At 41.6% G+C, this 121,896-nt stretch overlaps 1 protein-coding gene, 3 long non-coding RNA genes and 1 other non-coding gene across 5 annotated transcripts; 3 read left to right on the top strand and 2 right to left on the bottom strand.

Moving 5' to 3' along the window:
- Positions 1-47,724: 47,724 nt before the first annotated feature.
- si:dkey-1j5.4 (leucine-rich repeat-containing protein 15) lies at positions 47,725-68,355 on the bottom strand. The gene is made up of 7 exons (XM_031300186.2): positions 68,114-68,355; positions 53,720-53,908; positions 53,404-53,588; positions 53,055-53,311; positions 48,795-48,915; positions 48,357-48,492; positions 47,725-48,219 (listed from the first exon to the last, which is right to left on the bottom strand). The coding sequence occupies exons 1-7, from the start codon at positions 68,127-68,129 to the stop codon at positions 48,029-48,031; spliced, it is 1,095 nt and encodes a 364-aa protein (XP_031156046.2). The 5' UTR covers positions 68,130-68,355; the 3' UTR covers positions 47,725-48,028.
- A 7,921-nt stretch (positions 68,356-76,276) lies between these two features.
- Positions 76,277-77,762, top strand: LOC116050166. The gene is made up of 3 exons (XR_004105042.1): positions 76,277-76,328; positions 76,912-77,012; positions 77,581-77,762. It is a non-coding gene; the product is annotated as an uncharacterized LOC116050166 (long non-coding RNA).
- A 7,647-nt stretch (positions 77,763-85,409) lies between these two features.
- Positions 85,410-106,556, top strand: LOC116050159. Its single transcript, XR_004105036.1, has 3 exons — positions 85,410-85,420; positions 101,222-101,226; positions 106,474-106,556. It is a non-coding gene; the product is annotated as an uncharacterized LOC116050159 (long non-coding RNA).
- Positions 91,763-93,018, top strand: LOC116050158. The gene is made up of 5 exons (XR_004105035.2): positions 91,763-92,014; positions 92,291-92,352; positions 92,443-92,542; positions 92,634-92,746; positions 92,862-93,018. It is a non-coding gene; the product is annotated as an uncharacterized LOC116050158 (long non-coding RNA).
- Positions 104,753-104,906, bottom strand: LOC116050173. Its single transcript, XR_004105048.1, has one exon. It is a non-coding gene; the product is annotated as a 5.8S ribosomal RNA (ribosomal RNA).
- Positions 106,557-121,896: the final 15,340 nt, after the last annotated feature.

Genomic DNA, 121,896 nt, shown 5'->3' on the forward strand with positions numbered 1-121,896 from the left:
AACATTTAATTTGGCCGAGATATGATATGATACGTGTGCGGTAGCTAGCTATGCAAATTTGTTTGGTCGTCAAATGCGCATACTTTAACGTAGCAAAATTCCTTGAGTACCTTTATGGTCAGGTCCATCTGGAGATGCTACCTATTAGGTTTCGAGCTGATCCGTCGCACGGCCTAGGACGAGTTCGTAAAAGTTGGTTTTGCATATTGCGCGATTTTGCGAAAAAGATTTTCAGCAAAAATGGGCGTGGCCTATATCATGTGATTCAGCTTGATTCAAGGAACACGTGGATGTATGGTTTTCTAATGTGCGATGTGTAATGTGGGAGATAAAGGCAAAAAACCATTATAGCGCCACCTAGTGGTCCACATGTGTAATGTTTGGTAGGTGTGGTCCATGACCCATTGTCTATCTACCCTGTAAATTTAAAGTTGTTCACATTAGTGTAAGTGGTGAATCTAGACTTGGGTCCCATAGGCCACGCCCACTTTGACCCCTCAGTACCCCACTCTAGACATTGCCTCAGAAGTGTCCCTAGATGGTGCCCATCAAATTTTGTAAAAATCAGATGAGCCGTTCATGAGATATAAACTTTTTGTACTTGTAGCGCCCCCTAGTGACCAATCTTTGTAAAACGCGTGGGGCACCTCCAGAGGGTCATGGCAAACAAGAATCTAAAGTTTGGCGTTGATAGCCTTTATTTTGGCCGAGATATGGCAAAGTTGGTGTTTTCATAGTTAGCTACACAAATTTGTTCGTGCGTAATATGCGCAATTTTTGTCCTATCAAAATTCTTTTCATTAACCTTTTGTTAGGTCGGTCTGGAGATGCTACGGTCCAAGTTTCGTGCAGATCGGTCGCACGGTCTAGGAGGAGTTCGAAAAAGTAGGTTTTTGATAAATTGCGATTTTTCACGCATAAAAGTCTAGGCGGAAATGGGCGTGGCCTATATCACGTGATTCAGGTGGATCCAGGGAACGCGTGGATGTATGAGTTTTGAATGTAGGGTGTACGGTGTGGGAGTTATAGGGAGTTATAGAGCCAAAATGCGGTTTTTCTGCTATAGCGCCACCTAGTGGTGGAAGTGGGTCAATTTTTGTGCCTGAGGTCCTTGCGGTGATTCAGACCATTCCTGAAAATGGCAACCCCCCACCATGTACGGTTTAGGCTGTAGTCGGAGTTTTAGGCGGAGAAGAATAATAATAATAATAATAATAATGAAGAGGAAAAATCAGTAGAAAAACAATAGGGTTCTACAGCCCTGCTGTATGAACGGCATAGCTTTGCTATTGCCCGTTCTTACAGACTCGGGCTTGGACCCCTAATAATAATAATGAAGAGGAAAAATCAGTAGAAAAACAATAGGGTTCTACAGCCCTGCTGTATGAACGGCATAGCTTTGCTATTGCCCGTTCTTACAGACTCGGGCTTGGACCCCTAACTAGAACTGCAAGCAGTTATGACGGGGCCCAAGCCACCCACGCCAGTCGCCCCCGACGCCCGGGGGAGCGCGCGGAAGCGGAACCCGAAGCCGGGCGGCGGGGAGGCTAACGCGCGAAACGTCGAGAGGCGCGAGCCGCGACGCCTGCGGAACGTCGCCGTCGCAAACGTAGCGGTCGACGGTTCACCTCCAAGCGTGTACGGACCGCCTTTAAGAATGCTCTACAACAAACAACCTTCTTAACCCCCCCTGACCGAGGGAGACAGCGGAGAGAAATGAGAGAGTGACCGAGAGGGTGGAGGGGGGAGGCAGGCGTGGTGGTTGAAGGAGCGGGGGAGTCGGTCAAGTTGTTGTAAATGGCGTCACAGGCGCCGATTTATGTTTTCCTCCGTGGGTGCTTCGTGGGAAATTAAGCATCGATGCCACCGACGTAACCGATCACGCTACGACAGGTGCTCCACTTAGCACCAATTGCAATGTTTAATTGCACGGTATCGCCGCCTATGAATGGTGTTGATATTGGATTTAAAAAGTGAGAGAAAAGAGTTGCATTTGTCCACTGTGAAGGTTGTAGAAACTTTGTCAGGTGGGTTAAGAAGTTTGTTTATTGTAAAAAACCAAAGGAGCACGCAAAAATGAAAACAAAAACCTAACGGTATGAGGCAAACTTCAGTAAATATTAAGAAGTGTGAGCTGCAAGGTCTGTGGTATATTTCCATTGCAAATATCCCATTAAAATTGAGTAAAAGGGCCAAAACTGGTCTACGTTGATTATAGCGCCCCCTAATGGCCGATCTTCGCCAAATTTGGTACTGAGCCTCAGAGCCCCATGCCGAACGAGCACCACAGGTTTCGCGTTGATTGTATGTACTGTGGCAGAGATATTGCATATGCAAAGTTCCCATTCAAATGCATTGAGTTATTGGCCATAACAAATAAACGTTGATTATAGCGCCCCCTAAAGGCCGATCTTCGCCAAATTTGGTACAGAGCATCAGAGTGGCATGTTGAACAATGACATCAAGTTTCTTGGTGATAACATTTCATTTGGCCAAGATATGATATGATACGTGTGTGGTAGCTATCTATGAAAATTTGTTTGGTCCTCAAATGCGCATACTTTAACATAGCAAAATTCCTTGAGTAACTTTTGGTCAGGTCCATCTGGAGATGCTGCGTACTAGGTTTCGAGCTGATCCGTTGCACGGCCTAGGACGAGTTCGAAAAAGTTGGTTTTGCGCATTGCACGATTTTGCGAAAAAGATTTTAAGCAAAAATGGGCGTGGCCTATATCATGTGATTCAGCTTGATTCAAGGAACACGTGGATGTATGGTTTTCTAATGTGCGATGTGTAATGTGGGAGATAAAGGCAAAAAACCATTATAGCGCCACCTAGTGGTCCACATGTGTAATTTTTGGTAGGTGTGGTCCATGACCCATTGTCTATCTACCCTGTAAATTTAAAGTTGTTCACATTAGTGTAAGTGGTGAATCTAGACTTGGGTCCCATAGGCCACGCCCACTTTGACCCCTCAGTACCCCACTCTAGACATGGCCTCAGAAGGATCCCTAGATGGTGCCCATCAACTTTTGTAAAAATCAGATGAGCCGTTCATGAGATATAAACTTTTTGTACTTGTAGCGCCCCCTAGTGACCAATCTTTGTAAAACGCGTGGGGCACCTCCAGAGGGTCATGGCAAACAAGAATCTAAAGTTTGGCGTTGATAGCCTTTATTTTGGCCGAGATATGGCAAAGTTGGTGTTTTCATAGTTAGCTACACAAATTTGTTCGTGCGTAATATGCGAAATTTTTGTCCTATCAAAATTCTTTTCATTAACGTTTTGTTACGTCGGTCTGGAGATGCTACGGTCCAAGTTTCGTGCAGATCGGTCGCACGGTCTAGGAGGAGTTCGAAAAAGTAGGTTTTTGATAAATTGCGATTTTTCACGCATAAAAGTCTAGGCGGAAATGGGCGTGGCCTATATCACGTGATTCAGGTGGATCCAGGGAACGCGTGGATGTATGAGTTTTGAATGTAGGGTGTACGGTGTGGGAGTTATAGGGAGTTATAGAGCCAAAATGCGGTTTTTCTGCTATAGCGCCACCTAGTGGTGGAAGTGGGTCAATTTTTGTGCCTGAGGTCCTTGCGGTGATTCAGACCATTCCTGAAAATGGCAAACCCCCACCATGTACGGTTTAGGCTGTAGTCGGAGTTTTACGCGGAGAAGAATAATAATAATAATAACTAGAACTGCAAGCAGTTATGACGGGGCCCAAGCCACCCACGCCAGTCGCCCCCGACGCCCGGGGGAGCGCGCGAAAGCGGAACCCGAAGCCGGGCGGCGGGGAGGCGAACGTCGCTAAACGTCGAGAGGCGCGAGCCGCGACGTCTGCGGTGCATCGCCGTCGCAAAAGTAGCGGTCGACTGTTCACCTCCACGCGTGTACGGACCGCCTTTAAGAATTCTCTACAACAAACAAACTTCTTAACCCCCCTGACCGCGGGACACAGCTGAGAGAAATGAGAGAGTGACCGAGAGGGTGGAGGGGGGAGGCAGGTGTGGTGGTTGAAGGAGCGGGGGAGGTGGTCAAGTTGTTGTAAACGACGTCACAGGCGCCGATTTATGTTTTCCTCCGTGGGTGCTTCGTGGGAAATTAAGCATCGATGCCACCGACGTAACCGATCACGCTACGACGGACGCTCCACTTAGCACCAACTGCAATGTTTAATTGCACGGTATCGCCGCCTACGAATGGTGTAGATTTTGGATTGAAAAAGTGAGAGAAAAGAGTTGCATTTGTCCACTGTGAAGGTTGTAGAAACTTTGTCAGGTGGGTTAAGATGTTTGTTTTATTGTAAAAAACCAAAGGAGCACGCAAAAGTAAAAACCAAAACCTAACGGTAAGAGGCAAACGTCAGTAAATATTGAGAAGTGTGAGCTGCAAGGTCTGTGGTACATTTCCATTGCAAATATCCCATTACAATTGAGTAAAAGGGCCAAAACATGTATACGTTGATTATAGCGCCCCCTAATGGCCGATCATCGCCAAATTTGGTAATGAGCCTCGGAGCCACATGCCGAACGAGCACCATAGGTTTCGCGTTGATTGCATGTACTGTGGCAGAGATATTGCATATGCACATTTCCCATTCAAATGCATTGAGTTATTGGCCATAACAAATAAACGTTGCTTATAGCGCCCCCTGAAGGCCGATCTTCGCCAAATTTGGTACAGAGCGTCGTAGTGCCATGTTGAACAAGGATCCCAAGGTCCTTGCTGATAACTTTTAATTTGGCCGAGATATGATATGATACGTGTGTGGTAGCTAGCTATGAAAATTTGTTTGGTCGTCAAATGTGCATACTTTAACGTAGCAAAATTCCTTGAGTATCTTTTTGGTCAGGTCCATCTGGAGATGCTACCTACCAGGTTTCGAGCTGATCCGTCGCACGGCCTAGGACGAGTTCGAAAAAGTTGGTTTTGCGCATTGTGCGATATTGCGAAAAAGATTGTAAGCAAAAATGGGCGTGGCCTATATCACGTGATTCAGCTTGATTCAAGGAACACGGGAATGTATGGTTTTCTAATGTGCGATGTGTGATGTGGGAGATAAAGGCCAAAAACCATTATAGCGCCACCTAGTGGTCCACATGTGTAAGTTTTGGTAAGTGTGGTCCATGACCCATTGTCTATCTACCCTGTAAATTTAAAGTTGTTCACATTAGTGTAAGTGGTGAATCTAGACTTGGGTCCCATAGGCCACGCCCACTTTGACCCCTCAGTACCCCACTCTAGACCTGGCCTCAGGAGTGTCCCTAGATGGTGCCCATCAAAATTTGTAAAAATCGGATGAGCCGTTCATGAGATATAAACTTTTTGTACTTGTAGCGCCCCCTAGTGCCCAATCTTCATAAAACGCGTGGGGCACCTCCAGAGGGTCATGGCAAACAAGAATCTAAAGTTTGGCGTTGATAGCCTTTATTTTGGCTGAGATATGGCAAAGTTGGTGTTTTCATAGTTAGCTACACAAATATGTTCGTGCGTAATATGCGTAATTTTTATCCTATAAAAAATCTTTTTATTACCTTTTTGTCAGGTCGGTCGGCAGATGCTACCTGCCAAATTTCGTGCTGATCGGTCGCACGATCTAGGAGGAGTTCAAAAAAGTAGGTTTTTGATAAATCGCGATTTTTCACGCATAAAAGTCTAGGCGGAAATGGGCGTGGCCTATATCACGTGATTCAGGTGGATCCAGGGAACGCGTGGATGTATGATTTTTGAATGTAGGGTGTACGGTGTGGGAGTTATAGGGAGTTAAAGAGCCAAAACGCGTTTTTTCTGCTATAGCGCCACCTAGTGGTGGAAGTGGGTGACTTATTGTGCCTGAGGTCCTTGCGGGGTTTGGGACCAGTCCTGAAAACGGCAACCCCCCACCATGTACGGTTTAGGCTGTAGTCGGAGTTTTACGCGGAGAAGAATAATAATAATAATAATAATAATAATAATGAAGAGGAAAAATCAGTAGAAAAACAATAGGGTTCTACAGCCCTGCTGTATGAACGGCATAGCTTTGCTATTGCCCGTTCTTACAGACTCGGGCTTGGACCCCTAATGAAGAGGAAAAATCAGTAGAAAAACAATAGGGTTCTACAGCCCTGCTGTATGAACGGCATAGCTTTGCTATTGCCCGTTCTTACAGACTCGGGCTTGGACCCCTAACTAGAACTGCAAGCAGTTATGACGGGGCCCAAGCCACCCACGCCAGTCGCCCCCGACGCCCGGGGGAGCGCGCGAAAGCGGAACCCGAAGCCGGGCGGCGGGGAGGCGAACGTCGCTAAACGTCGAGAGGCGCGAGCCGCGACGTCTGCGGTGCGTCGCCGTCGCAAAAGTAGCGGTCGACTGTTCACCTCCACGCGTGTACGGACCGCCTTTAAGAATTCTCTACAACAAACAAACTTCTTAACCCCCCTGACCGCGGGACACAGCTGAGAGAAATGAGAGAGTGACCGAGAGGGTGGAGGGGGGAGGCAGGTGTGGTGGTTGAAGGAGCGGGGGAGGTGGTCAAGTTGTTGTAAACGACGTCACAGGCGCCGATTTATGTTTTCCTCCGTGGGTGCTTCGTGGGAAATTAAGCATCGATGCCACCGACGTAACCGATCACGCTACGACGGACGCTCCACTTAGCACCAACTGCAATGTTTAATTGCACGGTATCGCCGCCTACGAATGGTGTAGATTTTGGATTGAAAAAGTGAGAGAAAAGAGTTGCATTTGTCCACTGTGAAGGTTGTAGAAACTTTGTCAGGTGGGTTAAGATGTTTGTTTTATTGTAAAAAACCAAAGGAGCACGCAAAAGTAAAAACCAAAACCTAACGGTAAGAGGCAAACGTCAGTAAATATTGAGAAGTGTGAGCTGCAAGGTCTGTGGTACATTTCCATTGCAAATATCCCATTACAATTGAGTAAAAGGGCCAAAACATGTATACGTTGATTATAGCGCCCCCTAATGGCCGATCATCGCCAAATTTGGTAATGAGCCTCGGAGCCACATGCCGAACGAGCACCATAGGTTTCGCGTTGATTGCATGTACTGTGGCAGAGATATTGCATATGCACATTTCCCATTCAAATGCATTGAGTTATTGGCCATAACAAATAAACGTTGCTTATAGCGCCCCCTGAAGGCCGATCTTCGCCAAATTTGGTACAGAGCGTCGTAGTGCAATGTTGAACAAGGATCCCAAGGTCCTTGCTGATAACTTTTAATTTGGCCGAGATATGATATGATACGTGTGTGGTAGCTAGCTATGAAAATTTGTTTGGTCGTCAAATGTGCATACTTTAACGTAGCAAAATTCCTTGAGTATCTTTTTGGTCAGGTCCATCTGGAGATGCTACCTACCAGGTTTCGAGCTGATCCGTCGCACGGCCTAGGACGAGTTCGAAAAAGTTGGTTTTGCGCATTGTGCGATATTGCGAAAAAGATTGTAAGCAAAAATGGGCGTGGCCTATATCACGTGATTCAGCTTGATTCAAGGAACACGGGAATGTATGGTTTTCTAATGTGCGATGTGTGATGTGGGAGATAAAGGCCAAAAACCATTATAGCGCCACCTAGTGGTCCACATGTGTAAGTTTTGGTAAGTGTGGTCCATGACCCATTGTCTATCTACCCTGTAAATTTAAAGTTGTTCACATTAGTGTAAGTGGTGAATCTAGACTTGGGTCCCATAGGCCACGCCCACTTTGACCCCTCAGTACCCCACTCTAGACCTGGCCTCAGGAGTGTCCCTAGATGGTGCCCATCAAAATTTGTAAAAATCGGATGAGCCGTTCATGAGATATAAACTTTTTGTACTTGTAGCGCCCCCTAGTGCCCAATCTTCATAAAACGCGTGGGGCACCTCCAGAGGGTCATGGCAAACAAGAATCTAAAGTTTGGCGTTGATAGCCTTTATTTTGGCTGAGATATGGCAAAGTTGGTGTTTTCATAGTTAGCTACACAAATATGGTCGTGCGTAATATGCGTAATTTTTATCCTATAAAAAATCTTTTTATTACCTTTTTGTCAGGTCGGTCGGCAGATGCTACCTGCCAAATTTCGTGCTGATCGGTCGCACGATCTAGGAGGAGTTCAAAAAAGTAGGTTTTTGATAAATCGCGATTTTTCACGCATAAAAGTCTAGGCGGAAATGGGCGTGGCCTATATCACGTGATTCAGGTGGATCCAGGGAACGCGTGGATGTATGATTTTTGAATGTAGGGTGTACGGTGTGGGAGTTATAGGGAGTTAAAGAGCCAAAACGCGTTTTTTCTGCTATAGCGCCACCTAGTGGTGGAAGTGGGTGACTTATTGTGCCTGAGGTCCTTGCGGCGTTTGGGACCAGTCCTGAAAACGGCAACCCCCCACCATGTACGGTTTAGGCTGTAGTCGGAGTTTTACGCGGAGAAGAATAATAATAATAATAATAATAATAACTAGAACTGCAAGCAGTTATGACGGGGCCCAAGCCACCCACGCCAGTCGCCCCCGACGCCCGGGGGAGCGCGCGGAAGCGGAACCCGAAGCCGGGCGGTGGGGAGGCTAACGCGCGAAACGTCGAGAGGCGCGAGCCGCGACGCCTGCGGAACGTCGCCGTCGCAAACGTAGCGGTCGACGGTTCACCTCCAAGCGTGTACGGACCGCCTTTAAGAATTCTCTACAACAAACAAACTTCTTAACCCCCCTGACCGCGGGACACAGCTCAGAGAAATGAGAGAGTGACCGAGAGGGTGGAGAGGGGAGGCAGGTGTGGTGGTTGAAGGAGCGGGGGAGGTGGTCAAGTTGTTGTAAATGGCGTCACAGGCGCCGATCTAGGTTTTCCTCCGTGGGTGCTTCGTGGGAAATTAAGCATCGATGCCACCGACGTAACCGATCACGCTACGACGGACGCTCCACTTAGCACCAACTGCAATGTTTAATTGCACGGTATCGCCGCCTATGAATGGTGTTGATATTGGATTTAAAAAGTGAGAGAAAAGAGTTGCATTTGTCCACTGTGAAGGTTGTAGAAACTTTGTCAGGTGGGTTAAGAAGTTTGTTTATTGTAAAATACCAAAGGAGCACGCAAAAATGAAAACAAAAACCTAACGGTAGGAGGCAAACATCAGTAAATATTAAGAAGTGTGAGCTGCAAGGTCTGTGGTACATTTCCATTGCAAATATCCCATTACAATTGAGTAAAAGGGCCAAAACATGTATACGTTGATTATAGCGCCCCCTGATGGCCGATCTTCGCCATATTTGGTACTGAGCCTCAGAGCCCCATGCCGAACGAGCACCACAAGTTTCACGTTGATTGTATGTACTGTGGCAGAGATATTGCATATGCAAATTTCCCATTCAAATGCATTGAGTTATTGGCCATAACAAATAAACGTTGATTATAGCGCCCCCTAAAGGCCGATCTTCGCCAAATTTGGTACAAAGCATCAGAGTGGCATGTTGAACAATGACATCAAGTTTCTTGCTGATAACGTTTCATTTGGCCAAGATATGATATGATACGTGTGTGGTAGCTAGCTATGAAAATTTGTTTGGTCGTCAAATGCGCATACTTTAACGGAGGAAAATTCCTTGAGTAACGTTTTGGTCAGGTCCATCTCCAGATGCTACCTATCAGGTTTCGAGCTGATCCGTCGCACGGCCTAGGACGAGTTCGAAAAAGTTGGTTTTGCGCATTGTGCGATATTGCGAAAAAGTTTGTAAGCAAAAATGGGCGTGGCCTATATCACGTGATTTAGCTTGATTGAAGGAACACGGGGATGTATGGTTTTCTAATGTGCGATGTGTGATGTGGGAGATAAAGGCCAAAAACCATTGTAGCGCCACCTAGTGGTCCACATGTGTAAGTTTTGGTAGGTGTGGTCCATGACCCATTGTCTATCTACCCTGTAAATTTAAAGTTGTTCACATTAGTGTAAGTGGTGAATCTAGACTTGGGTCCCATAGGCCACGCCCACTTTGACCCCTCAGTACCCCACTCTAGACCTGGCCTCAGGAGTGTCCCTAGATGGTGCCCATCAAATTTTGTAAAAATCGGATGAGCCGTTCATGAGATATAAACTTTTTGTACTTGTAGCGCCCCCTAGTGCCCAATCTTCATAAAACGCGTGGGGCACCTCCAGAGGGTCATAGCAAACAAGAATCTAAAGTTTGGCGTTGATAGCCTTTATTTTGGCTGAGATATGCGGAACGTCGCCGTCGCAAACGTAGCGGTCGACGGTTCACCTCCAAGCGTGTACGGACCGCCTTTAAGAATGCTCTACAACAAACAAACTTCTTAACCCCCCCTGACCGCGGGACACAGCTGAGAGAAATGAGAGAGTGACCGAGAGGGTGGAGGGGGGAGGCAGGTGTGGTGGTTGAAGGAGCGGGGGAGGTGGTCAAGTTGTTGTAAACGACGTCACAGGCGCCGATTTATGTTTTCCTCCGTGGGTGCTTCGTGGGAAATTAAGCATCGATGCCACCGACGTAACCGATCACGCTACGACGGACGCTCCACTTAGCACCAACTGCAATGTTTAATTGCACGGTATCGCCGCCTACGAATGGTGTAGATTTTGGATTGAAAAAGTGAGAGAAAAGAGTTGCATTTGTCCACTGTGAAGGTTGTAGAAACTTTGTCAGGTGGGTTAAGATGTTTGTTTTATTGTAAAAAACCAAAGGAGCACGCAAAAGTAAAAACCAAAACCTAACGGTAAGAGGCAAACGTCAGTAAATATTGAGAAGTGTGAGCTGCAAGGTCTGTGGTACATTTCCATTGCAAATATCCCATTACAATTGAGTAAAAGGGCCAAAACATGTATACGTTGATTATAGCGCCCCCTAATGGCCGATCTTCGCCAAATTTGGTAATGAGCCTCGGAGCCGCATGCCGAACGAGCACCACAAGTTTCGTGTTGATTGCATGTACTGTGGCAGAGATATTGCAATTGCAAATTCCCCATTCAAATGCATTGAGTTATTGGCCAACACAAATAAAGGTTGCTTATAGCGCCCCCTGAAGGCCGATCTTCGCCAAATTTGGTACAGAGCATCAGAGTGGCATCTTGAACAATGCCCTGAAGGTTCTTGCTGATAACATTTAATTTGGCCGAGATATGATATGATACGTGTGCGGTAGCTAGCTATGCAAATTTGTTTGGTCGTCAAATGCGCATACTTTAACGTAGCAAAATTCCTTGGGTAACTTTTGGTCAGGTCCATCTGGAGATGCTACCTACCAGGTTTCGAGCTGATCCGTCGCACGGCCTAGGACGAGTTCGTAAAAGTTGGTTTTGCACATTGCGCGATTTTGCGAAAAAGATTTTAAGCAAAAATGGGCGTGGCCTATATCATGTGATTCAGCTTGATTCAAGGAACAAGTGGATGTATGGTTTTCTAATGTGCGATGTGTAATGTGGGAGATAAAGGCAAAAGACCATTATAGCGCCACCTAGTGGTCCACATGTGTAATGTTTGGTAGGTGTGGTCCATGACCCATTGTCTATCTACCCTGTAAATTTAAAGTTGTTCACATTAGTGTAAGTGGTGAATCTAGACTTGGGTCCCATAGGCCACGCCCACTTTGACCCCTCAGTACCCCACTCTAGACATGGCCTCAGAAGGATCCCTAGATGGTGCCCATCAACTTTTGTAAAAATCAGATGAGCCGTTCATGAGATATAAACTTTTTGTACTTGTAGCGCCCCCTAGTGACCCTATTGCCCGTTCTTACAGACTCGGGCTTGGACCCCTAATTAAAGCTGCAAGCAGCGATGGACGGGCCCTCGCTCCTCTGCGCACGTCGGGGTCACCGGCGGTCGCCGCTCCTTGCGACCGTGCATTTGCGCGGCACTCAGACACCGCAAATCGTCACCAATGAAAAGGGAACTCCCTGCTGTGTTCAATGATACCTCACACAAGACTCTACCTTAGATGGGTCCAACCAAAGGTGTATCTCGTAAATTACCCCAATAATAATGCCCGGGATGGTACCAAACTTCTACAGTAATACAAATAGGTTCTGTACTCATAAAACGAGGCATTGGAAAGTTTGTAAGTACACCAGGAGTTTATTTAAATAACACTTGCCTGATTGTTTCTACTCTCTGCTGTGTCTCAAATCTAATTGTGTGAATTGCCCAAATTACAAAATATCGCTGACCAGGGCTGTGGTCAAGACCACCTTTGTCGAGTCCAAGACAAGTCCAAGACCAGGACTAGTCAAGACCAAGTCAAGACCGAGTCCAAAGAGGTTTGAGTCCAAGACAAGATTGAGTCCAAAAAGGTTGGAGTCCGAGTCAAGACCGAGTCCAGGACAGAAAAAAAAGTCTTATGCATGACAGTATCAAGACAATCATTTTGGGTTATTATTTGTTGATCTAAAAAGCAAAGCATTCCCCTTGATAGCATATAATCTAATCTAAAGAAAACAGAATGACATATGGTGAGACCTCATAATAGCAGTGTTAGAATTGATACAAACACCAATCCACTACTACTACCACTGCTAGGTACTAGTACTGAGCATTTGAGCAACTAAATGACAATATAGCTTCACTCCAGATGTAGTGTAGAAAAGAAGGGACCAGTATTTACAGTATTTATTTATTTATCAGTAAACTATAAGTGTTGTAATTGAATAACAGGCAGATAATAAGCTTTATTTAAAGATAAGTAAAATCTGTATTCCCAATCATTCATTCATGTCCATACTGAGAAAAACAAAATAAAGTTGTGTCTGAATCGTTGAACTATTAGCCTAGTAAATGGCTTTCTTTGTTTATTAAATGTTCTATGAAACTGAAATGGCATTCAAAGCTGTGTCCAGACACTGACATGAAGGGAGAGCCAGAGGGATTTTGGTCTTTGCAGCAGTCTTTTAGTGTCTCAAACAAGGTTACAGTAGACTTTGTTCTGACTGGACGTATTCAAAAATGTCTGTTATGTTACATAAAGAAATACTGAACACACAGTAAATATGCCTGACATAAGTTTTAAATTACCATATAATTGCTATATTCCGCATTCAAACGGCAACACAAATATAACCTATACTTCAAAAATTCAATTTACTAGACATTTTGGGGTCGGGTTGATTATTTTGATCTTAAATATAGCATGCTATCGAAAATGTTATTTGCAGTACCACTCTCACTCCCTCATAAGTCAAATTCTATTAAATGCATGTAGCCTAACTTACAGTTTATTATGATCAGATGACTACACAGTGATAACATGTTAACAACAAAGTTTGTTATGTTACTCAGTGATATAAATTAACAAGCAACTCGGCAATATATATTAACTTTGCTCCGTTCCATTTTCATTTATTCCAGAGACGTGCAGGATATGCTTGTGTCTCCTGCTAGTTAAACATGAATCTTTGTGCTAGCTTACTCAAGATTTGAGGAGTAATTTAGTAATCAATAGTCAATTTAAAACTGAGGAAATCATCACCGATGTCAGATAACATTACCCAAATTAACCACCTTTCACGCAAATATGACACACAGCTACTACCACCGTACATAAGTTATCGAACGTATAACTTTATGGTATGACGTTAGCCTGATGCAAAGTTTACTTAACCCTAATGTTAACGTTAACGTGACCATTCATTTGTAAAAAGACGCACAACCACAAACGTAATACAATACATGATAACCAATCGCGTATACCATAGAGAGTTATAAGAGGTACTTTCTGTCACTCAAATATGCGGTTTGATTGATGACCGGCAGGTCAAGAGGTCACGAGCTGTCAACAATGTGATTTACGTCCGCCAGATGTTTCTGACGCGATTCTTACGGAACTTTCCAGAAAGGGCGGAGACCGGATATTGCAAGGGAGGAGACAGGAAATGCGTATTAATGCCCCGAGACCGGAAATTGCGTTTTTAATTCAAATGAACCAATGAGTAAGAATTAAGTATCTTTACACTATTTGAAGCAGTTAAACATATAACTGTGAGCCCAGAGTGGGTAAGACAGGGCTATAAAAAAGGAATGTTCAAAAATGCAAGAGCTCCTTTTACAACAGGCTAAGGAAGTAGCTCTAATAAGCGTGAATGGGCCTAAGCCCCAAAGGTCAATGCATCTCAGCACATACCCAAACTCACGCACACACAAACAGGCCCTAAAGTTGTATTTGTTTACCATATGGTGAAGAAACATACGTCTCTCAGCCAAGGGTCTGACACAATGTGTACCTGCAGCCATTTCAATCACAGAAGGACTTTTAGTCTGGAGCCAGAATGATGCCGTCACAGTACTTTTCGGGTGAGTTCTATATTATTACGGCTTATTATTGTGTAATTACACTTAACACTTAAAGTGTTTTGAAAATATTCTTTTTCAACCATTATCACTGTTCTTCCTAACAGAGGGCAATGATGACTTCAGAGACATTGTAATCACAGAAGCGGAATACGGTGAGTAGGTTTTATCATTTAATGCTTTATTTAAGGACACTAATAAAATAACTGGACCTATTTTACCTCTTCTCTCACCCAAGACATGATCGATGTGATAATATGCCAGCAGAGCATATTACCAAACTCCTGCTGTGTTTTCCGGGGATCTTGAAATTGCGGAAATTATTGGGGGCGAAACGGAAATTATTGGGGGCGATTGAGACAGAATTCAGACAATCAGTGCAGCCTCTTTTGGAAAGAGTTGAAGTATCTGACGAAATTCCCCAAACTGTTCAACCCATGGTGCCCCTGCAAATGGGTAAGCTATTTTTATTTTAACATTATGCCTCTTACTGGAGAGGCATGCCATGTTTTTGTGTTGTTGTTTTTTTTACTTATTAATACCTTACAATTTAAAACACAGAGTGAGATTGAGGGAGAGACAAGTGTGGGAGAGTGGAAGGGGGTGGGTGTGGGGGTGTGTGTGGATGTGTATGGGTGTGGGTGTGTGTGGGAGTGTGTGCGTGTGTGTGTGTGTGTGTGTGTGTGTGTGTGTATGGGTGGGGCAGTGGGTGGGTGTAAACAAGAGGGGGTAGAGTGATAGAGAGACAGTGAGACTGAGAGAGAGAGAGAGAGAGAGAGAGAGAGAGATACATAGAGTTTAGTTTAAAACTTTGTTAACACTTTTTTAAACTAATGTTATTGAATGTTATCATAGAAACTGCATACCCAGAGAACGGAGCCAGCACCTCACCTGTCGCCCAAGAAGAAGAAGAAGAAGAAGATGTCATGATTTTGAATGTATCTGATGATAATGCAGGGGGAATTATTCCTTCAGCCCTTGAACCCGACAAGCAACATCCAGGACAACTAGAAATAGTTGAACTACAGGGCCCTGTGCAAACTCCGCCTCAGCAGACGACACCGACTCCTGAACAAGTGTTAGAGGAAGGCGTGGGTAAGTTCTTATATATATTTTATACCTCTTACTGCTGATGATGTTTTTTTTTGTTTATTTTTATGGAAAGGGTAGAGAGACAGACAGAGATAGGGGGAGTGAGAGAGAGAGAGAGAGAGAGAGAGAAGGCCCTTCTGGTCGGGTGATGGGTAGAGAGAGAGAGAGAGAGTGGGAGAGACAAGGCCCTTCTGCTCGGGTGATGGGCATGATAGACAGATGTGTGTGTGTGTGTGTGTGTGTGTGTGTGTGTGTGTGTGTGTGTGTGTGTGAGGGTGGGAGGGAGTGGGTGTATGTGTGGGTGTGTGGGAGTGGGTGTGTATGTGTGTGTGTGTGTGTGTGTGTGTGTGTGTGTGTGTGTGTGTGTGTGTGTGTGTGTGTGTGAAAGAGTAGGGGAGGGGGGAGAGAGAGGGAGAGACAAACTGAGAGATAGAGTTTAAAAATGTGTTAACACTTTTTTAAACTAACGTTATAAAATGTTATTATAGAAACTGCACCCCCCCGAGAACAGAGCCAGGACTTCGCATCCCCCTGTACGATTCAGAGGTAATTTGCTATTTATATATTTATTTTATTATTCATTTATATATAATTAAATATATTTATTTACAGATGTATTTTCTCTGTTTTATGAAAGAACCAGTACAGAGATACATTCAGCGAGACCCTCGAGTTAGACGTGTCAGGGAGAGGACTGAACCCCTCAGAGGTAATGTTATTTATATATTTTATTATTACTGTATTTATAATTAAATATATTTATTTAAAGATGTATTTTCTCTGGTTTTATGACAGATGCAGTACGAAGGAGCGTTCCTAGAGACCAGAGTTGAGTGAGACGGGAGAGAAGTCGTGAAAACAATTTGGAGATCGTCCAAAAGTTGTTGACCATTGTGCAGACAATTCTTCAAATGTAAAAGTTGTAAGGTGTTAAGTGTGACATTTTATTTTTTGTAATTTTATTTTTAATTTTTAATTTTTTTAATAATTAAAATTTTTCTTTTTTCTTTTTTTCAAATCACACACAAAATGGATCCTGAGCAGTCTTGTATAATACCGTTCCAATTACTTCAGGCTGTCGATGAATTAAATGGTGAGCCAGTACGGTTCATACCACCCGAGCTACTTGACGCTATACATGCGCTAAATACTTCAAACACAGACCCTGCTCCTCCTTTAAATATTGCAAACACCAAGCCACCACTGCTACCAGAGAGTCAGCTTGACTCTCTTGACTTTTAACCTATAGAAGAGGAGCTACAACATACAGAAAATCAGAACGAGGACATTTTGTCAAGAAGACGCGATCGCTTTGGCAATTTAGAATTCCGTCAAGTGTTCGCTATGCCTCCCCTCGGAAATATGCCCGATCTAGCCCTATTTTATCAAGAGGTTTCAGGGAATTTTACCGGGTTAGCAGAGAGAGCGAGACCAGAGGTTAGACCTAATGACATCGTACAGGTCGAAATAATAGCTGAAAATGCGCAAGAACACGATATCATTCGAGTCAGTGAGAGGGGTATTGACTTTCAGACAGTTTTTGAAGGATTACTGGAGCGGTTGATACAATCTAACCGAAATATTGACGACGCGTCCAATCTAGAATTTGTTATTCAAGTGGTGCGCAACCCACGAGGAGGTGTTAAACGCAATAAAAAAACTATGGATAGTGAAATCATTAAAAAGAAAACATTTGTATATAGCGCACAACCGCAACAATAAACTATGTTTTGCCATCAGCTTGGCTCTGCTTATCAATCCTGATCTCACTGATATACAAGCTTTTGAGGAGGCTAGAGAATTGCAGCATCACGCGGGTCTGAGCGATCAAACAGATGTAACCCTCAGTCAGGTCAATAAATTTGAACAGATAGTAAAGCGCAAAATTGTCGTGTTTTACCGAGGGCCAGAGGATCGTGCTATCTCCCATTTTGAAATAGACTACCCAAAGTCTGACAATCCCGTGTTTTTATTCTTGCTTCAAGACCACTACTACGGAATAAAAAATCTTAAAGGGTTTTTAGGGGTTGATAATGTCTGTCATTACTGCTACAGAAGTTACTGCCGGAGCGAGACACACTATTGTCCAGGTCATTGCAATCTCTGCTTCGACCCAAAATGTCCTACTGAATACACCGATGCGGTGTACTGTGCGGAATTTATTGCGCACAACGCAAAAGGATTCGACAGTTACCTGATCCTAAAAAGCATGATCCGTTAAGGTATGACCCCGACGGTCCTGATGCAAGAAAGTAAGATTATCAGTTTCACTGAAACTGATAATCTTATCAATCTTAATCAATCTTATAAGTTTTATCGACTCTCTATCTTTTCTTAGCATGAAACTTGCTGCAATGCCCAAAGCTTTAGGATTTGCAGACAAGACCAAAGGCCATTTCCCGCACAATTTAGTGCATATGGGCATGTAAACTACACTGGCACCTACCCTCCTCCATCAGATTATGGGGTAGAAAGCATGTCGCTGACTCTGCGGGAGGAGTTTTACAGATGGTACAGAGAGGTCTCTCAGGGTGTCTTCAACTTTGAAAAAGAGTCTGTGTACTATTGTAAAAATGACGTTGACATTCTTGTTGAGGGGTGCCTGAAATTCAGAGAGGAGTCTGCTTGTATGAAGGATTTCCAGACAAATTTCCTGCCTGACGACTACAGGCGTCAATTCAAAAAATACTCGTGCTGCTCGATTCAGTGGTTGGAATGGGTCATGTTTTCGAAAAACATTTTCATTCAGCACGCGCTAAACCGCGGGGAAAAAAAGGTTGGTCTGTACTTTGTAGACGGCCATGTGTTTGTAGACGGGGTGGAGCATGCATGGGAGTTTCAGGGATGCTTTTTTCACGGTTGCCCTACCTGTTTCAGGCCTCACGATATCTGCCCTGTGACAGGAACCCCCTTTGAGGAGATGCACGCAGCTAGCGAGGAGAAATTGCATCAGCTGAGGGTTGCTCACGGCCTCCGTACGGAGGTGACGAGAGAGCAAGTTTGGAACGAAAGTTTGGAGGTGAATTTTTGAGTTTATTAAGAAATTTCATTCTCCAGAACCTCTCTCTCCTCGCTCCGCCCTTTACGGTTGTAGGACCAGCGCTATGAGGCTAAGGTACACTGCAGCGCCCGGCGAAACTGTGCGTTATGTCGACGTTACCTCCCTGTATCCATACGTCAATTTCACTGGCTCTTACCGTTTAGGGCACCCGGTCATCATTCATAGAGACTTTGAGGAAATTCAAAACTACTTTGGCCTGGTCAGAGTGGCCGTCTACACACCACGCGGTTTGCATTTTCCCTTATAAAACAGCTCAAGGTGAATTAGTGTTTACTCTCAGTCGTACGTGCGCCAAAACCAATAATCAGAACAGCTCATGTACTCATGATGAGGAAGCCAGAGCATTGACCGGAGTCTGGGTGACTGCAGAGTTACAAAAAGCACTACAGCTGGGGTACGCGGTGTCTAAAATCACAGAAGTGTGGCACTTTGAAGCACATAGCAACAGCCTATTTGTGGAGTACATACACACCTTTTTAAAGGGGAAGCAGGAGGCCACAGGCTTTCCATCTGAGGCCGTGGACAATGAGATTAGGCAGAAATACATAAGAGATTATGAGTTGCATCAAGGCATCCCCTTAAACCCCGAAAAGATTGAGGCAAATCCGGCCAAGAGGCAAATGTCCAAAGCATGTCTGAACAGTTTTAGGCAAAAATTTGCACAGAGAAGTAATTTAGTTCAAACCACGCTCGTCAAATTGCCTGAACACCTTTTCAGTTTAGTGTTTTCAGGACAATATAATCTAAAACACGTCTCTTTCTTACCAACAAACAACGAGGATGACATAGCCCTGATTCAGTGGACGTACCATGAACGTTGCTTCGTGCCTCCCGGTCGAACCAATAACATTTTCATTGCAGCGTTTACTACCGCTTATGTAAAACTGTACAGTTATTTAGAAAAGTTGCAACAGAACGTTCTCTATACAGATACAGACAGTCTGATATATGTGACGAAAGAGGGCGAGGTGCCTCTGGAGCTGGGTAATTTTCTCGACGAGCTTACAGATGAGTTGCAGGGGGACACTATACAAGAATATGTAGCCGCCGAGCGTTGCGTACCAAACCAAAAGTCAGAAAAAAGTTGTGATGAAGGTGAAAGCTATTACTCAAACTTGAGAATGTTGCGAACAAATCAACTTTGATAGCGTGTCAGAGCTGGTGGAGGGCTACCTCAAGGGATCTAAAGAAATGACCCTTGAGACTCCGCAACATGTTATTAAATGCGATAAAAAAGGGTTTCTGTTGAAAAACTCGACATTCCAGAAAAAGTTTAGGGTGGTGTACGACAAACGGCGGCTATTTTATTGATTCTTTTGAAGATACAAGTATGTTTCCTCCTGAGCAATCACATCTAGTCATACTAGACAATGTCATATTTCAAGCATCTGACCACCCTGAGGTGGTGAAAATCTTCACACAATACAGGCATCATCGAAACATGAGCGTCGTTTTGCTGACTCAGAATGTGTTTCACAAAGGTAGATACAGCTGTACGATAAGTTTAAACAGCAATTATCTGGTGCTATTTAAAAACCCCAGAGATCAACTTCAGATTAGAGTACTCGCTCATCAGATTTTTCCCTCACAAAAACAGTTTTTCCTGGAAAATTTTGAAGATGCTACAAAAGAGCAACACGGCTATATAATCCTGGACCTTACGCCTGCATGCCCACAACGTTACAGAGTGCGTACAGGACTACTGCCCCACCAGCAGACGACGATTTACATAGCAAAAACAAAGTAGGACATCATTATGTCAGAGCATATAAAACGGAATGCTCTGTTACTAAAAGCCCTGTACCATGCAACACCTTCAAAACGTAAAGACATTTTGAAACACTGCTCGCCCGATTTTCTCCAAACCCTGTGTGAGGTAGCTTTGAACCTGTTAAAAGGGAATCTGCCTGTATCACCTTCTCAATACAAACAACTGAAACGTCAAAAGAAGATTATCAGGCTGCTGGCCGATAAAAAAAACTGTTTAAAGCGTAAACATCAGGCTCTGAAAAAACAGTCAGGGGGCTTTATCTTACCATTACTATCGGCAGCCATTCCTATCTGGGAAACCAGATTAGGTTACGTTAGGAGGGCTGCTTCCAAAAACATAAGAGCAGAAGAAAAAATAAATTAAATGTCTCTGAGGGCTGCCAAGAAAATGTATTTGATTTTACCCCAGCAGCTGAGCAAAATGACTAGACCAAAGCCGTCCATCAGACAGACAGCTGAAGATGATTTGAACGAGAGAATGAGCTCCGTGCTAAATGACCCGGGGTTGAATTCATATGAAAAAGCTAAAAGATACGAAGCTCTACTGCTACGATATCTCACTTATATCTCACGCATAAAGTTACTCTCAGTCTGCAGCAGGATGCAACAGAAGATGAACACTTGCAGCATCATTACCAGCACCAGCATCAGCATCTGCAGATGCAGTAGCAGCTGCTAGCCACCATACCATATTGGATGAAACAGCAAGCGAGGTGTTAAAAAACCTACCCACATGTGAGCGTAAAAATGCTCTCTACATTATGCAGAAATTATCCGCAAGTGACGAGGGATGGACGTCGAGAGGTGAATTTGTTTATAAGGGTGTTGTTGTTAAAGGGTCTCATATGCTTGACTTAATAAAAACCCTCACACTGACTAATAAAAGAAGAACCCAAATGGACTAGTTTCTTAAATACGCTGGACGGATTAAACATCCCCGTATCCATGTTTATAAATCCTCAAGCACGTGCGCAGTACAATCAGCTCAAAATGGAGGGAGACGATTTTGAAGAACAATTACCGCGGGAAAAAAGAAAAAAAGCATTCCTATTATCCCCGCGATGGTCAACTTTGGATTAACGTTACCATACACTGTCATTTTCAATAAAATGTTTTATTAATCACAAGTTTATGGTTACAGAGTCTTTCTTTGTGTTTCTTACAAGTGGTAACAATCTCTAAACACGTTTAAAGAGCATGAGCCATGGCGAAAAGATTCTGAGCGGTTACAACTGACGCACCTTTGATATTTATTGACAAAATTAGATACCATCCGGTCATTTTTATAGACATCATCATGATACAGAGTCAACATTTGATTATATGATAAATCGCATGCTCGATGGCAGAGATAAAAAACGGTCGTGGTACTCTATCTTCTTTGAACGACTTTCCAGAAACTGCAAAATGCTCGAGGGGTAATGTGCAAAATCAGGGGGGAATCCGTAAGAGTCGAAAAAAGTTCCACTTCCGTCCTCTTCCAACGTCAATCCCAGCCAGTGTTCCCCCGGCATGTGGGATGGATGAGTGTTGACGATAAAGTAGGCAGGTAGACGGAAGGTTTGACTCAGCGAGGCTAGTTGATCAGAAGCCCACACTCCGTGGAATAAATTACCCGTAAGATGATGCAACAGACGTTCTAGCTGGTGATTATCCATCCTTTTAATAATAATCCACCAGCACCTGTCTTTTAGCGTTGATCTCCAGAATGGAATCGTAGCATGCGTACACTATGAGCGTTGTAGTGTAAGGCAGCGGTACCCTAAATCGCATCTCCAAACACAAATATCCGTTGGAAATGGGAGACAAGGCGTCGCTGTCTTCGGTCGCCCCAAGATTGAACACAAACAGAGAATAACCTTCGTTAAATTCACGGCGGTTGATGTTAAGAGGTAAATCTTTCTAAACGACATCTTTATTTTATTCCTGTGACGAGAGGCAAAGGAGTCATTTTTATAGAGCTGTGATAACTGTTATTATAACTATGTACCAGGTCAGGTAAGGCATCGAGGTAACATCTGGTGTTGCGTGCCGTGAAATATTTAAACATGCAAGATTTCAGGGTACGGTTATATCTCTCAACGACCGAAGCCTTTAAGTCACTGGCTGTCCTAAAATGATTGATACCGTATTTCTTCATCAGAGCCTCAAATTTTTTGTTGAAAAATTCTTGGCCTGCGTCAGTTTGTAGCTTGGCGGGTATTAAACTCTCTCGAAACACTGATTCAAACGCTTTTACGACCTCAGCAGCCATCTTCCTCTTCAAGGGACGCACATATGCTTTTTTCGAAAATACGTCTATGACGGTCAACAAATAATTAAATCCGTCATTATGTGCTGCCAAGGCGTGCATGTCACATAGGTCGGCTTGAAACTGATTTAAAGGCTTAGTAACAAACACTCTGTTTCTCTTGAAATGTACTCGTGCTAGTTTATGCAATGTATAAGCATCTTGCTCAGATAAAAAATCTTTCACTTCCCGAACACTGACTTTTTCGCCAGTTTCATCCTGTACACCCTGCCGGAGACGTTGTACACCGCCAAAGCTACCGGGATGCTGTGGGTTGTAATAGATGTTTTCCATCACCCGTTTCTCTGACATCCTTTCCTCTGAAACCGCTAATGTTTTCTAAGACAACCCGTACGCAAGAATGACTCTTTATTCATTTTATTTTTTATTATTCTTTATTTTCAAAAGATGGTAAATACAATTCTTAAAACAGGTTACATATATTAAAAAGTAGATATCACTCATTTTAAAAACATTGTTTTTCTGTTCAAAAGGAAAATACAATTCTTAAACAGGTTACATATATCTTCAAGGATACAAATTGGTTACATATATTAAAAAAGTAGAAATCACTCATTTAAAAAACATTGTGATTTGTTTTTTTCTGTTCAAAAGGAAAATACAATTCTTAAACAGGTTACATATATCTTCAAGGATACAAATTGGTTACATATATGAAAATGTCTACTGTTAAAAAAGTAGATATCACACTTTTTTTTTTTTGTTCTGTTTTGTTTTGTTCAAAAGCAGGGGAACATATTCCCCTTACGAGCCCCGGAAACACTGTGACCAGCCGCAGTTGAAAGATTTTCACAGAATCTTGTCCAACCAAATTATCATACATGTCCGTGATGGGGTCAAAGATTTTCTTTGCTAATTTCAGTTTGTGCACTGTAAAAAAAAAAAAAAAATCGTAAAAAAACGGTAAAAGGTCTGGCAGCAAAGTTGCCAAACACTTACCGTCAAATGACAGTAAAAAACCTTACATTTTACAGAAAAATTCTTTTTTTTAAATACAGAAATTTCCTGTAAATATTTTCTGTATTTTTACAGTCTAACTATTGTAGAATTAAAACAAATTCTTGTTATAAAACATTTCTAGAATGTCATACAACCGTATAAATCGTTATCAAAACTAAGAAATATTGCAGAAATACCTTAAAATTACATAATTTAAATGAAAACTGCTGTTTTTATACGTTTTTCTTTGGTAAATTCACAAGATTATCCAATCCATCCACAAGAACTCCCTGTTAAAGTACAGATTTTTGGATGTAAAACACATAAAAATTACGTAAAATGACTTTCAAATACCCTCCTTTAGGCATTTATTTTATGATTATCCAATCTATTTACAGTAAATTCCTGTTTAATACAGTTTTTTGACTGTACAAAAAATTGAAGATAATGGGATAATACCTTCCAGAAACATTGTAATAATAGTCATTACTTTATATAAACAATATTTGAGAGTATTTACAAGCAACTCTCCAATATATCTACATACTTTTACCATTAATGTATGTTGTTTACTTTAAATAAACATTCATTTATAGTTATAAAAGGCAACTATCCAATATATTTACATACCTTTACCATTAATATCCGAGGTTTACTTTATATATACAAGTAAATATCCAATATATACACATAGTTTTACCATTATTGTATGGGTGTTCACTTTATATAAACTGTTCTTTATAGTAATTACAAACAACTATCCAATATATATATATATACTTTTACCATTATTGTACGGGGTTTACTTTATATAAACATAGTTTTATAGTAATTTAGAAGCAACTCTCCAATATATCTACATACCTTTACTATTAATATATGAGGTTACTTTATATAAACATTGTTTTATAGTAACTTAAAAGCAACTATCTGGTATATCTACAGACTTTTCCTCATTGAAGTAGGGGGTTTACTTTATATAAACATTATCTGACAGTAATAACAAGCAACTCTCCATTATATGTACATACATGTTTATTTTATATAAACTTCATTTGACAGTAATAACAAGCAACACCAATATATCTACAGACTTTTCTTATACGTGCATGGGATTTATTTCATAAACATTATTTGACAGTAATTACTATTACTAACCAATATATGTTCACAACTTCCTCATTAGTAAATGGGGTTTTGAATGTACAAAAACCAAAAGGGCTATGTAAAAGTGCAATTGCATCAACTACTTTTACACGCAATAAATATATAATTTTTTCTGCTGACATTTTACAGCATTGTCCAATCCATTCACTGCAGATCCCTATTTGAGATGTATGAGATTTTAAGATGTATCATAACCAGAAAGTATTATAGAATGACCATTTACTGCATGCTTTACAAAGAAATGCATACAAAGAAGTTCACATATGAATAAACTTATGGGAGCAAAAACTGTCTGGTACATTGAATTATAGCAAAAGGGGAACTATGGGCAATTTGGGAATTCATACATGTGTGTTAAAAATGTCAGTGAACATGAACAACTCTCTCCAAAATCTAAAAACTCAAATTTGTGATGTCATCTGATATAATGTCTGGAGCTTTTCCAAAAACAATGAATTGAGAAATATTTTAAAGATGACACTGAGAACACCCAGGGGGACGTTTGGAGGTAACGGGTAGAGTTTCTGTTTCAGAAATGAAACGCTAACATAGAATAAACCTCATTTGGGTTTTTTATTCTACAAAATTAGTTTCACATTCATTGTCTATGAAGCAGCTTAGTAACCTGATGACATCATAGTTTGAGTCTTACATTTCTGGTTTGTGGCTTCGCCAGAGATTAGCTCTTAATCAAAAATATCAGAGGTGAGATTAAAGACCATTGCACACCAGGGACGATTATTTCACATGTCAGTATATTTTTTCGAACTGTTGTTTTTGTCACAAGTAGTGTTTACTTATGAGGATCACCAAACAACAACACGGAGGCTGCTGTCCCAACTACAGACTGTACGTCAGCAAACTTTATTACTCCTTTCTAGAGGTCGACCGATTCATCGGTTTTGCCGATTAATCGGCACTGGAGCGGCTGAGAAGCATGCGCTGTCATTCATTACACAGTACGCGAGAGCTGAGAAGGGTCTGCTGGCATCATGCATTACAATAGCGGCCTCTAGAGGCGAAATAAAAACTATCACTGATGCCTGGTGTTGTTTATTTTCGACACGTGTTACTGGGCGCTGCACGGAGAGCACATGCTGTGCGGAGAAGGCTGACATCAGATGCTCGTTTAAAGCATCGACAGCAAAAAGGTATGTATACAGTACATATTAATTTGTTGAATAGATGCTGCATTAGTAGAGAAAGAACAGCACAACAGTATATTTGTTTGCTTTCGAGGCTGAGATGACGCTAAACATTAGTAGTAGGCTAACTTACCTCAAGCGGTTAAAACACTGACAAAAATAAACGCAAGTCTGACTCAAATGTCAGAATCAGAACCCTAAAGGCTCGTCCACGATCCCAAACGGCACCTCTGATTCATATTTAGATCATTTAAGAACAGTTAAACGTAGATACTTACTGATTGCTGCAGCTAAAAGCTAACGAGTTAGCCGTCACGGGGGTGTCTTTGGTGTCTTTCTAGCCTCTACAGGTGATTTTCTATCCAGCCTGGAACTTGTGCCTTTTTTCGGGGTTGTTGAGCATTAAATCTAAACTGTTACATCCAAGATTTATCCACTTGATGTCCATAATTCATCACGTTTTCGGTCATTTCTGCCGCTAACTCCGTGCTACCCACAGACAGTAGGTGCTACCGACAAGGGGATCTCCCATGATGCCTTTGTTTATGTTTTCAACCAATGGGAAGGCAGGTCCGTCACACATTACGCCTTATATGGGCATCCAAGCGAGAACAAATATATATATAGTATAAAGTGAGAAAGATAGATCCCTCCAGGTCAGAGATCGTCTGTTACCGTTCTAAACCGTTCTACAGAGAAGAATGGCGTCACTGTTTTGAGATTGTTTGTCCTTTATATGAATTATAATGCTCATTATGTTTATTTTTGCACTGGATGACTCCAAATATGTAGGAGAACTGTTTTAGACAACACACATGCTTGTGTAGCATTGCTGTGGGTGTAATATCAATAAATATGACATTATTATTTTGATTATTGGCAAAAGCGTCTGGACTTTTTTTGAAACAATGTATGTATTTTGTCAACTGTAAGTTATAAATACTATCGGTCGATTAATCGGTTATCGGCAAATACGGCCCAACCTAGCTATTGGTATCGGTAAAATCCACTATCGGTCGACCTCTACTCCTTTCAACCTTTACAATGGCAGCGTATGCCAGAAACATTCTTTCCGTTTTTACCTTCCACAATAAGCCTGAGACATATGCTACACTGTTTTGCAGAGGGAATTCAATTGAGTATTAACTGTATACTCAATTAGAGTTAGAGGAAACTCAATAAATAGCTTACAGTAGCTTAGTGTTACAGCTTTTCCTGGGACGTATCCGAAGCTAACCCCCGTCCCTCCACTCAGCAGTCTGGAAACCAGACAGGACACCTTTTGGTGATTTTGAGGAGCTGCTGCATTTATTTGTTGTCAAACTGCAGAATCTAGCTGCTGTACAATCACTTCATATCTTCACCACTAAACGTTAACTCTCCTCTGCTCCGACTGCTCTCTCTTTCTCGTCCGCTCACACCACATCTTCCGTCACTTTCTCTCTCTCTTCAGCATCTGTCCTACTGACATTGTAGATGAGCTGGCGTGAATATCCAAACCTTTTATTGAAAACTGTCGCAAATTTGCATCGCTGCCGGTGTGAATAGCTTTGATGTGAAATATTCACAGGCGATTATTTTGCATATTGGCGTTGCTTATTCGTCACACCCCCAGTGTGTAACGGTCTTAAGTCACACATGTGCAAGTCACAAATCTTAACCTTCACCGTCTTGAACAAGTCCCAAGTCACTGTGTTTAGACTCAAGTAAGGTAAAAAGGGGTGTAACAATGTTAGAAATCCACGTCCGGTTCGTTTTTATTTACAAGCACAGACCAGGTAAAGCAACCGTTAACAATGCAGGGGCCCATTTCAGGAAGGAGGTTTAACAAACTCTGAGTGTAACCCTGATATCTGAGTTGATTTACCCTGAGATGGAAACTCTGAGTTTTCAGTTTCAGGCAGCATGAATGGAGCCATGATACTACGATTCACCATGGTAACAACCACAAACAAACTGGTGGGCAGAAATACTGCACATACAGCGAGTTTGAACATGTATTTAGTTAAAAAAGCAACACAGGGGCTGCTTTAAAAGAGAGAATTTGCGTGGGAGAAAATTGCTGCTAGAGTAAATGCGTTAGTTCCAATATATTGTATATCATATTTAATCATAAGTATAATATTACTGGTGAAATGGTATTGAACCTATAATCTATAAAAGTCCTAGTCCTACTAATCCCATTCTGAGGCTGCAGCACCATCATTAACAGAATTATAATTCATAATCTTTTATTTCAAAGGGTTTACATCATTCACCTGCAATCCTGTGGAACTCCTTTCTATTGGCTCTTACTGGTTTGTGTCCAGGGAACACTACAAAAACATTTAAAAAACGTTTCAGAGCGAGTCACACTCTTCTGACGGTGCTACAGTGGCTTTACTAATATGATCCGCTTCACCAATGTTGTAAAGAAAACTGTTGTTTGCAAAAAAATTGAATGTGACACAAATAATCTGCTGGGATGTAGAGCATGTCCACGATGGGTGATGTTAGTGATATGAGGATGATAAGGTTATTTAGGATACATAACTGATAGACTGGGAAGAAAAACCATACCGCTCAAATAGGTATTTATCTGGAAATTAAAATGCGTTGGGGCTTCAATATCATCTCCTGACGTATGTTTAACTCCCTGCGAAGTAATACAGCTTCTACATCACCGGGATCGTCAACAAAAGGACATTGCATGTTTTGAGAAAAAAAACGTTTTATAATCTGCCTAACATGGTTAATAAACCAACCCTGTTTTTTTATTCATGCCGATAAAAAACTGCGCTAAAATGCGCCTGATACAGACTGCAATTATGAATGATGAAATGAAAGAGAGCTGTGTCAGAGGGAGGAGACTGAAAGAAGAAAACCTGTTCCCGACCAGGTTAGGTTCACAGAGTCCGAGGTTAAGTTACCTCTCTTTCTGAAACGGAAAACCCAGAGTTTCCCTCATCTCAGGGTTAACAAAAGTTTTCACTAAACCTGCTTTCTGAAATGGACCTGTCATTCGGTACCTCCATTAGCTGTATGTGGGTTTGTGAACTCCTTTGCTGCCTCCTTCTTAGCCTCTGCTGGGCTCCCTCTTGCTCTGGGCTATCCTTTTCTCAGCCATCTGATGCACGAGTCTTCAACTTCACCCAGGCTATTCAGACCGTAACGCAGGTTCTCAGGCTGGCTGTGGGAGAGCTGTCTGGTCTCTTGATCCTTGTCAAACTGAACACAGAATGAAAGCCATAACATGGGTGAGAAAGATGTGGTAAGGTACAGATGATAACGTGTGATACTGTAGGGTGAACATCTATTTACTTTACCTTTCTTTATCTTCTTGATCTTCTTATCTTGGTATCCTCCTTTCTTCCATCTTGCCTAAACAAGGATTAAAGAATTAGGGTGAGATTTGAACATTACTGTAACAGTAGTATACATAGATTTATTTGTGGAGGCTTGCCAGCATTGACCACCAGGTATTTATTTATTTTGATTTACAGCAAAAATTAAACTTAAAATACATATTTAATTACAGACTGAGTGCAATTGTCTGGAGGGAGAAACACTTATAAATAGAGCAGGTAGCCTATATCTTATTTCTGAATTTGTTCAATTCCCTGTCCATTTATTTTTATGTGGAAAGCGAGAATGTAAATATTCTCTCTGGAAAGACAGAATGGTAATGTTAAGTTGGACACACTGAATCACGAGTGAAAATAACGATCACGTTCAAATAAAGATGTTGTGGTCCACAAAGCAGACGCTCCGTTTAATGTCATGTTGTAACTTGTTACACTTGTAAATCTTAAATGAAGCAGGGGTAAAATGTTAATTACAACGTGTGGTTCACTGTTCATAAAGTAGAACCAACATAAAGTTAGTCAGCTGAGATAGCTTATGTAAACTTGAGGCATAACCTAGCTAGGTGGTAACGTTAAACGGCGGGTTACCGGTTAGTTAACAGTAATGTTAACTACTAGCGTTAGGAGCGATGGAGCGTTATAACGTTTCTTTAATTACTAGTATTAGCTAGTACCCAGCTAATAAAGCTGACCTGCTAAACTGTCTACTACTAACATTACGTTACTTAGCAAGTTAACGTTACTAAGCTAACTGCCACCTGTCTTTGTCAGGTCCATGTTTGCACGAGGAAATAGGAACATGTAAACGTTACTAAATTAACGTCAGCGTTAGTCAACTGACAAATATAATGTAGCTAGTTAACTGTTATATATATATATCTATCTATATATATATATATATCTATATATATATATGTACCATTAGGACCAAGTACCTCTCCCCCACCGGCGAGTACAGAGGTTTTCAAGAAGCAGAGGAATTTTGGATTTTGTAAATAATGTCATGTAAATAATGTAAGTTTCTACCATAGTAGAAGGATAATGTAAATATGTGAAGTTCTAAATAAAAGTTGTTTGTAAGATGTATCAGGACTCGTTTATTGACAGAATTATATACAGAACTATATTCAAACAAATGGGAATATTAAATCTAAACAATGGATTGAGGGACCACAACAAACAACAAAGCTTCACTGCAACTTGAACTGAGATGTGGATTGTTTTAACAACTCTGACTTGTCAGGCCTGGGCACAGGGGCAATGTTGTTTAGAAGCTTTTTCCGGCGAGGTGGAGGACGGTCTAATCTTCAAGGTTACTGTCATCCCTCATCTTCAGAGTGTGGTCTATGAGGTCTTGGCGGAATGGCTGTGCACCTCTCTCATACACAGGCCTGGCAATCCACTGACGACTGGCCTTTGAGTATGCAAATGCGAATTGGGGTTGTCCTATAAAACACATAATATAATAACAAATTATGTAACAACACAGTGTAGGTGTACATATGGTCAAGTATTTGCACACAGCACAAGAGTTGTATCTATTGTTTTGTTCTGCAGTTGACATTCCAAAAATCCCTCAACTTCACTTTCAGGTCTTATTCAGATAATTTTAGAATGGCAGAGACATTAGTAGAAGGTGTAGGTCTTTACCTTCCTTTGTTTTGGCCTGTTCCTTGCCAACATTGGAGTTGTGGTCCATGACTGCAAGTTTTGGTCTGGCCAGCATTGCATCATACGAAAAGTGAAGCCTTTTCTGGGTATACTTCAGCATTGCTCCATGAAAAACTTCCAGGGACCCTGTGTAGGTGCAATGCAACCCCATACAAATATTAGCCCAAAACAGGTGATAACATACTTTGAAATGATATTGATATTGAGATGAGCTTCTTTTCAGTGTAGACCTAAATGTCTTTGAGTGGGAAAGTGCAGCACTACTTCTGTTGAACTAGCATGTTGCAAAATAACTTTAGTCATAGATATAAAAAGAAAAATGTTGAGTGAAAGGAAACAAAACTATTGTGAAGGCATACCTGTGTGTTTGAACAGTGCCATCTCCCACAAGTCACGCAGTAGGTTTTTTCCCAGGACAATACTTTTTTAAAGTCCGGCATGCAGGGGAATCTACTGACATCCACCTTTTCCTCCGTTGTTCATTGTCTGTCAGAGGGGCAGGATGGCACGTGTGTTGTACGCCGGCTTTCTCCCATCTGTGTACGCCAACAATGTGTTGGAGCAGGGATTTCCACCGACGCACACATTCATGGAGGAGATAGAGGAGATCTTCATTGAAGATTTACCTGATTGTTTTTGTGCAGTGTTTGGTCCTATGCCCAATGATGACAGAAATGTGTTCTTACCTCACCATCTCCGTGACTGGTGCTACAAGACCAGTATAAGTGATTACTTATAGACTTCAGCCAGGTCAGTAACTCTTTGTTTTCCCTCTTATTTGCTGCAGTGAATAGCTTCTTCTTGACACCTAAATGAAACAACAAAGAGGGATGTATTACGATCAGCATTTTACCAACTGCGCACAAGGGAGAAAACATGGGGTGAAATTGTTTGTTCTTCTGGTAGGCATAAGACTTACTCTTGTTGCCGTGCCATGCATTAAACTCACGCCAAATGTCGTTGAAGGGCTCCCTCATAATTTTACAGACAGATGGAGCTCTATCAGTAGTGACGACACCGACATCCACACCCATGGTCAGGAGATGGTCGAGGCCTCTCTGGAATCCCATCGCCTCCATGGCTACTGAGCTGGAAGCCTCCGTAACCTATGGAATAACATTTTCAGAGTTGACTGACCATACATGCTGTTAAGTAATCAACTATAAAAAACGATAAAAGATCATCCCTCGGGGTCTGAGATTACAGAAAGCACCTGCTTTAGGCCAGGACAATCCGATATTTTGCACACGCTGGTGCGAAATATTGAACAAATGCTCCTTTTACCTGATGGCCCTCGTTATAAGTGAAATCACTACTCAACAGGAATTGACAAGGGAAGATTTCAAACAAACAGAAATGAAATTGAAAGTGCTGTTTGACAAGAAAAGACGGGGAAATCAAGAAGGAGTTACAACGCCACCGTATTGACTGCACCAGTGAAGTCAGGAGTGTCAAGAAGGCCATGTTTGCGCGGGATGCTGAGGATTATAAACAGAACAAAGTCTACTTCTGGAAGGATGGGAAACCTCAAGCCAAATCCCAGCACAATCAGGGACAACGCACACAACGCATACGACCTGGACGCCAACGACAACAAGGAAACAACAAAACATGGCTGTCTTCCTCATCGTATGAGTCAGGCTCTGATGTGAGTGGCCAATCGGAGCGCGGAGCGTCTTTTTTAGGACACGCCCAAAGAAGGCTCCAAAATCTACAGCGCTGGTGGAGAGGAGGCCTGCCTCCAAGCAAAAACAATGCCGAAGAAGTCAGCGGAAAAGGACGCTGGCAGCCCCGCAACCAGACCAGCAGGAGAGTACGGTAATTAATCTTTCTGAAAAAACTTTGTTTGACGCTTGCACGTCAGCCTTAAGTAAGGGACTGAGTTTTGTTCCAACTACTCATACTAATGACTTTGAGACTATTATTGATTTCCAAAAGTTTTTCCGAAACCTAAGATTGAGGGAATTTTTCCATTCTGATATGAGAGACAATATAACTAGGAGTGATCCTCCTTTGGACCAAGTCCAAGGGCCTGCCATTTCTGCCCCTAGTGGCTTGGCCTATAGTCGTTTTAAGAAAAGGTCCACATTCATTCCTCCTAAGTACCGCAACGCCTCTCTTGACACATATTGCCGTTTAGTTGAGAATGATGTAAAGGGTCTATTAAAAAAGAAAAAAGAATACAAAGTGTACAATAATCTGTCTAAAGAGGAAAGAGAAGCTGTTATGGATTTGAGTAAGGATAATAGGATTGTGGTAAGGCCTGCTGATAAAGGGGGTGCTGTTGTTTTGCAAAATGTTGGGGATTATGAAAGTGAAATAAAAAGACAACTAAGTGATTTAACATTCTACGAGAAATTAGCCTCTGATCCTACCAATAGGTTGAAGATTCGGGTCCATTCCCAACTAGAATATCACTTCAACAATGGAGAGTTTGACAAAAATGGCTTTGAGTTTCTTAAGGTTGAACATCCAGTGATCCCTGTTGTTTACACACTCCCTAAAATACACAAGGGTTTAGATATCCCTCTGAAGGGAAGACCTATTGTTAGTGGGATTGGTAGCCTAACAGAAAATATATCTGCTTACGTTGACTACTTCATTAAATCAGAAGTGGTCACCCTTCCTTCTTATATACGTGACTTTATTGATTTTATCAATACACTGAAAACCTTTGATGTTACCTCTGACAATTTGCTGTTGGCTACTTTTGATGTTCAGAGTTTGTACACAAATATTCCACATAACGGTGGCCTGGAAGCCCTCCAGTATTTTCTCTCTTTAAATCAGGCTGAGCCAAAACCCAGTATTGACTGTATATTAGACTTGGCCAATATAGTTCTGACCAACAACTTTTTTCGCTTTCAAGATGACTTCTATATACAAAAAAAAAGACACGGCCATGGGAAGTAAGATGGCTCCTAATTATGCCTGCTTATATATGGGTCTCTTTGAAAATCAATTTGTGTTGCATCAGAGTAATCCATTTTACTCAAAGATCTTGTTTTACAAGCGATTTATTGATGATATTTTTCTGATTATTGACTGCACAGTGGATGAACTAATGGGCTTCCATGAGTATCTTAACTCTTGTAATGAACATTTGAAATTCACTTTGGAATATGATAAACATTGCATCAGTTTCCTGGATATTCAGGTATACAAAGATGGTATGACCATAAAAACTGATTTGTTTCGAAAGCCTACTGATCGCACACTGTAAATCCGAATTCGCTAACTCAACCTAAAAAAATTTTGGAAAAGGCTTGCACTCAAAACTTTTAATTTAGTACAGTATGGTAACATTAAAGTTTTGAGTACACTAAACATAAAATAAATGTGTCACATGAGTGTTATCTGAAAGGAAATTTATGTCAGTTTAACATAATTTTTTTAGTCATGCAACAAAAATAATTAGTGTTTTCTTAACATATTATTCTACGTTATATTAACATAGAATGATCAGGTTACTTAATGTGTATTTATATGTTTATTAAACACAAAAAGTGATGTGTCATAACTTGTTAATTTTATGTACAAACAACAATTAAACAGTTAAAACAACATTACCACATCTATAGCGGAGATAGCATGAGTGTTTGGGTGTGGCCACCCAAGGGCCCCATGCAAAATAGGGGCCCCTCTAAAGCCGCTGATCCTGCATAACTTTACACAAAAGGACCACTAGTGAAGTGACACACCGCAGCTTAATGGCTGAAGGAACCCTATTACTGCTCAAAGTCTAATGCTGCAATACTCCAGCTCTTATCAAACGTAACAGTCACTTAACTCATGGTTACAAATGTAAATCAGCACAACAATGACAATTACCAGGCAACAAAAATTCTAAGCAGACACGTTTAATAAACAGAATTCATAAAGTTATTTGTATTTCGAACAAACTGCAAACTTTTCAGCAAATTTTAACACAACTCTATGTACCGCCTTGCATCATGGGAATTGACCAGCCAATGAACCAATTGCATCTGACTGCAGTACGATCAAATCAAACATAACACAAATTGTATGTATCCTTTCTATTCAAACATTTTAAATTAGACAAACAAAGAAATGGAAGTTGTTCTCAACCTTTAAATTTAACGTTGCTTTGACTAGTTAAAACTTAATTATGTGTACTAAAACATAATACGTTTGTAAAAACACAAAACATTGTGGCAGTTTTATGGTAAAACAGCACAAAATATTTGTGTTCAGCATAACTCTGGAACTTATGTTGTAATTATGTGTTTTTGTTGTGTTAAGTGAACACAATATTTTCATTTTGTTGAACATGAAAGTGACCGCTTGTCATATGAACATAAAAACATTGAGTACGTATTTTGACAACCATTTTTAGGTTTACTTAACTATCAAAATATATGCTAAGTGCACAGTATATGTGTTGTTAATTGGCCTTGAACTAATTATGTGATGTTTACGTTATACATTTAAGTAGAATGAACTCAAAAGTCAGAAATTGTTGACTTAACATAAAAAAATTATGTCAACCTCACATGGGATGATTTTTTGTGTCAAATGAACAAAGTTTTTAGGTTGTTTTGACAATCCTGAACATTTGTGTGGACGTAACATTAAAATTTTGTGTCATGGATGGATTGGGGTTTACAGTGCAACACTATATTACATGGGGATAGTTTTCATCCCAGGCCTTTGGTCAAAAGCCTTCCGATCAGTCAGTTTCACCGTGTGCGTAGAATATGCAGCGACAATACATCTTATTCAACACAGGCTGTAGTCTTGACAAAAAGATTCCTCAATAGAGGCTATAAACAAGATTGGGTTGATTCGGCCAAAAAACGATTTGATCAGACAACACAAGAGGAGTGTCTTCGACTAAAAAAGCGCCCTAAAGTTCTAAATAAGTCCCCTTTATGTTGCGTGAAATATTCCCCACTGGTGTCAGAATTCAGAAAATCTGTCTATAAACATTGGCACATTATTGATTCAGACCCTAAACTAGTGAAAGTTTTCCCAGAAAAACCTAAGCTTATCTTTAAGCATGCTCCTAATTTAAGAGATCGCTTAGTTAAAAGTGATATATGTCCGCAACCCACAACTTCCTTTCTCAGTATGCCTGATGGTAACTATAAATGTGGCAGTTGCGCTCAGTGTTCGTACACGCATAAATGTAAAAGCTTTAATCATCCACATACTGGTAAAATAACATCCATTCGCGGTGCTATTACATGTAGCACCACACATGTTATTTATCTAATTCGCTGCCCATGTGGTTTAGCATATGTGGGTAAAACAACGAGAGCGATACGGACCAGAATCAGTGAACACAGAAGCACCATTAGAACAGGGGATGAGCGCAGCCCTGTAGCGGCTCATTTTAAACAGGCTGGGCATAATGTCAGCGCCCTCATATACATAGGGGTGGAGCGAGTCAACAAACCTCCTAGAGGGGGAGACCAGGATAAAAGGCTCCTCCAAAGGGAAACTTTTTGGATTCATTATCTAATAACACAATGTCTCCTCATGGTCTTAATGAAGAATTTGATATAAAACCATTCTTATAAAAAATGTTGTAAGATATTGTTTGTTTCTTATATAAAATGTTGTAAGTTATTGTCTGTTTCTGCAAGTACTATGCAGCAGAATTTACGAATGTGTGGGTTTGTGGTAGCTTTACATGGAATTGTTTCCTCTATTTAATGCTTTTCCTTGTTTTCTATTTCCTTTTTTTCTTCATTTTTGGACATATTAACATTATGTACCTTTTGATATATTTTAAAAGGCCCCCCCATTTTTGAGATGTATATGGTGAAACCCTCTATGAAATTGTCATGGGTGGGGCTTTTTTTAGGCCGTTCAGACCTAATCAGACTGATTGAAGCCAGATGGTGTGTCAGCTGAACGTGAGCCCTACATATATCCCTTCATCAGAGGTGTTTACCATTTGCCTGAAGAAGACCCAGTAGGGTCGAAACGTTGCATTTATATTAAATACGGGAGTTTAAAGCAGTGTTGCGGACATTACACATTTTTTTCTTTTTAAGTAATCAACTACAAACACCTTTTTGTTGATAATTTAATTTAGTAAATGATTTATGCATGCTGGTTTACCTGAACTAATTCAAAGTGGACGATCTCCTTTGTGGCATCATTCGATGTAAGTCGAATACTTTGCACTGAAACCTATGACAAAAAAGTATTGACATGAATACAGAATGCAAATTAATATCAATGTTTTTATGCTTTTAAAAAAATTTACACACATTACTCTATGCTTACCACGGCTGTCGCACTGCGCATCTCCAGCCAAGGCAACCTTTTCTTCTGTGTCAGTGAGTTGTTTTAGCCGTTCAATGCCCTGCTGATTTTGGTATGCATGGTTGATGACTGGGATGAGATACTTAGATGGTACAGCGTAGAACTGAGTTTTGCCAGGGATTTTGAGGTTTAGAAGAAATACCCAGGCTCCGGTGAATAATATGGCGGCAGAGGTGAGTATATTGTTTTGGCTCATCTTCCTCTGGTCTGGGCAGGATTGCCATAACCCCTTGTGTCCTTGCAGGCAGGTCCAGCATATTTTTAATTGGCTACCATTTTTGGTCAACTTCCTCTCTTCTAGGGGCATTTCACAATGGCAGCAAGTTCGAAACATTTGCATTATGCTCGATTCATCCACTATCCACTTTCTCTCTGACCATCTATTCTTTGAGCCATGGCTGGATGTAGAGGCCGAACCTGAGCCTGATGGGCTGGATGGGGAGGTGTCACTTGGTGGCTTGTAGCTGTCGTCCTTAGGGTCGTCCTTAGGGTCGTCTAATCGCCATTCTCCAAAACTTGTACTCATTTCATAAAGAGAATCCTTTTCTTCTTCCTACTAATGTTTTTTGAGTTATGACGAAAAAGTAAGGTTCCGCTTCAGAATTCAGTGTCAACAAAGTGTATATTTAGGAAGGAGAGAAGTAAACGGTGCACTCACTTGTTACATTACATGTCATTTAGCCGACGCTTTTATCCAAAGCGACTTACAATTAAGTGCTTTCAACCCTGAAGGTTCAAACTCCAGACAACAAGTAGTAAGTGCAAGTACATTAGCTTTAAATAAGTGAAACTACAAAGAGCCATATGAAAGTGCAGCTTCAAGAAAGGGAAACTTGTGAAATGATTACAGGAGCAGCATAGGGGGAGGGCAAGATGCTGATGTAGCACCCAATTCCTTAAGATGAAAAACAAATTCAGCATAAATTCAGTGATCAATTACAGTGACAACACATGCAAAGCTTGTGCAGTGTATTACTTATACAGCTTGTATTACCTCGGAAAGATTCCATGTTGGAGGGTGGGCCATGTATGTACCAGATAGAGAACGCTGTGTACGTGGTCTAACCACAGCTGATTCTGGACTCATCAGGGATAACGTTAGGCTTGAGGGCTCGTAGATGTGGACTGTATCACACTGGTGTCCCGGCTCTTTGTGGGGGTAGACTGAGGGAGTCCAATCATGTCTGATTAATCAATAATTACCTGAGCATGTCATGAATCCTGCTGTTTGAGTCTGTTTTTCTGCTTGAGTTGCCTGTATTCTGTCCTGGAGTCTGTTTTCCTGTGTTTCCTGAACGCACCCTGTCTGGTTGCCTGGCAACGTAGCAAGGCGGGAGATCTCTCTACTACCCACACCTGCATCTCATCAGCTACCTGCACACCTGGTCCTGATCACCACCTCTCCACTACATAAGCTCTGACCTGACTTCCATTCCCTGCCGGATCGTTAGCCACTAACAGTATGTTGTGCCTGCGTATCAGCCTCAGTTTGCAAAGAGTTAGTTTTGCTGCTCTGTTACTTTTATTTGCTGTATACTTACCTCCGTTTCCTCTGTCAGCAGTTACTCTCCCGGGATATTCACTCCACCTCTGCCTGGTCATCAATTGCTTCAGAAACAACATTGGATCTGCTCATTCCCTTCCACCTACTCACCTCCACTGCCTGCTTCGTCACCTGGATTCTCCTGCTTTCACATTTGAGTCTGTAAATAAATACTCCCCTTTACTCAACTCACCTTGTCCTGGTCTGCTTCTGGGTTCCGCCATAGAGATTCGTGACGGAGCAGACTGTTCAATTCAATTCTATTCAACACAGCAATCTATTAAATAATTGAAGTGGTATGACAGGACACAGGTATTGTGCTATGCCAACGTAATAGATCTTGATGGCCAACACACACATTCACCCCCACCCCCAACCATCTGAGCTTCCACATTAGATCAGGGTTGGTCTACTTCCCTGGACAAGAAACTAACCTTGCTCAATTTCTCCAATGCTACAAAAACTACACAAATATACAGTAGTGAGGACATTTTGAATATGGTAATGCAAAAACTTTTGACATTTTAAATTTAGCTTGTGATTGCATAAAAACAGACAAGGTTTCATGATGCGCCCTCCCCCAACCTACCTCTACACAAACACGTTATAAGCAAAACGCTAAACTTACCTCTACTATGTCGGTGGCCCCACTCGTAGAATAACGTTCCTTTTCAGCTGTACTCCAGTCTGCTTTTTTGGGTCCTTGGCTTTAGGATAATGGAAGTCTTCATCGAAATGTCTGCTACAGACATGGTAGCGCTTCTTCTTTAGCATCTCGACTGGCATCGTGATGTCCATTTTGAGAACGACAAGCCACTGTTGTAGAAGCTCCTGGTCATTGTAGCGAAACGGCAAATCATTGAAGGTCTCCGGATTTAACCTTTTAGCTTTCAGGGACAGATACAACTGGGTGGCATCTTGTCTATCTTTTAACTCATGCTGCAGTAGTCTGAAGTAACTGTCTGACTATCTCACAACATTCCTCTGCTCAGTCACCTGTACACAGTTGTTTCCTTCAACAAAGTTTCACGCAAGAGTATAAAAGCGTTTCGCTGAATTTTGAAAGTTTTATAAATGCTTGTATTTTCAGGTCAACACTTAAAAGTATTTCAAATATCATCCAGTTATCAATACATTTCTATTGAGTGTTGAATTCACTAGCTTTTCCCTTACACTTGTGAGTTTTGCAAGGGATTTTTTTTTTCCCCAAATCACAGAAGTGACGTCGACACAGCAGCAGCGGTAGCAGCAGAGAGTAGAAGCCATCAGGCAAGTGTTATTTAAATAGACTCCTGGTGTACTTACAAACTTTCCAGTGCCTCATTTTATGAGTACAGAACCTATTTGTACTACTGTAGAAGTTTGGTACCATTCCGGGCATTATTAGTGGGGTAATTTACGAGATACACCTTTGGTTCCATTAACGCCTGCACTAAGCCATTCGGCTGATGGCACTAACTCAACCAATGTTAGACCAAGGGAAAAAGGTTTCTGGGGGGGTGTTTGGCTTGAGGTCATGGTGCAAAGGACCCTAGGGTGAAATTACTCTGAACCATCCCATTAACTCTGGCACCGCCAGACACTTTACTATAACTGCCAGACCCGACGTCCAAGAGCGTGTGTAAACTTTTGTTTTGCTGATGGGCCATTAATGCATCATCCCCTCTCCATCTCTATAGCAGCAAGGACACACACACAACAAACACAGCTAGATAGTCTAGCTAATGGTATGAACCCACACAAAAGTGGGGAAATCTTAGTCTAAAATGTGCTATTTTGCAATCTATGTCTAGAAAATAATATTTTCACACTGCCACCCAATGCAGTAATCGTCTCCTGACAGTCATCAGCACTCTGTCGTTCAGTTCAGTACACTCAAAGTCTTGGAGGTTTCTGTGAGCAACTATAGATGGCAAAAAAGTATATTTGGTTCTATATGGTGCTGTTTTGAGGTGTTTGCTAAAACACTGTAATCAATTTCAGCATTTTTATTTTGGCAAGTAAACTGAATGGTTAATTTATCACTTTGCAAATGATTACATTATCACATTTTGTCCACCTTAGCATTTATGTCTCTCGATCTCTCCTGTGTGCATTGTCTTCAAGTTCAACAGTCAACGCACAACCTACCTAAACGTTAGTGTTTTGTTCACATAAGTCACATAAATAATATATTATTATAGCGTATAGCGCACACATGGACAACACTTTTATATTTATATTTTGCTTTCATTTCTGATATTTTACACATATGAAATGATAAATACTGTGGGCCTACATGCCTAAGTGTGTTTCTAAGTGATTATAAGTGAATGTGAGTAAATATTGGCATGCAATTGTGTTAATTCGTCTACAGAGTAGGCGGGGAGAGTACCAACGTTAATCAGCGCTTTTCCTGGCGGCTGAAGGGGGTGTTTTTCTGAAAAACAACACAAAAAAACAGAGTTTGAGTTTCTGAACATTATTCTATCATCATTACAATATGGGAATGTGCAGAATAGGTATTTTAGAAAAGTCAGGACAGGAGAGAAGGTTATTGACCTCTCTGTCCCCGGCTGCATGCCCAGAAGTCAAAAAGAACATTGTTTATACAAAGCCCATCCTGCTTCACTACCAGGAACTAGTCATGAACCCAGAGCATGAACCTAAAATCCCCAACATCACACACACACACACAAACACACACACACACACACACACACACACACACATCTCACATCCTCACTGGGACAACAATGTCATTCTACCTTAACAGCAATTACAATGACGGGGTAATTTACATTTTTGCATGTCAACACCCAATGGCATCGGCCTGGCAGTTCTAGTGTTAAAGGGGTGGTCCAGAATTTTGGACATAGGTACGGTGGCTCTGAAGGGCAAATCACCACAGCAATTAGAGAAACGCAACAACAAATCATAAAACACAACGGCAAATAGGAAAACACAACAGAAAAAATGAAAACACGACAGCAAATATGAAAACACGACGGCAAATAAGAAAACACGACAGCAAATATGAAAACACGACGGCAAATATGAAAACAAAACGGCAAATAAGAAAACACGACAGCAAATAGGAAAACACGACAGCAAATAGGAAAACACGACGGCAAATAGAAAAACACGACGGCAAATATGAAAACACAACAGCAAATAGGAAAACACGACGGCAAATACGAAAACACGACGGCAAATATGAAAACACGACGGCAAATAGAAAAACACGACGGCAAATAGAAAAACACGACGGCAAATAGAAAAACACGACGGCAAATATGAAAACACGACGGCAAATAGGAAAACACGACGGCAAATAGAAAAACACGACGGCAAATAGAAAAACACGACGGCAAATAGGAAAACACGACGGCAAATATGAAAACACGACGGCAAATAGAAAAACACGACAGCAAATATGAAAACACGACGGCAAATATGAAAACACGACGGCAATTATGAAAACACGACGGCAAATATGAAAACACGACGGCAAATATGAAAACACGACGGCAAATAGAAAAACACGACGGCAAATAGAAAAACACGACAGCAAATATGAAAACACGACGGCAAATATGAAAACACGACAACACGACGGCAAATAGAAAAACACGACGGCAAATAGAAAAACACTTCAACAAATCACAAAACACAACGGCATTAACTTCTACCGGAAAAGGTAGGGCCTATCTAGCAGAGGACGGACCCTCCTGATTGGACAGACGCACTGTCTGTCTTTTGACAGGAAGGAGAGGTGAAAAAATAAAAGTGCCTCACTGTCTATGCTTTTAACAGACGGACTAGCCGTTTCTCATTTCAAAACACTGGACGAAATGGATGTGGAACTATGAACTGTGCTGTTGGTGAATCGGCGTCAGTCTGCTTGCAGGAGGAGAATATTCTGTCAGGAACTTTGCTCGCAATGTGCAAAGGTAGGTAACGTTACCGACACCGATAGGCTTTAATGTAAGCAATAGTCGTTTTGTCTTATTTATCCCATGTCAATAAATTAAAAACTCGTGGGAGTTCATGTTTGTACAGTAGTCATAACACTTACCGGTAAGGAGAATTGCAGTAGCTAACCGTTTACATTAGCTTGTAGTTTACTGCATGTATGCAACATTAGCTCATTGTCCAGTAGCTTCTAGCTTTCAGACAAATGCAGTGCAAAATATGTCTCAGCAACTACAAGGTAAACGCTACCAGCTAATGAGCTACCACAGGCAGTATGATATGCATTAAACTGCAAGTGAGAAAGGGTAAATAGTACTGTAAACACACAAGCTACAAGGCTACAACCAACATATGAAAAGTCATAATACCTCCATTGATAAACACCCACTAATACAGTAAAGGTAGGTGTAAGTGTGTTAAATGGTCAACAGTTGTCAGTTAAGACCATGATGAAGAAACGACACCACTACACAGTTACATGAAGTACCTTCATGTTTCAGTATGCTTAAATATACTTATGATACAATTCTAATCTTACCAGGACAGGTTGGATAACTACTGGACTAACCTAATCTTACCAGGACAGGTTGGATAACTACTGGACTAACCTAATCTTACCAGGACAGGTTGGATAACTACTGGACTAACCTAATCTTTCTCCTTCTGTCTGCAGTCCGGAAGCAACACCATCATCGGGAGCTGAGTCTGATCGCCGCTTCATGTTGAATATACTTGTGTACAGTATATAGTAATGTTTGAATAAATGTTATAATAAAGATACACGTTTCATTAATGTCTTTTTAGAGGTTGTATACCTAACTAGTTATTAAAACAGGTAGCATCTGAATATAATTACTCAGTTAGAAGTTTCCTGTGTCCAGGTCATAATTTGATGGAAAAATAAACATTGAAAAACAGTTTATATTATATACACATCCAAAAACTTAAAAGTCACAGACAAACTAGTTAATTTAATGCATTTATTTTTTGAATGGCAATCTCTAATATAGCAAATAATCTATTCAACATCTCTTTTTGGCCTCTGTCTCCCTGCTTGTCTTTTGCTTTCCCTCTCCTCCTCATCTCTCCCTTCTGGTGACGCTAGTGCAGCCACGACGCTGAAGTTGGCATCCGATTCGCAGCTTCTGATTTGGCAGTTAAGGAGAACTTAAAACTGTTTTTTTAACCTCTTACTGTATTGAATGAGTGTTAGTCATTAAGGTAAATTTATAATTATGTCTAAAACACACTTTTAGATTTGTGAAAGCTTTATTGTCTTTATGAGAACACAAAGTTTTTTTTTCACATATAAACCACATTAGACTAGGTCTAGATCCACCTAGACTTGTCAAATCTGGACTACATTATCCCAGAGAGGCTAAGGAGTCTTAAAAACACAGTTTGGGATGTGTGAAAGCTTTATTCTATTTGTGAAAATGTCATCAAGGGAGATTTTACTGTTTTTTGCATATGTAGACCACATTGGACCAAGTCCACATCCAAAACCACAATACCTAAACTTGTCAAAACTGGACAAGAATTAACTCACTCTCTCCATGTCATTTATTATATCCATGAGCAGGTCTTCCCCTGTACTTGTGTAAACACGGTAACGCAAACTTGGTAATCTACAGTGGGCAATACAGCACCGTAAAGAAAAGACCTTTACGACAGCAGGTGTGGTGAAAATACTACCACTTTTGTCCAAAGTGGCCGCTAGAATTAACACAAACTGAAAGTTACATATAGCCACTTTAAGTCATAGAAAAAAATGTCTTCATGAATATAATGTGGAACTGCTGTGGACCTATCTCTGACAGCAACACATTTAGGATGTATTTGATCCTGTCAGAAGACACCATGGTGCACACTTTATCAGAGAGTGTGTCACAGCTGTCGAGGAAGTTTGACAGGTATTTCACAATCCTGTCCAGCTGGGTTTCATCATCAAAGAAGATCGGGACCCAGCGTTCCCCAGAAGTGGGGTTGCTCCTCACCTGAGACAATGGCCTATGATTAAAATGAATTAAAAAAAATCTTAATACTCAGTCCTGCCTCTTTTTCTGAGGAAAGGTGAGAAAACAACACTTATGTTGAAGGAGAAGGATTTGAAGAGTAAATTAAACCACTGGCAAATCTTTGACGATATTTGGATTGATTTCCAAAAGGTAAAAATAACTTTTTCTACTTTTCTTTTGAAGTGAGAAGGAAGACCTGCTCATGGATATAAGAAATGACATGGAGAGACGTGGACTTGTACGTTGAATGTCAATTAGCAAAGGCCATGCTGTGGCAATAAAATAAAACAGTTTATTTAGCCTCTCTGGGATAATTTAGTCCTGATTTGACAAGTCTTAAGTATTGTGTTTTGGATCTGGACCTGGTCCAATGTAGTCTATATGTGAAAAATACAGTAAAATCTCCCTTTATTGCATTTTCACAAATAGAATAAAGCTTTCACAAATCTCAAACTGTGTTTTTAAGACTCCTTAGACTCTCTGGGATAATTTAGTCCTGATTTGACAAGTTTAGAAAAACGGTGAAATCTCCCTTTATTGTGTTCTCATAAAGACAAAGCTTTCACAAATCTAAAAGTGTGTTTTAGACATAATTAATAATTTACCTTAATGACTAACACTCATTCAATACAGTAAGAGGTTCAAAAAACGGAGGATCAGTCACTTAGCAATGTAAATTATGTTTCCCTGCTGAATCGGACAGTTTTAAGTTCCCCTTAAATTTCCCCTTAACTGCCGAATCGGAAGCTGCGAATCGGATGCCAACTTCAGCGTTGTAGTGCAGCCTCCATTTGTTCCTTAGTCCCTGTTAAAAGACAGCAAACACAAGAAAAATATATTTATCATTATAAATGCTATAACGGAATGTTATACTTGTTACATAGGAAACTACTCATACATTTTAGCTTTCATTTAACGTTGCTAGTGAAGATAACAAGGTGCAGCTTTACCTCCAATCCTGCAGCTACAACTGATAAACACACCAATTTCTAAATCTCTGCTAACATTACGCATATACAGTAACGGCTTACAAAAAGAGATGAAAATGCCACCGGACATTAAACTTTACGAACACAAATGGCATAAAAGACAGCAACACAGCTAGCTAGCTAACAGCCTAATGTTAAATGATAGGTTCAGTTAGCTTAACGTTAGCTCGGGGTGTATCTACCTAATTATAATAGCAATTTGTACCAGCATTAATGCGTAACGCTTGACATTGATGTAACACATTAACGGTGATAACAAATGTACGGCAAACACTAAATATACTTACATTTAAATGTTAATTGTGCCATCAGCGATGCCGCTCCCACTCCCACTTAGGTCCGCCATTGTTGTTGTTTTTTTAACGAGCCGGCAAAGCCGCGCGCATAGGATTGTGGGTGATTTGGGAGCGCGAAAGACAGACAGTGCGTCTGTCCAATCAGGAGGGTCCGTCCACTGCTAGATAGGCCCTACCTTTTCCGGTAGAAGTTAATGCCGTTGTGTTTTGTGATTTGTTGAAGTGTTTTTCTATTTGCCGTCGTGTTTTCATATTTGCTGTCGTGTTTTTCTATTTGCTGTCGTGTTTTTCTATTTGCCGTCGTGTTTTTCTATTTGCCGTCGTGTTTTCCTATTTGCCGTCGTGTTTTCATATTTGCCGTCGTGTTTTTCTATTTGCCGTCGTGTTTTTCTATTTGCCGTCGTGTTTTTCTATTTGCCGTCGTGTTTTCCTATTTGCCGTCGTGTTTTCATATTTGCTGTCGTGTTTTTCTATTTGCCGTCGTGTTTTCATATTTGCTGTCGTGTTTTCCTATTTGCCGTCGTGTTTTTCTATTTGCCGTCGTGTTTTTCTATTTGCCGTCGTGTTTTCCTATTTGCCGTCGTGTTTTTCTATTTGCCGTCGTGTTTTCATATTTGCCGTCGTGTTTTTCTATTTGCCGTCGTGTTTTCCTATTTGCCGTCGTGTTTTTCTATTTGCCGTCGTGTTTTCATATTTGCCGTCGTGTTTTTCTATTTGCCGTCGTGTTTTCCTATTTGCCGTCGTGTTTTCATATTTGCCGTCGTGTTTTCATATTTGCCGTCGTGTTTTTCTATTTGCCGTCGTGTTTTTCTATTTGCCGTCGTGTTTTTCTATTTGCTGTCGTGTTTTCCTATTTGCCGTCGTGTTTTTCTATTTGCCGTCGTGTTTTCCTATTTGCCGTCGTGTTTTCCTATTTGCCGTCGTGTTTTCATATTTGCCGTCGTGTTTTCATATTTGCCGTCGTGTTTTTCTATTTGCCGTCGTGTTTTTCTATTTGCCGTCGTGTTTTTCTATTTGCTGTCGTGTTTTCCTATTTGCCGTCGTGTTTTTCTATTTGCCGTCGTGTTTTCCTATTTGCCGTCGTGTTTTTCTATTTGCCGTCGTGTTTTCATATTTGCCGTCGTGTTTTTCTATTTGCCGTCGTGTTTTCCTATTTGCCGTCGTGTTTTTCTATTTGCCGTCGTGTTTTTCTATTTGCCGTCGTGTTTTCCTATTTGCCGTCGTGTTTTCCTATTTGCCGTCGTGATTTGCCCTTCAGAGCCACCGTACATAGGACCTCATTTCTAAGTTAGCCAGTGTGTTATTTATCAGTGGAGACAGTTTTCAACACTTGTCATCCAGTCCTTCCAGTTGCAGAGTTTGCTGGTGCTAGGCTAGCGCAAGTCAACAGTATCTGCTAGCCTGCCACTAAAAACAGTCTTACCCACTCCACAGTACACCCGAGGCAAATAAATTAGGAGTCCCGACTGTAGTGCGCTTCTCTGTTTACTTTTCGGCGCAGTACTACTAACCGGAGCAAAGTAAAATTCCGCCGCTGCAGAGAAACTAGTCCCTCAAAATGTAATGCGATCATTGAGATGCAAGGGTAGTTTTATTTCTAACATTATTCTATCAACACAGACATTTACATCGATAGTCTGGCGTTATAATTTATTTGCCTCGGGTGTACTGTGGAGTGGGTAAGACTGTTTTAGTGGCAGGCTAACAGATACTGTTGACTTGCGCTAGCCTAGCACCAGCGAACTCTGCAACTGGAAGGACTGGATGAAAAGTGTTGCAAACGGTTTCCACTGATAAATAACACACTGGCTAACTTGGAAATGAGGTCCTATGTCCAAAATTCTGAACCACCCCTTTAAGGGTTCCATGTTCCGGTATAGGTTGAAATTGCATATAAAGCTCTTGGTTTTAAACTCAAACATACATGGCCAAAAACCAAAGTTTCTAACAGCTGATGTTTTATGCAAGGTTTTTTTTAATATGTTGCATTTAAAGTAGAGAAGATACACTATCCTACAGAGAAATCAATTGAATGCATTGCAGCTTTCAGAAATAATATAGGAAATAAATTCACTCTACAAATACTAGCTCAGTAGGTATAGAGAGTTAAAAAAAATTGGTTTAAAAGTTCATCATCTGAATCTCCATGGGCCCAGAGCTCATGCCATGGTCTTAATATAGGTGTTATGGTGTTAGGCACGGCAGAGCAGCTTGAAGACTAGAGAGGCTCTTGTTTTGGAGGTCTGGAGGACTCCTGCACTTTAGGGCGTCCCGAGGCGACAGGGTGGCCTTGGTCTGTCTTATCCACTGTACCAACGAGATGATGTTACAGTCACAATGCCACGTGTTGTCATGGAGGTAAAGCTTCTTCAGGTCTGACAGGGGCAAAAAGTTCAATTATCACTAAAATTGAATCATCATCATCAGTAAACATTGTAATCATTTCTACCTCTACTATTATGTGTCACGCCTTTGTTCCTGTGGAAATGGGACAGGCTAGTGGTAGTCGTACCAGGCATATGGGCAAACATGTTTCCATCCACAGTCTTCAGGCGATTTCCACTAAGAGCCAGCTGAGAAAGATTGGCCATGTTCCTAAACACATCAGGTGGCAGGTGATCCAGACCATTGTTCCTCAGGTAGAGTTCCTGGTTCAAAATTTAGTACATTTGTTTTTGTGTCATTACATTGACCAGTGCACAATAAGAAACATGCATTGTGGTCTCAGTGAACATATGAACAATGTGCAAATGGATATAAAAAAGTTTACTTGTAAGGTCACCTAATATTCCTAATGTACAGACATTAGCTATGAATACAAACTAAATAAAAAAATAACACACAGTACATATCCCATATATGGGTATTTTTCACACTAAACTGATTTTGACTTTTATCTGACTTTCCATCAGATTTTCTCTTTGTGAATAAACCAAAGACACGGTGTTACCTGCAAGTTGCCCAGGCCATCCAAAGTTGACAAGCTCAGTGTGGACAGAAGGTTGTTGTCTAGAACCAGCATTTCCAGAGATCGCAGCGGTCTGAAGGCTCCAGCAGGAATTTTCTTCAGACTGGATTTGGAGAGTCAGAATCCCTAATCAACATCAATACACAAATACAGTATATCAAAAGGAAAATGAGGTAGATATCTATTGGAGGCTAATTGAAAATATAATACGCTCTTTTCTAATCAAGTAATAAGGGCATTCACTCAGGGGCAAATTCACAAACAAAGTATTGCGGCCTTGAATTTCCGCAAACTTTCTGCCCCAGCCAAGGTCCAATTAACAAAAGATATTGCCTAATGATATTACAGCTCAAACATGAACATTAGGTCTTGCAGCTGAGTGCAATTTGCTTGTGTACATTTATGTGGTTGCTCTGATATTTATGTTTACCAAGTAGTTTAAGTTGGCTTTTTTCTATATCTGTTCTGTAAAACACTTACCATGACCTATTCATTCAGCAGGTGTAAGAGTTAGTTATTCAACTGAATTGTATTGTTAATGCAGTTTTTGATCACTGAGTTAAGCTCTATACACATGGGACTACGTCTGATGATTTCTTTTGATCTTTGGCATAATTCAGGTAAGGAATTTATATGTGACAGAGAAACCGTATTTGAAATTTAATTTCCCAGTCTGTCAGTGTTGTCTTTCAAATGCACACCTTCAGACTGTTAAAGAAGATAGCATGGTTTGAAGCGGAGGACGCCCTGCTACACCCTGCTACGCTCTGTAGTGCCCTGCTATGCCCTGCAGTGTCCTGCTACGTCCTGCTATGCCCTGCAGTACCCTGCTACATCCTGTAATGCCCTGCAGTGCCCTGCTATGCCATGAACTACTACAACTACTATTTCTAGTCATAGTTCCATTGTCTTTATTGTGACTATTATTGCCACTGTTTATCACACCCCCAACCGGCACCATCAGACACCGCCTACCAAGAGCCTGGGCCTGTCTGAGATTTCTCCCTAAAAGGGAGTTTTTCCTCACCACTGTCACACTAAATGCTTGCTCTTGGGGGAATTACTGGAATTGTTGGGTCTTTGTAAATTATAGAGTGTGGTCTAGACCTACTCTATCTGTAAAGTGTCTTGAGATAACTCTTGTTATGATTTGACACTATAAATAAAAGTGAATTGAATTGAAATTGAGGACATCCCTATATAAATGCACTTCATCATCACCAACTATCACCACCATCTTTTATGAATTCGCCCCTCAACTTAATATAGTAATCTCCTCTCTGTTGTTAAGTTGTATATTGTTTGTTCTCCTCAATGTTGAAAACACAGCAAAGGTAAAACTCTATGACTGCTGCAGTTATAGACCAGCTAGAACTTTATCTACAACAATGCTATAGTTACTTGTTGTCACTCAGCAGAGTTTACAGTGAAGTGGAGCTCACCAATTAATGACTGTAATTAGTAGTAGTAATAAGTGAAGTATTTAGGCGTCATCATCTATAATACATTTGGTATAATCATTTTAACCATAATAATATTTATACAATTAATTAGGATTATAATTGCAATTTATCACATGAGTGTCCTAGTTAACTCGTGATTAATTGCAAATTAATCACACTTTCTGTTCTAAATGTACTTTTAAAAGGAATATTTTTTCAAGTTTTTAATGCTCAAGTGGTATTTGAGACTGGACTACCCCATTGGTAACTCAATTCACAGTACGTGCAAATAACTTTAGTCTTGTGGAGCGAACCATCTGGAAAGGGTTTGAAACTCAACTTGCTATTTTAAAGACTCTTATATTTATCAATTTCTGCTCAAGGAGCTTTGTTTCTGCTAGCCATCCACTCCAGTTCATGGATGTATTATAAGACCTGTAAGACCCACTCCCATTCTGCCGTCTCATCTGCGTTGCAGTCTGCAGGCAGCCCCGTCCCCCCACCCTACTGACTGCCTGCGCAGTGGGGCTGCGCAAGAAGACAAAGGGGTCGTCATGTCAGCGCTGTTTAGTGTTTAACCTAGGATCTGTGGACTGCATGCGTGGGAATGAATTACAATAGAAATATTAAAGCTGCAAGCAGCGTTGGACGGGCCCTCGCGCATCAGGGTTTCTGGCGAATGCATTTGTGCGGCACTCAAAAACTGCAAATCATCACCAATAAAAAGGGAACTCCCTGCTGTGTTCAATACCTCACACAAGAGTCTATGTCATACAGTTCATTAGCTGTGAAAGGGGGTGTGGCCAAAGCATAGGGGTCGGGGCAAACCTTTACCAATAAAAAACGAAGTCTCTGCTGAGTTCATTGATACCTCACATAAGACTCATGTTTAAATACAACTGACAAAGCCCTCTAGTGGTCGTAGTAATTATGACGGGAGCAAAGGAGGAAGTGTGTAGGGAGGAGCCTGGGGTGGGTGGATGGGTCCACACAACATCAGACTGCTGTTTGTTTCCTGTTTAGTATCGACAGTCAACATTGTTTTTTAATCATGATTACAGTCGTTCCATTACCTCAGCCAAGTGGTTATTATTCCCATATCGATAAAGGTCCCGAAACCTTAACTGAGTAGTCATTTTAACTCAAACCATAATGTTTCCCTAAACCCAAAAAGTGCTGTTTGTGCCTTAACCTAACCTAAACCAGTGTTGTGACATCATTAAAACAATATGTCATAATAATAAAATAATGTCATCCTGCCGATGTGGGGTGTCAGATTAAAAATCTGTTCTACGTGTGGTTCTATAGGGCAGTTTGTTTAATTTGGAGGACTTATTTGTCCCAGCAAATTCTCCCAGACAGAGCATCGATACTGGATGATTCTTCAAAACCCTGGATTACGTCCCATAACGATGTTTTTTAAATTTGAATGCCAATATTTAAAAATAATAGCTATTCATTTTAAACAATATTAGTCTATGGCACCTCCACTATGGTTAAGGTTAGAAAATGATTGTGGTTATGGCAAATACATTGTGGTTAAGGAAAAGGTTTTTAATAATTAAAACTTAATAATTAAAACACTTTGTCATGGAAAGATAGTGGTCATGGATATACTGACACCAATGTGTGATAGTGGCCATAAAGTCAGATTCACCACCATCCACAACGATCAATTTTACACCCACTTCCTCCTGAGAGAGCCCCATGCTGGTATTGTATTGTAATCTCTTCTTGCCTCATTATTGCACCTACAAAACTGTCAAGTCTGTCAAACTGTATGCTAAGGGAAAAACACATCTGATAATCGCTCACTTAGAAGTAGTTTGGACCAAAGTGGCACGGCTGTTTGAACTTGATCCATATCCAAATGCCTCATTAAGTATTTGGTGGAATCCAAAGTTATCTATTAGTAGATCTCCCATTTTTTGGAGGGACCAGCTGGAAAAGGGAATTGTTACACTGGGGGATTTGTATCTCGGTGGCATATTGAAATCCTTTGAGGATGTGGTACTATGTCACGTGTGCCTCATTCAGTTCAAGGTCATGCATCGCTTCAATTCGACTCTCTCCAAATTGTCTGAGAAGGTTCTGGCTGCAGACCTCCTCTGTGGGGCTCCAGACTTGGATTGAAAAAGACACCAAATTGTTGGAAATGTTAGACAGAGGATGACAAATTACTTCATGTGCTATGCTCCTGTGACAAGATCCAGGAATTTTGGATCAGAATACATGATAACCTATGTCTGATTGCAAGGACTCAGGTTCCATTTAGTCCAACACAATTTTTTCTAGAAGATGGGTCACTCCTATGCGGGAAAGATAAGATGCTGGGTCCAAACCAGTTCAATGATAGCCAGACAGATTCTTCTAAGAGGATGGAGGAACGAACGGGTGCCTTCAATCCAAGAGTGGGATTGTGAGATGGCTAGAGTAGTAGCGTTTGAAAAAATTACATATAAACGGTTTGCAAGATTGAATGTCTACACTAGAAAATGGGGAAAGTACATGAGCTCCTAAGAAGCCATGTGCTGTGGAGAGGCGTTTACTATGTGCTTATGGTGTTATCACATGCACAGTTGTTGACGAGTTGGGGGGGGTTCAGGGGGGAGGGGATGTGTTGTTTGAGTCATGTTTTGTTCTAAAAAAAATAAATAAAATAAAACATGTAATTCATTCGTCTGATTCTCACTACACATACCTGCATTACTAAATCTATCTAACTATGGCATTGCTAAGTGCAGTAGGTTTGGTACTGAGAGGTTTATAGAAGCATCTACTACAGAGCAAATGTGATGACCTGTTATTGTCTAAGTTGAGGAACATGAGCTGTCTGAGTCCAGTAAAGGCCTTAGGAGAGATCTTTTGGATGCGATTCTGGGAAAGGTCCAGAACTTTGAGAGCGATCAGAGGCTTAAAGGCATTAGATGGTAGCATTGTCAGCGCGTTGAGAGGAAGATCTAAGTCTGACAAGTTCCTCATTCCAGCAAACATCTCAGGTTTGAGGATGCCAATCTGGTTCTGTCCCAGCATAAGGAAGCGAAGGTTCAGGAGGTCCTAGAGGCATGAAAATATATTTTTTTGTGGTCAGATTATTGCATTGTGATTGCTGTACATGTAATACATTCTTCTATAAACTCCTCCTATACCTGAAATCCTCTTGGTGGAAGGTTGGTGATGTGGTTACCGTAGAGGTTTAGGAGCATCAGTTGCTTTGCACCAGAGAGGGCCTGGGGGTGGATGGACGTGATGGCATTTTGTTCCAGGTTAATACTCTCAATCTTTGGAATTGATTTCAGAGCATTAGCCTTCAGGTCTGTGATACCGTTCTCACCTTTAGACAGCAATAAGAAAGATGATACCGACCCACACAGCTTATGTTTACTTGGAGTAAATGTCTGATAAATGTGTCTTCAATGTCACAACAATCTTTGGGACAATTTGATTAACCACAAAGGTATTCACCTAGTTTGAGGATCCAGGCATCAGGGGGCAGTTTGGATGGAAAGGCACGAAGCCCCATCTTATGACAGTTGACCTCTGACTTTTCTGGACCAGCCTTCCTGTAGCATCTACAAACATCAGGACAGCCCTCCACAGCCTGCACCATCCAAAGGATCACCAGCATCAACCAAGCCAAGTGTTGCATCTCCCCTGCAGAGTGGAGGATATAGAGAGACAGATAAAGAGATAGCCTTGTCATTGAGAATGCAGTTGTGGTTATATTTAGGGGTGGGTCTTGTGTTGTATTAGGACCTGGAAAAATCATATATGAGCACAGTGTGAGCGTAAAGACCATATGTAAAGACTAGCCTCCCCACCGCAAATCATTCAAAACATAGTCGGACTGGCTACCGAGAGCACTGCTCTGTGGGCCGCTTAATCAGCTTGTTAAAACAAAAACAGCGACAGAGAGAGACAAAATCAACAGTCACAGACTCACCATTTTTTGCAATAAAACCAATAATAGTTCTGTTTAGTGGTGCAACGGACCATGGTTGATTCGTACGGATCAACACTCGGAATGCATGTGAACCGCGGATCAAATTCAAAGTTTAACTATAATAATAGTGTGAAATAATTGTATACTGTCACTGGCCTACCGGTGTATATGTATCCTGATGACATCGCTATAGGCTATCATTTGATGGTACCAAGGGTATCACTGGTTGTTCCCTCATAGGTCACACAATCACTATTCAATTCATACATTAATTCTCTCTCGAATTGTTCTGTCTCTGTTTCTTCATTCTCTGTTTGTCTTACCTCTTTTCCTCCTCTTTCCTCATCTCCTCTCTCTATCTCCCTCCTCTCTATATCTCATCTCTCTGTGCTGTCTGCATCATTGCTGTCTCACCTCTGTCTGTAAAATGAAGTTAAAATGAAGAAAAGACAGCTTAGCAAACCAAACCATTAAAATAAATTATTTAGCATGCATTCAATGTTTAGGTATCCAGTCTGAATGTTATAGCCTATCTACACCTTTAAGTTAATTGACTTAATACTGTCTCTGTGCGAGTACCATTTCGAGAAGGGCAAGGGGGAGGGGGGACTCCCCCGTCAATTATTTCAAATGGTAGCCAGTCAGAGTGAACTAGCCCAGTTATTACTTTGTTATGTCTGGGTTTTGAAGCCATGTAGCATCATCCACAATTAGTTGTGAAGACATTGTACTTTAGATTGTGTTTTATTGGTGAGCTAATTGTGATAAATTAAACTCGATTTCAGGCTACAACGCAAACGCGGTTGTTTAATATTGTAACATTAACTAGCTGACTAGCAAAGGGAGCTTGTAGTTACTATCTCTCAGTGGCTTAAATTCCAGATAATGCATTAAATTACATCCAGTTATTTATCTGACAATATATCCTGAATTTTACTTGTAATATGGGCTACTGTGAACCAAATTAACCTAAAAAACATGAAGTTTAGTACTGTTTTCCGAGCTCACTCACATTGGGCTTGTAGCCGATATTGATGTCATTAAAGACACTGTTTTTCAGCAGTTAAAAGAGAAGTGGACTGTTGAGATTTGGAAACAAACCAAAACTTAGAACTTATAGATTGATGAAAAATGAGTTTGGTATTGAGAAATATGTAAAATATAACCTGTCCACAGTGAAAAGATCTGTGTGTGCTCAGTTCAGGTCTAATAAGGAATACTCCCTCTCGATTTTTGAAACGGGACGTTGGTCGGGCACCAGTAAGGAAGACAGACTGTGTGATTTGTGTGATCTCAATGAAATTGACAATGAAGTTTATTTTGCTTTGTATTGTCCATATTATCATGATTTAAAATTGCAATTATTTAACAAAGTTGAAGTAAAAGAGATGAGGCAGGACACAGATCTGTTAGTTTGGTTGTTTGAACATTAAACATTTTTATTTGCAGACTTTTTAGAACAAGCATGGGCTAAAAGAAAGATTGCTTTGTTTCAATGATTCTCTGTAATATTTTGTGTCTGTGGTTTTGTTTTGTGTATGAGGTGTTTGGCTCTAGTTTGACAATTATTGGTTGCACTGTTGTGTTGTGGCTGCTGTGGTATGTTTTATTTGTTCTTTGTTTTGTGCAAAGTGGAGAATGTTGTGTGTGGACATTGGACTGGAAGCTGTGGAATTAATTACTGTTGTATTGGTGTCATGTAATTCCATGTGGGATGAGCCACTTAGTGACATGACACGTAAATAAAAATATACTATTACTACTATAACTAATTATATGTATAATTAGTTTACAACCAATGTCATAATTCAAAATGTATTTAAGTTGCATTTGGTATTTACATGTGATTTAATTTGGTTAATAAAGTACTATTACTCTATATATTACTCTATATAGTACTTTTATTCTGAAGTCTCGGCTAGGCTCGTTGGGATGCTCGTGCGTGAGAGAGACTCACAACTACAGCAAGTTAGCAGCAAGCACAGAGAATTTAATGCTCCAGTGAAAGTTTCACAATGGTTATAAGTGACTTTATTATAATGTCAGCAATAAAAGAGACCTCTGAAAACTATTCACTTGTTTATAGCATGCAGCCAACAGGCTATGTTGTTTTGTATGCCTGTATTTTACTTTTTTTCTTTTGATTATTTTTTTGGGCTTTTTCTGCCTTCATTTTTTGATAGGACAGCTAGGTGAGAAAGGGGGGAGAGAGAGAGGGAAGACATGCAGGAAATCGTCACAGGTCGGATTCGAATCCTGGACCTTTGCGTCAAAGCATAAACCTTTCAGTACATGTGCACCTGCCCTACCACTGAGCCAACCCGGCCACTGTATTTTACTTTGTTAAATGATATTCTACATGCTGTGCATGCAATGGTTTATGTTTATATCACGTGAATATGGTCTTTATTTTCTCCTTATACTGTGTTTAGGTTTTATGGTGGTTTGGAGAGAAGCTTCGAATAAACCTGTAACAAGAAAGCCACTTGTGTGCTTCAAGGGAATTATATTTATTTTATGTATTTATATACAATTTGGTAGCATCTTTTTTTTTAATGACCAATTTTGCCTTCTTCATCATTTCAGCCTTTTCACCCACTCTCACAACGTGATTGTGCACGTCCTTCATGTTTTTGTTAGTTCCATCAGGAATGCAAGTACTAAGCTAGCTAGCTAACAAGCTACTTTGCTACTTTGTTAGTTTGCTATGTATTACTAGCAAACGTAACTTCATTGATAATCTACATGGATGTAAATGTAAAAGACCACCAGTATCTGGATAACATATGCTAGTAATGAAAAGTACAGTTGCTCTCTACATTCATTATAAATGGCATAAGTTCTGTTTAGTAAGTTCACAACTAGCAGGTGCGTACACACACAGTAACCATTTTGGTGATAGTGGTGGTGTTCACCCTTCTGTACAGTTCCCCTCCAGGAATATACTAAAATATGCGTTTTTTAATTTTATTTATTTATTTATTTATTTTAATTGGCCAGATGCACTCAGGCAGTATTTGCAGAGGCCGGCACCTGCTGGAGAAAGGACGCCTGATCCTTCAAGTTCGCCTCTCTCTGAACTTGGTAAGTACAACTAGTACTATTGTTGCAGTTTTTGTTATTGTTATTATTGTTAGCAATTATTACTTTTATAATCACATCACATTAATACTACTAATTGTAATCAGTAGTATTATTTAGCCTTGTAGCAGCCTAATAGTAATAATAGTTGTGGTGGTAGTAATTGTAATTTATCTACTCCAAGTTACATGGTCAGATAAAATGTATTTGTACAATGCAACTATGTGGTAGGATGATAGAAATGACCAAATGCAATTGTGTAACGAACAGCATGGATAAACTCTGTGTTAAATACAGCTGCAGGAGAAGGGACATCCAGTAGTAGTACTCCAGGGACCAGTGACACACAGGCCAGGAACACACAGCCTGCATCAGGTGAGTCTATATAATAGTATTTATTCAAGCCACGTCCATACTTCAAAGTACAACAGAATAGGGCTGCAACTAACGATTATTTTCATTGTCGATTAATCTGTTGATTATTTTCTGGATTAATCGATTAGTTGTTTGGTCTATAAAATGTCAGAAAATGGGAAAAATGTGGATCAGTGTTTCTCAAAAAGCCCAAGATGACATCCTCAAATGTCTTGTTTTGTCCACAACTCAAAGATATTCAGTTTACTGTCACAGAGGAGAGAAGAAACTACAACATACTCACATTTAACAAGCTGGAATCAAATCATTTTTACTTATTGTCTTAAAAATTACTCAAACCGTCGGCAAAACCCCTCTGGAGGCCATCGACGAAGGCAAAACCCCTCTGGCGGCCGTCGGCGAAGACGAAATCCCTCTGGCGGCCGTCAGCGAAGGCGAAATCCCTCTGGAGGCCAGGCAAGACATCGGGGACTCTCTGGACGCCGAGCAGGACGTCGAATACTCTTAGGAGGCCATCTGCGAAGGCGAAACCCCTTTGAAGGCCGGCGGCGAAGGTGAAACTCATCAGAAGGCCGGCGGCGAAGGCGAATCCCCTCTGAAGGCCGGCGGCGAAGGCGAATGCCCTCTGAAGGCCAGGCAGGCGACGGGTCAGCTGGGCTGAAGACAGGCGACGGGTCAGCGTGGCTGAAGACAGGCGACGGGTCAGCTGGACTGGAGCCAGGCGACGGGTCAGCTGGACTGGAGCCAGGCAACGGGTCAGCTGGACTGGGGACAGCTGGACCAGGGTCTGCCAACAAGGCAGCAGGATCAGTAAGAGGCAACAAGGCAACAGGATCAGAAGTCGGCCAGTCCGCCGACAGGGCAACTGGAACCGCGACAGGAAACAATGCAACAGGATCAGGAGTCGGCCGGACCGCCGACAAAACACGGGGGGCAGGAGTCGGCCGTGTGGTCATCGAAGACTCTTGAAGAGCGGTCACCGAAGACTCTTGACGGCTGAACTTCTCTTCTCTCTTGGGTCAAAAACAAAGAACCTGTAGCCAAAACGCTAGCAGGCTGAGCAACAGGCAGGCTGGTGTAGGCTAGCTGGCACTGAGGCCGGCAGGGAATCTGAAGAGGAGCTTTGGTAGAGCCAACAGGCTAGGAAGAATATATTATATATATATTATATATAAGGAAGCGTTTAGCCCAGTCAGGAATAGAGTCCTTAAACCAGGGCTTTTCTGACATCTTATCTCGAACAAACGACAAGATTGCCTCCTTCTGGCAATCACTGTCAGCCTCCTTCCACATAGTCTTCAGCTCTATCAGGTCAAACATTAAATCACACAGTTCAACAGACATAGTCTCTGCCTCTCCTTTATGTGGAGAAACGTCAGGCCTTGGAGAAGCAGGTAAAGGGGCAGACTAGTGAATAGAAATGCCAGAAACAACTGTTCATCTTTTATTATTTGAGATGGGATAGAACTACAAGAACTTCAATCTTTTAATTTCGTAGTGGTACGTACAGTATCCATAATAGCACTTTTGTTTGTAGAGGGTATAGTTAATCCAGTTTATGGGTCATAATTTGCTAAAGTGCCCTTACAGGTGCTTAAGAGTGTTTTTGCACTGTTTATGGAGTTAATCCAATTTGGTAAATATCCTTGAACATTATTTGTAGCATTTGTGTATGAACAACTTATAACAGTTGATTCAAGTCATAATTTGCTTGTTGAAGTGTTGGAGTGACTATAAGAGCATTTTTGTTTGTTCATCCATTGTTTGAGTCATAATTTGTTAATAAATATCATTGACCATTCTTTGTAGCATTTTTGTATGTGCAATTTGTTAGAGTGCATCATTTAAGTCATAATTTGCTTGTTGGAGTGACTATAAGAGCAAGAGCATTTTTGTTTGTATAGTTTCTGGAGTTCATCCATTCTTTGAATCATAATTTGTTAAATATTCTTGAGTATCCTTTATACAATTCATTAAAGCGTAACTCTCGCCAAAATGCAACCTAGGGTCTTTTTGTGAATGTACCCGAGTCAAGCCTTCGTTTAAAAGCATATTTAGGACGGAATCGCCACTTTTAAGATTTACCGTATTTTCGTTTTTCGGTCAAATGGCCTTTTGAATGGGAGTGCTAGTAGCTATTTTTAAAACACTAAGAAGGCTCGACACAACATGAAACTTTGCTCGAAGTAGCACCAGGGGCTCTACACCTTAACGAAAGCATTGACAACATTGTTTGTGTACCCAGAGTATACTAAAAAGAAAGGTTTTGAACAACTCACCATATGTCTTGTTGTTTCCAGCCACAACGTCACAGGGAGGAGAGTAAAGATGGAAAGCTCCTAAAGCTTAGTTCCATATAAATGCACAGATTATTTCTTGTTTTTTCGTTATTGAAAAACAATATTGACCTCGTAGTTGAAAAAGGAGCCTCATATGGAGTCCGTTCATTCGCATTCGGATATCGACTCGTTTTGACTGCTGTGGTGGTAGCGGCCGGAAACAACAAGGCCTATGGTGAGTTGTTCAAAACCTTTCTTTTTAGTAAACTCTGGGTACACAAACAATGTTGTCAGTGCTCGAGTTCATGTGTAGAGACCCTGGTGATACTTCGAGCAAAGTTTCATGTTGTGTCGAGCATTCTTAGTGTTTTAAAAATAGCTATTTTGAGGCTAGCATAAAAGTGCCCCTAGCCCTTCCATTCAAAAGGCCATTTGACCAAAAAATGAAAATACGGTAAATCTTAAAAGTGGCGATTCCGCCCTAAATATGCTTTTAAACGAAAGTTTGACTCGGGTACATTCACAAAAAGACCCTAGGTTGCATTTTGGCAAGAGTTACGCTTTAATATAGTTCATTTCATGTTAAAAATCTTTTAAATATCTTTAATTTATGTATGGAGGTAGACAATTTTTTAGGCATATTTAGCTTTTTTAAGATTTCTCCTATGAGCACCTTTACACTTTATGGAGTTCATCCATGCTTTGAACCAAACTTTGAGTGTGTAATAAATTATTTAAAATAATAAAAAAGAAAAAGTTCTGAAACTATTCTGGTATATGTTGTCCATGCATCACTTATTGTTTAACTGCAATGTAGAATAGTAGAATTATAAGTGGGTGAAAAAAATGCTATACAAAGTAAAGCAGTTAAGTTAATATATGTCTCTTCGGTAATGTTAAGTATTGTAATATCAACTAAAGCTCGCTAAAACTCAATCTCGCCTAGGGCAACCAAAGGGCTAGAACCGGCCCTGCGTTTATCCCAACATCCATCAAGCTGCAACCAGCAGAGCTGCAGAGAGTTCAAAGGTTCAGAAGTATCACGCATGTGCATAGGTAACTAAGCAACAGTGGAGACTCACACTGACAGTGTGAACTTTTGAACTGCTGCAGCCGCTCTGCTAGCTCAGCTGTGGTGTCAGGTTACAGCCTGTTGCTACATAGTCATTACTATGGACATAACCACGGCAAATCGTGGGGGGAAAAATATGGATTGGAATATTGGATTGTATGAGTTTGACAATCAACTAGTGTGGACTTCACCGGAAAACAGGAAATAAACAGAGGTATGTGCACTGGCTGATATTAGCACAACTTTTATGCATTTCTTTCACATCTACTGCAGACAGATTCTCTGTGTTCACTCAGAAGGAATATCCTCTCTCTGTGTCGGAGTTTTTTCATCTGACTGCTGCTCTCCCATACGGCCGCGGCTCTTTTTGTTTTGTTGTGATGTTGAGAAGCAAGACACTGGAACTTTCTGGAGAATTTATTCAGAGACAAACGGAAACCTACACTGTACATTTACTACCACTTAACTGCTCTGAGCGCATTCACCGTCACTCTCACTCTCTCGTGTAGCCTACACACTAAGGAAGTTTTTCTTGTTAGCAGTAGGAGTGCGTATCAAAAACACCAGATGAAACAAATAAGGACGATTTGAGGATTAAACCAAAGTTTGGTCTTTGAGTATTTATTTACATTTGCAAATGCTGAGAAAACAGTTTCACAAGTACTCATGACACATCTGAAAGGGTCTTCTGACCCAGCTAGAAAACCATACATCTATATAGTAAAAACTCCCTTAAACCACCCCCCCCCCCCAGGATGAGTTTAACAGCTACGCAGATGAAAGAACACCATAAAAAGTCATAATGACTTTACTACCTTTCCCCTCTGACCCTGCTTCTCTAGTTAATAGCCTAAACACCTGTTTAAAGCAAGAAACAGAAGGAGATACAGTTCAAAATGTTATGGCCCTTTTCCTCCTTATCTGCTAAAGGTAAACAGTAGGAACGCTGAGTTCCAAAAAGAGAAGGATATTCTCAACTAGGCCAGAGTTTATGATGCCAGTTGCTTCTTCTCTTGGAGTCTCTAAGTCTATAACAAAATTAAAGATTATTAGGACACTCCTGTAAAGTATATAAGAGAATCTTGTAAGATATCAAACTATAATGTTAAAATAAAATTCCCATTACAGAGGTTTCACACCTGTAATTTTGGTTCAGATCAAACTGAAAAGTCCGAAAGTCCGGACCAAATGAGGTATGTGTGAAAACGCCCTTAGTGCTTGTGTGTTTTTGTTGCGTTACCTTATTTGTTAGGTTGGGCTCTGTGTTATAAATTTGTGAAATTGGCCCAATTTGTTTAGACCAAAAGTGTTGTGTTGCCAATTGCTGTTAGTTACTTTCAGTAAGTTTATATGATGCAAGATAGAAACGTGTTGTTAATATAAAAAAATATTGTACCTATCGTATAGCACTGTATGGCTAAAATATATAATAGCTCAGTTGCTGACATTATACACTCACCTTGAAGATTATTAGGAACACCTGTTCAGTTTTTTGTTAATGCAATTATCTAATCAACCAATCACTTGGAAGCTGCTTCAATGCATTTAGGGGTGTTGTCCAGGTCTAGACAATCTCCTGAACTCCAAACTGAATGTCAGAATGGGAAAGAAAGGTGATCTAAGCAACTTTGAGCGTGGCATGGTTGTTGGTGCCAGACGGGCTGGTTTGAGTATTTCACAATGTGCTCAGTTACTGGGATTTTCATGCACAACCATTTCTAGGGTTTACAAAGAATGGTCTGAAAAAGGAAAAACATCCAGTATGCGGCAGTTCTGTGGGCGAAAACGCCTTGTTGATGCTAGAGGTCAGAGGAGAATGGGCCGACTAATTCCAGCTGATAGAAGATCAACTTTGACTCAAATAACCACTCGTTACAACCGAGGTATGCAGCAAAGCATTTGTGAAGCCACAACACACACAACCTTGAGGCGGGTGGGCTACACCAGCAGAAGACCCCACTGGGTACCACTCATCTCCACTAAAAATAGGAAAATGAGGCTACAATTTGCACAAGCTCACCAAAATTGGACCTTTCAAGACTGGAAAAATGTTGCCTGGTCTGATGAGTCTCGATTTCTGTTGAGACATTCAGATGGTAGAGTCAGAATTTGGCGTAAACAGAATGAGAACATGGATCCGTCATGCCTGGGCAGGCTGGTGGTGGTGGTGTAATGGTGTGGGGGATGTTTTCTTGGCACACTTTAGGCCCCTTAGTACCAATTGGGCATCGTTTAAATGCCACAGCCTACCTGAGCATTGTTTCTGACCATGTCCATCCCTTTATGACCACCATGTACCCATCCTCTGATGGCTACTTCCAGCAGGATAATGCACCATGTCACAAAGCTCAAATCATTTCAAATTGGTTTCTTGAACATGACAATGAGTTCACCGTACTAAAATGGCCCCCACAGTCACCAGATATCAACCCAATAGAACATCTTTAGGATGTGGTGGAACGGGAGCTTCGTGCCCTGGATGTGCATCCCACAAGTCTCCATCAGCTGCAAGATGATATCCTATCAATATGGGCCAACATTTCTAGAGAATGCTTCCAGCACCTTGTTGAATCAATGCCACGAAGAATTAAGGCAGTTCTGAAGGCGAAAGGGGGTCAAACACGCTATTAGTAGGGTGTTCCTAATAATCTTCAAGGTGAGTGTAGCTGTATTCTGGTTTATTACGGTGAAGTGTTTACTAGGCTACTGTGAATGTCACAAGACGATCTGGGATTGTGCCATCTCGTCCACCTCGTGAAGACTATGGTAGAGACACACCCACCAGAGAGCAAATTAAATTTTTGTTAAGAAAATGGCTAATATTTGCATGTATGTCTGGCGTGACCAAAATTAATGTGCCCCTAACCCGTTCCTGTTGTAACGTTTCAAAAGATACTAAGAATGTCACGAGAACCAGTACTTCGGTACCAAGTCTGTACCAAAATTCTAAAAACCGACATGACAGTACTCGTTTTTCTACAGTACCATATGTACGGAGGGATGCAAGAAAGCTGACAGACACAGAAAAACAGAATAGCGCCAGTAGACTGACGTTTTCTCCAGATTACATGTAAATTACGCTCACCTTGCCCTTCCACTCAAACCCCTCCACTCCACGCCAAAACAGTAACAGAAAGTTGAGAGAGAAAAAAATTGACACAGAAAAAAGAGTGACATGACACTGTCCCAGCCCCAAAACCCCCCTGTTATCCTAAAACACACGTTATAAAGGAGGGCATGTGATTATTTATTTTTTTTTTTTTTAGCGTGGTATTGATTTGGATATCAAGAATCATGAAATTTCACTGGTATTGGTATCAATGACTTTTTCTTTTTTTTTTACACCCCATGGTATCAACTTTAAGTATTGTGTACTTTTGGTGGTATCGGTACCGACTACTACATTTGGTATTTGGTATTGTGACATCCTTGATAAATTAAGGTGTGCAAGAGGTGAAGCGATTACAATGTTTATATTATATTATAAAGGCCATGCCTACAACACATCTAACTCTATTACCAGTTAATTCAAACACCTGTTAATCCGAAACACTGGCTTCTCGGCTGCAATAAAAACAGGGAGAACACAAGGGTAGGCAGCCAAAAGATAATATTTATTATAAACAACCAAATTAATAATCAACAAAAGCAACATTAACAATATAGCTAAATAAAGAATCCAAAAGAAGCATGCAGCTGCTGTCACACTGCAGGCCTGCCCCAGAGAGAGAACTGCTGACAGCACGAGCCAGAAATAGCACCCTGCAGCACAGCACACAAGAGACCACAGAAAACAGGGACACCTAGTGGCAGGGAAGCAGATTTCGTCACAATTCAAAAAAGCTGATGCTTTATGTCTCAAAATAATAATATGTCCCAAGATAGTAAAATAAAACCTATAGGCTACAGCTGTTTGATTTGGCTATATAATGTAAACATAAGCGTTTATCAAACGTAATGAATAGTTGTATTTCATCAAGCAAGCAAGACAGACAGACCAAGAGATGCAATGCTCAGGTAGTTTTCCTGTCCGCTGTTCCCAAAATTCACCCTCAACGAAGTTGTAAACATTGACATCCGCTTTGACTGTAGTGAACGATAGAAAGTGAACGTATAGGGCCACCCAGCTCCTTATTTTTATTTGTCCAGTGTATTAGGCAGCATTGAAACATTTTGTTTGCTCTGTAAGATGAAGTTGCTATAACGTTTGACAGCAGGGTTTCCCACAGCACTTTGCAGCTTGGGCAGCCGCCTAAGCTGGGGAACCCTACCGCCTTAACTAGGTCGTCAAAAAAAAACAAAAAAACTCCGCTGCACAAAAGGCCGCCAAGCGCATCTCGAACAATAGCGCGGACGCGCTTCATACCGCGAGCGGGCGCACGCGCGCCACACGGCCGAAATGAGAGAAAGAAAAAGATACGTGGTCCGTCGCTGTCTGGAGGATAACTAGCCAGTTGATATCGCGCGTGTGTTTCCGTGAGAACAATTGCCATTTCACCGTCGCGTGTGCGTCGGAGTTTGTCAACAAATGTGCGGCAGCTGGGGCATGCCCGGGCAGAGATGGGGTGAGTGGACTAACCGGAGCGTTGGCATACGGTGGGCAGAGAACATTTATATATGTTTCTCTGTCCTGTTCTTCACATCAGTGAGGCTTTCTTCTCTTGTTTCAATGAAGTGAATGCATGACGAAGTGACTAGAACTATCCATCACCTCTCGCGCGTGGTTTCTCAATGTCCCGGCTGTTGCCTGTTCTTTGAGACACAGCTGTTGTCCGTTTTTTTTAATCACTACACGCGGTTCACAATACACGGTTAGTTAGCGTAGTTACACACAGTGAAGTTACGTGTCCTGTTTTTATTTCACGCATTTATTACCCCAGTCAGATGGCAAACCTACCACCTTAACTAACACATTTTCTGTGGGAAACCCTGGACAGGTTAGCACAATTACCCTCAATTTTTACTGAGTACCGCCAACTCCTGCGGTGAATAGGTACGCTTAACTCTCTCTCAAATAGCAGCTTAACGCTAAGAAAACAGAGCGGAAAATGTGCTTGTTAACATGGATAATTGTAGTGGATAAACATATTATTGTAACCCTGACAACACAACATTTTATACACAACACAACAGGTTTATATGACGCAAGATAGAAATGTGTTGTTAGAAAATATTGTACATATTGTATAGCACTGTACATGCTAAAATATATAATAGCTCAGTTTGCTGACATTATAGATGTATTCTGGTTTATTACAGTGAAGTGTTTACTAGGTTACTGTGAATGTCACAAGATGATCTGGGATTGTGCCATCTCGTCCACCTCGTAAAGACTGTGGTAGAGACACACAGAGAGAGAATGCAGACAGACAGACCGCAAACCAGACAGACAAACAGAAAGAGAGCAAGAAAACAAGGGGCGGGGGTAAGACAGGGTGGGGGATTGACAGAGGGAGAAAGGTGGGGGGAGGGGGGCTGTCTCCATGTGCAGCGAGTGCGCAGGATGTTTTCTTGCCTCTCCTTGCTGGAAGTGCGAGCGGCTGCACTGAACCGTCAGCCCGTTGGCTCGGCTCACATCAGATTAAAAAGTCTTTACCCCATCAAAGTTTTACTGCCTGTCTTTAAAGCAGAATAAAAGCTGGCTGGTGTTTAACACATCTACAGCAAAGTAGATCAGGGTTTACTGGTGCGAAAAAAAGGGGAAAAAACACTTTAATTGAATATACATGGTAATGATTCATCCAAACAACAACAACAAAAACTATTCTGCATCTACAAATATGAGTTCTAATAATTCATAGTTATTCTACAGTAATGCTTGTTTTAATTTAGATGGAAGGCCAGCTATAGTTTAACTGAGTCAAGGCCATGACACTTCTGCTTTCACTCACTCGTAAACTTCTGATGTCGATGATTTTCCTTATGGATCAATATTGTGTATTTTGGTGAAAAAAAAGAGCAATCATTGATAACTGTTGTGATGGTTTTGGTATATATGTTATTGTTCTTAAATTATGCAACATAGCTAGCTGTCTCGATTTACCCTGCAGATATCTGTGTGGCAGAAAAACTTTATGACAGAAGGATTGTAAAAGAAGTATAGAGTGCACGTAGAAGGACACAGACTTTTGCTCTGTGTGCTCAGCTTCTCGTCACCGTGCCAGCTGCTGACTGCTACAGTGACACCTGAGCACACGCTCCAAACCACTTTCAATTTATCTTCTACGCCCCTGCACCACTTATGCAATGAGAAGCAACTATTTTAATGTGTCTTAATCAGATGCATTTTTTCATACAAAAGGAGCTTTAGACACAACCTTATCACAGCTGACTATTGCATCACTATAGCCAGAGTTACAGTGATGTTACCTGGTGAGCAAAAACGTTAATGTCAAGATATGAATGTATGTAATGAAATGCATACAAAAACACATTTTAAGTGATATATTTCCAAGACACATGATCATGTCATGCAACTGCTGAATAAGAGTACCAGCAAGACTTGACAATTCTGATTCGACTATGTCGGAGACACCCCTAGTGATTACACAGGGCAGTGTTATGAGAATTTTTCAGTTTTCTCCTCCCCATAGAGGGGCCACTGCTGAATTTGTGCCGTATTCAGGGTGTATTTATAAAATAATATATTTTTATTTGAACAATACCTTTTTAATTTTGTAAACTGAAAGAGCCCAGTTTTTCATGGAAAAAAAAACTATTGTTGATCGTAATAACGTTTAAAAGTCTGTTGAAAGTTGAGGAAACCAAATGCATAAAAGATATCAAGCCTTTTTTATAGATGCAAAGGTAAAAAATGAATGACAAAACTGATCTCATTAGTATTTAAAAGCGTCTCTCTCTAAATTAAATGGGATAAGTTAAGGTCTCCATAAATTGGAAATTACGCAAGAGAAACAAAAAATACAAATGTGTATTCACAAAAGTAATATTTCTTAAATAATTTGCCAAAATATGTGAATTACTCAAAGGGATGTGGAAAATCTGAAATGCATCTGCACCTAATCCTATTTGAAAGCCCATCATGTGCAGGGACACTCCTTTGAAACATCAAAAGGGAAGCAGAGCAAATAAAACAATGGCCCACTTACCTGAATAGGCTGCCATCACACTTTCTAAACGATGCTTGGTTCTCCCGATGTCTGTCCACTTTGTTTTCACCTCTCAAACAGGTTGAGTTAATTTTTTCCGTTGAGAGCTTCCTGTAAGTACCACCTGTTAGTCAGAGAATAAGCAATGCTGTCTGTGGCTTCACTTCCTCTAATCTTCCACTAAGATAAAAAGTGAAGGGAGATGAACGTATGCAGCATATGAAGTGCTCTCTCTAACCTGACAAAAAAGCAACTTGCCAGAATAGCAGTGTGGGAACACAGAGCAAACAGTGAAAGCAGGGTGTGAAACTCCCAGAGCTGCAAGTTCTGCAATGTCACAGAGCCCAGAGAAATGTGGCATCCACAGATTATGGCATTTATCCATATTATACTGTGAGGTCTATGTGTGTTTGTGTTGTATGGGTGAGTTTTGCTTTTACTATTCAGATCTAACTTTTACATTTCAATTTGAGTTTTCAGTCCATGATTTAGGACTTGAGTTTAAATGAATGGTTCAACATTTTGGGAAATACACCTATTTGCTTTAAAAGAGTTAGATGTGAAGATCAATGTCACTCTCATATCGCTAAGTTAAATATGAAGCTACAATTAGCTTAGCACACATGAACAGGAGGAGAGAGTTAGCCTGGCTCTGTCCAAAAATGCATAAAAAATGCACCTACCAGCAACTCTAGATCTCAATAATTAACAGGTTATATCTCATTTGTTTAATCCATTCAACATCTGGAGTGCAAAAATGACAACTTGCTGTTTTACCAGAGGTTGTGTTTAAGACTACTTTTTGGGTGGGAACAGAGACTTTCTGGAATCTCTGGCAGCGTCCAAGAGCCAAGAAACATAGAGGTCACAAGAACATTTTCAGCTGTGCTTTGTTTTCTATTTAAAAAGTTCCAGTCACGACTATGTAAATGTTAGAAGATCAAAATATAATCACGTAGTGTATGAGTAATGAGAAAGATTTAAATATTTTAATAACTGTAGCTACAAGAGTCATTGGTTTTCAACAAAAGTTAAAGTTAAATTCTGCCTATGATGAGAAATCATATGCAAATATTCAGTAATGAAGTTTTCAAGATTCAAATAAGGTTTTCCAATAAAAGACATTCCTTATGTGACACAGTGACGAGTTATGACATGTCAATAAAATGATATGACAGATAAGTTGAAATGGACAGTGTAAAACATATTTTTTGCTTGCAAAGTAGCTCATATAACTACACGAGAGAATTTTCTCTCAACATCAAACTTTACATCGCAAATATAATCAAAAAACGGGAATAGGCCTCATAACATAATATTCATATCCATGATTCAAACAACAGAGAGAGAGTGGCTGGGTGGTACAACCGCAGGTGGTAGGGCGGTTTAAATTGTCCTTGGGCAACACTGAACCCTGAATTGCTGGGCCATCGTGGTGTGTGAATGTGTGTTTATGTTTATCTGATGAGCAGGTAACATACTTAGAGCTGTCCATTTGTGTTTGGATCACTCAGGACAGATTTTAAAACCAGATAAAAACTATATATATATACTATATATACCTAAAGTGTATATCCTTGATGTTCCACTTCCGGGATTGCTCCATTGCTGATGGAATTTTACTCATTTAGGCCAGATATCCATTACCTTGGGCTTCCTTTGTGTTGGCATTTTAAACTCCGGTAGATTTATGAGGACTATGGTTAACCTTTTCTCAGATCTCTGCAAAGTAAATCCAGACAGCTAGCTAGACTATCTGTCCAATCTGAGTTTTCTGTTGCACAACTAAAACAACTTTTGAACGTACAAGTTCCACTAAAACAAGTTCCTTCCCGATGCTATTTTCGTTCTTAGCACCGCCCAAGACTATGGTTATTAGTTTAAAGAAATGCCAATAAACCAGAGCACGTTTTTCTCCCATCCCGGAATGTTGTGTCGACTAGCCAAACCCTCCTCCGCAGTGTTACGGTGGAGGAAGGTCTGGAGCGTGCCACCGTCTGCTTAAATGCAAGTGGCGTGCTCTGAATGCATCAGGTGGCAGACTTCTTTACCACCCAGCAAAGGTGTGCGCAATTATCAGGGCGTGTGGTGTTCTGCATAATGTGGCACTGAGGACCCCCCCCCCCCCAACATCGTGACCCCTGAACCACAGCCCCCTGCCCGACAAAAGGCCTACCAGCATGGGGCAAGAATTTGTGAGGATGTCATGCGGCGTTTGTAAGAAAGACAAAAAAGGTTCAAGGTTCATTTTTTTTACATCTTTTAATAATTGTGCAGTTTCTTGTATTGCTTGTCTCATCTGCTGTAGCTCATTTAAAATGAGGTTGATGGTGTTTATTGTGTCTCGCTGTAGCTGCAGGATGGCATCAGTGAGCACCCGACCACTTCCATGCGCACGAGGTGCACCGCTGATTGGAGCCGGATGCTGTGCAGCTGTAGAGGACCCCTCACAGTTGCTCTCCTTGCCAAGAACCTCCTGTCCACCCACCCCTCCAGACTCTGGAAGGACTGGAGAACAAACAATTTCATTACTTGTTTGACTGAACAATAAAACTTACAATAAAATCTGTTTAACCTTGTTCCTCTGTGGTCTCAGTCACGTCGGTGTCTCCCTCCTTTTCTGACAAAACCAGTCAGTATCTGGGGTTATTTGCCTCACACAGTGCAACACATCTCCTTTGCATAGAATTGATCAGGTTGTTGATTGTGGCCTGTGGAATGTTGGTCCACTCCTCTTCAATGGCCGTGCGAAGTTGCTGGATATTGGCAGGACCTGGAACATGCTGTTGTATACGTCGATCCAGAGCATCCCAAACATGCTCAATGGGTGACATGTCTGGTGAGTATGCTGGCCATGCAAGGACTGGGATGTTTTCAGCTTACCAGGAATTGTGTACAGACCCTTGCAACATGGGGCCGTGCATTATCATGCTGCAACATGAGGTGATGGTCGTGGATGAAGGGCACAACAATGGGCCTCAGGATCTCGTGACGTTATCTCTGTGCATTAAAAATGCCATCAATAAAATGCACCTGTGTTCGTTGTCCATAACATACGCCTGCCCATACCATAACGCCACCGCCACCATGGGTCACTCGATCCACAACGTTGACATCAGCAAACCGCTCACCCACACAACGCTGTCTGCCATCTGCCCTGTACAGTGAAAACCGGGATTCATCTGTCAAGAGAACACGTCTCCAAAGTGCCAGACGCCATCGAATATGAGCATTTGCCCACTCAAGTCGGTTACGACGACGAACTGCAGTCAGGTTGAAACCTCGATGAGGACGACAAGCATGCAGATGAGCTTCCCTGAGACGCTTTCTGACAGTTTGTGCAGAAATTCTTTGGTTATGCAAACCGATTGTTGCAGCAGCTGTCCGGGTGACCGGTGGTCTCAGACGATCTTGGAGGTGAATATGCTGGATGTAGAGGTCCTGGGCTGGTGTGGTTACACGTGGTCTGCGGTTGTGAGGCCTGTTGGATGTACTGTCAAATTCTCTGAAACGCCTTTGGAGATGGCTTATGGTAGAGAAATGAACATTCAATTCACGGGCAACAGCTCTGGTGGACATTCCTGCAGTCAGCATACCAATTGCACGCTCCCTCAAAACTTGCAACATCTGTGGCATTGTGCTGTGTGATAAAACTGTACATTTTAGAGTGGCCTTTTATTGTGGCCAGCCTAAGGCACACCTGTGCAATAATCATGCTGTCTAATCAGCATCTTGATATGCCACACCTGTGAGGTGGATGGATTATCTCGGCAAAGGATAGGAGATTTGTGAACAATATTTGAGAGAAATAAGCCTTTTGTGTACATAGAAAAAGTCTTAGATCTTTGAGTTCAGCTCATGAAAAATGGGTGTTACGTTTATAATTTTATTCAGTATTTGTCAGGATAGTGCAGATTTGGACCCAAAGTGCAGAAAGCGGACGAGGAGGCAGCGGAGGGTATGAATGTGTTTTAATGACAAAAAGAAAATTTACAATCCAGGTAAGCAGGCACAAAATCAAAAAGTCAGGAATAATCCAGGAACATGAAATACAGGTTAGGTGTTCTGCATAAGTTACCATGGCAATGTAACCCTCTAACAAGTGACCCACCGAAAACTGGATTGAACCTGAAGTTACCTTGGTAACTCCAAATCTTGCTTAGTAGTATAGGCCTCTGGAAACTGAACAAATACAGGGAAACAAACAAACAGGGAATGAATTAACAAAAGTAAACAGGAAAAATCACAACTGAAAACCATAACCATGACACTATTGGCCCATGTTTTCTTAAGACAAGCAAGTCTTGTTTTGGGAAATCTATAACCAATGCATTTTCTGTCTCTCTGGTCAGAGGTTCACCCTTTTCCTCCTGATTTGTGTCTCTCTGTTATTGTTATACAGTAATATTAATAATAATAATAATAAAAATAATTACAAACTTCAATCCATTAGTGTTTTGTGCATTATTTTAGGTGTGTTTGAGTGTTTTGCATGACAGTTTCTAGTTTATTATATTTCATCATACTTTTCTTATGAACTTTTCATACAAACTTCCTGTTCGGGTAACGTTCTCTATTAGCTGGTGCTAACTTTCCATTTGTCAAATCAATGTGCATAAATTTCTGTAAGCTTTCTACAAACTCAGTTATGAGGAAAAAAACAAGGCAGAAGCCTAGCCATAAGCTTATTCACTCTGACTTTTCGCCCACTCTGTCTAGAGGTCCAGCTCCTGTCTACCTGCCACATGGCTGGAACACAGAGGAAAGAGACAAACAATGCAGGCCATGGTATCTGGGCTGGGAAAGTGCTCTTGAACCTTTTTTATAATCAATACTCTGAGCACCAGAGAGATATGCTAATGAGAGCAAGAGAGGTGGATAGTGAGTTTAAGAATGAGAGTCTGCTTCTTTTAAAAGGCTTACAGCAGCAAGGTTTTGGACTTCAAACTGTCTATATGGGTCATCTAAACTCCTGCAAGCATAAAACATAACTTGTTTAAATTGGAGGAGGTCAAAACTTTGCTTACTTGTAAACAGGGTTGGTGCTCTAGCATACAGATGTAACTGGTTTCATGTAATACACTTCCTGCCACTTAAACAAGACAAGCTAAGAATGCATTTTGTACATAAAAGTGGCTCTAAAAAAAGAGAGGCGATAAAAGAACAGGAGGCAAAAGTAGCAGCTCCCACAATTAGATTAATCTGGCTTTTTCAGTCACCAGCGCATGGACGACCTCCCTCTGGGCAGCCATGCAGCAGTTCGGCTGGCATCAGCATCGCTGAATACTGTCGCCCTCAGAAGTGTGTCAGACTCAGCAACCATGCAGCACAGGTAATGTTAGAAGCGCAAGCTAGATATAACGTATATATACAGTATGTTGGGAGTTGGGGCAAAGGTTCAGTTATTAGCAATCATCAAATATATTTTATCAATTTTAATAAATTAATAAATCAAATTGAACAAATACTAAACAGGGCACCACCCTGAACTCAGGGACCAATAACTGAAATGTGGATACAGTCTCAAAAGGGGGCAACTGCTTTTTAAAGAACAGAATTTATTTAATACCGATTAATAATCAATAATCCTTCAATCAATCATTCACATTCAATCAAAATACATTACTAAACTACAACTACAAAAGGCAAAACAGGCAAGTGTGTTATATACATATTTCAAAGACATAAGGTACAAAATAGCTAATGTAGCACTAAGATATCATGGACATGCGATTTCTGCAGTCAAAGACTGAGTGCCAGCAGGGGTATGTAGATGTGTATGTGTGTGTGTGTGTGTGTGTGTGTGTGTGAAAGAGGGTGTGTGTATGGTTAATGAAAGGACAATGGGTAGAAAAGCACACAGACCAAAGGCAAAGCAAAACTTGAGACTCTAACTTCTGGTGGGGAAAAAAATAAAACTTTTAATCTACTCAGAGCTCTGATGTGTGCATCAGTGCTCTGAAATAGAGTATTAAGCATACGTAAAAAAGGCAGCAAACACCATGATCAAAGCACTTTAACACAGCAATACAACAACGGCAAGGGAGTCAGAGATTAGAGGCATTTCTGGAAAACATTTAACATGAGTCCTCTCAGTTAGGAGCCTATGTAGGCCTAATGCAGCGCTGTTTTGGAGAGTGCTGAAACGCATAGTGAATGTGACACTAATGCCTGGCCCACACTAAAAGATTTTTCAAATCTTAACAGATGTTGAAAATGTGAGAGTCCTCACACATAATGATATGTAATGACAGATTTAACAGTTTGGGTTTTTATAGTGTGTGGAGAGCAATGATTTAGACAGACTGCATTAACAAACAACCAGAGTCCCGAATCTCAAAACGGGAAGTCTCGCTCTGTCAAACGTGTCTTTATTTTTCCAATATTTGCCATCTGTTAGTAGGGATTTGGGGATCCAGTTCTTCAGCCCCCAAAAGCACTGAAATGTTTAGATAAGGTGTTGTTGAAATATGGAAAAGGTCATGAGGCGTCAGAGTATTATTCTATGCTTTTGTAGGGGGATGGAGCCTGGTCAGCCCTCAAAAAGACTTGGGAAAGGGATCTGACTATTACACTGGATGATGAGGAGTGTTATTATTTTGTTTTCTTTTGTTTACGGTCTTTTCTTGATTTTTGTCTGGGTGGGTGGTGATGACCCTAGTCCTCAATGATGCAGTAAAAACAGAAATAGAGCAGTTTGATGACACCATAAAACATTTGTATGTGTTATTTGGCCACAGTATTAAAAGGTAGGCCATGCTAACTGGCATCACCTCCCAGAGATGGGGACTCGAGGCGCATTTAAGTCGCACAAGCAGAGACTTCAGACTTGACTTGCGACTCGACCCAAAAAACGTAAGACTTGACTCGGACTCGAGCTTCGAGACTCATCGTCAGTTTTCATGCAATTATTGCTTTTTAAATCTAAATGTATTCATGTATTTCTATTTTCTTTTATTGCCGCATATACGTTGGGGAAACGTATGATGAGCTGCATGTCCCCTGCCCTTTGCCATAATGTGCAATGTAACGCATGCGCTATGCACTGACGATGGCGACACAATTCCTCCCGGAGTTGTGCCTTTTGTCATTAGTTTTGCTTTCAATAACTTTGTAAACAGTGGCAGTAAGCGAACAACTACATGCAAGGTGTGTGGCACCAAGATAAATGATGCTGGATCAACAACGTCGAACTTCATCAGGCATCTCAAAACGCATCCAGATAGGTCAGTCACTTCACTAATGTGAAAGAGATGTTACATTTAGCATATATCGTCACAGGTAACAAGCTAATCATCGCAAAGTGTTGTGCTAATGCTGGGAACAGGCAAATTGTATCTTTATAGTTGTATCCATATGATGTGACAGACTTAGGTTAATATTTCACCAGGTCCTAGTGCTAGAGGGATGTGTTAAGTAGCAGAAGATTAGACTATACGATGTCCTAAATTGGAGACCCAATGTAAGTTCTGGATGTAACAAAATTAAGCTAGCTCCATTAAAGCATATGTGATATTTTTCCCGTCACAAGTTCACATCCACTCTTGGCTGCGTGCCCACATTTTATTTAAGAAAAAAATAAAAAACATGATAGAAACGTTAGTATTACTTTAGCTATTCCCCCCACAGAACACTACACATATTTTCTTCTTTCAGTTTTCTCACTCGCCTGTTTTCTTGTATTTCACTTGCCTCGTGGAATATTTTCCATGTGTACTCATTTGTGCATAGTGTCTGTAGGCTACATACAGAAGAAGGTTCACTTAGTTTTAAGTGGTTATAATGGCATCAGTGAATGGTTTCTTTGAACTGCTTTAATTTATCATTTTATTTCATCTATTAATTTTATTCTAAAGGTGGAATAAATGTAAGATGTTTCCAAAGTCAGTGAGTCTCAATCTATTCTGTTGACTTTCCCTATCTGCATTGTTCTATTGGCCAAGAGAATGTAGTTTTATAAATCTCAAACTCTTTTTGTTTAATTGTTAGAAACATGTTGCTGTATAAACCTGCAACTCAATGGCGTGTTGGTTTTAAAAAAATATTGAGAAGGTATTAAAAATGGTATTAAAAAGTATTGAATTTACCTCCAGGGTTTCTGTATATACCCTATTCTAACATGACAGAAATAATACCCCCTCTTTTTAAAGGTGATGCAAATTGCAACAATTGGAGGGAAAGATGTAAGGGATTGTGTCCACAAAATTCTTGACAGGTATTTAACAGGATAGATAACAAGATCCCTACATGTAACATGCATAACACAAACATGATACATTTCTTGTCACAGTTTGCCAGTTGACAGAGGATGTGACATATCTAAACCAACTTATACTATACACTTTATTCACCAGGCCACTGTCTGAAACAAGTAAGCTGTGGAAAAACAGGAAGAGCTCCTGAACTGAATTTACTGCCATTTTTATATTTCATAAAAGGGCAAATTGATAAAAAATATCAAATCTGAGCGAGCCTCCACTGTCAACCGCCCATATAGAGCAGCTGGAGACGATGGAGGAGATTAAAAATGCAATTTAATTTTCTGAAAATGTAATCATGAGACCGCATAGAAACTTGACGTGGAAGGTAAAGAGGAGGAGGTTCTACAGGTGCAGGGAAAGTATGTCATTGTAGCTATCAAATGGTCACCTCTCAAAGGTTTGTTTAATCAATTCCAGAAAACAACAGTGTCCCAAAACCACATCTCTTTACTCCACTCGTGGCACTCTCACCCATGCTACAGTTCCTGTAGATTACAACATGCATGTAAGTTCTAAATGGTGAATTTGTTTCTTCAGGCTCTTTACCAACCAGCTAATGGCAAAATTCAATATGAAGGGGAAGGGGAAGAAGCAGAAACTGCCTCTGGAGAAGACTACAACTTTTAAAGCAATTAAAGGTACACAGCATTTCCCCCCCATGTCATTTAAGTTTGAAGTATCAAATTTTTATCAAACAAAAATATTTGCTACAGAAAACTCGAATTCCTATTATATTTAACAAAAACATCTTCTATAAGCTTGATATAATTAAAAACGCCTTATATGGTTTGATATAGTTTATGTTCAAAATGTTCCATTACAAGTTAAACAAGCTTCTCCCTTTTTTCTCTTTCTCTCTTTCTGCTGGGAAAACAAATTATCTGCAGGAAAAACAAATGATTCAATTATACGTGTACGTGATTTAATATTATCTCATATAGAAACGGCCACTGTCCATTGCAGTCGTATACCTGCAATAGACAAGTTTACAGAAACCATCTTCAGTCACGTGTATGGTGCCATATACCACACCAGTTACCATGTGCAGTATTATTGCCACTTAATTGATATTTGACAGGAGGAATAAGGAACTTTAAACCTGGATGTTTTCACATAACGATATTGTATGTGAACTTGCATACTGCCATTTAACACTGGTTTTCTTTACATATTTATATTTGTTTTGTTTTTGTCCAACTCTTGCAGCTGCAGTCATGAAATGGGATAAAGAAGCTACAGAGGCTACAATCAAGCATCACGCAGCAGAACATCTCAAACATGCACTGGGGAGGAAGGGAGGTGGAGGGCATACAGGGGTGGAAAGTAACTAGGAATTTTGCATGAGTACTATAAAGGCTGTTTTATGGTTCTGCGGAGACTCCACGCAGAGCTTTCTATGTAAGTGGCCTGATGTTTATACTTGTGTGTTGGTGTGTGCGTCGAGTCGGCATGTGTGTGTGTGGGGAGTGGGTGATAGAGCGAGGGAGAAAGTGAGAGAGTGAAGGCAATTAGCTTCGGAGCGAGTACCGGTACTTGTATTGATATTATGTCTTATTTGTATAGTTGTATTTTTTGTATATTATGTGCCTATATGTATATTGTTGTCTCTATTGTACAGTATGTGTCTATATAGCCAATAAAACTGATTCTGATTATTATTTACATAATTTTTTTGGTACCATGGTTGTTAAAGTTAAGTTACAACGTTAGGGGAACGTTCCCTAAAGGTTATGTGAACGTTCGATGTAACCGAAAACTTTCCATGGGAACCAAAACCTAACCAAAACCATAACCTTCGTGGAACGTTCCCAGAACGTTCTGGGAATCATAAATTGTTAGCTGGGCAGCCACTTTCTCGTTCATCGCTAAACACTCAAAATGGCTGCTACGCCACACCCACACCGTTTGATGAAAAGTTTTTCTTTTAATAACTTTTCATCTTTAAGGTGTTGAGAAGGTACAGACCAAATTTGAGGTCCATCAGATGAAATCTCTAGGAGGAGTTTGTTAATGTCTAGCACCTTGACTTTTAGGCCTACTTCCTGTTGCCACTAGGGGGCGCTATGACTTTGAGCCAATATCAGCATGTAGATGTCGTCACGGTTGGACTCTTCTGAATCCTGAAAAGTTTTGAGCCAATTGGACAATGTACACTCAAGTAACACCCACTTCCTGTTTTGATGGTGAAACGCACAAAATGGCCGCCCCGCCATGGCCATGCCCTATGACGAAAAGTTTTTCTTTTAATAACTGTTCATCTTTAACGTCTTAAGATGGCACAGCCCAAATTTGAAGTTGATCGGATGAAATCTCTAGGAGGAGTTCGTTAAAGTACGACGTGGAAATGGCCAAAATCACACTCATTTCGAACTTTCAATTCAAAATGGCACACTTCATATGTGTACCAAGTTTCGTGAGTCTACGTTAAATGTACTGCAGGGGCTCAATTTTTTAAGTTTTGTAGGGGGCGCTAGCGAGCCATTTTTGTGCGCCTATTCCCAAAACCCTTAAGATACATACATTTCCACCAGTTTTGATGCGACCGCCAATTTTGGTGAGTTTTTGAGTATGTTAAGCCCCTCAAAAAAGCAATTCATTTGCCAGGAAAATAATTCCTTCAGTTTCAATAGGTCCTTCGCCACTGTCAGCGCTCGGGCCCTAAAAATGCAATGATTTGACTAACAAAATGCAAGTCAACTCAGGGTCTTTTTGACTAATGACTTGGATCATTGCCTTTTAGAGGGCAGCCCGTATAGTAACCATATTGATGGCAACATGAATGTTTAGTATGCATGTAAGGTATGTACTGGTAGGTACTGCCTATACAAAATAGCCATATGCTTGCACTCTAAAACAACCTTAAACCTGTGTGACAGTGTTTAGGTCTAATAATCAAATTCAGAAATTGTGGTACGTCAGCCAACACTCAAGGAGCACAGTAATGAACAAACACAGTAGAGGCCAAAAATAATGAACAAGTAAGTAGAATAAACTTGAGCCTGAGAATAGAAACTGCATTTAAGACCTTTACCATATTCTAGCACAGGGGTCACCAACACGGTGCCCGCGGGCACCAGGTAGCCCCCAAGGACCACATGAGTAGACCTCAGGCCTGTTCTAAAAATGAAAATTGAATATTGATATTATCTGTTTTCCACCTTGTTAAGTCATTGTTGATAATTATAGTAATAAATCATTAACGTGATCAGTGTCTTCACATAGATGATTATCATTAATCATTAATAATCATATATAACTAAAGGCAAACTGAGCAAATTTGTTATTTCAGAAGAGTGTATCAAACTGGTAGCCCTTCGTATGACTCAGTACCCATGAAGTAGCTCTCAGTTTCAGAAAGGTTGGTGACCCCTGTTCTAGCATGTACTGAAAGAACCATGTAAAATAATGTAAGACTCTGTACTGTACTTACCTACTGTACCTGAGACATAAGGATATTGGACATTTTACTGTGTTTTGATGCAGTTACTCTTCTTTATAGAGTCTCTTATTTATCTTCCTCTTTGAGGAAGATAGTGTGTTGGAGACAGGGTTGCAAAAAGATCACACCATATTGGTCGTCATAATTCTTGCAATATTTTTTGTCTATTTGTTCTGCACTGCATGTATTTTTTTATGACAGCTCTGCTTTTGGCATAGACTAGACGAGAGGTAGGAATTTAACACTCTGCTGCTGGCCAAAACTCCAGCCAAAATGTCGGGCAGGTTAACTCAGCAGATGGGACAGGGAAAATATTTTAATACTACTCTCGTAATCTCTAGATCTGTTTCTTTCTTGTGTCTGTGCTTGCTTGTCTTCATCTTATTAGCTCATGCTGTTTATTTTATTATTATCACAGGACTCAAGCGCAATCGTACATCATTTTTAAGTGGACACTGAGATGAAAAGCGATCACCTTTACTTTCCCTCCTCAACCATGAACCATCTACCATCAAACCAACCATATAAGAACAACTTCACTCAGTCCCAAGGGGCAATTTCCCGTGCCGAGTAAACCTGTTTGAGTCTTGTTGGAACCATCCAGTAGTGGGTTAAACATTATCTTTTTCAAACAAAGGATTTCCGGCCAACATGTGCTCAGAGACAATGGGCCTGAGACAAAGAAGGGCCTACATGGAAAATTCCAATCCATGTCTCCTCAGAAAAGAGGGTTCATCACCCATTTTCTAACAACAGCCTGCAGGTCACACGTAAGTGTTACTGCACAAAATGGCCACAGGTCCGAGAACTCTAATCTCCCATTGGCTCCTGGGACCATAAAACAGCATGGAGCCAGGTCAGGGGACCTGAGCCATAAATAGCCTGACCACTCAAAAATCCCAGTCTTCCACTGCAACCCCGTTGCTGAAGGGAGCGTGCCAGCGCTTGTGCTAAAAACTTCCACTTCTGGACAAAGTGGATTTATTTTGAGGTGTTCTGACGAACACTACTGGATCCTGGAAACACACGTCTTGTTTCAGGGTGTGTTTTATTAATGAGTAATTTGCTATTGTTGCTATTTGTGTTACCATTAATGTGATTTGATTAATAATGTGCTACGGATGTACGGTTGATTATTAATCTGATGGTGACCGCTGTGCCCCATTATTTTGCTGTGAATGTATCATTTGATCACGATACTTGTTGATGATATGTTGATTAATGTAGCTTGGGTAAACTGTAAACGCTACATTGCTAGCTCCTTCCACGGAGTTTAGGTACTGTACACCGGAGTGGTTATAATGAATGCCCCCTCAGTCAGACGAAATTCTCAGAGTCTGCCCTAATTTCACGTTAGTCCAGACATGAGTGACTGAGAGGGCTGGTCATTATCGATAACCAAGATCTAAGTATATATCTCTTTCTTTCCTCTTTCTCTAACCTCTCTCACACACACACATATATATATATATATATATGAACACATAGCTACACACACGCGCTAAGGGTCACGTAGCTACAGAGCACACACTGCTCAACAACTGCGCTCCTGAGGGTCCTTTTGTCTGCAACACGTAAGTTTGAGAGCTAACTGGCTAGCCTAGCCACGTGAAGCCTGCAACGCAGCCCACTGCCGCCCTCTTGGGGGCTAAATAGCTTTTGTGTAACTAACACATAGCCTAGCTTCAATGAGCTAACGGCTAATCTGGGACGTAGCCTAGCAACCCCTCACCCCTCCTCCTAGCACCCTCTCTCTCTCTCTCACACACACACACACACACACACACACACACACACACACAGATCACATCACGTGCTGGTTTTGTTTTGGCTTTGTTTTGTTGTACTTTAAAAAAAAGGTATATTGGGTTTAATTGAGCAAAGGATTTTTGATTGGCCATTGATAATTCTGAAGTTAATAAATTCTACTATACTTTAATTAGCAGTCGCCTGGATTATTTGTGTACTTATTGTAATAATTGCTGGTTGAACACAGGTCGTTGCTCGAACTTCACCCTTCCTTTTGTTCCTTTAAAGAATCAGATAGATTAACCAAGTTAAGATCTGTATTTTAAAGGGAACACCCCTAATGAGACTATTTCACAGTTCAATATTGGCCCCTGAAGTTTCAGGGTGGTGCCCCATTTTGATTGTTTGTCGATTTGATAAAGTTATTAATAACCATATTCATAACTTTATTAATATTGATAAAACATCTTTGATAATTTCTGACAGTAGTGCTGGAGGCCAGGGCAATACCATCCAGAGTAGCTATATCTTTGGATAATGAGGTTCGGAGGTGTTTAGGGCCCAGCACAATCTAATAATTTCGTATAGTCGGGTAGTGAGAATTCGAAAGTTATTAAAAAATGGTCTGATAATAAAGGATTCTGCGGAAATACTATTAAATCTTCAATTTCGATGCCATATGCCAGCACAAGGTCGAGGGTGTGGTTAAAACAGTGAGTGGCCTTATGCACACTCTAACTAAAACCAATTGAATCTAGTAGTGAGTTGAAAGCAATACTAAGGTTATTGCTGTCAACGTACACATGAATATTAAAATCAACTACAATAAGTACTTTGTCTGATTTAAGGACTACACATGAAAAATTCTGAATACGGACCTGGAGCTCGGTAAACAACAACAAATATAATTGGCTGTGATGATTTCCATGTTGGATGTTGAATATTAAGAACAAGGCTTTCAAACTATGTATCTATGTAATTCCAATTAGGTTGTTAAGTATAGCCCTTCTTTTGTTTACCTTTGATTTAACCGATCTGAGTCGGGGGACAGACACCGTGGTTATTAGAATATGAGCTCTAAGTGGGTGACTGCTCTAACGGAAGCACAGAGTAGCGCATTGCACTGCACTTCTGATTTCTAATATCAAACTTGGGTTGTCATGGTTGTCAGTAACTCAAAAGTAATGCAAAAGTAGTGTAATGCATTACAATTCAGAGACAGTAATATTGTAATATAACTAATTACTCTCAAATGACAGTAACTAGTAATCTATAATGTATTACATTTTGGAAGTAACTTGCCCAACACTGTTGGTCAGATACTCCGCCAATTCAAGCCGGACTTCCACTGTTACGCCGATGACACCCAGATCTACCTCAGCACCAAATCCCCCCACAATCCTCCCCTCTCCCACATCAACTCCTGTCTGTCAGCTCTTAAAACCTGGATGCAACACAACTTCCTCAAACTCAACAGCGATAAAACAGAATTCCTCCTCATAGGCTCCAAATCCACACATAGCAAAATCAATAACCCCACTCTCACCATCGACGGCACCATTGTCTCCCCATCTCCCCAGGCCCGTAACCTTGGCATAATCTTTGATTCCTCCCTCTCCCTTGAGCCCCACATCCGCCATGTCATCAAAACCTCCTTATTTCACCTCTGTAACATCGCCAAAATCAGACCCTCTCTCACACCCCCCGCTGCTGAAAGACTTATTCACGCCTTCATCTCCTCCCGACTGGACTACTGCAACTCACTTCTCCTTGGCATCAGCTCTACCCACATCAACCGACTCCAACTGGTCCAGAACGCAGCCGCCCAACTCATCACCCGCACCAAATCCTAGCACCACATCACTCCAGTCCTAAAACAACTCCACTGGCTTCACATCTCCCACCTACCAAATCCTGGTCCTCACCTACAAAGCCCTCCACCATCTGGCCCCCTCATACCTCACTGACCTCCTCTCCCCCTACCAACCCTCACGGTCCCTCAGATCCACCTCAGCCGGTCTCCTCTCCATCCACAAGTCCAACCTCCGCAGTTTTGGGGACAGAGCCTTCTCCAGGGCAGCTCCCAGGCTCTGGAACTCCCTCCCCCAAGAGATCCGCACCTCTGAGTCCCTCACCATCTTCCAGTCCCGCCTCAAGACCCATCTCTTCACCTCTGCCTATCCTTAGCACCACGCCCCCCTCCCTTTTCATCTATGCCTGAATCTTATCTTGTTTTGTTTTGTTTTGTTTTTGTTTTCTACCTTGCCCTGTAAAGTGACTTTGAGTCCTTAAAAAAGCGCTACACAAATTCAATTTATTATTATTATTATTATTAAAGGAAGTTTTTCTCACCACCGAGGTTTCTTCCTGAAAGTGAGTTTTTCCTCACCACTGTCGCACTAAATGCTTGCTCTTGGGGGAATTACTGGAATTCTTGGGTCTTTCTATATTATAGAGTGTGGTCTAGACCTACCCTATCTGTAAAGTGTCTTGAGATAACTCTTGTTATGATTTGATACTTTAAATAAAATTGAATTGAATTGAGTCGTGACTCATTTGGATCTTTCACCCGTGTCTTTAAATTAACTCATGAGTCGCGAGTCTCTAGTATCATTAACTCAGATCAGTTGAGTCCTATTACAATTCAATCTAAAATGATAACAGCGCCACACACAAACCTCTTGCAACATTAGCTACAACTAGCCCTAGCCATCTTAGCTGCCAAAAGCTTTGTAACTTACAATTTTGTAGGAAACCATAACTCCACAAGTCAACTCAAGCGACTGAGTGAGCAGAGACAGTCCGAGACAGGTTATAGGAACTTCCTGACCCACAGACTCAGAGCCGGAAACATTGCAAGCTCGCAGACCATGGGACTCACTCGAGGACTCAAGTCATGATGACACATGAGTCCTTGAGTGAGTCAGTCAGTCACGCTGTCCAGCTACCTTGTCATGAGTAGATCTGTAGAGCATGTGAAGTCTCTCCTTGAGTCAGGGTGAAAAGCAAATCCACAACAAAAGCCATTCTTTCATTTCTGAAATAAAAAAAATGTAAAAGAAATGTATTCACTGCGGGCATTTCCCAGGGGGTAAAAAAAAAGGCTATTTTACAATAACATTGAATGTACTGCACTAACTTACCAACTGTAATTGAACATACCATTAAGTTGTGTGTTGTTTCTTCGACAACTCTGAGTCTTTAACTGCAGGCTGTTCCAGTGTTGGAATCATTTCCATTGAAATACTGCCACACTTTAACGTTACACCGTTTAGTTTCAGCATTTAACTGTATTTAAGCAGCTACTGGCTAACGTTACCCAACCCAGAGCACCTCCGCTCTGTTGGCTCTGATCCAAAAGCAACATGGAGGTCGCTTATGGGAGTTACGAAGCTGCTGTGTGGGTCTCGCCTAGGCAGTGTGGAGGTACTGCCGGGACTGGAACGGCAGATACTCGGCATAGTTGTCTACAGAAATATAAAAACAAATCAAAACCATTCCACAAATTCACTCAATGTCTTGGTATATAATACTTAGGAATTACTGGAATTGTTTGGTCTTTGTAAATTATAGAGTGTGGTCTAGACCTACTCTATCTGTAAAGTGTCTTGAGATAACTCTTGTTATGATTTGATACTATAAATAAAATTTAATTGAATTGAAATTAATTTTATATCCAGCCTTCCGGTCAAATGCAATCCAGATTGCATCTGCAGTCCTCTTGTGTCCTGCTCACAATACTATGAATGGATCCATATCTTCCTGGTGCACCAATTAATCTGTATTACGTGTTATGACCAACCTATCATACTGTATGTCTGTCACATTCCTATTTTGTAACTGATGTTCACGGCTAAAGTTATGCAGGAGACACTCTCACACTGTTGAATCTTCTTATCTCACAAATGGAGGAACTTCTATGTTGGCTCAGCAAACCCACACGGGAGGAATGTTGGTTGCATCACATTATGTCATTTGTGCTCCCCATTTGGTTTTATCACCAACTATGCACTTCTCCACTTCATTTCGGTGGGAACATTTTTACTCTTCCTCGGGCTGCAGAACAAAAATGTGCTGTATAGCCATTCCATATATGTATTTTAATGCTTCCCATTAAAATACATTACTTCACATTTTCGTGCTGGCCACCACGAAAAAAACGAGAAAAACGTCCCCGTGAACACGAATCAATAGATTCAAATAACGTGACATTTACACGAACTGCCGTGAGACCGGGCTGACTGTAAACGGCAATTTACAGGCAACACCGAAAACTGCCGTTAATTGTCGGAAATTGACGTGGGCCTGACTTGGCAGTTGTCCCCCCATGACCACCCCTCCCCCTAATTCTAGGGGAGGCTTTAACATGTAAATGAAAATGCTGTGAGCTATACAAATGCAAAACAGGGTAACAGCAGGGGGAGTTTTACCCCAGGTGACATTTTTCTAAAAGGTATTAACTTCATTTTAAGAAAATCTCTGGTTTAAATAGGTCAGGCTCAGTATAGCCTAATTGCAGACTCTTACATTTTAGCTTGAATTGATTTATTTAATGAAAGTATGCTAGATTAATTACTGTGTATGTCATTAGCAATGGCCAATGTTATGTAAAAAAGATACACAAAACAATTTATTTCAACAATTAGTTTTTATCAGGCTTTGCCCTGAAGGTAAAATGTGCATTCCATGCAAACAACATCACAGTCTCCTAGAGCTCATCCACTGTGCATAGTGGCATGACTGCAGTGACCTTTCTTTGGTCTTACTCATCCAAGATTGTCTGGTGGAATGGAGACAGAGGCACCACTGTACAGTTTTCTAAGGGAAGTCTTTCTGCTGACACCAAAACACTGTGCTTCACATAAAGCATATCAGCTTTGTCATTGCATGACAAAGTCCCAACCATTTCTCTTCTTAAAATACTGGTAAATTCAGCACCATATTCACATGTCCATGGCATATGAAGCTGTTGGCTCTGCTGAAATGGCCTCATAATCTAGACATCAATTGTCCTATTGTTATTAAACTTTCCCAGTATTCCATTAAAACTCACTGTAATTCACCTCCACACCAGTCTGTGCGCTGTTCGCGCCCTGCTGGTTAATCTGCTATGCTCTTTGTCTTTCTCTATCACTCTGCCCCTACCCCCGCCCTCACTGCTTTGATTTAAAAAATTGTGGAGGGAGATGACTCCTCCGAGTGCTCGAGCTGGCGGCGGGATAGTTGTGTTGTTTATTAGTGAGTTTTAAACATAGACAGTATAAGAGAAGCTCGGCTGGCAGCAGAAGCGTTGACGGCTTGGAAGCGTGGTAGGATCGTTGCGTTGAGCAATTTGTTTGGCGGATTTGCATAAAGTGTGCTGTGACTGTACATCATGTCAACTAGTTCAGATGGGGATGATATGGATTGGATGATATCCAGAACATCGAGATTAAAAAGGTCTTTAAAAGAAAGAAATAGAGGGAAAAGTTGGTCGGAATGTAGCGAGATTGGCGAGGGAAATACAAACAAGAAATCGAGATCTAATCAGCTTGAAAAACAGAAAACTGGTAATGTAGAGAATGCTCCAGAAAATGTTTGGAAAGTTATTATTGAGTTTGGTCAGGATGGTGGACATTACCACCCGATAAAACTTACCAAGGCGATTGAGAAAGAGATTGGTAAAATTGACTTTGCTCGGTTTATGAGCAATAAAAGAGTTCTGATACATGCAAACAGTAAACAACAACAAGAAAAGATTCTCAAAATGTCGTCACTTCAAGGGGAAAGGATGAAGGCACATATCCCAGGAAAGGAGTGATTTCTGGAGTTCCACTGAGTATGTCGATGGAAGATGTCAAAAATGAGATTCAGGGTGGTAAAGTGATTGAAGCCATACGGCTAAAAAGTAAACGAGATGGAGCATTAAAGGAAACATTATCAGTGCTAGTTCAATTTGAGAGAATTCTTCCTAAATCAGTGCAACTGGGATACATGAATTACAGTGTGAGAGAGTACATCCCCAAACCTCTTCGGTGCTATAAATGTCAAAGATTGGGACACACAGCACAGCAGTGCAAAGGAAAATTAAGATGCGCTAGATGTGGTGGTCAACATGAGTATGGTAAATGTGACAAGGATGCAAAGATTAAATGCTGTAACTGTGGAGGAGAGCATAGTGCTGTGTTTGGAGGATGTGAAGTACAGAGAGAAGCCAGAGAAGCCCAGAGGGTTAAGATTTTAAGTAAAGTCTCATATGCAGATGCTCTAAAGACAGTGCGAGAAATGGGGTCAACTAACAAAAACGCCAGTAGATTGGTCCAAAGAAACATAGTATCAGTTAATCAAGCCCAATTGCAGACGCCAGTTCATACACAGGTTACCTGTCATCACAAGTGCAAAGTTGGTGATGATACATTGGTAGTGAAGAAGGTCAACTTTGTGGCTTTCATATGTCACACTATCAATGTTGCATCTCAGTTAAAAAAGAAAAGTGATAGAATCAAGGCTATTGTGGAGGCAGCAGAAAGATTCCTTAGTATAAGTGATATTAAAGCAGACCAGATACATGAATTGTTGACAGTAACTGAAAATGGGGAAAATACACAAGCTGAGGGTTAGAACGCTAATTATGGTAATTCACATACTACAGTGGAACGCCAGAAGCCTTATAGCTAATGGTCAAGAATTTAAAAAGTATCTTCATAAATTTGATGTAGTTCCTGATGTAGTATGTGTACAAGAAACTTGGTTGCGACCCCAACTAGATTTTGTTATTCCAGGGTTCAGTTCTTTAAGGTATGATAGGCCTAATAATCAAAATGGTGGAGGGTGTACTACCTTTCTCAAGGATGGGCTGGCATATAGGGAGCTCCTGTGCCCAGAGGATATGGAATGTATAATGGTTGAGATTTGTAGTCCAAGGAAAGAGGGTCATATTAAGCTGATCAATTTTTATAACCCGTGCAAAACTTTAACTGTTGACAGATTAAATGAAATGGCAGGGACTGTATACAGGAAAGAAATATGGTGTGGCGATTTTAATGCACATAACAGCCTATGGGGTAGCAATCACACGGACCATAATGGGAGCATAGTTGAAGACATGATGGAAGAAAGATTATTGGTTTGCCTAAATAATGGACAGGGTACAAGAATAGATGTAAATAGGGGCAATACATCATGTTTGGATATTTCGCTGGTTTCAGACAGTTTAGTAAATACATGTGAATGGCATGTTAAGAGTGATTCTACCATAGGCAGTGACCATTTCCCAGTTCTCACTGTAGTTAATACGGACATTTATGTCCAAGAAGGGGTTACAATTACTAGATGGTGCTTTGAGAAAGCAGAATGGGGAAAATTTAGGTCATACTGTGAGGAGTCAGTTAATCTGGTTACATTAGATGGAAGCATAGAAGACTGCACAAAGCAAATGACAGAACACATTTTGAATGCAGCATCTTTGAGTATTCCACGAAGAACAACAAAGGGGAGGAAGAAAGTGGTACCTTGGTGGAATGAGGAATGTAGCAGAGCTGTAAAAGAACGAAACAAGGCATTTAGAGCACTGAAGAAGAATCTGTAACGAGAGAATGTTGTGGATTATCAAAGGAAAAGAGGAGTGGCACGTAGGACAATTAAATATACCAAAAAGAGAAACTGGAGGGAGTTCTGTTCCAATATAGGTAGAGGAGTAGAGTTAGGGGATATATGGTCTATGTTCAAGAGAATGAGTGGGAAAAGGATGTCGGTTAAAATTCCAGTTTTGATTGATGGGGAGACGGTGGTAGTGTCAGACAAAGGTAAGGCAGAAGTGTTAGGAAGGGCATTTGTGGCAGCGCATAGTGGTGATCACCTTAGTATTATTCATAAGCAGCAGAAAGAAATTGCACTCAGAGAGAATAAGGATGTGAAGTTGAAAAGGGAGGCTAGTATGTCAACACTGGATGTGGACTTTAATATGTCTAAACTTAACCTAGCTTTGCTAGGCACTGGATATACAGCTCCAGGACAAGACCAATTATGTTATGCCATGTTCCGACAGCTACCAGTGGAATCATGTCAATTGATATTAAGACTCTTTAATAAAATTTGGAGGGATGGAATAATTCCGAATAGTTGGAAAAGTGCAGTAATACTACCGTTTAACAAACCTGGTAAGGACCCAGCTAACTATAGGCCCATAGCTTTGACATCTCACTTATGCAAATTACTTTTTGACAGGTAGGAAAATTAGAGTTAAGGTTGGATCAGAGGTGTCTATGTACTTTGATGTGGACAATGGTATTCCCCAGGGGAGTGCAATTAGCCCTGTATTGTTCAATATAATGATAAATGATATTTTCTCAAACTTAGATGGATGTATCAAATCAGCACTTTATGCGGATGATGGGGCCATTTGGATGAGAGGAAGGAATGTGTCTTATGTAGTAGAAAATATCAGGACAGCAATAAGGAAAGTAGAGAAGTGGTCATATGAATGGGGGTTTAAGATATCGGCAAGCAAGTCCTGTTACATGATGTTCACAAAGAAGCGCAAATATCAGGCTGAAAACCTAACATTATATGAACTGCCAATGGAAAAAGTCAATGAATTTAAGTACCTGGGTTTATGGTTTGATAGTAAGTATTCATGGAAATCACACATAAAGAACTTGGAAACTAAATGCAAAAAGGTTGTAAATCTACTAAGAGCTGTGGCCGGATGTGACTGGGGTGCAGACAGACGGTCATTAATTGACATATATAGGGCATGTATGAGGTCATCAATTGATTATGGTTGTGTAGTTTATGGAGTAGCGGCAAAAACAATATTGGAAAAAATTAATAGATTACAGTATAGAGCATTACGAGTGTGCATTGGAGCTATTAAGTCAACCCCCATTAATGCAATACTCATAGAAGCAGGAGAGACACCTCTGGAGTTGAGAAGAGAGAAACTTGCGCTGGCATATTGGATCAGCTTAAAAGGAAGTGGAAAAGAGAACCCTACAAAAGAGTCAATACAGGACTGTTGGGAGTATTGCAAGTTTCAGGGACTTGGGTTTGGATGGACGAGGGAAGAGAAAGTGAGGGAATATGGAATGGAAGCTTTAGATTTCACCATGATCAACCCTGTTAGTAACATTCCACCATGGCTGTTTCCAGATGTAAAGACCGATATTAATATCCTGGAAAAGAATGGAGAATGGAGGAAGTGGGAGTTAGAACAAGCATTTACCTGAGACACAGTTACTATAATTATTTAAAGATTTACACAGACGGATCCAAGAACAAACAGGAATGTGTGGGAGTAGGAATATATATCCCAGAATTTAAAGTTAAGCTCTCCAAAAGATTGTCTGACCAGTTATCGGTATATACAGCAGAAATGGTGGCGGCCATCATTGCATTACAGTGGGTTGAAGAGGTCAGACCTGATAGGGTGGTGCTATGCACAGACTCTTTAGCTGTCATAAAAAGCATACAGTCCATGACATCTGTCAGAGAAGACCTACTAATGGAACTTCATCACAGTTTGCTAAGATTACATCGGGGTGGCATAGACGTTCAGTTTTGTTGGGTGCCGGCACATAAGGGGGTGAAAGGGAACGAGGGTGCAGACAAACTGGCTAAAGAGGCATTACTAAAAGCAATAACAATTCCTATTCCACTAGGAAAAGGCGAAGGAAAAGCGGTGGTTAAGAAGAAAGGCCTTGAAATATGGCAGAAATGGTGGGAGGACGACAAAAAAGGAAGGAGATATTATAAAATACAAAAATCTGTCAGTATAAAGAAGTATATGGAAAGGACCAGGAGGGAGGAAATTATAATGACAAGACTCAGGGTGGACCACACAGGACTGAATGGCACCTTGTTTTTAAAGGGGAAGAGGAATAGTGAGAACTGTGAAAATTGTGGGGTTAAAGAAAATGCTGAACATATAATATTGTATTGTACATTGCATGAGGTGGAAAGACAGGTGTTTAAAGATAAGATTCAGGAGGGCAGGACAGGGCAGGAGTGGACTCTGATAGGGATACTGGGATCAGAAGGGGAGGAAGAGGAGATCAGGATCACCAGGAAGGCGTTATTTAAATTTTTAAAAGCTGCAGGGTTGTTGAATAGAATTTAAAATAATTATACAATGACATGATGATACACACTCCAGCACAGTAGGTGGCAGTATGCACCTAAAAGTTGTTTGCAATCCGCCATTAAATAATAGAAGAAGAAGAAGAAGAAGAAGAAGAAGAAGAAGAAGACTCCTCCGAGAGTTAGAGCAAAAGCTTCCAAAGTATGGGAGTATTTCAGGCCAACTGGTAGAAGAATTGTCTGTACACTCTGTCAAACTGCACTTGCTTATCACGGAATTACAACCACGCACCTAAAAACGAAACACACAGGAGTTGTTCAAGATGTGCGGAGCGTTTATAATTTTTTTCCTCCATGTCACCTCCGGGGCTCCGTAAAGTTGCACCCACAGAAAACGTAAGTATATGATTATTAATGAAACGGTGAGCTAGTCTGTATTGTTTAGTAATTCTTGAGAAGTACAATGACTGTCTTTTGATGTTAAACAGGCTACTTAAACTTTGGAAGTAATGTTTTAAACCCCACCATGCACGCAAGTTTAAACACGAGCAGCACAGAGCTGTGTGGCTGCTTTCAGCGCGATTCATTATTAGGCAGAGCTAATAAGCGGGACCAGTGTAAGTTGCTTTATAAAAGTGTAAAAAATTGTTTTTTTGGTCTTGTAATCTACAGGAAGCAGTACGCCGTCTTCACAACTCGGAGACAAATTGTAGGCGCTACGAACCGGAGCAAGGGTAAGATTTAAAGAATATGCTTTCATTCTGCTGTATAAGAAAATAGATACGTTAATAGACCGATCTTAACCGTACATTTTGTTTTTACAGACTAACCTCGCATCATAACGAGGCTGGCCGGTGACCTATTTGCTCGGAGCTATGTCTGCAAGTCCAAATTTACATAATGTTGACAATGACGGCATTGTGTGTAAGTAACCTTTCCTGTTTTGTCATTCCATGTTTAATTTTACTGTGACTTATGTTTTTTTATTCATACCACTCTCATTTATGTTTTCCAGCTGCCTGTAATTACGAGACAGTAAGCAGGAGCTTCAGGTAGAAACAACCAGATCTTGCATCGCAGGCAGAAGCTGTGAAGACTTCAGCTCAGAGTCTAGCGAGAAGAAAGAAGGTAAGATTAGATCCATTTTGGTCAATGTGACTTTTTTTAATGAATTAATAGATGTGTTGTGTCCATACGCAGTGCATTGCGTAGTACTGATTGTCTTTATTGATTGTTTTTACAGCTGCTGGAAGCGAGACAGAGTGTGCTGGATGGATTGTATGTCCTTTTCGCAGCCAGCAGAAGTACAGGGCAACGCACCACAGACGTCTGCAAAACGGACTGAATTAAGACAGCATGCCGCCAGATAACTTTTTTTTACCAGTTTACCATTTGTTGTGTTGGCTGTGTTTGTTGTGTGCTAATAAAGCTATTTTTTTGAATAAACATCACATTCCTGGCAAATTTTCCTTTCCTCAATAAATTCATGTCCTTGATGGTAATAGTCCATAGCATAACAATGACATGAATATGCAACATAATAGCATATATATATATATACGGTATATATATATATATATTATACAGTATATATAGCCTATATGATTGGTTGGCAGTGATCTGCCAACCAACCAACCAATTCCTCTGAGTGAGGAAATTCAAGCCAGGCCAGACATTCTCTGGACAGGCGTGGTGTCGCTGCCATTCATATGCTAATTAGGCCAGACACTCTGGCCAGGAGAGGTTTCCCTGGTATTCATATGCTTATTAGAGCCATTAGCACCTCCGCGGGAGCTCTCCACATACGTCATGGTTCGTTTCCGACAATATGTGGCACAGACGAACGCGACGTTCACAGCCTGTAAATTGTGGTTAACTGCCGAAAATTAGGGAGATATACGGGCGTTTACGGGGACGAAAATCCCACTTTTCATGCAGTGCAAGCTGCCAACAGTCTATCCAAGTTATCTAAAAAACACTATTTGAAAGTAGGGGTACTCTCTGGAAAATTAAGACTATCACTAAATATGTTTTTAGATTCATAATGTTTTTTTTTATTAAATAAATGCTAGTCAAGTCCATTTCATGCATGAAATAATAATGTAGGATATTCTTGTAAAATCAACTTTTAGGCTACAAAATGAACTCTTCAGATTGGAATTCTGATATGAAATAAATGTATATTTCCTAACCAATCACAATTGTCTTGGGCGGTGCTAAGCTTTGGACACAGAGACAGTGGTTCTGCAAAATGGTCTCGGGAAGGAACTTGTTTTGGTGGAACATTTGCACCCCACACAAGAAAACGCCACATACGGTCCCAAAACATCCCATTTAGATAGTAAATGCTGTAAACATATTCTTTGTAAATACAACATCTATTTTACTAAGTGGGATCCCCTTCTACTAAATGTGATTTGTGTGGATAAATATGAGTGGACAGGAGGGTGAGTGTGAGCAACCAATAATGATAAACTATTTGCATAACACACCCTCATACAAAAAATGTCCTACAGCTCAGTGCTTTACAATAAAGAAATGACATGCACGAGTACTTCACATGAATAGAAATAATGCAGAATAAGATGGGAAATAAAATAATGATGAAGTAATATTTTCCATCGGGTTGATGCTTATAGAGCCTACATGAAACAAAATGGTAAGATCGCACAGGGTGCAGTATCTAGATGCGCTTTCTGTAGTCCTACTTCAGAACATTGTAGCTTTACCCACATCAATAACATATGCATCCTGTATTTCTGTTTATTTGCTCTCATTCACCCTCTGCTTCTTTCTATCGATCTATCTCCTCATTCTCCTTAACCATCTTGCTCTCTCCAGATCTCTGTCTGTCATTTTTTTTACATTTTCTTCCTACAATCCCCTCTCTTCCCTCTATCCTTTCCATGCTTCCTTCCCCATCAATGTAACACTCTTTTATGTTCCTCCTAAAAATGCTGACAAACATGTTTCTGAAATGGCTTTTCCCTGTGAAATATTCCACTGGCTTGCCAACCACTGAAGAGTAACTAAAAAGGCAAAAATCCCCTGCTGGTAGGTTGATGACATATTTCTGATAACACATCTTGCATAGAAGCAGCTCCCTGGGAAAATTCAAGGGAATACATGACACCAGAGCATATAGTAAAGCAAAATCTGTCAGAAAAACATTTGTAACCCCCCACCCCAGCATAAATCCCCTGAAAAGACATATGTGCTTTACATTAATACTTTCAAATGTTGTTGAAAAGGGAAAGACTGTCTTTTCTAGGTTGCTGAAAAAAACGACTTTATAAAGACACCCCTTTATGTCTAAATGTACTTACCCAATTTGAACCACAAAGTCACAATAATACATTCTGTTCATTGTATTATTATATCATGTTACGTTCATAGTTCATGTAATAAAATTATACAATAATATAATGAATATATAGTCCTAAGTTCATGGTTAAAATTAGGTTAGGGTAAGTTTGACTCCTACAATGAGACAAGTGACCAAAAGAGTACCAATTAAACAGTTACTGACACATCTGCACAAAATGTACAAATGAAATGAAAGAAAGATGATCTTACTAAAATGTGTGGTTGTTATTCGCGTTGAGCACAAAACTATCAGCAGAGAGCTGTCAGTGCGTGTCAGTATGGGATGTCTAGTGTAATATTTATGAGAGCGCTGACTTGTAGCTGTGTTTAGACTTTTCCAAGAGGTTATCTAACCAACCAAAATAAATGTGTTGCACCCAGGGCTGGACTGGGACAAAAAAATCGGCCCTGGCATTTTTGGCCCAGGCGGCCCACACCCACTGTGATTGGTCAGACACATTCCCTGTAGACAGTCCTCTTAAAATATGCGTGCATTCAGTGATACGAGTTGCCTAGTGTCAAGAGGGGTCTCAAGACTTATCTGTTGATCTTACACTTAAATAATTAATTAACTCTTAGAGTTATGATTCATATTTATGGTATTTTTTATTTATTATTATTGATATTTGATATTGTATTGCCATTATTGTTATTATTACTATTTTGCTTAATATTGTCTTAGCAACTTTTAAAAACAGTTTACTGTTAATTTTAACTATTGTAAGATTCATATTTTGTCGCTTTGGACAAAAGTGTCTGCTAAATACAATAACCATAACCATAACCCTTCCCAAAAGCTACAATAAAGCTGAGAGTAGTATATGCCCTGGAAAAGAGCACCAATACAAGAGAAGCAGTGTACTCATTCACTTTTGATTGACGACCTGGAGGCCATAGAGTACACAATGTCCATACTCAAGTGCAAGTAATTGACAAAGACGAAGAATTTAAAGTATAATTTCAAATTATTTAATAACATTTAAGTATACAAGTATGTATTGTCAGTAAAGTCAGTCAAAATTTTGCTGTGGCCCACACCAATGAACAAGAAATATTTACTCTAACAAGGTAACCTTTAAAAGAATGAGACACAGAGAGAAATGTCAGCTAAGTTAAGGTATAATTAATTTAGCTTAAATGTCTGGGCAATGTATAGAGACAGCTGTATACATTGTATACATGAGCCTAGTAGAACAGGCTGCATAGATCACATAGACTTTTCAGCTACCCAACAGGCCAACCGCTAGCATTTTCAATGTAAGCTTAAGCAGTTAGGTTACCCAACAGCCACTAACTTTAATGTTACAGCTTGCATGTTGTCGTTATGCCGCGAGGCGCACATAAAACACACACACACACACACACACACACACACACACACACACACAAACACACAGCCTCCCTCCCTTCCTGAAAGTCCCTGTTAATTTCCCTACTCCTTACCACATCGTCAACTACTCTCTTCCATCTTTTCCTCACTCGCTCCCATGGCCCTGTCATGGTCACTCTCCTCCTCTTCGGCTTTTTCTTCCCTGTCATGATGTTGTTTCTGCTTCTCTGTATAACCAACCAGCTCTCCTCCTTCCTCTACTTCAGGTAATGCTGATGTTGAAGCAGCTACTACAGCCCCAAACATGTCAGAAATTTTGGCACATTTTGAGGCATCCGCCTGTAGATTCTCAATCTTTTTCTCCCGTAATTTCTCTGCACCTCCCTTGCGTTTTGGTGGTCGTTTGTCCATTTTAACGTGCATGCTAAACTTCCAGCATAAGCATAACTATTACAAGGCGTGTCTTAGGGCCGGGAGTGGGTTCCTGGATTTGATTGGGTCAGGCCAGTGCCAATAAAGAAAATTAACCAATGGTCAGTTCTTTATGGGCCGGCGTGGCCAAAAAAAAAAAAAAAAAAGGCCTATAAATGATATCGGCGATTCGGCCCAAATGTGCGTCGGCCCACCGGGAAAATGCCCGGTATGCCAGATGGCCAGTCCAGCCCTGGTTGCACCAGAATGAGGTTCTCGTCTTTCAAGGCCATATATATATATATATGTAAGTTTAAAGTTAGCAAGACAACGCAGGACTAAAATGACAACGCAGGACTAAAATATGTCAAAGATTTTATTCTCTGTAATAACTTAATATTTACATCCAATGTGTGTCTCTAGCCTAGCTGTTGTTCTCGTAGTTGGCGTGTCTCCGTCCTTTTTCATCCTATTGTCATGACACCAGCATCCTGAGCCTGTTTTTGCCTGTGTTTTGCTTTTGCTCTAACCTGAAGTCTATTTTCCCTGAGTTTCCTGAACGCATCCCTGCTGATTCCCCAACTACGCACACCTGCTGCTATCTGCTTCTGACAAAGCTAGGATTGCTTTTGTGATTGAACTGCTGCGGGGAAAGGCTCTGGAGTGGGCATCTGCCCTATGGGAACGACAGGACTCCTGCTTGGCTTCATACCACGTTTTCACGACCGAGATGAGGAAACTTTTTGATCACCCCGTCCGAGGTAAGGACACATCTAAGCGGTTGTTCTCTTTGCGCCAGGGATCACGCAGCATAGCAGAATTTGTGATTGAACCATTGAACCAGATCAGAACATTGGCAGTGGAAAGTGGGTGGAATGAGGAATCACTACATGCTGTGTTTCATCAGGGATTATCTGAACAGATAAAGGATGAACTAATCTCTTATCCTGAGCCTAGTGACTTGGACAAGTTGGTGGCTTTGTCTATTTGTGTTGATAACAGATGCCGAGAGAGAAGGAGGGAGAGACGTGAGAGGTTTTCCAACCAATCTCTGCGTCGTCAACCTTCCAAATCTGGAAATGGAGCGGAGTTGGAGGACCGAGCTACATTCCAGGAGATTAAAGGGGAACAGCGGTCATCAGATTCCAAACCCATGCAGGTGGGACGTCACGGATTGTCAGTAGAGGAGCGCCAGCATAGACGTGAGTCAAATAGCCTTTTTTACTGCGGTAAAAAGAACCATTACGCCTCCTCCTGTCCACAGAGGCCGTTAAACTCCCAGGCTCGCTAAGAGTGGGAGGATTCTTAGCGAGCCAATCTCAGTTTTCCAACGATCCTGTAAGACCTCCAGTTCCTGTCACACTCATGAACTCTAATCATTCTGTTGAGATTAATGCTTTGATAGATTCAGGGGCGGATGACAGCTTCATGGATGCCAATCTGGTGGAACAGTTGGGGCTCTCCAAGGAATGTCTCCCGGAGGCCAAGATGCTACCACACTTAAAGACGAATTACTGGCACGGATAACTAAGAGAACTGGACCCGTTAACATGCTGATATCAGGAAATCATTCGGAGGTCATATGCACTCTCCTCGCGCTCCCCTGGTTTTGGGTTACCCCTGGCTTCAAGAACACAACCCCACTATCGATTGGGTCACTGGCAAAGTAACCAACTGGAGTATAAAATGTCATGCTAACTGTCTTAAAACTGCCTGTGCCCCCTCTGCTTCTAATCAGGAACTGGATTCACCACCCCCAGACTTGTCCATGGTTCCCGATGTCTATCACAATCTTAAGGAGGTGTTTAGCAAACAGAAGGCCCTGTCTCTGCCCCCCCATCGACCGTATGATATTGCTATCAGTCTTATCCCTGGAGCTGCCTACCCTAAGGGCCGCTTCTACACTATCTCCAAACCGGAACGTGAAGCCATGGAAACCTACATTAAGGGTTCTCTTGCTGCTGGCCTCATTCGTCCCTCCTCTTCACCCCTGGGAGCGGGGTTCTTCTTCGTAAGTAAGAAAGATGGCTCCCTGTGGCCTTGTATTGATTACCGTGGGCTTAATGACATAACTATCAAGAACAAGTACCCTCTGCCCTTGATGAACTCTGCTTTTGACTCCCTGCAGGGCGCTACCATTTTCACCAAGCTGGCCTTACGCAATGCTTACCACTTAGTCCGTATTAAAGAGGGAGACGAATAGCTGAAGGGGTTCAATACTCCTATGGGCCACTTTGAGTATCTGGTCATGCCGTTTGGACTCACTAATGCCCCGGCAGTTTTCCAGAGTATGGTAAGGCAAGGCAAGGCAAGGCAGCTTTATTTGTATAGCACATTTCAGCAACAGGGCAATTCAAAGTGCTTTACATGAAAACAGAATAAAAAATTTAAAACAGTTAAAATACAAGAATAAAAGTTACAGTGCAGTATAAGAAATGAAACATTAAAGAGCAATTAAAACAGTTAAATATATAAAAGCAGATAAAATAGGAATTTCTCTTTATAAGCTTATATAGAAAGAAAGGCAACATCAAATAGATAAGTCTTCAGCCTTGATTTAAAAGAACTGAGAGTTGCGGCAGACCTGCAGTTTTCTGGGAGTTTGTTCCAGATATGTGGAGCATAGAAACTAAACGCTGCTTCCCCCTGTTTAGTTCTGACTCTAGGGACAACAAGCAGACCTGTCCCAGACGACCTGAGAGGTCTGGGTGGGTCATACTGTACTAGCAGATCAGAAATGTATTTAGGCCCTAAACCGTTTAGTGATTTATAAACCAACAAAAGTATTTTGAAATCAATTCTTTGAGGCACTGGAAGCCAGTGTAGAGACTTCAGTACTGGAGTGATGTGATCCACTTTCTTGGTCTTAGTGAGGACTCGAGCAGCAGCGTTCTGAATCAGCTGCAGCTGTCTGATTGATTTTTTAGGGAGACCTGTAAAGACTCCGTTACAGTAGTCTAGTCTACTGAAGATAAAAGCATGGATAAGTTTTTCCAAGTCCTGCTGAGACATAAGTCCTTTAACCCTTGATATATTTTTAAGGTGGTAATAGGCTGACTTTGTAATTGTCTTAATGTGGCTGTTAAAATTCAGGTCTGAGTCCATGACTACACCAAGATTTCTGGCTTTGTCTGTTGTTTTTAACATTATCGTTTGAAGCTGAGTGCTGACTTTCAATCGTTCCTCTTTTGCTCCAAAAACAACCACCTCAGTTTTTTCTTCATTTAATTTAAGAAAGTTCTGGCACATCCAGTCGTTAATTTTCTCAAGGCACTTAGTCAGTTGTTGTATTGGACTATAGTCCCCTGGCGATAAGGTTATATACAGTTGTGTGTCATCCGCATAACTGTGGTAGCTTATTTTGTTGTTTTCCATAATTTGAGCCAGTGGAAGCATGTAGATGTTAAACAGGAGAGGCCCCAGAACGGAGCCTTGGGGAACTCCGCACGTCATATTTGTATGCTCAGATGTATAATTCCCTATCGACACAAAGTAGTCCCTATTCTTTAAATAAGACTCAAACCACTTTAGTACTGAGCCCGAAATGCCAACCCAATTTTCCAATCGGTCTAGTAATATGTCATGGTCGACCGTATCAAATGCAGCACTGAGATCAAGTAGTACCAAGACTGAAATTTTGCCACTATCTGTGTTTAAGTGGATGTCATTAAAGACTTTAACAAGAGCTGTCTCAGTGCTGTGGTGTGGTCGAAAACCCGACTGGAAAGTATCAAAAATGTTGTTTAGTGACAAGAAAAGGGTCAATTGTTGGGAAACCGTTTTTTCAATGATTTTACTTAAAAATGGAAGGTTTGATATTGGCCTATAGTTGGTCATTAGTGACGTGTCTAGATTGTTCTTCTTTAAGAGTGGCTTAATGACTGCAGTTTTCAGGGCCTGTGGGAAGATACCTGAGAGAAGAGACGTGTTTACAATCTGTAGAAGATCTGGAGCCAAACAATTTGCAACATTTTTGAAAAGGCCCGTTATCAAGGCAACATGAGGAGGTTTTCAGATGTTGTATAATGTCCTCCAGGTTTTTATAGTTAATCATACGAAATTGGGTCATGTTGGAATCTGTTTTGCTTGGACACTGTGACAACACATACCCTGTACTCGATATGGAAGCACTGACTGTCTAATTTTCTGAATTTTGTCATTGAAGAAGGTGGCAAAATCATTGCAGGCCTTTGTGGATAAAAGTTCAGATGCTACTGGTACTGGAGGGTTTGTTAACCTATCGACAGTAGCAAACAAAGCACGTGAATTATTATTGTTTTTGGCAATAATGTCCGAGAAGAAGGACCGCCTTGCATTCCTCAGTTCCAAATTATAAATGCGAAGTCTCTCTTTAAAAGTGTTGTAGTGGACCTGGAGATTAGTTTTTCGCCACCTGCGTTCTGCTTTTCGACACTCTCTTTTTTCTGTTCTTACCAGTATGGCATTTCTCCATGGAGATCTTTTCTTATCAGAGACAGTTTTTACCTTAATTGGAGCAATGGTATCAATAACATTTGTAATTTTACAATTGAAATTGTCTACAAGCTCAGTGACTGAGACCCCTGAGAGGGCGGGTGTGGACGAGAAAAGCTGACTGAATGTTTCACTGGTGTTGTCAGTGATATACCGTTTTCGTATTAACTTTGTTTGGACACTTTTTTGCACAGAGATAGTGCCATTAAAGAAAACACAGGAATGATCAAACAATGTTTGTTTACAATGTTTGTAAACAATGTTCTACAATGTTGGTAAACAATGTTCTGAGAGACATGATCGTTCGTTTTGTTTTTGTTTACTTGGATGACATTCTTGTGTTTTCCGAAGATCTGCCTAACCATGTCCTGCATGTCAAACAGGTTCTGCAGCGGTTATTGGAGAACCATCTGTTCGTTAAGGCTGAGAAATGTGATTTTCATGCCCACACCACTTCCTTCCTCGGTTACAGCATCTCCGAGGGACAGTTGAAGATGGATCTAGAGAAAGTTAAGGCGGTACTCGATTGGCCTCAGCCTGAGTCCAGATTGCAACTCCAGAGGTTTCTGGGGTTTGCAAATTTCTACAGACGATTCATCCGCGATTACAGCAGAGTGGCTGCTCCGCTCACTGCCCTGACTTCTAATTCCAGATCATTCAGTTGGAATCCGGAGGCGAACAAAGCTTTCCTGGATCTTAAGAAGCGCTTCACTGATGCACCTATCCTCTCTCACCCAGATACATCTCGTCAGTTTGTTGTGGAAGCGGATGCTTCCGATGTGGGAGTTGGTGCCATTCTTTCCCAGCGGAACTCCAGTGACAATAAGCTTCATCCCTGTGCCTTTTTCTCTCGACGTCTCTCTCCAGCTGAAAGAAACTATGATGTGGGGAACCGGGAACGGCTCGCTGTCAAACTCGCCTTGGAGGAGTGGCACCACTGGCTGGAGGGGGCTGAGCAGCCGTTTGTTGTTTGGACAGACCACAAAAATCTTGCATACGTGCAATCCGCCAGACGTCTAAACTCATGTCAAGCCAGGTGGGCCTTGTTTTTTGGAAGCTTAAATTTTCCTCTCACCTTTCGACCAGGCTCACAGAATGGCAAGGCGGACGCTCTATCTCGGATGTTTTCCAAGGAAGTGGAGGATAAGATAACACCAGAGACATTCTGCCACAGAAACTCATCGTGGGAACTGTCACCTGGAGGATCGAGGAGGAGGTTATGACAGCCCTTCAGACTCAGCCCGGTCCTGGTAATGGTCTGCCAGGTCGTCTGTTTGTGCCCGACTCTGTCTGTTCTGCTGTGCTTCAGTGGGCCCACGCCAGCAAGATGGCTTGTCACCCTGGTTTGGCTCTAAATATGGCCTTACTGCGCAGACGGTTTTGGTGGCCTGCCATGGGAGAACAGACTCGGAGTTTCGTTGCTGCATGTCCGGTGTGCGCCCAAAATAAGGGAACCAATCGACCCAGTTCTGGACTTCTGCATCCTCTGCCCATTCCTCGGCGACCTTGGTCGCATCTGGCTCTGGATTTTGTGTCTGGGTTGCCCTTGTCTGAGGGGAACACCGTTGTTCTGACGGTGGTGGACAGATTCAGCAAGTTTGCTCACTTTCTGCCCCTCCCCAAACTTCCGTCTGCCACTGAGACTGCCAATATCCTGGTCAAGGAAGTTTTTAGGAAACACGGTCTACCTGGTGACATTGTTTCAGACCGTGGCCCGCAGTTCACCTAAGCCGTTTGGAAGGCTTTCTGCCTAGCCATTGGAGCAACTGTCAGCCTCACATCTGGATTCCATCCCCAGTCTAACGGTCAAGCTGAGAGGGCCAACCAGAAGATTGAGTCCACGCTTCGCTGCCTCGTCTCTTCTAATCCCACCACCTGGTCCTCTCAGCTGCCTTGGGCTGAGTACGCCCATAACCCTCTCCCGACCTCTGCCACTGGGATGTCCCCTTTTCAATGCCTGTACGGTTATCAACCGCCCCTGTTTCCATCTCAGGAGAAGGATCTCTCAGTTCCCTCAGTCCAAGCTCACATTCGCCGTTGCCATCGGACCTGGCATCGTGCCAGGAAGAACCTACTTAAAGCCTCTGACTGTTACCAACGTCAAGCCAACCGTCGCTGTGTCCTGGCTCCTACCTACGCGGTTGGGGATAAGGTCTGGTTGGCCACCCGGAATTTGCCCCTGCGGACGGAATCTAAGAAACTGTCCCCTAAGTTTATTGGTCCGTTTGTGGTGGAACGGATCAGAAATCCTGGTGTTGTCCGTCTGAAATTGCCAAAGACCCTCAGAGTCCATCCTGCCTTCCATGTCTCCTGCCTTAAGCCTGTTCTCCTCAGTCCCCTGTTGCCCCCTCCTCCTCATCCGCCTCCCCCTCGGATGATCAACAGGGGTCCTGTCTACACCGTTTGCCGCATCATGGACCAGATGATGTGGGCGGGGTTTCCAATACCTCGTGGACTGGGAGGGTTATGGTCCTGAGGAGAGGAGCTGGATACCTCGGCGCCAGATCCTTGACGCAGACCTGCTCCGGGACTTCTATAGAATCCATCCTGGCGCTCTGGGTGGTCAGCCCGGTGGTGTCCGTCGGAGGGGGGGGTACTGTCATGACTCCAGCATCCTGTGTTTTGCTTTTGCTCTAACCTGAAGTCTATTTTTTCTGAGTTTCCTGAACGCTTCCCTGCTGATTCCCCAACTACGCACACCTGCTACTATCTGCACACCCGGTCCTGATTATCACCTCTGCATCATATAAGCCATGACCAGACATCCATTCCCTGCCGGATCGTTAGCGTAACCAGTATGTTTAGCGCTCGTATCAAGCTTCAAGTTTTGGAAAGTCTTTTTGCTGTTTTGTCTTTTTGCCTGTCATTAATCTGCCGCCTATTCCTCTGTCTGCAGTTAATCACCTGGATTGTCACTCACACCTGCCTGGCTGTCTACTTCACTGTTGCATTTTTGGATCAGCACAAAACCCTCCAGCCTTCCTGCTTCACCCACTGCCGACCATCTGGACCTACCCGCTTCATTATTCATATTCCAAATAAATACTCACCTTGTAATTCCTACTTACCTTGTCCTGGTCTGCTTTTGGGTTCCAGCCTTAGACAAATCGTGACACCTATTTAACTCCACCGCAGGCAACCTGAGACTGCAGACGACCAGCAGAAATGGGCGGGGCATATGGCCAGAGGTTGAAGTTCATGTACCTGCTTACGTTTTCAACAGCGCTGCCTTCAACAGCAACATCCTCTTCAAGAGCATATTGCAGGTTAGAGCCCCAAGTTAATCAATGTTTAGAAAAATTATGTAGGAAATAGATTTTAAAATATGTACTTATACACTATTGAGGCTTTCAGAAGCTAAAACAACATACAGAAAAGTTGTGTCGGATGGAAAGAGGGGTTGAGCGCCAATGGGGAGGAAGGCGAGCCGGCAGGCTCACGCACCGCACCGGGCATCCCGAACACAAGTCTGCACTTAGGGGGATGAAGGCGACTGAGGTCGCCTGCGACAGCCCCAGCCATGGAAACGCGAACGTTTCTGATTGATGACAAAGCGACCCTCAGACAGGCGTAGCCCCGGGAGGAACCCAGGGCCGCAAGGTGCGTTCTAAGTATCGATGATCAATGTGTCCTGCAATTCACATTAGTTCTCGCAGCTAGCTGCGTTCTTCATCGATGCATGAGCCGAGTGATCCACCGCTAAGAGTTTGTCACATTTTTGTTTTTGTTTGGAGGCCACAGTTCGGAGACAAAAGGGTTTTAAAGGGGATAACAGAACCTCCGGGCTTCCCCCACCGTTCTGGGCCAGAGGTCCAGAATGAATGGTGGAGACGTTAATCCCCCCACCGCCCTCCTTAGGAGGGAGGAGAGTTGGGTACCCGGAGGCGCACGGAGGACGGCCAGGGCGAGGCCGCCGCACCGCACTTGGGTCGAGGTTCCGAGGTTTCGGTCCAGGCCCGGTGGTTACCGGAGGCGCATCCCCTATCTGCACCCGCACGTCATCACTGTTAGCCCTCGGAACAAGCCACGGGGAGCGCGTTGCACTGGCGGAGAGAGTCAGGGATGGAGGTCTCCGGTCGGACGGAGAAGGGCAGGGGAAGGGGCTCCATATGTGGTTTCAGGTCAACCGCTTCTGTCCTTCTCCGGTGAGCGTCACTTAGGGGTGGTTCACCAAGCCACCACCATCAAATAGTATATATAAGAGCACTGAAGAGAACAGCTGAAATTTTTCTAAGTATTGGACCACGGAGAAGGGGAGGGAGAAGCGGTAGACCTCTACCCGCATATGGAGCCCCTTCCCCGGGGTAATTTGAAAAGTGTTTTAGTGGGATTTTCGACCGGAGAAGGGGAGGGAAAAGCAGTAGACCTCTACCCGCATATGGAGCCCCTTCTCGGGTCAAACACCTTGAGTGATGATGGTGTTCCAAGGGCATGGAAAAGCTTAAATTTTAGAAAAAGTGCAGAAGCGGTAAAGGGTCAACCGCTTCTGCACTTTTGCCCCTTCTCCGGTGAGCGTCACTTTGGGGCGGTTTTCCCAGCCACCTCCTGCACGATTTCGGAAACCCAGTTTTTGAAAACATAGGCCTCCAGAGATTTGCACGAGGAGTCTCGGGGCAATAAGCCCGACCTCTGGAGACCACGGCCAGACACTTTTGACAGCTTTTACCCTAACGCAGCTGCGGTTCTCCACACTTTTTGCCTCCGCTGACCGATTTGCAAACGTGACCCGCCATTGGAGGGCCCCGCCGGCCGGCCTAGTGCCGGTGTTCGGGCGGACGGTTCCTCCGGCCTGCGGGTTCGCCTCTAGGCCGGGAGGGAGCGAGTCTCCGGACCCTTCCCCTGCGTTCCTCCAGCGAGATCGCGACGCCCCGGCTGACCCAGTAGTCCTACACCGGAGCCCACTGCAGCATCACGGTTCCCAGCCCATGGATACCTGCCCGCACACTCACAGCAGCGCCTCTGGCAAACATGATGTTTCTCAAACCCTACCGCATCAACTGGCTAACCCTGATGCAACAGCTTAGGGACCGGCCCCCGGCAAACCTGACCCAGTGCACGGTGCTTCGGCCGGACGCCTGTCCCCAGGGCTACCTGGTTGATCCTACCAGTAGTATATGCGGGGTGCCCCGGCCGCTTTGGTTACTCTAGATAACCTTGAGCCGATCGCTGGCCCTCGTGGCGGTGACGTCTCATTCGAATATCTGCCCTATCAACTTTTGATGGTACTTTCTGTGCCTACCATGGTGACCACGGGGAATCGGGTTCGGTTCCAGAGAGGGAGCCTGAGAAACGGCTACCAAATCCAAGGAAGGCAGCAGGCGCGCAAATTACCCACTCCCGACTCGGGGAGGTAGTGACAATACAGGAGTCTTTCGAGGCCCTGTAATTGGAATGAGTACACTTTAAATCCTTTAATGAGGATCAATTGGAGGGCAAGTCTGGTGCCAGCAGCCGCGGTAATTCCAGCTCCAATAGCGTATCTTAAAGTTGCTGCAGTTAAAAAGCTCATAGTTGGATCTCGGGATCGAGCTGACGGTCCGCCGCAAGGCGAGCTACTGTCTGTCCCAGCCCCTGGCTCTCGGTGCCCCCTCGATGCTCTTAACTGAGTGTCCCTGCCAAGAATGTTTTCATTAATCAAGAACAAAAGTCAGAGATTCGAAGACGATAAGATACCGTCATAGTTCCGACCATAAACTTTGTCAACTAGCGATCCAGCGGCGTTATTCCCATGACCCGCCGGGCAGCGTCCGGGAAACCAAAGTCTTTGGGTTCCGGGGGGAGTATGGTTGCAAAGCTGAAACTTATAGGAATTGCCGGAAGGGCACCATCCAGAATCAGGAAACTGTTGGATGAAATCAGTGATGACTCTTTTGAATTCATCATCCGACATGTCACTGTAGTGCATTCTGACGGACAGGCCATTGTCTGCCATTTTTCTCCTTACTGTCCTATAACTTACACCAAATAACCGTGCAATTTCCCTGACGGTGAAACTGAACCCTAGGAGGTACTGCAGTTGTTCACCAGAAATGTCCCAACATGGTCGTCCTCCCTCCCCAGTCCTCAAAATCCCTGTGTTGGCTGACTTCTTTCCTCTAATAAGCCCAAAGTTGCTTATATAAACCCTGAATACACACTCCATGTCTGTAAAAATTCCGCTGTGTATACAGCTTAAAAGAATCACATAGAGTTTCTTATAGCGACAGCAAAAGAAATCCAAATCAATTTGCGAATGCTGTGTTTCAATTTCATCACACAGTCTCCGACATTCATTATAGACTCCGCTGATTATCCTGAGAACTGTGCAAAGATACATTATAATCAGTCACTTGTATTGGAGTTTGTATCCTACACCATAATTACAATGCTGAATACTATTATAGCCTATTATATTACAATGCATGTAGGTCTAACTTAGCATGGCCTTTTTTTGCTGCAAGCTAAATAGGCCTATTTGTTTAACATAATTTACTAAAAAATAACAATGTTTCTTACCAGTCCATAAGAAAAGCCTATTCTCTGACAAATAACTAAAATGCTGTCGACGTGACTGACTAGGCCTGTAAACTGCCTCTGGCCTGACATTACATGAAAGTTTGGAAAGGCTTACCATAGACTGTTAATATTTACACAGTCTATGAGGCCTACCTATCAACGGTAATTTGTGTTCTTCTTCGTTAGAGTGTATTGGCGAGAACGACAACAACGATTTGGTGCATTGTCGCCACCAACTGGTACGGAGTGTGGCTCCACATCTATATGAACGCGTAGGCTATTCATTTCTATCTTTTTTTAAAGAATTATTTTTTGGGGCATTTTCGTCCTTAATCAGGACAGCTCAGACATAAAAGGGGAGAGAGAGGGGGAAGACATGCTGGAAACCCACACACATGTAGCCTACATTTTTAATTTTCTTTACCAGGATTTTATGTTGAATTATGGTGTACATATATATACTTATATGTAGGTACGGGTGAACAATATATGAAGTTATGGAATAAGGGGGTAACAATTGTGATCCTACAAATAACCTATACTGTAGTTATTTTTTTCCTACTAGGTACCAACACTGTAGTTATTTTTCACCTACTGGGTACCTATACTGTAGTTATTTTTTTACCTACTAGGTACTAACACTGTATCGCCGCTGAATCATTGTCTCAGCTTCACCGGTGACACTCACTGCTAAACCTCCTGACATATCTTTAGCACTTACCTGTCCCTGTGTGTTTCCTTCGCTTATCCTTCTCTGTGTTTGTTTTTGCAGTGTTCACTTCCAAGCCTCCAGATCCAGTCAGCTGGCCTCCCCATTCAGTCCTCCTCCCACGGCACCCTGCTTCACCCTGCCTCCGTCTCCACGTCCAGCCAGCCTTCCTCGGCTCCTCTGCGTCCCTGCTCCAGTGTCTCCTCCTCGGGTCTGCGGCCCCGGTTTCCCCGCGCTCCCCCGAGCTCCCTAGCCATTCTAGTTTCTGCCCCTGAGTCCCTCGCCATCCTAGGTATTCCCCCTTGAGTCCCTCGCCATCCTAATTTCTACCCCCTGAGTCCCTCGCCATCCTAGGTTTCCCCCCTTGAGTCCCTCGTCATTCTAGTTTCTGCTACTGAGTTCCTTGCCAGACTTGGTTCAAGTTTTTGTTCAATAAATTGTTTATGTTTGAGTCTTGCGTTTGAGTCCGCTCTGTTCATCGTAACAGAACGATTCAGCCATCATGGACTCAGCAGGCTCACCTCCCGACCCCTCTGCTTCCCCACCACCAGATCTATCCTGCGCTGTGGCCTCCCAGGGAGCGCTGCTCGGTCAGCACGAATCAGCCATTTCCTCCATGGCTGAGGCGAGGAGGTCCGGCACCTGGTCCGTCAGTCCCCTTCCATCGATTCCTCCAGTGATTCCGCTCCATCCGCTTCTTCTTCTCACTCCTCCGTGACCAATTCGGCTCCGCTCGCGTTGGGGCCACCCTGTCCCAGCGCTATCCCTCTGACCACAAACTCCATCCCTGTGCCTTCTTCTCCCGTCACTTGACCCCCACTGAGCAGAACTACAGCGTGGGAGATCGGGAGCTGTTGGCCGTGAAATTGGCCCTGGAGGAGTGGAGGCACTGGCTGGAGGGCGCCGAGCACCCCTTCTTGGTCTGAACCGACCACAAAAACCTCTCCTACATACAGACTGCCCAGAGACTCAACTTCCGCCAGGCACAGTGGGCCCTGTTTTTCAACCGGTTTAATTTCACCCTGGCATACCGCCCAGGATCCCGCAACGTCAAACCTGACGCTCTGTCCCGTCTCCACTCCTCTGGGGACCCGGTTGACCAGCCTGACCCCATCCTTCCCCGTTCCTGCCTCGTCGCCTCCCTGATCTGGGAGGTTGAGTCCGCCATCCGCCGTGCTCAGTCCACGGATCCAGACCCTGGTAGCGGTCTCCCGAACTGCCTCTACATCCCTCCGAGCGCCTGCTCCCAGGTTCTCCAGTGGGCGCACACCTCCAAGTTCAGCTGTCATCTGGGAACTGCCAACACCCTGTTCCTGCTCCGCCAGCGATTCTGGTGGTCCACCCTGGACAAGGACTGTCGGGATTTTGTGGCGGCTTGTGAGGTGTGCGCCCGCTCCAAAGCATCCCATCAGCCGCCTGCTGGTCTAGAGCCTTGGATGCCTACACAATGATCAAGGCGAGAGAAGAGGACTGCATGGTCCACTGTATCAAACGCTGCTGTGAGGTCCAGAGGCACTAAAACAGCAGGATTCCCGGTATCTACAGACAGTGCAATATCATGTGTACTCTCAACAGTGCAGACTCAGTGCTGTGACGTAATCTGAAACCAGATTGAAATTGAAAAACAGAGTTCTGTTGCAAAAGGCTTGTAACTGTATAAAAAAAGGGACAGTTGGTAGTTTTCATGTGTTGCACTACCTCAGTAAGCAGCGTCAGAGAAACTGACTTAAGTTCCTCAAACACAGCAGAATGCATAGGAGCAGCAGGTACAAACACATTAAAATTAACACTGGTGTATTGCCTGACAGATGCCAATAAAATAACAGAGAAATTTCTCGCAGGTACTGGTTGAAACCTCTGTCGGAGCAGAGGTGCATGGATTCACGACAGAGTTAATAGTATTAAATAACACTCTAAGTTCATGGCAACTGCTAGCTATGACAAAAGAGAGATGGTGCATCTTCGCCACCTTCATAGCCTTCTGGTATGCGGCTAGACTGTCCCTTAATAAACCCAGTGATACATGTAAATTGTCCTTCTTCCACCTTCGTTCAGCTTGTCTGCAGTGTTGCCTAAGGGCCCTTGTGGAGTCATTTAGCTAGGGGTCCACCTTAGGTTTGATAGATTTAGTACGAACAGGGGCAATAGAGTCTAGGATTTCAGTGCTTGTGGAGTGGAACACAGAGAGAATGTTATCTGGATGAGAGGGAGAGATCAGACCATTCTTGGCATAAAACTGAGCCCACGAATGCAGAAGCCAACTCTCCAGCTGAAGAGGAGGTGATGCAGCGGCGCCTAGATGCTGAGGAGATAGGCTTACTAGCAGGTGGTGGAACACTGATCTCAAACCTGATGGGGAAGTGATCTGAGATACCAGTTTCTGTTATTTCTCTAAGTGAAACTGAAAGCCCATAGGAGATAATGAGATCCAAGGTGTGGCCAAGATGATGTGTCGACCCCACACATTTACAAGGGTAACGTTACCCTTGCGACGTTGCAGATTGCAGCTGATGAACTCCGCAGAAAACCTGACACACGGATGGCCCGGATCGCATGTGTAGGACGATGCCAGGTAAGCTCTAAGCCTGACACGAACTCCGCCTCTCTTGCCGCGTCTCCTGCGGCGATTGTTGCAGAGCCGAAGGCAGGGCTGACGCCGTAGATAGGCCGGTATGGACGCCAGGAAAGGCGGCGGCGTACTTGACTGTCCTTCAGAGCCGTAGATCGGCACTTTCTCAGAATTACAGATACTTAAAAGAGTCAGGCGGTCATACACCAGCAGCGGTGACACATTTTGAGTGACAAGAGTAGTATATACTGCACAGTAATGCGTGTGCACGTGTGTGTAGTGGTACGCGCATGTCTTTCTAGCGTTTTGATTGGTCGAACCTCCGTGCACGTCTTGCGTGCACGCTGACGTAATGACGTCATCGCGTCCTTACATTCGCACTGCGACCGTATCTCTAGCGGCCGATTCTGGGAGCGCACCTCGCGGGGCGTAATGACGTCGCGTACGTTGTGTGAGTCATCATCATTTACATTTGTAAAAACATCTGATAGACCAATGGCTAGCTGTTAAGAGGGGGTTTGCTATTGGTGACTTGTAAAAACGCCCTACAGGGGTGTGGTTTGTGGTGTTTAAAACCCCTTGTTTCAAGGCGGGCTGATCACTTTTTTATCCTCCGTTTTTAGCTAGTCTGCTAGCTAGCTTGTTACCACGTTTTTTCCCCTAACAAAGGCCTCTGGAGATTTTGCTTTTTAATTCTTTCTGTTTGAAAGAAAAAGAGACGGCGTTTTTTCAGCTATGTCTTTCTACGCATTTGGACAACAATCCGGATCATCTGGTGTCGAAGAAGGTGAGACAGCTAGAACAGATCCCACTACATTTGGTTTGAGCCATGTCCCTCGAAAAGAGTCATTGCGAGGCGGTGAGACTAATACTGGAGCAACATTCGGTTTGAGTCAGGCCCCCAGAAAAAAGAGATTTCGACCCGATATCTTTTCTACAAGCATGACTGGCAAGTGTACAGCTGATCTAGAATATTTTGGTGTCAATGGTTACTGTTATTCAATTAGCTACAGTTCCGGGTATGTGACATTAGCCGTCTATACTAGTGTTGTCGTCGATTTATCTAGCAAAGCTAAAACAGCCTGTACAATGTCTGTAAAAGACTGGAGTCTTTTTCGTGAGATTGTCTGCCCTGATCTTGACAATCCTGGCTTTCCTGAGCTAGTGTATGTGTCTCAATGGGACAACAGCAATGGGAACGGTATCTATCGTGTGGAAGCAGACCGTTTCACCAGACCAGCAGAGGATTTTATTTTCCTTAGCGTATGCACCGAAAGGGGGAAGTTAGTTGCAGACAGAGGTCGTGAAGAATGGAAGTTAAAGCCATATCCTGTATCTAACGAGGAATACGAGAAATGGTTTAAAAACGGCTTCTTTATACAATGGTGTGACTGGGAGATATTGAAGACACAGTTTGATACCATCGACTATGTCATCAGAAGAGACAAAATAAGGAATTCTTATGAGAACATAAGAAAAAGATTGATATTTGAGGACGATGCCCAACAGTCTCTGACCCTCCCCCGGACCCTCTATAGACCTAAAATCGTCACACACAAAGACTAACAAAACGGTGGGTCTAATTTGTATGTGCTAATTATTTGCCAAAATAGTTAAAATGCTTTTTATTTTTATTTTTTTTTGCTACTGTGATTGTAATGTGTGATTTTTTTCTTCCAGAGGCAATGGATTGGTGTGATACGTCCCCTGGAACGCCATCTGACTACCCAGGGTTATTTGCCCCCCTGACGGCAACAGGCTCACCCCATTCCCTTTCATCATCATCATCATCATCATCCCCCACTCTAAATCCGGAACACTTCCTATCATCACCCCCTATGTCACCTCCTCTGCCTCCCTCTCTATTGATCTGCACCCCTCCCCCTCAAACATATGCTGTATTACAACAGGATGCTGTTGATTGTTCGGACACAGTGGCGCCTGATCAGACGGACGGGGCGGTGTCATCTTTGTTTATAGACAGTGTTAAAACAGCGTCGCTACATCTTCTTAACATTGTTCTTTACAAGTATTTGGAGGAGCTGTGTTATGGCTGTCAAATAAATCATCCAAGCCAGAAACAGCATGATTGTTTAGAGGGGCAACCAGAACACTTCTATGTGGTCCACTTTGATCAGCTCATGAAAAGACTGTTGACTGATAAATTCATTGGTGTTGTACAGCGTTTTCTGTCCTTTAAACATCTCACAGCTGACGAGGGCCGAATCCTTGGAGTAACAGAAACCGTTTTGTACGAGTTGAAAACGGCTGAAGATGTCACGACTAAAATCAGGGCTATGTATGACGCTTTTGTAGGTGATGATGCAGTTAAAATAGCCGAAATTAGAGAGATTGGGGACTATTGGAGTAATTTATATGCTAGAAAAAACTAACAGGGTGAAAATATGGGGAATTGTTTATGCCTGTTGTATAACCATATCAGTGAGCGATATCACATATCGCATGTATCTGGTATACTAGATCAAGCCATTGCTAATAACGTGAATGATGTTACAAAATACCAATGTAAGAGTGTTAATGTAGATCATACAGCTGTTTGTAGGTTAGAAAAATTGATGGTGCTTGTAAGAAGACAACATAGCACCCCTCCTTGGGAGGATCTGTTGCAGATGTTATTATCCATGTTAATGACACGAGAGAGTATAGTGGAAACATTTTGTGATGTCATAGCTAACATTACACACGATTTTAAGATGTTGAAAGTTTATCACCTACTGGCTATGTATACAATGCTTGTAGATACAGTGAGTTTGTTTGTGAAAGAAAAACCCTATAACGACGTCTTACAGGATTTGCAAAAACTACATATATTCATAATCAGTAAAAGCAATGTATCCGAATTAGTAAAGATGCTATCTGTGATAGAAGCTGTTTCACTGTCTTCATGACTGGTGTGTGTATGAATGTGGTGTGTGTGTTTTTGTAAAATAAAAAGGAAGACATAACACCGTTGTGGTCACATGTGTTTTAAATGAATCATGGAGAAGGTTGTGCAAAAAATATACTACGATCCGGCCCACCCAGGGGGGTTAGGAGGTGTACACAAGCTTCGTGATTCCGTCAAAGCATGTACGGGCTTGTCTCCATCGATCCCCATGGTTAAAAAGTTTCTGTTGAGGCAAGACGCCTACACTCTACACGCCCCTGTCTTGAAACATTTCCCCAGAAATAGGGTGATTGTTAATGGTATCGACAAACAATTTCAGGCTGATTTGGTCGATATGACGGAATATTCTACGGAAAACGATAATGTGCAATATTTATTGACATGCATTGACGTGTTTTCTAAATATGCCTGGGTAATAGGTCTTAAAAACAAAACGGGGCCCATTGTCACAAGTGCCTTTAAAGAAATACTGGAACAAGGACGCACACCTCTGAAACTTCAAACAGACGCTGGAAAAGAATTTTATAATAAGGTTTTTCAAAAATTGATGACTCTACATAAAATTCACCATTTTTCCACATCGAACGAAACAAAAGCAAGTGTTGTTGAGCGTTTCAATCGGACTTTCAAAACCAGAATGTGGAGATAGTTAACGGCTGTTAACTCGCGTCGATATATTGATGTGCTACAAGATATGGTTACCGCTTACAACTCTGCATACCATAGTTCAATAAAAATGGCACCGTCCTCTGTGTGTAAAGACAATGAGAAAACAGTCTTTAACACTCTGTACAAACTGAAACCCCAGGGAATGGTGATGTTTAAATTTCAGATGGGGGACACCGTTAGGATATCAAAGCACAGAGGCTTGTTTCGTAAAGGTTACGAACAATCTTTTACAGACGAGTTTTTTACAATATCAAAACGTATAGGTAGGACTCCTCCTGTTTATATACTAAAAGACAATAGTGGCGAGACATTGACAGGCACCTTTTACGAAGCAGAGTTACAGGCTGTAATTGTAGACAAAAACAAAGTGTTTAAAATTGAGAAAGTACTGGCTAGAAAGAAAACAGGTCGTAAAAATCTAGTACTTGTGAAATGGCTAGGATGGCCAGAGAAATTCAATTCATGGATCTCTGAAAAAGACATAGTTGATGTACGATAAAAGAGAGGGGTCAGTCTCTTAAACTAGTCATTGTGACTTGTTAGTGAAAGGGGGCCGGAGCTATGAATAAGAACGGATTTTTTGTTACGCTGCCTAGTAATGCCTCACCAATAGTTTATCCAAATAATAAGATTTGGCAGTACAGAACAAAATTGGCAAAACCGGTCATATTACATCAGCCGTATGAAGTGGGTCTTATCGAAATACAATATCCCAGGGTCTGGAATAGTTTCACGGAGAACGATGCCGAAGGTTGAATTCTTCGACACAAAAACAAAATTGATCAACAAGCTAAGGCTAACAGTCGGATCTTATAATACGATTGGCAGCATTGTTAAAGAATATAATATGAAATGTGCATCTAACCCAATCCTAGCGCACATAACTATGAGCCACAACAATATCACTAATAAGATATTTTTCACGGGAGGTGACGGATGGCATATTGTGTTTAAGGGGCGTTTGGCCGAAATTCTAGGGTTCATTCCAGACACGGTGTTTGAAATACACATCGGTCCACATTTAAAATGTATAGCCCCACACCCTGCCGACATTCATGGGGGGCGTTATAATATATTTATTTATAGTGACATTGTGGACTACCAGTTAGTCGGAGATAGTCATGTACCCCTACTACGCTGTATAAATATCTCTGATGAGAACAAACGTATGCCCACTCTGAGTTACGACAACCCTCACTACACATCGTTGTCACGCTCCACTATTACTGACATTGAAATAGATCTACGAGACGACCAAAATCAGCATATCCCTTTCTCATACGGAAAAGTAATTGTCAAACTACATTTTAGACCTGTGAAACAACATTAAAATGATGCGGAAAGCGTACATGGCGGATGATGGAAGGTATATGGCTTATTATATGAATCAAGCCGGTGGAGAGTTACAGGGCTTTATAGGCTCCAGTACGCAGTATGGTCAGGGCCTAGGAGGTGTATTCAGAAATCTTTTTCGAATGGCTGTCCCTCTTTTAAAAAAGGGTTTTAATATAGCCAAACCTCATCTGAAAACAGCTGCCAGTAGTATTATAGGAGATGTAGTGACTAATGTCAGGAATGCCGTTGCATCCAGACAGCAGGGAAAAGGTCTCGTGGTGTACAGACGCCGAGCATTAAAAAGAACCCCCTCAGGATGTGGGCGTAACCAACCTGTGAACAAAAAGAATAAAAACACAAGCAAAAAACGAAGGGTCGTCAAAAAGAAGACAGCTGTCCGAAGACGCAGAGCACCGAACCGACGCTCTTTGTTCCTGACAAAAGACATATTTTAGATTAATTTTAAGGAATTAATCATGGCATACATTCATAATCAGTCCGAAGAGTGTGTGAAGACAGAACTCGACTTGTTCACGGTCCCTTTCACGCAAACATCTATCGAAAAATCAACATTTGTAGAAATACCTCCAATGTCAGCTCTAACAGACCATGGTCCTATAGAATTTTTCATTTCGGCTAGTGGAGAGGATTATCTAGACCTTAACGATTCGTACTTGTACACGCGTGTAAGGATTACAAACCCTGATGGCACGTTGTTGGCTAATGCAGCTGATGTAGGTTTTATAAACTATCCTGGATGCAGTCTTTTTTCGCAAGTAGATATAATGTTGGGGGATAGACTGATCACCCAGTCTTCAAATACGTACCCCTACCGTGGAATTATAGAATGTTTGCTTAACTATGGAAAGGACACACTGGACACACAATTTAGCACAGGGCTATTTTGTAAGGACACAGGTGGTAAAATGGATGAGACTTCTATCAATGGCGATAATTTGGGGCTAGAGCAAAGGGGCTCCTACACATCTGAAAGCCATATTGTGGAATTAATATCACCAGTACACGCCGATTTGTTTTTTCAAGAAAAACTTTTGCTAAATGGTGTCGACATGTCTCTGAAATTTATCCGTTCAAAAGACGACTTTGTATTAATGACCCCTGGAAATGTTCAATTCACAGTGAAAATAATGTCTGCTAGTCTATTTGTCAAGAAAATATCAGTGGCGCCAACTGTTAGACTAGCTCATAGTCGAGCCCTGCAGCATACTAATGCAAACGATGCTATTGACCGTGTAGCCATAAAAACATTCTCCATACCTACAGGCACACGTGTTTGCAACCAAGAAAATCTATTCATAGGACAGATACCTAAATTCGTAGTCATAGCTTTTGTAGATAATGAAGCATATACAGGATCATATGCCCGTAATCCATTTAATTTTGGAAACTATAATACAGAGTTCATCAGTCTTTATGCAGATGGACAGCCTCACCCAGCCCACCCTTTTCAGCCCCTTTTTCAAAGAGGCCAATATGTACGAGAATATTATCAGATGGTGGAATCAACAGGACGCCATTTAAAAGACCGGTCGCTGCCCATAACACGATCCGATTTTGGAGCTGGATATACACTCTTTTGTTTCAATTTGGAACCTGATGGTGGGGGATCAGGAAACGTTTCACTGATTAAGAACGGTAACGTTCGATTGGAAGTACGCTTCAGAAACCCACTTCCAAGGACGGTGACCCTTATCTGCTATTCTGTTTTTGATTCTGTAATCGAAATATCTAACCGAAGGCAAGTTCTATTGGATCACTACTAAAGATGAATACAATAGAACTCACTAGCGTGCTTAGAAAAAGAATGACTAGAGACACGAATTTCTTAGGAGTATTGCCTTGTGATCATCTCCCAAAAAAACGTCATTTGTAAATTACCTGCTATGTTAGTTGTAAATACACAACCCAGTAACATGCCTGGTGAACACTGGCTGGGTATTTACATTACCAAGAACAAGCATGGTTTGTTCTTTGATAGCTTTGGACACCCGCCTAGCTTTTTTCCTCAAGAAATCAGCCATTTCCTCTTAAAAAACTGTGTGGAGATGTACCATTCAGCAATCCAAGTGCAAAATAATTATTCTACAACCTGTGGTCAGCACTGCATTTTCTTTTTATGTCATATTCAGAAAACAATTCCTTATACAAAAGTATTGAACATGTATGGCACTAAGCTTGTATGCAACGACACGATGGTTAGTCATTTTGTTAGCAGAATACATCCCAATGTGTGTCACGATCAGAAATTTAAATGCGTACAATGTTCATGCGCTACCTATAGGTAAAAAGTATTGTGTAATGATGTTTTCCAATAAAGAATGCAGAATATATTAATCTTACAATGTCATTTGTTTTATTTTTTATTTTTTTTAAAGAGCCATACAGAAAAATGCATTCATCAGATAAAATTAAAACACATTCATTTAATGCTACAGGTTACATTCAACACTGTCTTTTCACATCCTTGAATAAAGAAAATACCCCTCAATAGAAAAAATAATAAAACAATAGGTTAAAAAAGGAAAATATAAAATTAAATGTAAACACATTCCTTTAATGTTACAGGTTACATTCAACACTGTCTTTTCACATCCATGAATAAAGAAAATACCCCTCAATAGAAAAAATAAAAAAATAGGTTAAAAAAGGAAAATATAAAATTAAATGTAAACACATTCCTTTAATGTTACAGGTTACATTCAACACTGACTTTTCACATCCATGAATAAAGAAAATACCCTCAATAGAAAAAATAATAAAAAAATAGGTTAAAAAAGGAAAATATAAAATTAAATGTAAACACATTCCTTTAATGTTACAGGTTACATTCAACACTGTCTTTTCACATCCTTGAATAAAGAAAATATCCCTCAATAGAAAAAAACCCTCAATAGAAAAAATAATAATAAAAAATAGGTTAAAAAAGGAAAATATAAAATGAGTGTAATACTAGAAAATATAAAAATAGATTAAAAACTAGCCCAACGAGTCGTAGTAATGGGTGATGTAATACTAAAGGGTCTAGGAGCACTAGTTACTTGTAAATCAGAAGGTGTGCTATGCGTAAATGTAGGGGCAATCCTTATTGCTCTAGGAGTGCTAGGGGTGCGTAAATCAGTCCGTGGTGATTGTGTATTAGTTTCAGCCTGTGCCCCTGTTTTAAACGCCTCAATAGAACGACGTACCATTGTGTTTGGGATTACGGATAGCGGCACATTTAAGCTAGCTAACGTTTTTAAAAATAGGGTCCATCCTTTTGGTCTTGAACGTTCTGAAACATTATTATGGGTTGTGACACTTTTCAGTAGGTCATAAAGGTGGCTGCCTGACACATTCTTATTTTCAACTACTATTTCCCCTTGACTTGTCCATGATATCTGGTCATTGTGATGGGATAATGAAGCCATTATGTATTCCGCATTTCTTTTGTTTCTTGTAGGCATATGTTTCAACACTTCTGTCTTTAACATATCTTCTTCTTGATCTTTTGAATCATCTTTTGAATCATCTTTTGAATCAACTTGGGGCATTGATAATGTAATCACACTTTTCTCACGTTCGCCCTGTTTCACCATGGCTAGGTATCTCTGCAGAATACTTGAATATTTTTTAGCTTTTTCATATACATCGATGTCAGGCTGTTTCAATATATCACTCATGGCTCGATCCAAGTCACTTTGAGGAGTCAGATGTTTGAGGCTGCTGTAATGCCGCTAATTGATTTTGAGGAACCAAAAACATTTTCTGAGTGTGCTCCATTTCAATTCCTGTTGATAAGACTTGCTATGAACGGGATTGCGGCCCTCAGTAGAGGCAGTAGAAACCCTCCTGTTTGATTGATTGTCTTTTTTTTTTTTAAATGTTTGATTTTTTTATCAGCTATAAGTCTAATAACTTTCTTCTTCTTCTTTAACAGCTTGTACTGAATATTAGACAGTGGTATGTTACCTCTTAACACATTCAAAGCAATTTCACACAGTGCATTAATAAAGTCTGGACTAGCGTTGCTCACAATGACACCTCTGGCTCTGGGCGATGCCTTATGTAGCATGTCTAACATTGTAAAATTTCGTTCCATTCGTTTTGACATTATTACACCTTTTTTCTTGGAATGTATACAACCTGCTGCGGGGATATCAGAGCGGTTCTGAGTCTTAAAATATCGGGGGTTGTGGATTTATAATCTATCAACAGATAACCGTATGCTGAACTAGTGGCATCGTTAAAAGCTTCTAAAAAATATTTAGTATTTCCGGGAAACATTTGTCGTGCCAGTAAGCTTATCTGATGCTGATCTCTAGCATTTTTGAAAAGAATCATATAGTTTGTGTTCAAACTGATTGTATGACTCGCTTTACCTTGAATAAACAGATTCTGCACTAAGTATACACAGCTAATATTTCTGTGATGGACATACTGCGTGAAAAATTTTTGAACTTCCAAATTATCACAGGCTTGATTCATTAAATCATCTATAATGAGCAAATTATTCTTAGCGGTAGGCAGTAATGTTTCGTCGCAGAACGATTCAGGGAGCCCTTCCACAAAATTTATATTCACTGTTTTAAGCATTTTATCATATATGGACTGCCAGCATGAATAGATGTATACAATGTTATCTATTTTTTGTGAAATAACAGAGGCCCTGTTTTCAATAATGTCTTTGACAAAATATGTTTTTCCACAATTAGAGGGGCCGTTAATAACGATGCTGAAAGGGTTTTGTAGCCTACCATCAAATCCTGCAACATGCCTATTGTTATTACTAGTAGCCATAAGGGACAGTTGTATAGTCGGGGAGAACTCGTCGTTTGTTGTAAACAACTTGTACTTTCCGTGTCAGTGTGTCGTTTTTGAGATGAAACTGTTTGTTGTTGCGTTTTATTGTGAATGCATTCGTGGTCAGCTGGTTAGGAGGTTGCTGATTGGTCACAAAGGATTGAACAAGACCAATTAAAGATTCATGTGTAACCACTTTGGCGTTTGCGGCATTAAGGGTTACACCCTTGCATTTAACCTGTGTAAGGCCTTGCGACGTCCTATAAGCATAGCATTTAGGACCACCCGAAACAAACTCTGTTATATAGTCCTCTGTAGGAGCCCCACAGAGTTGCTCGCTGTTAAGTTCATCCGTGAGATCACCGAGGTAAGGGCGTAGAGGAGGGATCCACTCACCGTCTCTGCTTGTGAAGACAATGCTGTCAGTGTCACAGTATAAAATACGATCCTGCAGCTTATCCAACAAATCATATAGCTCCATGCATGCATAGGCTGTGGTCATAGCTCCTATAAAAACATTCACATCTTTTACTCTGGATACTTGACCATGTCAACATCGTTAACACAATAGTTGAGCAGCTCTTTTCGAAAGTCAAAGGGTGTGTCGCTGACCGTAACGTACCACTCCATGAACGTTTTCTTAGACTCGTCAGTCATAGCGTCATAACCATATAGAGCTGGTGGAGGATGTGGCCCAATATAATTCTCATTCTCTCGTGTGTTGAAGGCATGGGGGAAAAATCCCTTGAGCAGATCTGAGAACCCCATGGCTGCAGGTGTTTTAGATAGAGCCATAGGAATAAAACTGAATGAGTCTATCCATCGCTGATCATAAGTAGAATCGTTCATCAGTAGCACCCTAGAACCACGCATAGTAATAGTTGTACAGAGTTTCTGGCTCACCAGATACTCTAAAACTATGTAACTGTCAAAACCTGAGGTATTGTGTGCTATAAAAGTATAGCCTTTGTATTTTGCCTGTCTGTAGTTCTGAATGAATAATGCTACGCAGTTTGATGTTTCGTAGCAGTTTTTCCTGCCATCCATATCCATAATGCATACGAAATTCGCTTCATGGCGACCGTCATGATATCGTGTCTCGAAATCGTAAAAGAGATACTTATCACTAATTTCTTCGCGTTTGAGGGGCTGGATAAAGCACTCATGCGTTGTGGCACCTAAAGGCACTCTACAATGCAGACATTTTGGGATT

This window comes from Sander lucioperca, chromosome 19 (assembly GCF_008315115.2).
Source record: "Sander lucioperca isolate FBNREF2018 chromosome 19, SLUC_FBN_1.2, whole genome shotgun sequence".
Classification (NCBI taxonomy): Eukaryota; Metazoa; Chordata; class Actinopteri; order Perciformes; family Percidae; genus Sander; species Sander lucioperca.

Excerpts from the sequence above, each read along its gene's own strand:
- si:dkey-1j5.4 (XM_031300186.2), bottom strand. Across the intron at positions 48,916-53,054 it reads CTCAACTTAGACAATAACAG|TCTGAAGAAAATTCCTGCTG; the intron begins GTCATCACATTT and ends CTCCAAATCCAG. Across the intron at positions 48,220-48,356 it reads CATGTTTGCCCATATGCCTG|ACCTGAAGAAGCTTTACCTC; the intron begins GTACGACTACCA and ends TGCCCCTGTCAG.